Source organism: Prinia subflava, chromosome 2 (assembly GCF_021018805.1).
Source record: "Prinia subflava isolate CZ2003 ecotype Zambia chromosome 2, Cam_Psub_1.2, whole genome shotgun sequence".
In the NCBI taxonomy this organism is placed as follows: domain Eukaryota; kingdom Metazoa; phylum Chordata; class Aves; order Passeriformes; family Cisticolidae; genus Prinia; species Prinia subflava.
Window position 1 is genome coordinate 6,227,998 of NC_086248.1, and position 144,179 is coordinate 6,372,176.

The 144,179-nt window shown below is 41.0% G+C and overlaps 1 protein-coding gene across 2 annotated transcripts; it reads right to left on the reverse strand.

The window, feature by feature from the left end:
• Positions 1–1,983: 1,983 nt before the first annotated feature.
• On the reverse strand, positions 1,984–83,394 carry PTCHD4 (patched domain containing 4). Of its 2 annotated transcripts, none has more exons than XM_063391818.1 (3): positions 82,837–83,394; positions 58,023–58,503; positions 1,984–3,673 (listed from the first exon to the last, which is right to left on the reverse strand). In XM_063391818.1, exons 1-3 carry the CDS (start codon positions 83,260–83,262, stop codon positions 2,040–2,042), a joined length of 2,541 nt encoding a protein of 846 aa, XP_063247888.1. In that variant the 5' UTR covers positions 83,263–83,394; the 3' UTR covers positions 1,984–2,039. The 2 variants fall into 2 exon arrangements, with proteins under 2 accessions (XP_063247888.1, XP_063247887.1); XM_063391817.1 differs by having other exon boundaries at positions 82,663–83,394.
• Between the last annotated feature and the right edge of the window lie 60,785 nt (positions 83,395–144,179).

Below are 144,179 nucleotides of genomic sequence, written 5' to 3' on the forward strand. Positions count from 1 at the left end.
TCCTCAAACACAAAGAGCTTTGACCACTCCTAAAACACAGAGGTAATTTTTGGCAAATGATAATGACAAAGTACAGAAAATATAAGGAGGTGAAATTGCATTCCTTAGAAACAGAAGCAGCTCATGAATATTAGAACTGGCATTCAAATGGCTTTTTTTTTTTTTTTTTTTTGTACTGCAGGTGATTTTTTTTCTGGCTCTCCCTAACCATGAAACAGTAGGGAGAGGTGAGACATGTTACATAGCAAAGAATTAACATCTTGCAGAGAGCTTTTTAGTAAAACATATGTACACACCCACGTCAGCAAACTCTGCAGGTTTGAGACTGAGTTATCAGCCACAAATAGACACGTATACATATTTTGGAAGGCAAACAGCTTCCAGATTATCTTTTAAAGGTACCCACAAGTAATACAAAGTAGACATAGACACTTCATATAGTGATATCTTTACATAGTGTCCTCATGGATACTATAGGTTCAGGAAGACATTGCTCATGGAGGTGATGCTATACCATATTCCAGGAAGTAGGAAGCAAGCCCTTTTAAAATACTGAAAGGAGAGATTGACATGGCAGGTTCCAGTGCAGAACTGGGCTGAGAGCAAACTGAAATGGCTAGATGTGTTTTCATCCCTTCCCTTGGGCTACTAAGCTGAATAGTTTACAAAGCAGAGAAAGTAATTCATAGTCCTTTACAGTACAATTTCTAGTGCCACATAGTAACTGAGGATTTACTGCACTCTCCTGTGAAATTTCAACTGCCATAACAAAGCTTTATGTTGCAGATGATCAACACGCAAATATTTAGGAATAATAATAACAGTAAAAAAGACATTTCACCCTCCCCTCCCCACAGGGGACTAATCTGTCTTCTTACAACTAGGGGTTGATCCGGCCCCATGCAAACCTTTACAAGGTGTTTTTTTTAGTGTGTGGCAAGTTTTTTGAATAATGTTTTGCTTAAAGAAGGGGAAAATCCCACTTCCTGCAGCATATTGCAGGGACCAGCAAACACATCCCTTGGTCCCTTGGACCAAATATATGATGATAATACTGTGCAGGTGCTCCAGAGCTGACTCAGCTGCTCCACGGTCACATTGTGCCTGTGAAATGCAATCCATCATTACGTTTAAAGCGCCTGTTTGATTAATATTCAGTATTTAATGTCAACATCGATAAATTAGGATTCAGAAGTGTTACACTGCAGGAACTGCAAACAGTGCTGCAGTGACCATGGCCGGGGTTAGTTTTGTGAGAGCTGTTAATTCAAGGGGAAATTCATAATTCATAAATACTAAAATATCGGTATTTTGTGACCTCCTGGGAAAACAGTGATACGTCACATTTAAAGGAACTAAGTGTTAGATTTCCAAATGGCTATGATTATTTCTTCTCCTGTATAGATAGTACCTCTATCCCTTTGCCATCCATATTTGCAATAATGCTCTAACTGTGGTGTTACAGATATACAAGGTACACTGGATTTGGGAAGTACTTTGGCTTAGATAGTTTTAAACATTTACTTCCCAAGTGCATAGGTTTCATCTTAACTAATTTGCTCAAGCAAATAAAAAATTACCATGGCGTTTTCAATCTCTCTTGGTCTTATAACATTTTCTCATTTGAAATGTTGTTTAGTTCTCTTCCATGGACAATTTTTTCAAACAAATCTGCCTTTCTCCCTAGTGTTTACTTAATGGTAACTCCTTTTATTCACCTTAGCTTTAGTCCTACATATGACATATTAAACAATTCCAATTAGAGCTACAGTTTGACACTCAGTAACACTTAATGGCCAACAGACTCTTCCCTGGTGGAGAATGAGGATTCAAAGGAAACATTTGAGATTATTTCACTTTCATTATTTTTGTTAAAAAAAAGTTTGCACCTTGAGGTGTCATCAATACCCCTTCTTGATCTTCTTTGCCTTGTCAGACTTGGCCAGCACAAGCAGCTGAGATCTTTGCTCTATTTTCCCTGCATCTCTGTGCAATGCTTTTTTAAAAAGAGAATATACTATTATATTTTTCTAAGCCTTTCAGACTGCTGTAACATGATCAGGATTCTCCTGAATCTCTATGCATTCGATCTCTTCTCGTTCCTTCCTTTTGGCCCGTTTCTTTTTCTTGTGGTGCTTTTTGGAAGGTGGGAAAAATGTTAGAAAGACGGGCAAAATAACAAAACAGTGCAGAAGTGTGCAACTGCCAGCAAGCAGCAAGCATTTGAACAGTGTGAAGGTCAAGTTTGAAGGCACAAAGAGAAGGGGGACCAACCCGATAAGGAAGGAAGAAACGTTCTGCAAAATGGCTGTCCCATGCTCTTGGAGGGAGTTCTTTATACACTGAGTTCGGGTGTGCTCAGTAGCTAATACAAATGTATAAAGCAGGGGTGCACAGTGATCTATGGCAAAATTCAAAGTGTAGATAAGGCACAGTATAGAAATGCAATCCATGTCTACATTCCACAAGGTCATCAAACCAAGGACACCCAGCTCTATTGAGGTGACACTGAGAATTAACCAGAAATTTCCCAGAGGGTGGATAACCAGGAAAAAGGTGAGTATTAACACCAGCAGGATGCCAAAACCAGAAATCAGGACAGGCATAGTTACTGATAAACCATAGTGGTCCATGAAGACAAAGGTAGGGTTGAACACAATGAACTTGATGCTCTGTATAAGAGAAAGTGGTCTCAGCTTCTCCAGCAATTCCACCGCTTCCCTCTGTGTGTTTTCACTAGTCCTGGCCACAAGATACAAACGAGAAGCAATTATGTTGTTCTCATCTCCAGCTTTGGAGAAAATGATGTCATTTTTGAAGTGCTGGAACTCTGGCTTTTTTAAAAAGGAGCTCTGGAGGATGCTGATAAAGTCACTTTTGTTGGTTGCACTGATATTACCCACTCGAAGGTATTGGTAATACTGTTCAATCCAGGACACGGTGTTGAACCCCTGGCTGAGTGTTTTTAGGTCTTCCTGCACAGTACCATTCCAGTACTCCAGAGGTTCGTAGATGTAGAAGCCTATCACGGGGCTGTAGTTGCTGAAATACTTTTGCTGTATGAGGGCATAGGAGACACTTGGGGACTCACTGGCAAGAAGGTTGATGATATTGGCTCCATCATTAATCTGTAAGCACCCCATAAAGGAGAAAGAGGCATAGATGAGATACAGTATCACCACAAATGGCTTGACATAGATGTTGGTAATCCACTCATTGTAGTGCTCTCGGAGGAAATGCTGGATAAAGTGGTGCTGGTACGGGTTGGTCTCGTGGTGGGAGGTGTGCTGATGGCCATCATTCATCATGGTCTGGAACCACACAGGTTTCCGGTCCAGGTATTCTGCCGAGGGGATTTTACAGCAGAAGATGCTGTGGTACCGGTTCTGCTCCAGCTGGCCAGCAAAGACCAGGCAGGAGCCAAAGAAAGAGAAGATGTAGAAGTAGTTCAACAGGATGGAGACGCACATGTTCTGGCAGAAGACTTTTACAGCTTCGATGTTGGTGAAAGGGCTTGCCCCCATGCCAAAGGCTATGAAATACAAGGAGCTTGTCATCGTGTAGGACACCATGACATCTGAGTAGGCATCTGCTACTCGGTCCTTGAATGGCAGATTCTCTCTGGTCCGACGCCATCCTGAAAGAAGTTCAAACACGCCTTTGGTTCCGTGACCTGGAATGAGGAAACAAAGTTTATATGTGTGCATATACATAGGGGGTCCAATCATCCCCCAGATGTTTCAACCTCTAGCAGTAAAAAAAAATTTAGTCAGCTAAATTTTGTTATGTTTTTGTCACTGGTTAAACAAGTGGAAAACTCATAAATGTCTGTCTAAATCTAAATACCGCATTCACTTGCAGGTACTTAAATTAACAGCCCAGATTTTCTAAGACTCCGAGCTAAGAAAAACAATGAAAACACTAATTGATTTTAATGGACATTGAATTAGTTCCCAAATGGACAGCAAATACAGGAGAACATGAAGTTTGGTTCAAGTCTGGGGTTCATTCCAAAAATTCCTCTTGTCATCCTACTATATCTTTCAAGGTCTAAGGGATTCAACTTGAAACACTTACAAATACAAGTAACATTTTCTTCCAAAAAGTATAAATTAAAGGGTGCTGTAGGTTGACACCGTTTGCGTTTTAGTTAAAGTGGAAACAGCTCCCTGCCAGCACCTTGGAATTGTTTCGAGGCAAGCACCTATCAGAGTTCATTTTTAAATATTGACATATGTTGGACCATTGAGGAAGCTAGATGTGACTTTGAGGAATACCCATATAAAATTCTGAGGGTGTCCAAGTCAGCCCGTTTTTCCTCTTGGCCACTTGAACAGGTAACAGGTAATGTTCTGTCAGAGCGGCCCAGGCCGGCCTGGCCCTGCCGCTCCCCCCGTCAGGCCGGGGAGGCAGCCGGAGGCCTGGAGCCAGCAGAGCCGGGGGGGAACCAGCAGAGCCAGGCCCCTGATAACACCTCTGGGCCCAGCTGGGCTGAGCCCACCCCGATTGCCATCGAGGGGTGGGCTGGGCCCCCTCTCTCCCTCTCCTCTGGTGACTCTGGGGCAGAGAGGAGAAGCTCAGCTCCTCTGAGGAGCAGGGGCTGGAGAAGCTGCTCCCCTGCAGAGATCACATTGACCATCGCAGGCCTGGGCAGATTTAGCCCTTTCTTGGCAACCTGAAGCTTTCAGAACTCCAACCCTTCCCCTGAGAGAGAGAAGAAGGAACATGTAGAGACACAGCATGATATAAAGTCAGGGAAAGAACTGATAAAGATTATTGGAAGAATGGATTGAGGAAGTGGACATTTCTGACTGGGCTTCTCTGGATGTAAACCATGGAAACTGGACAAACATATCCCTTCAAATCATGCAAAGATATGCATTTAGGGATATTTTGTTCAAATTTGTGTGTGGATTTTGAACAAAGGTGTGTATGATGGACTAAGTGATACTGATCTTGTAAGATGCTTGAACAGAGACAGAGATAAGTCCTTTGTGCTAGTGAAGAAGTAAGATATCTCTGTTCCCTGAGAAGAAGAACCCTTTGCTCCTTTGAGCTGTGCATCTTTACAAAGTGACACCCTAATATGCAAAAGTCTAGACCCATGACCCATAAGCAGCTAGGGAAACTGCTAATGGGAGCGGTCACAGAAGCAGGATTTTTACCAGGCAGCTGGTTTTTTGTGGCAGTTAAAACCCATCAGAGAACTGTTTCAAATTTTCAATGGGGAAATTCCATGGGACATCGAGAGAGACTTCTCTCCCAAAGTGATGAAAGATTATGTTTAAATGGTGAAACTACTACAGAGGGGCTGTTTGAGAAATGAGTGGTTGTGACTAAGAATGGACACCTGGGTTCTTCATATATGATAAAGGAAAAATTACACTGTAAGTACACATAACCAGAGTAATTTGTATCTCTGCCTACTGAGTGAAATTGGAACTTCTCAATGATAACACACAACTTTGCACACTATGAAAATTGACATGCTGGTAGTAATGATGGAGAGCAGAATACTGACTAAGCCATTGGTCCACATCAATTGTCTAGAAAATGCATGAGTTTATTTTCTATGATGATATCTGTGTCTCTTTCTGCTATCCAGAGCTTCTCCTGCTGACAAAGAGTTCTCTTAGCTCATGTGAGAGGACATTCAGAAAACTCAGATGTGGTCACTGTTCTGTGACAGGTTTTGACTTATATTCCATTCTTAAGTGTTTTAGGGGTATGATATTTTAATAAACTAGAACTTAATACAGATTTACTTTCATTTTACTTGTCACAGTCACAGTCTAGGAGGTCTACAGCTATTAAATTTTGTGACAGAATGGTAAAGTTGAAGCTGATTTAAATGGAAGACAAATAAATAACAAGTAAAAGTTATATGTCATGTGTATGTATCCATATTATGTGCATTTTGAAAAGAATATATGCATACATACACATTTTTTTTTTTACCATTAGAGAATTTCAGCTTGGGGGAAATCAAAAAGCTAACATTAAAAAAAAAGTTTAAAAATCTAATATTTAAAAACCCAAAGCTGTTGGTTTGGCTTTCAAGTAATAATTAAAACAATTAAAACTGTTAAAATGACAAATTTGAATTTGGATTAGAAAATGTTAAGCTCTCTGCACTTTGGATCTACCCTGAGAAAAGTCTTGCCAACATAAGCAGACACACTACCGAGCAGAAAAAGGAGTAGATTGGAGATGTTTCTGCCTGTTTGTGGACCTTCACTCTCTGTGGAAGAATTGCATGAACCAAAGAAGGCACAACACAAATTTTCTCAGCTCAAACCCAGAAATATGACAACAGGAGGTTTGCAAATAATCACGTGTGTGCAACGAAAGGTCTGTTGAGTTTGTCTTTAGATTTGTTTGGATTCATACAGCTGCTTATGTTGCCCAAAGCAGACTTCTGACAGCCATTCTAGACGGGGAAAATTACAGCATAAACTGTCAGGTTCTGTGAATGTTACCTGCTCTACTGCAGATCAGTGTCCCCAGTGAAAGATAAACATGCAGTAGTACAGAAGTTTTGCAGTTAGCAAAAAGCCTGTGTGGAAATACTTCTCTCCTATGAACCAGCCTCTGAGTTCAGGAGGGACCTTGAATTCCCTGGTAAGTTTAAGGTGAGTTGTTCAAATTCTCATGGCACAGCTGTCTTGAACACTGTCATTTTTGGGCCATCAAGCAGAAAGAACTGTCTCCTTCAGCTGAGTAAATCTGCAGAATCAAGTGACTTGAATGCAATTTTTATATGTTTATAGCAAGTGTTTAAGTCTCCTGCAGGGTGTGGACCAGGCTGGCTGGTCACCACTTCATGGGCCCATGTCCTGGCATGGCTTAATTCAATGGTGCAGAAACCACAGAACTATTTAGGTTGGAAGTGACCATTAAGTCCAACCATTCACCCAGCACTGCCAAGCCCACCACTAAACCAGTGCCACGTATTCACATCTTTTAAATGCTTTCAGGGATGGTGATTCCATCACTTCCCTGGGCAGTCTGTTCCAATTATAAGCTTTTCTGTGAAGAACATTTTCCTAATATCCAATCTATATCTCCCCTGGAGCAACTCGAGGCCATTTCCTCTGGTCTTACTGCTTGTTACCTGAGAGAAGAGCCCAACCCCACCTGGCTGTCCCCTCCTGTCAGGATGTTGTAGAGAGCAAGAATGTCCCCCCTGAACCTCCAGGCTGAGCCTCCCCAGCTCCCTCACCTGCTCCTCCTCAGACCTGTGTCCAGGCCCTTCCCCAGCTCCATTTCCTTCTCTGGACATGCTCCAGCACTGGAATGGGTGCAGCAATGCTCTACCAGCTCTGTCAACAATTAACAGCAATACGGACATTTCTCTCCTTATTCCAAAATCTCACTTATCTGCCCTCCTGTGATTTTATTCTCACAGTTGTACCTTTGCCATGTTTCTATTGTTATTAATTTATAACTGTTGATATATCACATTCTCAGTGATGAGTACCTGGGTGCATTTAACCTTGGGGTAGTTACACAACAATTAATTGAGAGAGGCTTTATTGTCAAACATGTGTGAAGGACTACTCAAGAAAATGCACTTATGTGTGTGCCCAAACTTGTAAAAAATAATGTTCAATATTAAAATGCTCTAATTAAACTCAAAGTTTTTTTGCAAATGGAACAAATATTATCTTAAGGAAAATATTGAAATTTATAGCTTTTCTGAGTATCAAACTTGGCACTGATTTTCCAATAATTGTTATTATACAAAAGTAAAATTTCCACTTATTCCCCTTTTACAAGTAACTTCAGTTCTATCACACAGACACAGGTATTGGGGAATACAGTGCAGTAATTCTCTTGTCGACACAAGAGGAAATCTTTGCCTGACTGGTTTTCCCATGTCATTGCTCTGACACCAAGTTATTCAGTCAGCCTCTGTTGCTCTCCCCAGGTAACCAGGTTTATTCCCTTCTCCCAACAAGGATACAAATCCATTTTTCCTGAACATTTTCTGACAGTTCTCGAGATTCAGACAACATAGTCATTCTATAAAATTCTGTTCCTTCAGCTTCATTCCCAGTGCCACAACAACACTGACAGTAGAGTTAAGTTCATTGAGCAGTTCCAGAAAGGGTCAGAAGGTCTTCGGCTCTGGGTCAAAACTGCCAAGTTTCTCTGGTACTAACATGACATGAATGAAGTACAGCAATTTTTTTATTTGCTGGATAGGAAATGGCCTATGACTACTTTAAAGGAAAGGAGACAAGAAATTTTTCTTCCATTATTTGTGAGGGCAGGAGAGCAAGTAAGGTAGGCTGCAGTGAAGATGGAAATAAATAATACATTTTCTGCCTCAAATTAAAAAAATAATTATGAGCAGATATTTAAAATAAGTTGGAAGAAGATAGGGATAGAAATAAAAAGAGTGAAATGAGAGATTAAAGAGCACTTGATTGAGTTAAATTCAATCAACCTGGAGAAATGAATTAATTAAAAGTTAAGCCACAGCAATCTCTTAACAATTAGAAATCATCTCAGGGGATAAATGTAGGTGGCATGGTCCAAAAAGAATGGAAAGAAGCAGCAATTTATCTTCAAAAAGGAGGACTGGAGCATTGTTTTGAACTGGGGCGTGATTTCTTTTATTGAATCATAGAAAGTTTTGGTTTGGAAGTCACCTTTAAAGTCATCTAGCTCCAGACCTCTTCTATGGATGACATTTTAGAAAAATGGAAAAAATAGGTTGAATGCCCTGGAGAATAAAACCAGCAAACAATAGTATTTTATTAGTACGAGAAAATCAAAGAGAAATTGAGTGAGTTGGATTTTTTTTTCTCCTCATAGACTGGAATGTCAGTGAGAACTCAACATAAAAAAGCTATAATGAGGACAAGAATCAAGTCTTTCTTATTTCTGCTTGGAGAAGAAACCATTGGTTTCATTTGGAATAATATCCCCAAGAACCATTAAATTAGATATCAGAAAAAACAAAGCTTTCTTTCTTTCTTTGAGCTTCATTAAACTCTGGAACACACAATCTAAGGAGGCAATAAAGTCTCCCTCATTGCAAGTGTAGAGGTTAGATTAAAAAATGTTATGTAGATGCTGGGTACATCCTGTCAGTACTGGGAGACAGATTCTGTTCACATTCCTGAGGTCTCTTACTTTTGTTCCATCACACCTTACTCTGTCTTGAGACACTTAAGATTTTTTTTAAGCATGAAAAGCAATCTGTCTTCAGTGTTTCTTTAAGCAAAGCATGCCCATTCAGCATTGAGCTGTTGCCTCTGCCACACTCAGTTTCTTTGGACAGGAGATTAATCTGCATTTATCACTCTTCATAATAGCCACTGATACCCCAGTCTGAAGCCATGAGGCTCTGCTGGAAGGAGAGCTGCTGGCTGCTGCCAGCTTTTGTAAACTTTCTAGGAAGGAAGATCAGGATGATTCTGCATTTTTTTTTTTTTTTTTGCACCAAGACATAAAGAACATTATTTACTGCAGTAGGTGATAGCAGACAATGTTGTGATAACCTTGTGGTGACTACATAATATTTTAAACAAAAAAGTCTTAGAAGTGCCATAGAACAGATTACTCAGCACTTCTGCACAGAGAAATCCAAGTATTGTACTCAGTTTTCATTAACAGCCACATGTAACTTGTATACAAAGGATGAGGAGGCAGCTTTCCTTCAAATTAGAGAGGTGGTCAAGAAGTATATTTTTACATTATAATTTTTTTGCTGTGAGTCTAATGGAAATAAACTTTACATTATTTTATCTAGGGGGTAACCACCTTTTTTTTTTTTCCCCTTGGTAATAGATAATTTATGTTCTAGAAAAAACTGCCTGGTTTTATCTAATAAATGCCCCATAATAGCAGGGGCCATGATCATTAGGAGCATATTGAAGCACAGAATCATGGAATCATAGAACAGCTTGGGTTAAAGGGGATGTTGAAGACCATTTAATTCCAACTCTATGCCATGGACAGGGACACCTTCCACCAGACCAGGCTGCTGGGTCTTTGGATTCTCTTATCCAGGTTTACTGATTTGAAAACACACCCAGTTTTAGAGAGTTTAGGTTCACATCACTTTTTTTTACAGAGAAACAACTTTGCATCTCAACACACTGCAGTGTAGGATGCATTTGTTGTTCTGCTAAATCACTAATATTAGTATCATTAATATTGGTATCCCCACTTACATTTAAAATCTGTAGCACAGAGATTAAGCAAATTAATCACAATCACCAAGGACTCTCTGCATCTCAGGGAGGGAAGAAGCAATAGAAAAAATTATTAAACCACTTCTTTATGAAGAGTCAGTAAATCCTTAGGGATTTTGATGTAGAAGGCAAAGAAAATTTGAAGCTTGGTCATACATTAGGTAGCAGTAGGAAATGTGTACCTTAATCCAGAGCCCATTCCATAAAGGTAAATCTCAGCAGAATGCATCCAGCTAAGAAGTGGACCCTAACCACAACACTGAGTAAAGTAATTCCCAGCTTGATTAAGGAGAAGGAAAAGATAGAGAACATTTGTTCAAACCAATCTAAAATGTAGGTAGGAAAAGAATGGTTTTAATTTTACATCTCTCTGGGTACTTGTAAAGTGATTTTAATTGAGTTGTTCACATAGTTCTATTGTTGATCATTTCTTCACTTAGTTTTGCCTTGGCTATTGTGCTGCTTTAGCGGTAACTGAGAGGGTTTGATGAGGCAGCTGTGGAGCTAAACCCCTCCCACTGTGGTTACTGGTTTACCCTTTCTCCAGAATCTCAGTACTGGAGGTGAAGTCAGACCTCAACCTGCCAGCAAATTGCCTGGGATGTTCAGACTTTGGGGACAGAGGGTCTAACTGTGTCAGTGATGTACTGATGAGTAGCATTGTCCAAAGGGAGGAGTGCCCTTGAGCCATAGGAATTTTCATCGGTATCACAGCATTTACATCTTCTGAATGCCACAGAGCTTACAGTAACTACAACAAAAAAATGAAGTCCAGTCAAGATCTCTTGCTGAAGCTCCTGCTGATTTTTTTTTTTTCACTAAACCTATACTTCTTCGTTGCACTTGGTACATGGCATTTGATGATATTTAAAAGCATTTAAACAGAGAAATTAAATCCTTTCTAGGTGCATTCTCTTGTAAGGTGACTACATGCACAAGTTCTTCTCTAATCAGATTATGTAGAAATGCTGACAGAGGGGTTTTACATCCTGCTGTGCCCTTCTGTCTTGAAAGGTATTCAGGGTAGAATTTTCCTTTTAAGTAACAGATCTCTATAGTAATAAATTGTCTAATTTAAAAAAGCTGGGTTTTATAGAAAGACTATTTAACCAAGTGTAATGAAACCTCAGCCAGCTGAGCCATCATCCTTACTGACAGAGACCTCAGGGAAATCTCCTGTGCTGTACAAGAGATTTCATTATTGCTAGATTTTAGCACTTCTGATAAACACAGAAAATACACTTAAATCCATCACAAATATCATCAGCAAAGTCAGTTATATATAATAGATATTTTGATTTCCTTAAAAATATTTCTGCTGGACTATGGCCACTTTGCCATAGGCCTGAACATGTCAATACTTCCAGCTTGCAAGTTTTGCTATATCCTCATTCCAGCATGAACCTCATTTAAAAAGTAGCCCTGCATCATGGGACACTGCTGTTAAAGATACAGACTATTCCTTCATGTGTACTCTGAGTAATTGCATTTATTTCTGCTTGCATGAGCACTTCTGAAAGCCTTTTAAATAATTCTGGGAATTTCCAACGAGACCAAAACATAAAAGCGTTGGGCTCCTCATGGGCATTTCATTGGAGCCTGGCAAACAGCAAGTCCATGATTGTTTGAGGCTGAGGAGCAGTGAGGAGAGAGGCAAACATTTGATTCTGTCTGGAGTTGGCTGCATAATTGCATTTCAGAAAAGCTCAGTATCAGCCTAACACTGCTCGCATGAAATTCTGCCAACTTCTCAACCACAGCTGCAGCTGTAGACACCTGTACAAGGAGAAAATGGTGTAAGGATGTAACACTCACAGCTGTAGTTCCTCCCTTGCCTTCCAATCTCCTAAGAAACACCAACTTATAAATTAGATTAACATCAATCTGTTTGAAACAGATTAAAAGTGGTTGTTCATGCTCTTTTAGTCTTCTTTCTGATATGTTCCCTCTTCAGGTAATTTGTTCCACAGACCTTGACAGCCCCCTCATTCTACCCTTTCCAATCCACCTCAAAATAAATGTCCCAGACTACACAAAGAAGCCCAAGCACAAGCAAGCAGCTATGGGAACTGAGCTAAATCACACGGAGATCATTTGCTTACACATCACATCCCTTTGGCACATCCTTGATCTTTCATCAGTTTCTGTCTCTCATTTTGCAGGCTCTCAAGGCAAACACTGCTATCCTTGTTTACACAGAGACCACCACAGTGGGACCTTGATCTTGATTTAAATTAAAAATAATTAATGCTAACAAGAATTTGGCATCTCTGATTTTGAATCTTATCCAGTTTTGGATCTTTCATACTGAAAAGACCTTTCCAGAGCTTCCCCATAAGCATCCCTGGGTAGAAGCCCAGAATGAGCCCTGGAGATGAGCCAAAGACCTGCTAGTCCAGACACAAACATGCTTCTAACTGATCTGTAGTGACACCTCATTGTATTCAAGGTTCATTTACTACAGTTCATTTTAAGGTCGAATTTTACAATTTTTCATGCCTAGAAACACTTTTTCTTGCTCAAAGGAACAGAAATATTAAATAGCAACCCCCCTGCATTGAAATAGAGCTGAATATGGAGAATGTTTCAATGGATGTGATTAATAACCGGGCTGCACACCTCATTAAGGGAGATTTACGTTTGAGCTAATGTATATGGCTTGCAAATTGTACATAAAGTTGGAATCCTGCTTAGTTTTCTGCTGTGCTTAGCAATGAATTTAAATGCTTTTTGCTGTTTCTCATTTAAGACTTTTAATGAACAATATAAGCAAGAACTGCACATAAGGTAACTGCTATTTATTGATGAGTTTAAGTGACATATAGAAGACAAGATAATGAATTTAGATTGAGTCTTAAATGAATTTACTAAATACTCATTTATGCTAAAAGCATAGGATGGATTTGTGACACTGGTCAGAACACTTTATCACCAGGATTTTATAATCTAGTAACATCTGAAAGAATAAGGTACTAGTGAAACTTGAGGAAGGAAAATGTTTCAATCAAGTGTAGATTCTGGCATCCAGCAAAAATAATCTGTACTTGAATCATTATAGAAACAATACATTTTGTCATTTGCAGCTTTCTGGCAAAGAGGGAGCAATAATGGATTCTTCAAAGAAAAGCAAAAAATGGTTAAATAGTTAGAAAAGTAAAAAGGTGTGAAAGAATACATGTCCAAAAAATGACCAGGGCATCTGTGCATTTGAGAGAATGAAGAGAGTGTTTGAAGGGAATGGGACAAATTTCTGGAGTTTTATGCATGAGGCAAGTGTAAAATGTTATCAGTGATGGGACCCAACTGTGAAAGGAGAAAATTTTTTAATTTTCAGTTATAAGATATATTTTTCTGCACAATCTGAAGTTTCTGAACTCTAAGATTCTAGACATAACAAGCTATAAGAAGAAAAGGTTCACTCATCACTTTTCCCAGTGAAATTATTCATTGTAACAACCAACGTCCCCTTCCTGGAACAGATGGAAAATCACCTGGGAAAAGTTTTGTGGGGATTATTCTCCCTTTGAAAGGGATATAGTCACTCTGATCATGAATATTTTTCATACACCTCCAAAGTCTAATGGGGCACCATCTTTTCACAGTGACTGCAGTGCTGGAGTTAACTTGGTTTGAAACACCAAAGAGAGTGAGTGCTGCATCTTGGCTGAGGCTCATTTTCAGTTGCTACCCCAGGGACAAGTTCTAGCTGGGTAAAGCAGGTTTAGCCTCTACCTTGATAGTTACCAGGTCAAATCGTATCAAATTCCTACACTAATAATTCCTATTTGGAAATTACTCCAGCTGGTGACACTGTGGTGCAGAGCACAACGCCTCTGTTCCTCTCCTGGCCAGAGATTTCCACCTAGACTGCTTATCTTGATGTAGCAGCACACCTTTACTGCAATGAAGAGAGAGCTTCAGAGCAAAGGGAATGAACCTGTCTGCTGACAGGGGGATATTTTTAACAGTGTTGTTAGTGCAGGATTTGCTGACATTTGTTTACTTCAGAAAAGGGATGGGAAGGCAGAGCAGGAGGCGACATTGGCCTTTTGCTTCTGTTTGCTGGGAGTGAAGGAAATACAGGGACTGACTCAGCTATTTGAAAAATAGGTATTAAATCTCCCTTTCCCTGCCCAAAAAGCCCCATTCCTGTACTGCATAGGAACGTGGAAAAGGCTGCTCCACTGCCCTTGCCAAGCCGGGAACGGCATTGGGATCACTGCAGCACCAGGGCTCTGGCTCAGGCTGTCCCACCAGTGGGGCTGCTCAGGCTGGGAAGCACCCTGACATCCTGACATCCTGACATCCTGACATCCTGACATCCTGACATCCTCACATCCTCACATCCTCACATCTGGCTGCTCCAGATCACAGAGAGATGCCAGGCAGCTGATGCAGCACAGTGGCTGCTGCCCTGCTCTGTGAAACACAAACTGAGCTGCTCACACAGCAGCGCTCCAGGGGAGCAGCAGCCCCCTCCCATATTGCCAGTGTGTCTCTGTAAATCTAGCCAGGTTCACAATACAGGATGTGTAAGCTACTTGTATACTATTTATCAGACAGCAGTGACAGAATGTTGTAGATGCAGGAATTAATTCAGAAAAGCTAGAAATGCCTCTTCACAGCCAAAAACCTTTCATTGGTATTTCAAACCAAGTTAACTCCAGCACTGGCTCTACAGTCACCGTGAAAAGATGGTGCCCCATTAGACTTTGGAGGTGTATGAAAAATATTCATGATCAGAGTGACTATATCCCTTTCAAAGGGAGAATAATCCCCACAAAACTTTTCCCAGGTGATTTTCCATCTGTTCCAGGAAGGGGACGTTGGTTGTTACAATGAATAATTTCACTGGGAAAAGTGATGAGTGAACCTTTTCTTCTTATAGCTTGTTATGTCTGGAATCTTAGAGTTCAGAAACTTCAGATTGTGCAGAAAAATATATTTATCAGGCAGCAGTGACAGAATGTTGTAGATGCAGGGATTCATTCAGAAAAGCTAGAAATGCCTCTTCGCAGCCATAAACCTTTCCTTGGACCTAAGGGTTTCCTCTCATTAGACAAGGGGTTAAAAGCAAAATGAACCAAAGAGAGAAGGAATGACTTGTCTGATGACTGGAATAGAATCATTCTCCTTAAATTTCTTCATGCAGTTTTATTGAGAAATGAAAACGGCAAAACATATTGATGCTCTGCCTGCTGCTCCACAGCTTGCAGCTACACTTGTACCAAATTGGTTCAAAACCCTGTAACACTAATATGGACTATTCAGCAAGTTAAAAGAACTTGCACACATTCATGGAGGAAAATTGCATGGAAAGGGTCATTGAAGTCAGAGATAACATATTTGGATGCAATGAGCCAAGAAGCAGCAGGAGCCTGGGGGAATGTTTTGGGAGAATCTGACTTGATGCTTTACCTGTTGAAATCCCCATTTTTAAAGCACTTGCCATTGGTTGCTATCAGAAATAGATGTAGAGCTAGATAAACCCTTTGGCCTCAGTCAATCTGAATACTTTTATGTTTCTTTGTATTCATGGGGCTGACTGCATTAAAATTCAAATGCACAAGAAGCATGAATTAAAGTTGTGCAGCTCTTCAGGACTTTAAATCTGGCTATAAAATTTTTTCCTTTACTAATTTTAGTATTGTAGCAATACCATTTAGAAATCTAGCTTTGAATTGATACAAATATTTGCCACTTTCACTGCCTAGTCTCAGGTCCGATTTACCCTTGGCACCTCTGCAAAGCAGTGATTAAAAATTGATTATTTTGCTGTGGGATGATATAACAGTGCATACATCGATTCCCTTGTGTACTATATATATGAATGAATATCATGACCTCTGTGAGATTGTTGTGGGTATTACACCAATTTTATGGCAGGGAATTTGAGGCAAAAAGAAATCTAGCTTTAATCTATCTAGCTTTAAACTGTCTAGTTTTGAGCCATCATAAAGATCCACCAGCAAGCCCATGGTATTGACCAGCCTTGCTGTTCTCATGTAGCGCAGGATTTTTATTGCTATTCATATACTCAAAACTAGATATCAATCAATCAGTGTATATATCTTACTTTGGAAATTCATACCTTGGGTGTTGGACCAAGACACAGAAGAAGTAAACCATATAAACCCGTAGATATTTATTAAAATATGCACTTTCCCAATTTTTAAGATAGTACATAACTTTTGCTTTTCCTGTGAGCCTTGACTCCTTCCCATGTTGTTTTTCAGACTTTCCAAGTCTTTCTCAAGGCTGTCACCAACAAAGGACTCCTACCCCACACGGCTCTGATTCACTCCCCAAGTCACTGACCAGAGGACTCCATAACGAAATGGAATTAGACCAAAAAGCTCTTTCTCAGTTTTGTAAGGCATGGCCTCACCCTCAATCTGTTTCTCATAAACTGCTGAAATGGTTGTAAATAAAGCACAAGAGGAGCTTTCGTTTCATGGCAAAACTCCCACAGCCATCTGACATGCCCAGTGTTGCTATCAAAAACATGAGTGGGTTGGTTTGTGCAGGACTTAAAAAAAGCCTCTTCCAGTCAGCAGCATTTAGCAGCTCATTAATGTATCTGAAACCTGACCTTTAGCAGCCCATCCCAGGGGGAGGATCATTAAGCTTTTCACTTAATTATTATTCTGGCTAAACTCAGCCTGAAAATTTAAGGTCAAACTATAGTCTTGAAACAATATATGAGACACCCTTCTGTTTTGGAGAGAGTTGTTTTTGATTGGAATACTAGGAGCACTGAGTCAGCTGGCTGCCCTCCCTTTTCCCATTATTATTTTGAATATCCATATTTTGAGATGGGAAAAATTTTGGGCATGAAAATAGTTCGAACATGTGTTCTCCTAGCACATCAGGAGTCTGGAGAAGGAGTGCTTTCTCTGATGAATCTTTTGTTGTGCATATATCCCTATGGAGGTCATTGGAGATTCCTAATCTGCATCCATTCTAATGAATTAATTATTTCTAGGGTTAATTTTCTGTCACAGAGGCCAGCTGGTGCAATCTAAGCATGTAAACGATGATGTGTTACTCCTTTAGCCTTTAGAACCGAGTGGCCATGCACAAACCTTAATTTACACCTGGGAATTATTTGGGAAAGTGCCATAGACAGAGTAAAAGCATGCCAGGGAGCACTCAAAAATTTAATATTGTATAGAAAAGCACAGCCCTGGCTCTGTTCTGTTTTCTAGCAAAGGCTGTGGCCAAAGGATGATGATATTCTGCCACTGCAAGTACAAAAAAATCACATTGATGTTGAATTTCTGAGTTCTGTTGAGGTACCATGCTTATATCTATAAACTTGTGGGGGTTAATAAACTTAATCCTTTTGTGGGCATGACAGGAAGCACAGCGCTAATTCAGTTTATCACATTTTTATAGCATCTTCACATTTGAAAGCATCTTCAGCTGGTGGGAGGGCCAGGGGCTGCTTTGCTTTATAGGGTGACTGACACAGCAGTACTGCTTTAGGACCAAACCTTCTGCTGCCCATCGCTCCCACTTGCCTTTACTGTGTGCATTCATTAATTTCTCTGACCATTAAAACCTGCATGGTAACAGGAACTGAGGAGACAATCTCTGCCTCTCTCTCCATCTGATACACTGCTCCAGCTATCCTTCCTCCCTAAAAAGTCTGATTACCCCTAATAAGCCCAACACTATGAGAGAAAAAGGGAGAATGAGGAAACTGCTGGATCAAACTACTTCAAACACTTAGTTTTTAGTGCTTTTGATACACTTTAAAATGTTGCATTGTCAGTCATTGCAATGGGGGAAAGGCAGAGATAACCCAAACCAAGACCACAGATCCCATTTAATAGCTTGGTACATGTAACAGATGTATGAAATCAGTAGAGAAGCAGCCTCCTAAGTTTGTTACCAAAAGATTTTGCTTGTGAAGCTCAGAAGAAAGAAAATTATAATCTATGCCAGGAGCAAGGTGCGGACTGTTCCCAATGAATCACTGATCTTATGGAATGCTTCATTTTACTACTTTTATGTCAGCAAAGCTTTCTGAGAAGCACTTCACAATGTGCTCTCAGTACCATGAATTCACTCAGAAAGGCAAATAACAATAAATATAAAATGAACTATATTTGTAAATCACTGCAGTTTAAGTGTGGGACAGAATACAAAGTTATGCTTTGTTTTAGAAAGAGATTTTAAGATTGCTTGCCTCCTACAGGAACCCATATATCAGTTTATTTTAGTTGATTGCTTCTGAGAATGTTGCCCATTCATCCCAGCGATGACATAGCAAATTGCTCTTTCCCTTCAGTTTTAAAGAACTAAAAATGATTTTAGATATTGTCATGAGTTATCATTATAAGACTGAGCCAGAAATTTGTACTGTTTCAGTCTATATCTCTCAAGCTGATAAATGGCTGTTATAATGGTGTTTCCATTCATAAGGCTCCAACTGCACAGTACAAGCTTAAAAGATTGCTAAATACAAACCAGAACACTCTGGCAAAATATAAAAATATTTCAGCAAGGAATATTAAAATTCCTTTTCTTACAACAGTTTTATCTGTGGTCTGTAAAATATCCCCTGTGTGGAAAGTGGAAGGTGCCCCTGCCCATGGCAGGGGGTTGGAACTAGGTGATCTTTAAGGTCTCTTCCAACCCAAACCATTCTATGTTTCTGTGATTTTGAAATGTATTTTTTCAAGAAAAGCAGTAATGAAAACAGAAAATGTTCCTATAAAATGTTCCCACTAAAAAATTGCTACACAATCTGCATGTTTGTAACCTCATTTTAGATTTAATGTTGTTATTTCATATGAAATGCTAATGATAAGTATATTTTCATTTTAAATGTAAAGACGAAAGCTTCACATAACCATGGAATTCTGCTGCTCTAGCACCAGATCACTGCAGTCCTGTGCTGTTTTCTCAGGCAGAAATGTTACTGACTACCTCAGCCTTCTCCTGTCCTGGTGTTACCAGTTTGCCAATATTTTTTATCAGGGGATTATGCCTTCCTTGACCTTCTTTTTTTTGGTCAACATGTCAGTAGTAGCCTTTCCTGTTAGTCTTTGTGTCTTGAAGTAGCCAAGTTCAGCCAAGTTCAGCCAAGTTCAGCTCCAGGTGTCCCTTGGTCTTCGCTCACCCCATCCTGAAACAACTGTGTCCTATTATCTTTCCAGGATACCTGTCCCTGCTTCCACTGCCTTTACAATTTATTCTTGCCTTTTAGTTTGACCCTAGTCAGCCAGGCTGGTCTCCTGCCTTCCTTTCCTGATTTTTTGCACCTGGGGATTGCCAGGTCTTGTGCTTAGTGGGAGATATCCTTAAAGATCCTCTAGCTCTGTTCTGCTCCCTAAGGACAGTTTCCTGTGGGGTTGTATGGACTAGCTCCTCGAAGAGCTGGAAGTTTATTTTCCTAAACTTCAGGGGCTTATCTTGACTCTTCACCTGATCCACATCTCCTCCATCTCTGCTTCCTCCCCTGTCTGTTCTGAACAGCCTTTAGCCATGGATAGCCATGGTCATGGGATTCATCCCACCAAGTTTCAGGGATGGCTTCTAGGTCACAGCTTTCTGATAGCATGGTGGCTTCCAAATTCTCCATTTTGTTACTGAAGCTGGGTGGGGAGGCATTCATGTAGAGGCACTTCAGCTGGGCTTCCTAAAGGAACACCTCTTAATTCCTTAGAGATATTTCCCTGATAGTTCCCTTTTGGCTTCTGTAACTGCAGGGGACTCTGGGTTTTTTCTGCTGCATTTCAGATTTCCTGTAAGTGGCTCTGGTGTACTCATCTCAGAGCAACAAGCTGAGGGTTCTGGATGGCACTGAATCCCTCTAACCCTGGCATACCATCCCACAGCTTGTCATGTGCAGGGCAGATATTATCCTCCTTGCCCTTCAAATCTCTTGTCTATCTGTAAATCTGCAGGTGTCTGTCTCCTTCCATTGACCCAGGGGAAGCTCAAGGAGACAGAGCTTCAGTTGTCAACAGCTCAGTTATGGCAGGTGGGATCAATCCAGGTCTGTGTAAATAAGGACCACAATTATCTCTGAGGAGTTTGCTCCTTTGGTGAGGTAGGGATTTGTACTGAATCCAAGGAGGTGGCTGGCAAAGCTGAATTTCCACATCATGAAGTGATCAAGCAGATGCTCTCATTTTGGCTGCGGTGTGTTGGGGTTGACTCCATGGAGTCTTCTCAGACAATATGTGCCCATACAGATGGAAAGATGTTGTGGAATTATTACTGTTACGAGGTCTGCCTTCTGCATGCCAACAACAGCTACAAGAGATGCCCTTGCACAGTAAAAAGAGCAATATCTGATTAGGAGGGAATAAAACAGTGGCATCAGCAGACCATACAAATGTTATGGTTGCAACCTGCCAAGAAACCTGCTGTCAATTAATTTTCTCACAGAAACAATTCTGCAGAAAATTTTTCTGTGCCTTTGTCACTAAGGGAACGATGATGATGGCAGATTTCATTACTTCTGGAACAGCAGACTGGGAAGTGGTGTGTCCAGGCAGACTTGTCAGCAGCCCATATGAAGGCAGGATGGGTTCATATATCTCCTCTTTGTCTGTTGTCTGAGCTCTCATATATAAACTAAGTAGAACAAGGCCCAAAATGCTCATTCTCCTATACTGACCTTTTTTTTCCTCCTTTTTTCTTTTAACAGAGGTGGTTGACAGACCTTTCTTAATTTCTCTTTGCAGATTTGTTTGTTCAGATGTAATTTTCTTCTCCTCCAGGGTCCAATCCCTAGTTGAAGGGTGTCCCCTAGCACTTAGTGACTTCCCCTGATTCTTCCAGCTTGTAAGAAAACCCAATCCAGCCTTGCTGTGAATGATCTCTCTTCTTCTGTGACACCTATTTGTCTCCAAGAGCAAAATAATGAATGCTGGTCAGTTAGTCCAGAGCTTGCCTTAAACAAAAGGCAAACTTCTGACGGAAATCACAAGTTTTCATCCAAAGAAAGCAGGGACTTTAAGTTCTTGGACCACAAGAATGAAGAATCTAAATTTAAAATATGAGGGTATAGAAGATACTCAGGGCCCTGTTTAGCCTATTCTCTCAGGTTTCTTAGCCAGGGTACTTGTTCACACCTCCACACACTTCCACAAACCCTATCCCTTGAAAAAGGACTTTGGAGAGACTCTAACCTGCACAGGCACAATTTGACTTGAATATTGACTTGAAGAAGCAGGTAATCAAAATTATATAACTGCAAACCTTTTTATTGTGGTTATATGCATCAATTTCTATCACTCCTCTTCATGTCACCTTCCTCCCTAACTCTTTTTTTATATTAAAGTGAAAGGATTTCTTTAGCCTTGTTGGTAAGTATTCAGCACTGAAAAGAGTGTCTTAGTCTTATTTGAGAGTAGATAACAGAACAATGAGTAATCTTGGTGGGATTTTCTTTTATCTTTATTCTTTCAGGATTGAATTGCTGCCATTACATCTCACTCTAGAATAAAATAATTGTTAAAAATTGGGAAAGACTTCTCAGATGGTCCAACCATTAAATCAGCCCTGCAATGTCTACCACTAAACTGTCTCAATCATTGCATCCACACACTTTTTATGCTTTTGGGGATTGTGACCCCATCACTTCCCTTGGCAGCCTATTCCAATGCCTGACAATCATTTCAGTGAAGAAATTTTTCATAATATCCAATCCAAACTTTACCAGGGAAGCTGTTTTCCCTTGCCTTCATTTCTGACCCCCACCTGGCTGTCCCCTCTTGTCAGGGAGTTGTGCAGAGCCACAGGGTTCCCCTGAGCCTCCTTTTCCCCAGGCTGAGCCCCCCCAGCTCCCTCGGCTGCTCCTCCTCAGACTTGTGCTCCAGACCCTTCCCCAGCTCCGTTCCCTTCCCTGGACACGCTCCAGCCCCTCAATGTCTTTCCTGTCATGAGGAGCCCAAAACTGAACTCAGGATTTGAGCTGTGGCCTCACCAGTGCCCAGCACAGGGGACAGTCACTGCTCTGGTCAGGCTGGCCATACTGTTGCTGGTACAAGTTGCTGTCTTGCACCATGAAGTTTCGTTTTGGTTTGCAATAAATTTACAGAGTCCAAATGTGCCAGGTAATTTTTTTTTGAAGGAACACACAATTCATTCCTTTCCCCTTCTTAGGAGTTGGCTTTAATAGTGCCTTTCAATGCCTAAATCAAGTGAGATAAGACAAAGTGAGAGAGCAGAGAATGTCTCATTTGAGGATTATGTCACTCCTCTGGGACTAAATCCAGTGACATTTCAAATCAATCACTGATTTAAGGAATATTGCCAGGATAGAATAACATTGCCTGGATAGGCACTGCCTCCCCCAGAATGCTTCTGCTGCATGGTGATGAAGAGACTGTGCTGGACTGTGAACCAAGTGGGCACTAATTCTCTCAGGTAGACAGGGAATTAACCCTGGAACTGGATCTAAGCAAGTGTAGGTGCTCTTTCCATTGATCTACTGACAGAAAGGAGATACTTTTCATCATTTGTTAATGTAGGGCTTTTTTTCGTTTCCTTTGCTGTTATTTTCCCAAGATTTTAAAAAAGGGATTCAGGCCAAATTGAACATTTTATGTCAAAGCCATTCCCTTTTTTTCCTTGTCTTTTTCTGGCAAGAAAACAATAGAGAGTCTCATGCAAGTTTTTCAAACTTGAGAAGCTCCAAATTGTGCCTGAAGTTTTCAAATGCATGAAGGACTTCTATAGAAAATCTCTTGGTATTAAATGTAAGTTGGTAGACTTCAAAAACTGAAAACAACTTCAAAGAAATATTTAGAGAACTGTGAGAAGAACCTAGACATTTGTAAAAGAACAGCCTTAGTAAACCCTTCCAAATGAATTCTAAGTACTGTAGTACACACACTCCTACTCCAACCTCTGAGATGCTCACCTTGTTCACGTTCATTTTTCAGTCCATAATGAAGTAAAATAGGAAGGAACCAGCTCAGTGGTCCCTCAGTTCCTACCCCCAGCTGATTTCTCTGCAAGGCTGAACATGGAATGTCCTCATATTTGTTGTTTAGTCTTCAAAAGCATTGAGACAAGGGTAGGCACCAGAGCTTCCTCTTTAGACAAAGAAATGATTAATTGGATCTTAAAATAGGTGGGATGGATTGTTCTCTGGGGACTTCCACTTCACATCAGTGACTATTGAGGAAGTCTAGAAGTTTAATTTTCAAACTGATAGGTTAGATGACATTTTAGTGACTCTTAACATTAAAGAGGTAATTAAAAATGTATGTAGATGTCTAAACTGACTGATAGACATCTAAGTAATTTCTCCTTCTACCTCAAAGACATCGTAAAATTTTGAAATTTTCTCTATCGTATGCATGTGTAGACATATTTGACAGTTTTCCCTTGGAAACTTTTGAAAATTTACTACACTCAACTTCACAAATGTCACCTTAACAATTTTCTTGAGAATTTCTTTAACCTAAAACTGCTGAAGAAGCACTGACAGGCTATATGCAGAGAAAGATGAGTGCACCAAGCTAAATTACTATTGAAGCAACTTTTTATCTGCTTAAAAATTTACTGCAAATCAGCCTGTAGTTTACTGCAGGTTTCATGTAATAGAGTATGATTAGAAACCCATACTGAAAAGTCCACTGTGATAATTCTGAGGTGGGAAAAACACTGAACATAGTAGACATTTATCTTATAATACCTTTAACTGAAAAGCACTAAGAGTGAGGCTTTGGGCTTTCACAAATTGTAGTCAATAACTTTCATATTAAATCCTCAGGATTTTGGTTCTTTATGAGTCATTTTACTGAACAGGTCTTTTTCTCTAAATGGGGCTTTTGAATGTTGTGGGTTTTTTCTGTAAATCAAGAAATTTTGGGGGTTTTTATGTACGTCTTTGACATCAGTGTAGTTTAATGATCACAACATTCTGAATACCAGTGTAGGTGTGGGGGAAATCAGGCTGATAACATCAATGATTGACTGCAGCAGTTTTTTATTATTTGGGAAATATTACCCATGATAGACACAGGTGTAGAACTGTGATTCAAGAAGGGGGAATGCCTGGAGGACATGAGCAATTTCTCATGGTGTCAATATTTCCATCACAAGTTCTGATACGACTGTTTCATTTTGTTCTTCCCAAGGTATGGCAATTACTGCAGGGTGTCAATTAAAAATATGACAATTTCCTGGGAAATGTGCCACATATTAAGCAGAGGCATATGGCACATGCAAGACATAAAAAGCACATGAAAACAGATTAATGATCTGGCATCCATTATTTATGGGAAAATGAAAATATAAGAATCATTAAAATAAGTCACCTTGTATGTCTTTACGGTCAACTGTGTGTTTCCTCACCAGGGAAGGATATCAAATTTATCAAATGCGACCTTTCTTGACAAATTCATGTTAACTCTTTCTTATCACTTTATTATCCTGCCAGTGCTTGCAAACTGATTATTCAACAACCTTCCTCTCTGTCTTTGTGGCTTTCACAGTTATGTTGGCCAGTCTCTAAGTTTCTGTATCTTTCTGTTTATGTTGCTATTTAAAGGTGTTTCCTTAGCCCCATCTTCTGGGGCTTACCTCCAAAAGTTCTAAGGGAATAACTGCTAAAGTTTACAAGATCATTTCAGGTAGTCTCTCAAACCTTTGGAAATTAATTTTCAGCAGGCTCTGCTGGGTTGGAGACATTTTCTTCCTTGTCAACATATGGTTACACAAAATCATCAGGGACTCCATTCAGGTGCCAAATCATAAGAATATTCAAGGTATCCAAACATGCCTCTTAGATTCATGCTTGTAGAAGATTCATACTCTTGGAAAACTGTACTGAGTCCTGAAAGTGGAATACATTTGATCAACTGAAAATAATCTCCTTAGCCCTCTCCTTGAAAGTCTATTTGTCCAGACTGATCAAGATACTTAGTTTGTGTTATGGTTGGTGTCATTCTTATTCCACCTACTCCCAGCGAGACTGGGCCTGAGTTGTCAGGACACACCCACTGCTAGACTGGATCCTTCACTGCCCATCTACCAATGTGCAATTATGTGGAACTCCAGATTTACCCTCTTCTTGACTTAAAAAATAAACTATAAATGTAGCTCTGTGTTGTGATTGATTCATGTCTTATATAAAGAGATCAGAAATAAATCATATAGTCATTTTCTGTTCTCCTGGCCTGCTTTGATTTCAGTTTTTGACAGTGATCACTTTAATGCCCATTTCCCACTGATTGTATCTCCTATATTCATATATACTCTGGTTATCCAGCAATATTCCCCTTTATCAGCACCAGCTGTCAGTCATTCTCACTATATTATCACCTTCCCTTGTAGCTCCCAACTATCTTCTTATATTTTATTGAAAATGGAGACAAGATATCTCAGAGCTGAATCCAACATGCACCGAGGTATTTTTGCTACTGTCTCTACTGAAATGTGCTGCAGGTTATTGTAACCCAGGTTTTCAAAGCTGTGCTATGCAGTCATTTTCAGTGGGTACCTCTATATCATTACATTAAAAAATGTCCTGGAATGGACACCCCAAAACTATTTGCCATATTTCTGATTGGCAGAAAGGTTTCATCTGGGCCAAGAAACATTCTCATAAATAGTTCCCAGGCACAGCTGAGGATGTATTATAGGCCAGGAACTGTTCCCAATAGGAAATTTGGATATGGACACTCTCTTTTGAAGGCTGGGAGAATTGAAACATATGGATGTTGTCAGATAATGCCAGCTGGCTTCCAGGATGAAGAATCAACAGTGGCACAGTCTTGCTAACTGCTATGGATACAGCCATTGCTTCCAGAGATGGAAGATAAATAAAACTAAGAGGATGGGAATCTGAGCTACAAAATATTGGTTGTTTCCTTTTTTGCTTCCTTGCTCCATATAGATTCTACTTAGGATTGAATTGACTCCATTTTCTTCCCTGGAATTTCATGCATTTATAAAATATGTGGAGTGAGGTCATCTGAGCACAGATAACTGTGAGCTGTTTAGACACTTTTTATCCACAAAAGAGAAAAGCTTTCATTTCAGTCTAGTAAGTCTTCTAAATCAGGACAGATGAATTATGACCCAACAGTGCATATTACATCCCATTGATTACAAAGAGAACCTGCAATGACCTGTTGAGGGAACCATCTCAGAGTGCTGTACTGTGTATAACTCACACTTTAGTTCTCTGGGCTTCTGCAAATTTCAGAATTTCAGTTTTGCCTACTAATGTTTTTTTTAAGCTTTTGCTGCTCAGCAAGAGTTAGCTGACATAATAATACTGAAACCAAGAGACTCAAACAGATTAAAACAAGCTCAGGATAAGTCTGCTGTCTTTCAGGTTTTCTGTGATAATAAATTATTTATGCAGTGTAATTATTTTTTAGTCTTCATTAAAAAAAAAGTTCCTTTATCTAGTTACCTTATTTTTTTCCTGCTTTTTCTAGTTTGCACTTTGTGTAGGAATTATGATCAATGTACATCTTATCTATGAGCCTTCAGGACCTTCCCATTAACTTTTTACTGTCTTAATGTTTTTATGTTTCAGAGCCTAACAAGTCTAAGGCCTTCCCAAATTATTCTTTTCTGTAGATGAGAACCAAAGAGCTATAACACAAACTTCTCCTTGGAGTAGTAAATTCAGTCATGTATTAATAAACATTCACTCTCAATTCACTCCTTGCCTTTAAACTCTGGAATATTTCTCCCCTATTAGTCAACAGAGACACCCAAGCTATCTCAATTCAATTCCTTGTTCAGACTGTCAGAATAAATAATTAAGGCAGTTCAGTAATCCTGTGCTTTTTTCTCCCTGTAACTGATTGGTAGAGGTGTCTTATGAATAAAAAGCCTCTGATTTTTCCTAAACCTTCTAAGGTGCAGAGAAACTTAACCCTCACCTATCAGTGGACTAAGATATCAAAATACTTTTAAGGTTTTGCATTTTTCTTATATCCAATTACCTTTCCTGGGCTGAGAGTCATTTCCTCTCTGACTTGAAGGTCTAGAGAAGATGTTTGGTTTATTCACAGGTTTTGCTTTCATGTTGCTGGATGGGCAAGCCTTAAACATCTTTGCTGATACACTACTCCTTGCAGAATAAAAAAAAAAAAAAAAGGAAAAAAAAGAAAAATTAATCTTTCTTCTGGGAGGCAGCAATATCCTGCAATGGATGGAGTTGTCTGTTATCCTTTAAAATAGAAAAGGGAGATACAAATCTCATTTAATGCCACACTATTTCCACTGGTTAATTAATCTAATTTTCTCACCTTTTTCTCCTCCCTTGTCAGTCATTATTCTCTTTCATTGCTTGCAAATGGACTCTATTAATTGTTTCATGCAGATATCATGGTCTGGCAATGATGGCCTGTGTAACTCTTGCATGAGGTGCCAGACAAACCCACAAGTCCTCTCCAGTTCTCCAACATCAGATACTTTTCTGGAGCAGAAGCCCCATATGAAGTTCTCTCCCTGTCAGGTGAAATTTCCAATTTATACTCGTGCATTCCAACACTTATCAGCTTGGCATTAAGAGTCCTGGAATGTTTTCATTCCCAGACCTGGTACCAGGCTCAATAGTTTCAAACTGTTGAACTGTTTGCATTGTTCAACCATTGGAAAACATTCAAAGAAATAAAAGCTTTCTTCCTAGAAGAAGAGTTTGAGCTTCCTTGTCAGGGCTACCATGACAAACTTGACATAGGAGAGGGACTTAGGTGCTCTCCGTGTGTAGATTTACTACTTAGGAAGAGGAAAATATGCAAGATAAATATTTGACAATGACTGGGGTAAGTTCCAGGAGCAGAAGCAGATAAAGTAGATAAGAAGTTAATATTGACAGCAGTAGTTGTCAAATAGGAAATACAAGTAAGTGTGGTTGGGTTTTTCATTGTTGTGTTCTCTTTTATGTCACATTAAAAAATTGTGGAAGCAAGAACTGGATCTTCTGTTCCAGAAGACTGGAATGATCCAAAGGCTCACTGGTTTGTGGAAGAACCTGAACATGTTTGGAAGTCACTCTTAGCAGCATGAGAAGGCACTAGGTTCCATAAGTGGTGTTTCTTTAGCCTATGTACTCATGGGTGATGTCCCCCTCTGCTGCCTGCCTCTCTCCACTACTGCAGTTCAGAGAAATTTAATATATTCGGCCTTTTTCCTTGAAAGGCAAGAAAGTGCTCCACCTCTTTCCTCCTCCAGCTTGCACATCACATTGCCTTATTTATTTTCTTACTGCAACACATTCTTAGGAAGAACAAGCTGTCATTGAAATAGAAAGTTCTTGGTTCAAGATGACAGTGCCCCAAGGTGAATTATTTTCTAAAGTAGTATATGCTTTATAATAAAAGCAGAATCTGTCTGAACTAAGGTGTCTGGAAGTCAAGCTTTCAATCAGCATTCAGCAAAGCCTTTCTGTCAGATCAGCAAACATTGGCAGAGTCTTGTATATATCAGGAAGAACAAAAAAAGTAAATATAAATTGAAAAGTTGAATCCAGAAAACTCAGATTTTGCTTGATTTGTAGCTGTGGAAAAGATCAAAGAATCTATTTTTTTTCTCCTTTCAATCTTTCCAAAGATGAGGTGGAGATGTGAAGGGACATATTTTTTCATATTTTCTGCAAGTATTTACTTTGATCTAAACCTGAAATTTCATCTTGGAGATGGATTTACAACATCTTAGAGTGGTTGTTCTAATGGGTTCAAATCACAAAAGGTCGTACATTTACTAGAGAGGTTGGCATCTGAGAGAAGCAGAGGTGAAAAGCAAGTCCTGCCAATACCAAGGTACAAATCCTGTATGCCTGGTGTCACACGAGGCAAGCAAACCTTTGTGGCCTCTCTTGTCTTTTCCCTTTTCCCACTCTATTGGATCAGATTGCCAACATTTGTTTTTAAAAGAGGAGACAGAGAAACCCAGAAGCTTTTCTCTTTCAGATATAATGCCAGTAAAACACATTACAAGTTTTAAGAAAAATTGATTTGGGAAACACTCAGATTTAATCAACTTTTTGTTTCATTCTATGTATTTCCTGCAAAACAGATCAAGCTGTATTGGGCACGAAGGTGAAAAATGGAAACTAAAGCAGGATACCACTCATAGCAATTAATTTTTTTTTTTCTGATGAGGTTATAGTCTTGCACGGTGAAGTGTCCTAAATTCAGAAAGAACTCAATTACCATGAAATACCATTTTTAACAACGGACCATTACCTTTGAAGAGCCATTTGGCAGTAAATATATTTTACTAAACTATTGTCCAAAGACATCTGTCAGGATTAGAGATACATTAGTATAGGTTCTTTATAGCTCAAAGACTATAATGTATATTTTCTGAAAAGATTCAAATGCGGGGGAAGGAAGAAATTCTCTTCTCTGATGTTAAGCTAAACAAAAATCTAATTTGCAAAAATAGCCAGGAGTATTCAGCTGCAGTGTTGCGGTAGTGGCACCAGCAGAGCCATCAGTTCAGAAATGTTAGGGTGTAGAAGAGCCTGAAGCATGAAGAAATATCATCTCACTTTCTTTTCTTATGCAACTTATCTCTCAGCTCATGTAGGTGAACACAGTAAATGTGTTTCCACAAAATCAGCTGCACACCCACAGCATATCTCATTCAGAATAAAACTGCACAGTATTTCAAGAAGCTATGCTTAAAAATAACAGCTCAGACTATCAGAGTCAGTGAGAAAAAACCAAGTTATTTTCCATCAGAAAATTCATATTTTGGTTTAAGTTTTTCAAGGGAAGTCTTAACTTTTTCATGGTTTCCAGTTTCAGGTAGCTGGAAATTTTAATTAATCTCAGATTGGTTAAAATTTTAGATGTCTAGCAATCAAGATGGGATTTCTGTTTGTTTATTTGTTTGCCTAAAAACAAGTGTTTGCTGAAAAGTAGAGTCAATTGTTTTCTTTAGTTTTTGTCAAACAAGCATTACCCTCAGGGAGGAAAGCATGTGCTCTCACGTAGAAATTCTTTAGCTGAGAATGCTTTGAACAAATTATTTTCTGATCAGTGAGGCTTTTGAAAGAAAAAAGTGAGGGAACATAAATGCATATCTCCCAAAATACCTTTCATAAATGCTATAATGAAGCCTGACTTCATGTCACACTTTCTCAGCTTGTGGTCTCAGGGCATCTGAATTTCTCAGAACTGGAGATAACTCTACCGCAATGATGGATCAGTCCACAGCAAAGATAACATCAGGGGTAGCTGGAAGTCATCTTCCCTATCTTCAGTCAAGGAAAGAGGAATCTAGTTCCAAATGATCACCTCTGCTCTCTCTTTGGGCACTGGAGAAAAGGGAGACCCTCCAAATTGCTGATATAAGGAGAAATATTAGAAAGTGATTTTATAATTGTTATGGCTTAGTTACTTCAAAATAATATCCAAATTATTCAAAATAATATCCAAATAATATCCAAAACCTTAATCATGCTAGGCAGTTCACAGGGTATAGATTATTTTTCCACGTTGTCTTCCCTGTAATGGATGATCTTAAGGAGCTGAATCTCTCAAAAGAGTTTTTGTGGAGACTGATGTGTAGGCATAATCTGAAATTTAAAAGTATCACAAATTTTGTGGTTCAGAGTCTGAGAAAAAATAAATTGACATAGTGTCTGTTTTCAGAGAGAGCTTTGTAAATGCTGGGATGTGGAATATAAGTGGCCAATCTCAACAGATAACACTTTGGACTTGAAAAAGTATTCCAATAGAACTTGGAAATTCCATGTACATTGTTTGCCATGCAGCATCATTTGGGCTGGATGGGACCTTTAAGGGTGTCTAATCCACCCCCCTGCTATGAGCAGGGACATCTTCAACTCCATCAAGTTTTTCAGAGCCCCGTCCACCCTGACCTTGAATGTTTGCAGGAATGGAGCATCCACCACCTCTCTGTGCAACCAGTTCTAGTGTTTTACCTGCCTCACTGTAAAAAACTTGTTTGGTATATCCAATATAAACCTGCCCTCTTTCAGTTCAAAGCCATTATTCCTTGTCCAATCATAAAATATCTGTACCCATCTATTTTATAGGCCCTGATTTTCCTCACCATCTTTCATGGTGCTGTCCAGACCTGTTGACTTAAGAGTTCAACACACAATGGTGAAGTAACTGAAGCTGTCTGAGAAAAAATAAGGAATTTGAATTACATTTCAGTGGAAAAGTTAAAACAATCTTAATCACAGAGACAGAAGCCAAGTCTGCATAATAAACAGGAAGGTTGTTCTAAAATACCACTCACCAGTTTAAGTTCCCCATTCTGAATGCCTGTGAAGTGTGACATTACTTAAATATACTGCACATCATAAGCCATGAACATTGCTTCAGAGTCTAGGATGTGATTCAAGAAAGAATCCTGTAGGGAAATATTTAAGCATGTATTTAAGTGATTGGATTTTAATGCATGTTTAAAGCTAAGCATGAGCAGAGACGGAGTTATGTCTGTGCTTAAATACTTTTCTGAATTGTCATTTCAATTATACTGTCTTAAACCCAAGTACATCTGCTACAATTTCTTAAATTACTTTGGATCCGCTCCTGTGCAAAAGACCTTCATTGGTTCAGCTACATTTTATTTAAAGTTGGTCTCTAGACATATAAGAAGTTGCACTGAGGATGAGTTTGTCCTGATGGAAATTAGGAAAAGGGTGATTTTCTTCTGTCACATCCCTTAGACAATATAAATACACTGTCATTTTTAGTAATTCTGTACAGAATTCTTCAAGCATGTCTATGGTGGAAACCAGAGGTAAAAACATTGATGAAAAACAACATAGAGGAGAGCAAAAAGATTTTCAACACGCTTAAAATGGTTAAGATTTGTTTTGTTTTAAAAAACCCCAAGAATAAAAGCATTCATGTAGGTTGGCTACTGGAAAAAAGTCCTGCTTTGTTTTAAAATATATTGAATTTAGCTTCCTTATGAAATGTTTGTTATGTTCTCAGTTCTTCTTTTGAGCCCGTAGGGATTTTTTCAACCTCGTTAAAATGTGCCATCTGCCAGAGACATCCATTATAAAATTACAACAGCATAAATTTGTGTGCCTGCTTCATTCTTAGGAGAAACAGCAACACCTTGAAGTTAAAAGAAAGTATCAGGTTTTTACAGACCAGCTTTCTTAAATTAGGTTTCCTCAATTAGCACCATACAATCAAATAAGGCACATTCTCACTAGCACTAAATAGAGAGAAGATAATTTCCCTTGTGAGGCCAGCTGAGGTTATGTGATTACTCCCATCAGAATTTTCAGCTCGAAAAAAAGTAAAATTTTTCCTTGGGCCCTCAGAGTATGGTATAAATAAATAAAAAAAAGGCAAAAAAATGGAAATTGGATATAAATACTATCAAATACATAAAGAATTGTACCTTTGTTAATATTGTTATTTGACTATATGGCAGTCAAAAACTTGTGTTGTTTTGCAAGACCACAGATATTTTGAAGTATTTTTTAGTCCATTGTATTTACGCGTTCTTCCATGAAAGATGAATAGCACTAGATCCCTCACAGAGTGTAAGAGAACTGAACCCTACAGAGTTAACTAGAAGTATTCCTATTTAAACCAGTCAGATAGATAATCCAGAGACTGGTTTTTTTCCTTTTGGCAAAAACTGTTAACAAAGAAATAGATTAAAGTGATAAATTATGGAATATTCTCTGGTGGTGGAATTATGGAATATTGTGGTGAATGATGCTGAATACAGTTATCACAGAATTCTACAGAAAAGCTTAGATGAAACTGTTCTCTTGTATTTATTCTCCCAGGTTCCAGCTTCATTGCTCAGAGTTGTACACAATTCATTAATTCAAAAGTAGAGGAAAATACATTTTAGAGAGACCAAAGAGTAGGAGCTCACCTTCAGTTTGCCAGGAGTGTGGCAGGGGCTCTGTCTCACTGTGAAGGAGATCATCTCTTTTCTCCCTATTTTCCCATAGCCTGAGCTGACTGTCTCTCAAAAATGCCACCACCAAAACTCAGCAGAATTATTTGCATGGACACAAGAAGCCACAGTGGAAATTGCTGTGAAAATAGCAATCCAATACCGAAAAGGAAGACAAGATCCAGATACTTGTGTGAGTAGTGATAGAGTAACTAGGGATGGTTCATGCTGAAAGACAGATCTAGCAGGTGACTGCTGTATGTCATGGTTTCAAAGGAAGGCTCATCCATTTTAGCTCAGCACCAGCCCAGAGATGGGGAGGACACAGTATCTGCATAAATTCTGCAATGGAGTGTGACATTGGGTTTACATACTTCTTCCTGTCTTCACCACACCCAATTTTAGGCAATTAAGAGGCACCTATATTAGTATTTTTTGCACTGGTCTTTCTTGTAATCACTGGGAAGAGTGGTTACTGAGATCAGGAGCACCTGCTGGGGATTCCTCTGCCTTTGGCTGCAGAGAGCCTTAAGCAAGCAGGAATATCAGATGAGTGTGGTGGAGCCTCAGGGTGCACCAGAGGAAGGTGGTGAACACGTGTGATGCATTTCCATCTCACGGAAACCAGCCATGAGCTGAAAAAAGGAGTCTGACTTGGAGGCTGTTCCTGATGAGTTTCTGTCTTCGAAACCCTGTGAAGGAGGAAGTTTCTGTATCGCACTCTGGGGAAAATGAAAAATGAGGCAAAGGGAATGCAGTCTCAAATATGAGAATAGTATGTGCATCAGGGAAGGAGCATTATTTGGTCACTCCAGCTTTATCCTCTGTTTCTTTTCCCTATGCAGGGATGGAGTACTTAAGAGTTGCCTTTCTGTTTGAGTAAGGACTGTGTAATCATTAGAGGAGTGGGGTGTAATCCTATGGAAGTATGAATGAATGAGAATTGAGCTCAGAGCAGAAGGAAGAGATGCATTTCCCAGCAATGACAGGGATGTCCTGCAGCCTCAGCCATGCTCTGTAGCCCAAGGTCTGCAGGGGGAATGGTTGTACCAACAGGTGCAGGCAGTGGGGAAGCATCCAAAGAGTGATGACAACGGTGAGATTTTGGTTTTCAGCATGTGTCTGTTGATTGTCAGTGTTACAGGCTCCGAGGTGGTGAGAAGCCTGGAATGTGTTTTCCTCATTGTCATCACCTCCACCTCTATCTGTTCAAGCACCACAACCTGTTCTTAAATAAACTCACTCTTCCTTTCCCTTTGGCTTAGTCCTTCTCCTCTTTATGCAAGTTCTTTCTCTATTTTGTTTTGCTTTGGGTTTTTTTCCTCTTTCAAGAGCCAAGTCTCCTTTGTAGTGGCATCTCTGACAAACTCCCAGGAACCCTACCTGCTGCCAGGGCTTCTCCTTGCTCCCATCCTCTCCTCATGAGTGTGTTTGTTCCTCATGGTCACACTCCTTCCCAGCTACTGTCTGCCTATTTTCTGTTTTCCTTCTCTTGGACCCAATGCACTGTCCTCGGGGAATAATAAGATTTCAGTCTACATTTTCAGATGTTTTCACTTACTTTTTGGTACAATCTTGAAAAAAATCTTCATCTGTGTTTTTGGAAAGGGTTGTGAATTGAGGGCTCACACCAAATTCAATGGAGTTAAGGTAGGAAATGGCACAAGGAGGATGAGACTATTCTTTCTTTCATTCTTTTTCTGTTTTATTCACTTGGTTCCAGAAATGCAAGAATTTCTATTGTCAGTCCTTGTAGGGAGGTCACATCAGAAAAACACAATGGTGCTTTTGGCGTTTTTCCCTACAAAGAGTTTTGCTTGAAAACTGCCAATATCAGCTGCTTTTCCTCACAGAGGAAGGAGCTCTCAGCACACAGCAATGTAATGTGGCATTAAAAACCTTCATAAAATACCCATCCTCCAGCAAATATGAAATAATACTCTTCCACCTCTTGGGAGTGGAAGAAGCACCATTAATGCATCAGGAGACCTTCAGCCCCACTCTGCCAATGCTGTGAAATTTGCTGGCTTTAATCAGCCCAGAGAGCAGGTTCCTACTTTGTCAGAGCTCAGATTCAGCTGCAGAAAAGAAAAATGCAAAGCTCTCACAAATTAAACAGAACCTATTAATTTTATCCTCAGAAATATAAACATGTATTTAGATAGTTCTATTTTAGGATAGTTTTTCCACCTCATTGGATAAAGTAACTAAATGCCAGTCTGATTAGGAAATTCAAAATTGTGACATCTAGTTCCACTAAGGCTGTTGTCCATGGCAATTAAAGACAAATCCCATTATTTGCTCTTGAGTAGAGCTTAAGTTCTGGAATGCCTGGACTGTTATTCCTAGAGGTGATTTTTACAGAGATTTCTAAAACAACAGAGAAAGATGTTTGGGAAAAAATGAGGAGGAGAGGGGAGGAGAGGGAGAGGAGAGGGAGAGGGAGAGGAGATTTAAGGGATTATTTTCTGTTTGTATATATCTGTTTCCTGAAAGTAAGTTTCTTAAATCACCAGCTGATTCCTTATTAAATTCTAGAAAAAACAGTTTTTCTATGACCTGCTTTTTTCAGTGTAATTTTCCAGCATTGTAGTTAGAAAACTGAGCCCGTATACTTGGTAGTGATATTATCCTGGTGCAGATATGGACACAGTGATATATGTGATTAGATCCATGAGCCTGTGCTTTCTGAGGCAGTGGGCTCCATCACCCAGAGCTGAAAATAATGCTCAGGGGAAAATACCTGGGTTAAACAGTAGAGATGAATTCATGGTAAGCTTGATCAAACCAAGAGTGATTGATGCAAACTCCCCCACACCGTTGTGTGCTACTTTGAGCTGGAAATTCCAGCCTAATAGAACTGGGAATTTTTGTGTTGCTCCTCGAGAGAATCAGAATTTAAAATAAGAATGACAGTTTGGAAGCATTGCCACAGAATTTTATGTCTCTATGTTGTGTTATTCACTCTTTGTTATTGTAATAGTAGTTAAGCTCGTAGTGAAGTCCTTCGGATTACATTTTCCTTTTTGTCATGATCTAGCCCTGCTTCATTGTCTGTCTGGCAACTAGGAAATTTGGATCAAAACATCAAAGGTGCCACAGGCAATTTGGAATAAACTCAGGAAGGCATTTAGGAAATAGAGAAAATTTGCAATTACTCTTAGAATTGAGTTGAAACTTTTATCATCTTGTTTTCTTTATTTGTTATCACTTAACATTTGTTCTTCCTTGCAAAGTGCAAGAGAGACCAAGGCTGCCAGGACATTTTTCAGTGCAGCCAAGATCTATTTAAAGCCTGTGTTTGGAAGTATCTTTATCTCTTAAAGTGTTTACATGGCATGCCATGAGAGGATTGTATCATGAGCATGAAAGCCACACAGATCTCACATTATTCTCAGAAAATCTGGAGGAGAATGATGACCTGGTACAAACCAGGTTATTCAGGCCACACACAGCTGGAGGTAAAACCCAGAAAAGATGCTCAGGTAAAAATATCAAGGGAGGATCCCTCAATCCAAACAGGAAAGTGAGGCCAGATGTTTATAATAGGGATGTTAGCGCAAACACTTGCTGGTGGAGGTGGCACTCTGTCCACTCTGGTACTCCTGGGTGAGGTGTCCAAGCTGAGGACAGCCTTCTTCTTTGCAGCAAAGGAGCAGCAGATTCTCTACATTCCCTTGAGACCATAAGAGGGATGTCTGACCTTTGTAGCTGTGTCTTTCTTCCCACTGACTGTAAAAACAAGTCTGCATGGGAGAAGCTCAGGCATATCCTTGGTCTGTTATATGAGCTTTTAATGAATGGTTATTTCATTGTTCTCCTGTCCTCTGGTATTGTCCAAAACACCTTAATTCAGCACAACCAATACATGTGTGCTGAGCCCATTCTTCTTCAGGAGACTTTGGTCATATTTAACATGAGTATTACAGACATTCATTAAGGGAGGCATTTCGTTGAAGTATGGGTGCCCTGATGTAAATACTAATTGAAGTTAATAGGTTTTCTGCTTGCTTCCACTGGTATTAAACAACACAATTTGCAAGCTTTATCAGACAGGTGTTATCTTTAAATGACATTCATGTTTAATGTCAACAAGCTAGAAATGTCAATGTCTTGCCAACCTGTGATTTCATAACTCCTCTTCTACAATATTTCAAACAAATCGTGCCTTCCCTTTCCCCCCCACAGCTTTGATGGGGGTGCTTTAAAATATTGGGGTGAAAATATATCCCTTGCCTGCTTTAAACACAATGCAGTTTTAAATTTAGGAGCATGTGGAAATTTATCTACTGCATCAGTCTAGGTGGGATTAATTTCATTGGTTTTAGAGATCTGAAAGTTGTGCATTTGGTCTAGATCTGTTGTCAGAGTCTAGTTACGGTCAGCTGATGGAGACAGGCACCTCACCATAACACTAGGTAGGAAAATATGTGGGGTTTATCACTTTCTAGGGCAACTGCTTGTCACTGGCAATAACAAAAAGAGTTAAGACAATTAATTGGTCTACAAAGCTAAGTTTTGAATAACTAAAATAAACTTTTATGGAGGCATTTATCAATGTCCACTGGGTCTAAAATCTTTCTGCCCTTGATAATAAGCAGCTCAATTTGCTCTTTGAGCTTCTATCCTCATGTTCATTGTTAAAATTCATCTTAGATACAAAGGTAAAAAAAATCTGAATAAAACCCCAAGAATATTTTTAAAATGGTGGATTAAAATCAAGCAAAATTGTATTGATTTGCTCAAAAGCCAATGTGGTTTTATTTATCTTATTCCCAATGGTGACTTTAAAGCCAGAAAACACAGACTTCACCATTTTTTTTAATAGTAAAAACTTCTTATTCCTCAACAGTCTTAGTGACTCAGCACTCAAATTACCATATTTCAATATATGACCCAGTGTAATTAGGACAATATTTTTTAAGCTGGTTGTAACTTTTATGCTCTTGCTGAGTCTCCAGAACGAGCAGTTTATCTCATAGAGCATGTGAGAATATTTCAGAAACCCCAAGGATGAAATTAGTCTCTCTCAACTTTAGCCATGCAGAGTTTAGTTTGTACACAAGAATTGTTGTCCTTAGCTCCCTCTCTTGTCCAAAACAGAGATGGGAATACCAATGGGGACTCAAAACTATTTTCAGCTCTTAGCTGGGTGTGGGAAGAAGCATCCCCTGGGGGCACTGCTCTGCCTGGCCATGGCAGGCTCAGCCTGGACAACCAGCTGGTTTAGAACCAAACGCTTTGGTTTTAAAGAGTTAATGTCAGAGAAGATGCATTCTTGTACAAATCTGCTTTACATGGCTAATCAGACCCTCTGCTGCACAGGGCTTAGGAAGGCCTCAGGGAAAAGTGTGTCAGTCTCTTTTTCCTTGAGGCAGCAGCTCCTGACAGACACCTGGGATGCAGCAACAGCAAGCACATGACATGGGGGGAGAGATAGGATGAAAAAGAGTAGGGATAGACAAAGAGTGGGAAGAAACACCCCAGAGCATGAAGGTGGGATGTAAAAAGGGTGCAAAAGCAACGGCAGACCCCTCACTTTCTACCTTGATTTAAGTGACTCTAGCTGGCAGTTTCCAGGGTACTGTCCTGCCTCAGAGCAATGGGGCAGAGGAGCAGGCAGGGAAGAAGGTAAGAGACAGGAATCTGCAAGCTACAATATCCTCCTCACTCCAGGCCATGGGACAAGAGTGTGAGACATCAAACAGGTTCCTGATTCACAGATCCAGTGCAGTAACAGGATCTTGTCAGTAGAGAAGGAAAGGTCCTGGCTTCCTCAGCTCACAAGCTCGTTTGATCTGTACCTTGATCACAAATTCTCAGTCCAGCAAAAGAAAAACATCCAATGATTTGATCTGCAGTGTCAGCCCAGCCAACTTCATTAGCTTATTAAAAATGGATTGATGCAAAACCTCTCCCCAGTGCTCATCCCAGCATATATGAGGATACAAAATATCATGCAAATTAGGTAATTAACTGGGTTTTGCTTCATTAATAGATAAATCAGTGCAATAAGAGTCTTCCTAAATACTAGCTATGCATTTTTCCAAAAATAGGACATCTAATGCAATTATTTATATTAGATCTTTTGTATGTGATCACAGAGCATAAAAAGAAATTAGAGTTCCATGTTTATTGTTATTAAAGGATCCCCCTAGCCTCTTTATTTCATTTGGCTTAAAATAGACAGCAATGTTTCTATTGTCATTCATTAATTATTGGACTCACATTTTAAACCATAAGTCAAAGATTCCTGCTTTCAGCTTGTTCCTTTTTATACTGGAGTTAAGGCTATGTTGGAAGGACAGAAGCTAAAGCTGAAATTATAATAAACCCTCAGATGAGCAAAGCAGCAAGATGCCATATACTAATCTGTATTTTTGAATATTTTATTTGGAATAAATAGGAATGAGTGAACTGCAGCTTTTGAGCACAAGCCCTTCCATGGAGCTGAAATACCATCTGAAGGAAAACCCGCTAATAGTTAAGACATCTTTTCCTTCCACAAGAAGGCTTTTCCTTCCCACAAGTTCTGCCTGTATATGTGACCACTTCATACCCACATATGATCACTTCAAAAGTTTCCAAAGATACATTCATGGTTGTATACTTCATTATATAAAACTTGTAGTGGGTAATAGCATTTCAATTGTGCTGTAATTTTTAAGTTGTTTCCATATACATATATTTTTGACTAAAATGCTTTTGTTACTTCATCTATGCCACAAACTGGGCTTATTAAGCAAGAAATAAATAATAAAAATGTGATAACTCCATGATGCAGGTAAACTGCCAGGTATGTGAAAAATGGGCACGAAAATTCTCTCAAAGTTAACTGCAAACTTATTATCTTAACTACACTGCCATCATAGTAGCTGCTTCTGAGAATATATCATTTTTGCCTTTTCTTCTCTCAGAGTAGGAATTTATTTTTTATAGAAAGATATTTAAAATATTTCAGCTAACACAAAGAAGAAATTTAAGACATTAAAACATCATCAGAACAGATAAAAGTTTCAAGTTGTCTCTTTTGAGGTGGATTGTTTTCCTTTTTTTCTATCCTGAGCTTCATCTTGAGTATCTTCACCCATTCAAGGACACACAATTTCAACTAAAGTTTTTTTCATCACACTTTCTCCCTATTAGATGCTTCATTTTCATACAAGGAGGTGTTACTGGCAGAGGACCATAAAGGACCTTATAATTTCTTGCTCTGCATCTCAGGCTCAGTTCTCAGATCAAAAGCACAGAAGTTTTAACCTCCTTATCTACTCAAAAAAACATGCTTAAAGGAGCAAATCTGGATTTAATCCATATTTAAGTGGTAACTTTGGAGGATTTTTTTTTTACTTAAATACATTGCAATGCTGGAGGATGAAACAGGATAAAGCCTTATCAATACTCTTGCAATGATGGCTGCTGTTTGCTTGTCCCAGATGTGCTGGCAGCCACTAAGCTAAAAAATGAGAATGTCTTCATGAAATCACTCCATGAGGCAGGAACAGCTGTGCAAAACTGCCTGCTGGTGTTTCCTGGGGGAGCAGTGCCTTGCCTGGTGTGAAGGCACATGGCAGTGGGACTGTGTATTTTAAGGTAAAATACAACAAATCCGTTGTACCTGGATAGACACAGTTCCACAGTATGCTACTCCCTTGGGAACCTCATCCCACTGGTGACTCTGGATGCACTTTGCACCTATTCTGAGACGAAAAAGAGAGTTGTCTTACAAAGGCTCAGCCTTTGTATCTCACCTCTAGCATACATATTCCATTCCTGTAAATGCTTGTTTATCTGTGAAATGCCATATGTCAACTTTCTAGTAAGAATTTGATGAGATTTTTCCTACCCACATATGTGATAGTAAATATTCTTTCAGTGCAAGTCTCTTCAGGACATTGTTGATCTTATAACCCAGACAAGGTTAATTATTCTGTGACTTCAGTTAGAGATTTGAGCAGAAGGATTCTGATATTAGCTAGAGATTATTAAACTATTTGCCCTTGCTGCTGATACTTTTCTGGTGAAGCTGGTCCCTGTAGCAGTTCTGCTGGCACCAGGGCTGATCTCCTGTCTATTTATCTTTTCATTGAGCAAAAGAATTTTCTTCTATTCCTCCTTATCAGCCAATGTTTAGTGTGTCTGAGGTATTTCCAGCAACACTCTGAACTTCCCAATGCCATTATGGCTCTCCAAAGTGGATGTGGTTATTCTTTCTTGCTTGTTGCTCTTTGAGTGAGCGTCTGAATGTAGAGCCAGCTGCTACCCTTCGTTATCCTCTTTAAATGCTAATCTGCCCTTGAATGGAGGTCCCAGAGTGCACAGTATAGACATATATAGCATTAGAGCAGCTGTCTCAGTCCTCCTGACAGAGCTGTGGTGGTGGCTTTCAGCCAGACATGAAGGAAACAGCTCTACCTCAGTGGTGCAATGCACCTCCACCTCTGCAGCAACACCCTCCTCAGCCAGGCAGCCCATAGCCTCATTCCAGCCCAATTCACCCGCATCTGTGGCAAACAAATGCTTTGTAGGGAGAGAAAATATGTCAACCACAAGCACATCAAACTGGAATGTAGATTTAGTGGCTTCTTCTCTCATTTTATGCAGTGGTGGCAGGCCCTGGGCACCTTCCCAAGCAGACATCTGTCCTCCTCCCTGGTTACTCCCACCTGGCTTCTGTGATGCTTGGGTGGTGTGGTCCCAAACCAGAGCATGCCAGGGAGCCACAAGGGACACAATAAATTTCTAAAGCCTGGTCTCCTCTGTGGCACTGATGAAATCTCTCAGTTTTCCTTTCCCTCAGTCTCTGGAATGATTTTGTGTTGCAGGGTCCTCTGAGTCTGGAAAGGATCTCACACAATAGGGCTGTGCTATGAGCACAGCAATTATACAAGCAGAAGCCAACAGTACATCTGCTGCAAGATATCCCAGAAAAATTAATTTCTGAGGCAATTCCATTGACTTTGAGAGACTTATCCTGTGAATTCAACCATAAAAATGAGAAGCCAGAGTGAAAAGGGCATGATTTCTGCCATTTACACACTGATTTATTGAGAAGAGTTTGGGGAAGGTGGAAGATTGATGAAGGGTGGAGTAAAGGAGCCCCTTCTCTGGTACACCACATACACATTTTGCCTGACTACAAAGCCAGCAATATTTTTTTTTAACACAAAAAATACAGATACATTTTAATCAAGTATTTTAAAGTCTCTTGTACAAGGAGCTCTTCTATTTAATGATGCTCCCATTTCTCTGCTTTTACCAGGACCAAACTAGCAAGTCGTTCCTGACACAGACATCCTGGGGCTCTTCAGAGCTCAGTCCAGCTAACGGAGCACCTTTCTGTAGGCACTCGTTTACCTGTGACCAGATGAGATGGGGGTCTGTGAGACAGGTAAAACCTACCAGCTGACTTTGCCTGAAGGAGCAGGAACAGACCCCACTTGGGCAATCAGGAACACAACTACTGCAGCCCATGGCAGGTTTTTACCCCTCAAGACCCAAAAATTAAAGTGCAGGCTCATTTTGCCAACTAGATCATCTGAAAAGCAATGAGGAAACTTCAAAAGATGTAGGAAATGGAGTCAGGATGTTGAGAGCCAAGTACCTTCTAGCCAGTCAGGTCCTTTAGTGCTCCTCACAATGGTCCTACTCACACAAAAGTGAGTTTTTCCAGATCCTGGAAACTGGTGTGGGCAGACACCACAAACCAGCCCCTGGGTGAGCAAGCAGCACATATCCCAGGATAGCTGGGATGGGGCTGGAAGCAAATTCCCCTTCCAGCTTTACTGACTGCTAGGATCCTCTGCTGCTCCACTCAGATAAGCTGAGGCCTTAGTTGTCACTTGGAAGATTATTGTGTTTGACTATTAAAAGAACAGTGTTAGCAAACAGGAAGAGGCAACAAGGAGACTGTGGATTATGGTTTGACAATGTCACCTCGTGTGGGGATTACCGGTGCAGGCAGCAGCATCTGGCACAGAGGGATTTACAAGGATGCTGCCTGTAAGAAGAAGTGGGGAAACACTGTGATCCTGAATTCCTTAGGAACCAAAGGAGAGATTTGTAGAGTAGTTTGAGGAGACTCATGGTCACATGCCATACATTTGATGCAAATAGGAATTAAATGCTGTAACTGGAAAAAGAGAAACAATAAAGACCAGTTTCATTCTGAAGAGCCAAGGGCATATAAGGTTGTGGGAAGAAAGGATAAAGGCAGAATATTTAAACTACATTGACCAGGGGAAGCCTGGAGTACAGAAGGCAAAAACAAAGTGTGAAAAAAAAAGGTATGACTAGAGGAATCTGTGGAAGGAGGAAAATAATGTGACCATATCTCTAGGAGGTGATCAGCAACAAGTAAAATTGCCATAACAGGGATAAAAAGTAAAAAAAGCAATATAACTGTTTTATTTTTATTTCCCCTTAAAACTACTCCCTGCTGCTAGTAGTTCTAAAGATAGACTGCCCTAAGAAGCAGTTTCTGATTTCCAGAAAGTACTAGGTTCCCAAATGGTTTGGATATTGACTTAATCTGTTATACTGTAAATCCAGTACCTAGCATTGATCTGAGGAATGCAAGCTACCAAAACAAAGCCATATAAAGGGAGAGCTGTGATGAGACAAAACTTTCAGCAGCCTATTCCTGCCCTGTGTTAGAATCTGAGTCTCTGTATATGGGCTCTAATCTGTTGTGAAATCCAGGTTGTGATGATCATAAAACCAGCGTGTTAAGAAGCAAATGCTACAATTATGATGAAGAAGAGTTTGAATTTGAACTCTTACTGAGACTTATTCCTTCACTGTGTTTCATAAATCCCAAACACTGAGCTTTCTCATGTACTATACCAGTGTGAAGGGAATGTTGTGACCAGCTTCACTGAATCCCTGCCAGTTTGACATAAAGACATAAAAAGGATGTCAAAGAACTGAAGATGTGAAGAACTAATCCTGCTGCTGACCCTAAGAGCTAGAGTGCAGCAATTACTAACCACAAAAAACAGCTTTAATGTCCAGGAAAAAGCAAATATCAGTATTACAGAGCAATACCATTTCAAGGTACCAGTTAAGGAAAGTAGCTGAAATTAATCTCTGTGTTGAGAGGCAACACATGGTTTATTAGACACATGAGCATTCACCAGTTCTCTGTTGGGTCAGCCACAAGGTTCGAACACTGGAAGGGTTTATGGAGGAGCAAAGTTTTTAAGACCAAGGTGTAGCAGGAAGTGATATGAAAACAGAAACCAATAGAAGAGATGCAGTATGCCTTCATTAGAGAAAATCTTTGATGCAACCTCTCATGGAGTCCTGCTGTTGTGTAAGTTCAGGCAAAATGTGATCAAAAGCCAGTGAGCCATACGAAAAATAACAGCTTTCCAGTATTTTCTGCACATGTTGAATTCATATGAGCAAAAACCATGAAGGCATGGAAGAGTTTGTTTTGTAAGTCACAGCTGCTCTGAAGAGCCTAGAAGCTAGACATATTTGAGAGCAAATGAAGCAAACATCAAAACACTTTTGTATATCACATGGTCCAATGACTTTGTGCCCTTACCAAAATTTTCTAAGAAGAAAGGTTTTGGAAGTTAATTTGGATTTTGGTTGTAATGTGACAGTCTTAATACCATTAAACAGCAGACTGTTTTTTATTATCAGTCTTGCAAAATAATGGATATGCAACAGAGATATGAGCATAAGATTATTCTGAAAGAATATTTGTAGGAGTCTGGTAAGTGAAGACAATTATCCAAAGTTCCCTAAAGGCAGGCATAATATGGAAATAGTGTGATAAAGCTGAGAAGCTGAAAATTCATGTTGAGCATAAGCAAATCTGATTTGTTACATAGACAGAAGACAAAATTTATGTTCTTCTGTAGCAGAAACTTCATGGGTTTTGAGACTAGGAAAAACTATTTCCATCATATGCCAAATCACTGCAACCGTTCTGCATCAAAATCACAGTTCTGGGGTCTAACTTGTAACTTATGAAATGAAGTCTTAGCCTTAATATTTTTAACCATAGGGTCCATCAAGCTCTGAAGATCTGGCCCAGGGATGAACTGCTTTCTGTGCAAAAGAATTGTTTCCTTATTCTCGTATCAAGTGGTTTTCCTGCAGATTCCAGACATGGAATGTTATGCCATCTCCAGATGCCCTGCACAGTTGTTGAGTGGACCTGAACACCCCGTTCCTCACAGTGGACTTCAGTTTTCCAGTCTGTTTGGAAATGTGCTCTAGGAATGGCTCAGCAGTGCCACAGAGATGCTGCATACATTACAGACATCTGCATTTTATGGGGCGAGTCCACCCAATGTGCCAACAAACACCTTCCTAAAGCCATTCTGCTAACTGCTGTCAACTTCCCGTTCTTTCCCTAGCAGACTTTTCCCATTTCTTCCTCCCATGCTAACAGCAGCAGCACACTGGGAATTCATATTCATTGCTTTATCTACTGTGATCTCATTGTTTTTTTGTTCTGGGGATGCAATTGCTCCTCTTGCAAATGTGAATACATTCTTTGTTTCTAGATGCATAATCCTGCATTTTTAACTGTGATGGAGCACGTGTTGACAAAATGAGCTGCTTAACGATGTGCTTGGGCGGCGTTTTCATTATTTTTTATCTGCCAAACCTTGCATTATCCAAGAAGTTTACTACTATTGATTTCTTTTTCATTCCAGAACATGGGGAAAGATGTTGAATACCATAGAAGAATTTTTTTCCCAGTTATTTATGTCTTTCCAGCAGGAAGAGTGTGCATTTACAATTTAATATTTCATTACTATATTTAATGTAAGCTACAATGATTTAATGTAGTAGAAATACGTGCATGTATCAAAATGTTGTGCAAGAGTGAATCAAATTGCCATTATTTAAATAAAGTATACCAGCATGGTTTCTTTTCTCCTGTAAGCATGGAGATTAATTTTTAAAAATCAGGTTTATCTAATAAGACATATTTTCCATAATATCATGCACATTTAAAAATCATTTTATGGTATAAAATGTACTGATTATTTTTGAGCTAGATGTTTGATTTACGATGTTAAAACATCTGTTGCCATCATATTTTACATTAAGTTTTTTGAAAATAAAGTTGCTGGAACTTTTGTCCTTAAATCTTTTATCTAACAAAATGTATTTCTTTCCTTTGCATTTACAGTTTAAAAAGTGTAAGTAACTACTGGATGTTTCCCTTTATTTATTTCCTTACACCCTGATTTTTTTTCTTGTCCTCTTTTCTCAGTTTCATTTTTTTCCCCCAGAGGAAAAGTAAAATGAAGTTTTAGATTGGAAAGCAGCTAATTTGAAAATTATGAAAACTAGAAAGTTAGCACTTTGTTTTCCTCAGGAAATAAAAGGCTTCTTACTTGTGAACTACTGACATAATTCTTGACCACTTCTTTTCAATGGAATTTGTGAGAAATAACTGTTTAATTTTGTTGGAACTTGGTGATATTTGAATCGAAGGCTTTAAGGTACTTGAATTAATTAATAGGGAATGGTGGAAAAAGCTCGTGGAAAAGCTGGAAGGCTCTTTTGAGGAGCACCTGAGGGCCGAGTGTTTTCCAGTATGAGCAGTGTACTCCATTTGCCTATTTTAGCTAATAGGGGTTTAGTTCACAGTTCTACACACTGTCGAGGGAAAGGGGAAAGAACCTGGTCTGCAGGTTAAAATCTGACTCTATTTTTCAAAAATCTCCATGATGCTTTCACTTTTCCTTACTCACATCAGGTAAAACCATCCCCTCTGGGAATTAAAAACCTTGTAATGTGCTCCAGGAAAAGACACTGAAAGTGATATTTGTGTCACTGATTGAAGAAATTAAAAGTATGTTTGTCTTTTCAAATAAACTTTGAATGAAGTCCATGGAGAGTTTCTCAATAGCTAAAATATAAGATTTCCTGAGGAATGTGTTATTTGGTGTGCATTTGGCAATACAGTGGCAGGCCCTAGGGAAGTGGAATGCAAATGTGACAGGGTCAGGTAAAGGAGGTCACAAAATGCAAGAAAAAGTCTCCCAGAGCACTGACAATGTTCTAGAAATTTAAGAGCTGACAAGTGTCTTTTTCAGCATGTGAACAAAAATCCCAAGTGGTTATCAATTTCATTGCTATAAACTGAACCACATATACAGTTTTTTACTTAAAAATAAATAAATAAATAAATAAATTGACATTTTTGACTTGTTTTGCCCAGTTTATGCATTTGGTCTTGTTTGTCCGTCCTTGACCACCAATTACTTTTAACACCTCCTGACCAATTTTAAATCATCATAAATTTCAACACTTTTTTTTTTATAGTCTATAAAGGGATTCTATTACTTTCCCTTCAGGGAAAGAATCAGTATATTAGAGGTCAAAATCCACGTAAGAGAGATCTTTTGAAACTTGCTTCATTAACTACGTTGTCTGACTCCAAATAACCTAAGAAAGTGTTAGAACATCTCCATCTATGATTAGTAAAGTCTTCTCTGCTTCAATATCCTACCAAGGTTATTCATTTAAAAGGCTAACTGCACGATAAAGTTCTTACTGTTTCTCAGCTCTGATGGAAGAGGCATTGAAAGTTCACATAAAGGAATACAAAAGGCACTGAACTGCTCAGAGAGGGACTTTGACAAGGGCATGCAGTGACAGGACAAGGGGGAATGGCTTTAAACTGAAAGAGAGTGGGCTTAGATTAAATGATAGAAAGAAATTCTTCTCTCTGAGGGTGGTAATGCCCTGGCTGGCACAGGTTGCCCAGAGAGGCTGTGGATGCCCCACCTCTGCAAGTGCTAAGGCTGGGTTGGACAGGGCTTGAAGCAGCCTGGTCTAGTGAAAGACGTCCCTGGCCATGGCAGAGGAATTTGAACTGGGTAATGCTTAAGGTTCGTTCCAATCCAAACCATTCTGTGATTCTATGATTCTACTTTTACAGTAGAAGACGAAGTGAGCCCAGCAGTTCCCACTCCAAAAAACGGTGTTTTGCAGTTGACTGGGAGAGCGATGGGAGGGATATTTGCACTGGTGGGCTGCTTTCCAAAATAGTCAGTTTTTGTACAGCTCCAACATGGCACTTTCTGATAATGCTTTCAAGAGAGCAGCCAGCATCTCTCCTTTGAAGCCTATTCTTTCAGCTGCTCCTGTAAGAAGATCGTGCTTTAGATGGGTTTGGGTTTTGCTCTTTGCACAGTTTCCTTTTCCAGTGATATCTACCCTAAGCCACAAACAGGCTTTTTGTTCCCAAGTCTGCCAGTCTAGTTTTAGAAGGTTTAAATTGCATTAGCAGGGAGATTTGTGTTAAACAGTTTCCAGTTTTGGTAGAAGGACAGAAGGTTTCACTGCTTTGCACTCAGTATGCAGAGCACTTCCCCACCTTCAGCTTCTTGCAACTCTATGTCTTCCCTGCAGGATAATAATTTCTCAAGAGTAACAGCAAAAATATCAGCTAGAAACTCAAAGAAATACAACATTTTTCACTCTCTATGGCATGACCAGGTGCACTAATCTGCCATTAGGTTCCTCTTTATAAAACAATGCAACTGCTCCCTCTAGTAGGTTGTACCTGCAGTTTTGAGTTTCTGCAAAGTTTGCAAAATGCTATAGTACTGAATGGTTTCATGGCAATGTTAGCACAATAATTTTGTTTAAAAGCAGGATATCAACAGCAATGGAGTTTCTAACCAGGAAAAGCTGTGGTATTTAACATTTCCAGGGCAAATTTGCATTTGAATATAGATTGGGATATGTGGGTAGGGCAGGTCTACGTCATATCAGGCTGTAAAGGAATGCTTTTCCACCTTGTGGACTTTAGGAATATAGAGTATGAGCAAAAAATTTCCTAGTGCTTAATTGCCAGGGATGATTGCAGGAAAATGGAAGGACAACATGCCAAGGCACAGCTACGTGTTCTCAGGGAACTCAGAATGATTTTAGAGACTGCTGAGCCACGTAATGTGGCCATTGCATTCACCAGTAAAGTTCAGCCATTAAAGTTAAAAACCAGCATCTGCTTCCCAGAGCAGCACCTGCACAGTGCTTGGAGCCAGGCAGTGCTCACCAGCACTGCATCTGACCTGCACAGCAGGGGGAATTGGAGGAAGAGACAAATGCAATTATCCTCACTGAAAACCAGCCAAGACAGTGAGGACAGTGTGCTCACTCTTGCAGAAGACTAAAGGGCATTTTTAGTGATCCACAGCTGCAAAGGCCTGATGTTTTCACCCCGTTCAGCCCTGTGCCTGCATCTTCAGCTGCTGCAGCTCTCCCTGCCACTTTGGCCATCCAAAATAGCATCTCCTTCCTCATCTCACCATCAGACAAGTGTGGATGAAACATGACCTGTTTGTACACATCCAGCAGGACTAACACATGGGAAGTCAGCTGTCACACCTGGAAATACCTGTCCCTGAAGGCCAGGAACACAGGCACATGAAGGTGGCCTGAATAACATGGGCTGCTGCTGTGATTTCTTGCTGCTCATGGAGCAGTGAGCCCTGAGCCAGAGTGAGTCCTGCATGCTGGATGTGACTGCAGGCAGTTATCCCACCAGAGAGGAGAAGTCACTTCAGGGGAAGGAAATGGAGTGAAAAAGGACCAGGAATGGAAAGATGAAACTGAATTATTAAAATCTCAACTAGCTGCACAAAGGACATATAAATGGTACAATACTGAGTAAAGTCTTTTTTAGTTCGTTTTGTATTTGCAATAGACTCCTTAAGTCTTGATTCTATGCAAAGTTTTTAACATTGCAGATGAATATAGCAGATAAATATTGATTTAGAACATTTGGCAAATGGTCTATTGAGTTCTGTATCCTTTTTCAAACTCTTCAGGGGAAAATTATCAGACTAAAAGTAGGAAGCTATGGGAAAATTTCTTCCCAAGTGAAATTTCTTTGTACCAATTTTTGAACCAGGTTTTTAGCATGGTCATTAATTTTTATGCTTCTTCCTTATGGTTATGGTTTAGTGTTGCAATATTATTCAAAATAATGAAGCTGTTTTAGCTAGCTATATAAAAATCCAGACTTCATCATGCTGAATTTTGAGTCACAACCATATCTCACAACAGTGAATTCCAGGGATGATTTGCACACAAAATGTATTTCAGGGGAAAAACAAATACATTTGCTGGCTTTAGTTTTTTGTCCAAAACCCAGAGGCACAATTTTGGATTTCCCTGCAGAGGATCACAGTATCTAAGGCATGCAGACAGCCTGTTTGATGGAGCATAGAACATTTACTCTCTGCTTCCTTGAGTAACAGAGCCCACCTTTCCTTCCCAGCTGAAAAGAAACAGCAGGGCAAGGCTGAATATTTCCACAACACACCAAAGAACACAGAACACATCCTCAGCCTACCCCACATCTGCTCTTTCCTGCAGATCCACCGTGCTCCTGCAGAGACCAGAAGTCACCATCAATCTTCCTCTGTGTATAGAGCTCACAGGAAAGTGTGAACTAATAGTAAAATATCTGTAAGAAAAATATCTGGCAGGAAATTATATTCAAACTGAAATAAGTACAGTCCTACATATAAAATATCATAAAAATATTTGCATATACATAGGTACTGTGAAAAATTACACTCCTCAGTTGAGCCAGACAGACCCTGGAGTTTATAGGTGTAAATTGCAGTGGAAATGTTAGTAAATACCTGTGTAAATGTATGGCTTTTTAAGCCCTGGAATAAGCTGTCGAGGCAGGTTGTGGAATTGCTATTGGTCCTATTTGAGGCTGGATTTGTCAGTGCCCTATTAAGGCTGATATTCATGAAGCTAAATAATTTTTGCCATGAGGCAGCTCCTTTCCAGCCCAAATTAGCCAAAGGTAAATGTGATGTGCATCAACACATACTAAGCACAAGAAATGAAACTCCTGCTTTAATGAGATCAACACATAGAAAAGGTGCATCCCATAAAGAACCTTAAATAACCCAGTGTCAGGAATGAGCATTGCCATGAAAAGGTAGAAAAATGAAAGCAAGAGGTGTTCAGACAAATGTGTGAAGCATCTGAAGAGCAAATATGCTTTTCTATCAGGACTGAATTGGTGTATTGATTGAGAAGTAATCACACATCTGAAGTGCAAAAGCAAATCATCCTTTTCAGCCTTTGAATTTGTAGCTTAAATCACAGTCTCTTCTCTTATCAGTTCACTTTTTCCAAAGGATTTTAGAAATGCTTGCAGCAAATTAGAAGCAGTTCAATGACAGCTACCAGCCAGTTAGCTGCAGGTGGAGAGGCGAGGAAGATGTTTTAATAATACTAACAGCAGTTACAGACAACACTATTTAGAGACTTCTCCTGGGACAAATGGGTTAATTGAGTTCCAACTAGAGACAGAAGGAGCTAAACTTTACCTGCCTTTTCTCAAACAAGAAACACAGAGAATGTATTTTATATTTGCCCTGTCATTACAGATCTGGCAGTGATGGTTTGTGCTTGGGCAGTGATCCACGGGTGGATGCTTCCACCTGTGCTGAGCCTCAGAGCCACAGACCTGCAGCCCTGCAGCCCTGCAGCCCCACCATCCCTGGAGGATGACATTTGGGTTGATAAGAGACCTTCTGAAGAGTCTCTACAAGAAAAAATGGGCTAGAATTACATCTCTAAGGAATTCAAGGCAGTGTGTGCATATCTGCTGTATATGCATCCATGCGTCTATGTCTTAGAACTTACGTACATAAAAATCACAGAATCACAGAATCACAGAGCCAATTAGGTTGGAAAAGACCTCTGAGATTGCTGAGTCCAGCCTGTGACTCAACACCACCATGTTGAGTAGACCTGAATGCCTCATACAGTCATTCCTGAAACGCCTCCAGGATGGTGACTCTACCATCTCCTTGTGCAGCCTGTTCCCATGTTTAATCACCCTTTCTGTGAAGAAATTCTTCCTCGTGTCCAAACCAAATGTCCAACCTAAGTGAGATCAACATGCAGAAAAAGTGCATTCAATAAAGAACCTTAAATAGCTCGGTCTAGGAATGAGCCTATTTTACCACCCAAACCCCAAAAATCCTCAGGTGTTGCAGTCGAACAAGTCACCCTTTTTCAGGGATGGATAAAACCTTCCAGAGATTAACACAGCTCATCACAAACATCTACAAGCAATTCTTCCAAATAGCTGTGGATTTTCCTGTTTCTCTCTACTGCCTACAAAGGAAATTGAGATCCTGTCACTCAGTTAAGAGGGGAACATTTGGGACACCTGGATTGGGTGCTACAAACCCTGCTGCTGGGGCTGAGGCTGGCTGGGCTGCCTCGTGCATCCCTTTCTGCTGGGTGTGAGAAGGGCCAAAGGACTTGCTCAGAGATAACCTCCCCTCAGCTGTGTTTGGGGAGAGGACAGTCCCAGTCCAGCTGCCTTTCTCTAACCATCACCACCTCAGGACATGTTCGCAGGACCACGCTACATGGTGCAAGTGCAGCAGATTGTCCCAGAAAGGCTTTAGTCTTCTATTCAAATTCTAGGAAGATTGGGTGAGAATTCTTTCCTATAGAAATTAAAAAATCCCACCTACTGCAACAGGAAATAGATGTGTCAGGAAATACACCATGTTATGGCAAAATCAACTTTACAAAAGTACAAATATGGTGAATTTCTAAACTCATTCATTTGAATTATTTAATTATTTCTGTTAGCTGCCCATCCACACAAGTAATCTTAAACATTTTTAAATATTCCAGTTTCTTTCCATGTTGACTTTTTTGTTGTTGTTTGGTTCGTTTTTTTGGTGATTTTCTTTTTTTTTGTATTCCAATTTTTCTCTATAAAAGTCAATTATAGAAATTTTACAATTAAGGTCAAGGTACTTCCAAGGCCTTAAAGATCTGCAGAATGAGTGGAGACTTGAACTGCTGTTACATCTAAACAACACATTCACTACATTTCTAAGGCATGGAGGGGTGCAGATTTATGTTAGGAGGTCTCTTTTCTCTAAAGGTTTGTTCTCTTGCTCCTCATCCAGATAAGAGGTGATGGTGTAACATGAAAGTCATATAGGGTTTGCTTTACTGCTGCATCAAGAGGAAAAACCCAAAGTCTGAGTCACTCCTGAAATGTTTCTGTCACATTTGTAATCAGAAAGTCCATTGCTGGAAGCAAAGATTAGAATACTGTGATACTTCATGTTCAGGTAAACTGGTGACAGCCTGTACTTTGGCTCTCACATTTGTCTTCTGAGGTTTGAAAAAAAATAATTTCTCTTCTGAACTAGGACTTTTTTTCTGCAATTTTCCATGACTCTGTTACTAATATAATACTGTGACATCTCAAATTTACTGAAAGGTGATTACCAGTCATTATTTCAACAACCGCCATCTAAAAGAGGTTAGATGGCCTCTATCTGAAATGCTAATAACTGCCTGGAGTCTTGTCTGATTTTGCCTTGGCTCCTCCTCCCATTTGAACAACTCCGGGTAATGAATAATGGGAAATTTTAACAGAAGAGTCTGCACTGAAAGTACAATTTCTGCATCTTGGGCTCTTACATCAGCCATGGGGCTACTGCTGAATATAGGCAGCCTACTGGCTCTTAAAGGTTTTGTATCTCTGTACTACATCTCTCCTAGCAGTGTGGCTGCTGGCAGGAGTTGCAGAAATCCTGCAATGTGTGGTAGGGCTCAGTGAGATCAATGTTCTCTAAAGAGTCAGTTACAAACAGCTGTTCCCACAAATATCTTATGGACTTCATGGTCTGGCCTTACAAATGACAGGAAATATTTCTCACATCCACTGTGAATCCAGCCTTCTAAGAAACAAGTACCTTTTATAGTACAAAGATAATAATTACGCTATAATTATATTGTAGGTGGTTTTTTATCATAAGATTTCCACTAATCTATATAATGAAGTACTTCATGGACTGGCCAAAAATAATTGCAATGTAAAATGATGTAATTGGTACACCTGCATTTAAAAATACACAGTCAGGACCTCAGCTGAGTTAAATCATTATCTCCCTGATGATATCAGTCTGGTTCCTGTGCATTAAAAAGCAGATCATGGGAGCAATAATATCTCAATTATGTAGTTAACCTTCTGGTTATATTAATTAGTGATGATTAGGCATGGGAAACCATAATTATGTCACGTACATAACACCCCTTTGAAATTGCATATGAATCTAAACACAAAAGACAGATGTGAACATCTAACCAGGGCTAGAACAAATCTGAAACTTAATTATATGACCCTCTATCCTCTGTCTGAAACACAGCCAGTTGTGACAGCTCTACTGATGTAAAATTTGTAGAAGAAACTGCAAATTTTATTTGTCCCAGAAGAGAAATGCAAGGTAGAGCAGTCTTATATTCTAATTTCACACACAGTCTAATAAAGTCTGACTAAAAAATAAACAAATAAAACATTTAGGCCGAATTCAGTTAATAAACAAGGAAGCTCTGAAACTAAAGAAGCACCTTTGTGTTAACTCACAACATTTATCCATTTGTCTGGGGTATGAACAGCTAAAAATCAGCCTCCATTGCTCCTGTTTGCAGAAGATCCTGGCAGCCAGAGAATTATTTGCAGGGGACTTTCCTGAAGAGTTTCTCCTGAATGGCTGCAAAAAGTGAGGTGGTAACACTGGACTAAGAAAACTCTTTCCAAGGCAGTTGTCTGAGGAAACTGCAGTTGGGAAGAGGAGGTCAGAGCAAGCAAGATTTTCCACCACTCTCTTCATGCTTAACTTGAGACTGAAATTTTTCACCTTGAAGGATAAAGAAAAGCCAGTCTGAGTTAACACTCTTCCCCCAGTACAGCAGAGATATGCTTTATCCCAGCAGACCATTCCCTCACAGCAGGACTAGAGTAAATAATTATGGTGGAGGTCACTCAGTCTAAATTTAGAAAAATATTAAACATTTCACTTTCCTATAGGCTTCTGTCACCTACTGAAACATACTGAAGTTCTGTACTTCAAGAGGAGCTGTGGATCTAAACAGCCAGGGTTATTCAGATGGCAGCATCCTACCACCCTTGCAGGGAAAAGGACAAGCCCAGAATATCACAAAATTTCCATTAAAATTAAACCTTTGAAAAGTGACTGCTAGAAGAAACTGCATATTTTTGACCAAACAAATGTACTTTAAATGGATGATTTGAAAATGTCAGGTTGAAGTGTTCCAAAGTTGGGAGCTGCCAGAATTAATGCTGCCTGTGTACTCTGCACTGTACTTGCAGGGTTTTCGTCACCCTTATTGCCTGGTTTCATTTTTTTTTTAATCTAAATAACTTGACTTTGAAAGTTTGACTTGCAAATCTGGCATTTGCAGTTCAGGGAAACCCCACTTTACACACTTTTTCTTCTATATTCACTCAATTATTATTTGATGTGCTGTTTGCTTTCTGCTGTACCAGCAGCAAGGGACAATGATACAACGTGGTCAGGGTTATTTATTCACCCACAGAATTAAGAGTCTTGGGGTCTTCACTGTTTCTGCTTCTTGGTTCAGTCCATGACAGCCAGGTGCAGCAGAAAACCCTGCCCAGTAAGGGCCCAGCTGAGTGAGGCCCTGGGTGTATTCTGGGCAGAGCAAGGTCTCATTAGGTGGCAGTGTCCCTTCAGGGACTAAAGGCACATGGTGCTTGGCAGAATGTAACCCAGTTAGACTTTGGTAAGACATTCTGCCTGTCTTTTCCTCCACTGTAAAAAAGTTGCCTAATATTTATAAGCAGCAGTTCCCAAGCATTGCAAGCTGCTCTCTAATGATATTTTCAGTTCAGTCTGAGACTCCTGAATAAAATTTCTGAAGAAGTTACAAAAATGCTTTCTTTTCCAACCTGAATTGCATTCAATATAATATTATAGAAACAATTCTTGCAAACATCTCACTTCAAGAGAGGTCGTTTTTTCCTTTCCTTTTGCTCTTGGCAGTGGCTGTGACAAGAATGACAGAGCAAAACACAACAGAAAGTTATAAATGTTACTTTCCCTAAGACAGCAAACAAAGTCATGGACTACCAAGGTGGGAAACTGAGGCACTCTGCTTTCAGAAGCTCTGACCTTTGTCTCACTCTGGGGCTGCAGAGAAGGTTTAAATTGAGGAGATCCTTGGGAGTGACAAATCTTGTCAAGAAAAGAGAATGTGCTACTCATCTCTCCAGCTATCTAAAAAGAGACACCAACAGAGGAATGCACAATTTAGGGAAGGTGCTTTTCATCACTTCAGGGTTTCTCCACCTTTACTTCAACTTGCTGCACAAGCAAGGCAGTGCCTTTTGGTTCCTCCTTTGATATTCACCTCCTGACAAACAAGGAAAAGGTTGCCAAAATCCGATAACAAGCATGACTCCCTTTTCACTTCTTCCCTTTCTCCATTCCTTGTTTCCTAAACCCACACTCCTCCCACAGGTCAGGAACCCTCTGAACCACAACCTGGCATGTTCTCCGCTGGCTTTCTTCCCTTCCCCCATCTCAGCACTTTCTTTCCATCAGCTCCTCTGACACCATAGAGCCATGCACAACATCTGAGGAGCTGGCACAAAGCAGTCCATGTCAGGGCCCATTGCCACAATTTTACAGTGCAAATGACTGAATCAGAGGCTTTGGCACAGCCCCGTTTGTCACTATTAATGAGGCTGAACCAAAGATGCAATTCCCTGGGGTCTTTTGCCTCACTCCTCTCTTTCACTTCTGTAATCTTGACCAATCCCTCCATTCCACTCCTCCCCACCTCAAGTAGCTGCTCCAGAGATTCTGAGAGAAGGACTGGTGAAGCTTCAGCTCAGCCCTTTTATTTAGTGACAGAGATGAATTATTAGGGGGTACATTAAATAGAATGCATACACCCACTGGAGTTTTCTTAGGGGAAGATAAGAAAATATGGTCTTTTGGGAGACTGAGGTTTTAAAGGAAGTATAAGACCCTTCTTCAAATCTTGACTCTGGCTTGTGACTTTGCATATTTAGTTGACTCTTACCATAACACAGCATTTGGTCTTGAGGACTAGGAGCATGAATGGCACTTGAGAAATTAGCAATAAAAATGCAGAGCTCTGGCCACAGGTAAGATTCCCTGCCATGAGGAATCAAGCATGAAAATGTTTAGTTCTGGGCTGCCACCACTGAGATTTTGCACAGAGTTATCACTGGGGTTCAGACCCATGGTATGGCAAAACTCAGACAAACTTGGGTGTGAGGGCACCAGACAATGCTGCCTCCATAACTGAGCTGGGCACCTTTCCCTCTGCCTTTCCAATGCAACTTACCAGAAAACTCATCAACCAAATGGATGCACTGGAAGTGCTTGGAACCAAATAGTAACAGAAGGATTGAAAGCAATTCTTCTGCCTAAAGAGCTGGGTTTTACATTTGTTCTTCTTCCGTATCTTCCCCTGTCTGGGTGCAATGCAAAGCAAATCTGTGCAGCTGATCTGGGATTTCACAAACCAAGGGATTATGTGCCACAGATCCTGACAGGCCCCCATGCTCACAGCCTGGCAAACACCACAACAGTAATCTCCTCTCTGAGATAAAGTCCATCAATCTTATTCTTACACCAAGCTGTCCCACTCTGCCCTTCAGGCAGAGCTCGAAGAAAAGCCCTTCTTGGGAAGGATGTTAAAATCTGCCCTTCCTTGGTACCCCCCCGTTTAACTGGTTCTTTTGGCTGGCCTCCCATCAAAGTTGGGTCAACACACATCCATTTTGTCTGCTGAGCTGACTAGTTTTCAATAACAAATTCTCCTTCATTCTGTAACAGAGATCAATAAAACTGCCCCTCTCTCATGTTGGCTGAGATTCCAGGAATGTCATTTGCTTTTTATTGTTGCTACTGCTTTGTTTTGTTTCCGTTTTTCTTTCTTTCCATTTTTTTTTTTTTTTTTTGGCAAGGCACAGATCAATTTAGAAAGATGAAAATGACTTAGACTTTCACTCAAAGTAAAATCTGCACTTTATAACCCAGGATGTAATTTACAATTCTGTCATTAAACTCTGTTAATCCTATTATTATGAAGATAAATAATTACCCATAGCGAAGAAAGGGATTCCCAACAGAGTAGAATTATATTTTCCATCAGTAATGAAAAATATCCCTGCCGCAGTGACACTGGAAATACAGATAGTGAGTACTCCCAGGAGTCCCAGGAAAGGCTTGCTACGCAGGCAGTCCTTCATGGAGCTCGAGAGGGTAGCAGTCAGGAGAATCAGCATCAGGCTCACCAAAATCTTGCCCCTGGCCAAGAGACTGGTCTGGTGGAAGTCCTTCCAGAGGCTAAAGGAGGCTAGTGAGTAGAGCTGCAGATCCTGGTGATCCAGCTGGATCTTGTGCATCAGTTTACAGAATTCGCTCTCCCACTTCTCCCCAATGAGGTCCTGGGTGACAGAGCCATACGTTTGGAGGTAGTAAGTGATTTGGATGGCTCTGGCTGATTTGACTCTCTGGTCCTTGCTGTTTGGCACTTCCATGACCCCTCCGAGCTGATGGCCAATGAAACTGCTCCTTCCATCCTGGGAGAGAAAGCAGAAAAGATGAGTGTGTGGTTATCGTGCTTATGACATGATAGATTCTGTCTCCTCTCACAGACATGCCAAGAGTTCTGCTCAGACATCACTGCACTCTCAACAGGAGCCTTGCCATTCACCTTGCTGGGCTTTGGGATCTGTCCCTGCTCCCTGCCACAACTCTCTTACTCAGAATAGGCTCATTTGAATTTCTGTGCTGCAGTTCAGGTACTGCTCAGATACTCATGCAGCCTTTGGGATTCCCAGATTTAGAAGCAAAATGTTGAGTGCAAGCTCCTAACCCTATGGGAGAGGATGGCCTTCCACATTTAACTGACAGACAACGACCAACCTCTGATTACTACAAAAAGTTTGAGATGAAGATTAATTTCTGGAATATTTGTGATTTCTTGATGCCTTGGAAAGGATTTTTAGAAGTTGGAAATGTATGGAAAATGAAGCCTGATTCCTCAGGATACAGGCAGATCCACAAAGTTTAATAGCTATTCTGTCTCCAAAAAGATATAATAAAAGTCAGACTTTTTGAATTGTTAATTTGAGATTTCATGGATTTATATCCATGTAGTAATATATAATGTATATCCATGTATATATCCATGTAATATATAGTATTACAGAGAAAAGAATCTACTTTACACCTAAATTTAACCAGGACCTGTTTTTTCATACATTTCAAGAGTATAAATCTTACTCTGGTTTCACTTATTTCAGTAAATGCTAAGATGTATAAAACTCCATGACAAACAGTAAAGGACACAGCAAGTCCACTCAGCCTCTGTCTGTTAACAAGACCAGGCCTTTTTTTTCCTGTAACATTATCTGGCCCCATTTAAGTGTGGTTTTTTGTTTGGTTTTTTGGGGTTTTTGTTTTGTTTTTGTTTTTGTTTTTGTTATTAGAAGGGTTTGATAAGAAAGGTTCTTTAAGAAGGATCCTTGATCTTTACCCACTGGTGGTAGGATAATTGTATGTGCCCCTTCCAAGACAAGAGAAGCCTGTGTGGGTTTAGAAGATCAAATCCAGTTGCAAACTGAAGAATAAGACTCAGTGATAAAATTGTCGCAGCCCAAGTAATCTCTTTGATCAAAAAAGTCTAAATCCATGGATTGTCTTCTGCACACCAAATAATACTTTGCTTTCTCCCCAACATAAATTGGATTATAGATTTCCAGATTTTTTCCTCTTGTATTTAAAAACCCCATAAAATTATCAAAGCAGTCTAAACTACTTTGCAGCAGTGAGTTCATATGAGATAACACTCTTTGCCTAACCACACTACTGGAATGAGCTTACAACTCAGATTTGGGAGAGGCTCTGCGCTCCACACACACACATATGGAAACAGTCATCTGCAAAAAGCCAGAACCATTTGGGGAGACACTTTAACCTGTATTACATCCAGCATTACCCATTTCTAGAAGCACTTGTGCTGCATGCAGGTCATTATCTGAAACTGCCAGACCTGCTCATAGCAATGATTCCCATCCTAAGGAAAAATCGGTGAAATGAGGCTTTATAAAACATAAATGTCTTCCAGCATGTTGACTCATAGAGCAAATAAATATCAGAAATGGGGAGACAGTGTTGAAAATGTTTTATGTACTCACCTTGCCTTCAATCAGGTATGTAAAGGAGGTAATCCTCCCACAGAGAAATTTCTTCCTATGCCTACTTTTATGGCAGGAGCTCACACTGTTCCCAGCATTTCCCTGCCACAGCCCAGGGAATGTGACAAAGTGCTTTTCAGAAGTTCATTTTTTTCCCTATTCCCAGTTGTTATTTCCCACCAAAATAGCGGCTTCTGGCAAGGGTATCCTGGCACGAGCTGACACAAAAGGTGAACTGCAGTCTAGTGCCAGATTCTCAAATCACCTGGAGCCTCATTGCAAATGTCACATAAGCAGAGACAGCTATCACAGAGGGGCAGCTGCTGCAGTTCAGACTCCAAAAATCCACGTCCCCAGCATTTTATGCTTGAATCCTGTTTGGATTTTTTATTTCTACTCTTTCTAAAGAGAGGTCACACCTAACACTCAAACGCTCACAAAAAATGCATTTCCAAGCTGGTAATTAAGGCTTGAGCAATGCAGTCCTGGCTCACACTGGCTGCAACTTTGCAGCTAAAAATCCCCACCTGGCTCTGCTTTGGAATTTTGGAGAGAAATTCCACAGTGTTTCCTCAGTGTCTGGGCAGTGCTGACATTCAGAGGCTTGCAGCGCTGCAGGATTCTGTAGCAGCACAGCTCCCAGCCCAGGCAGAGCACTGCAATTCAGGTTTCATTGATTCACTGTGCAGCAGGCACGGCAAGGTTATGGGAAACTTTGTGATGACCATCTGCCTTCCCCTGCAAAGGGTGCAGCCAGCTACAGCAACATTTCAAAGGAGGCAGCAGAGCAGGCAGGAATAAATCATGTTCTGCCGTATCTCCCATGAAACAGCAGATAACAGCTATTCTTTTACACTGATGTACAATAGGGCACCCAGCTCATATGTCAGCAAAATAGAGAGTAAGCTTTCAGATGGGATCGAGGAAACCACAGGCGCCAGATTGCTGTGAGGGTATTTTGTCTGCTCCCCTCTTTCTGGGGGCAAACTGTTTCCTGTCTAAACAAGAGTTTTGCCTTTGCTGCAGTTATAGTGTGCAAACATGAATGTGGCACCATAGCACTTGGAAAAATTGGGCTTTTCTCTGATACAGCTCCTGGAGAATAACTGAATCATAGAACAGCTTGGATTGGAAGGAACCTTAAAGATCATCTCATTCCAAGCCCCCTGCCATGGGCAGGGACACCTTCCACTAGTTCAGATTGGTATAGACCCTGTCCAACCTGGTCTTTAACACATCCAGGGTTGGGGCAGCCACAGCTTCTCTGCAGTGGCTACAATCTTAGCGAGGAAAACAGAAGAAATACAGGGGAAACCAGACTTTTGTTCACCCCATTTTATGGATGACAATGGATGTGTAGCAAAAGGAGACTCACTGCTGCCGACATGACTTTCAGCACCTCCCAGAGTCCAAGACAGGGACCTACCTATTCTTGGAGTCTCATAGGACTTCGGGGGAGTTACTGCCCCAAGTTCTCTGTTGTCCTCCAGGACCAACTTAGTGAAAGAACAAGGCATGAAAGGCTAAATTCCTGAACTAAGCCTAAGGTCTGGGAAACAAATTGTGACTACAATGACTTGTATAAGTGATGCCTGAAGACCCAGGCAGGTTTTGAATAAGATTCCACATAGCTCTTCATGAAAAAAGGTGCTTTCTCCTGATCATTAATGTGCCCTTCCTGGTATATGCCTACACACTGTTATTTTTAATTTTATAACGTAGTTTGAGGTTTCAGACTACAGACCCCTTACATTTTTTACCTACATCTGCTGTTACTCTCTGATACTCTATGAGAATAGTATATATTAGTAATATATACTATTAAAAATAAGAAACAATAGTAGTTATTGGTTGTACATGATTTTTATACCCATATATCTCCAGAAGATCTATAACAGAAGATGCTAATTGACTTTAGCAAGGTCACTTGCATGGTTGGAATCTTGTTTCAGATTCCCAGACTGTATCTATGTGTCTTTCTCTTTTCTAATTTTTTTAAATGTCTGATGAAATCTTAACAGTGTCTGTTCTTCCAGATCCTGATGGCAGGTAATTCTCTCCAGATCTCAGCATCTTTAAAGATGCAATGAAATATAGATCATCTGCTGAGGCATGTGATATTTCATCTAAAACAGGGGGCAAGCAAAATTCTTTGCTTCAATGGACATTATTAAATCGTTTTTTTGTGTTCTCCCTTTTCTTTTTCTAGTTGCCCCAAAGCCATTTGATATATTTAGACTCTGAAAGGGAGGAGAAAAAGAACTAAGATGACAGGCATGAACAGCTTCACTACCTTTTCCCCTAGCCTGATGGAATTTGTCACCTGTGTCTATGGAGACCTGTCCTTGCTTGTGGTTGAAAATCCAAACTCCATGTTTGGCAGTAAGATTCACTAATTGTGAATTGATGGGTACAGAATAAACCCCTACCACGTTTCAGGCTGGAAACTTAACTCTAAAGAATGCTTGGACCCTTAGTTTCCTAAGAAGATATGTAAGTGGCATGGGAAGTTTGACTTGCTCCAGAGCTGAGGGCCTCTCAGGTTAAAGGAAACCAGCTGCTCCTACTGAGCTAAATATCTTTTGCTAGTGATAATAGTAGTAGGCACAGATCCTCTCAGCATGCAGCCCAGAGGGACACTAGAAATACTCCCTCACTACTAAAATTACCTGTGGCCTTTTTTTGTTTGTTTCCTTAATATTTTCAGTGCAGCTGCTGCAGGCCCAGCTCCCACATGGGGAGTTCTGTGTGGTCACTGCAGCACCAGCCCTCGGCAGGGCCTCACCGTCTGCTGGGGTATTTTTTTATCCCAGACCTTTAAATTAGAAAGAAAGTAGGGCTGTAGTAAGTGCAGCAAATGGTGGGGAGGGCCACAGTGGGGATTGGCACTGAGGGGCGAGGTTTAGTGGTCGGCCTGGCAGTGATAAGTCAATGGTTCGACTCTGTGATCTCAGACGCCTTTCCAACATAAATTAAACATAAATTATTCCATTATTTATCTCTGCTCTGAATGGCATCAGGCTCCACTGGCTTTCCTGTCACAGGAAAAGGGAGGGTTTGAGGTGTTTTTGAGAGGGCACAGCTCCTGCCTTCTTGGCACCCAGCTCAGCAGAGCTGGGGCTGGTGAGGGTTTGAAAATTCTTTTCAGATCCTGGGCAATGAGGAAAGGAGCTTTTGTTCCCTACTGCTTGATCAGTCTCATTCAAGTACACCTACAGGACCTTACCCAGCAAATTTATTTCTATTTTTATTTTTCTTTAACTGCTACCTCTCATCAGCTGGAGCTATAGATCATTATCAAGCTACATTATAGAAATGTTAGGATAAAGCATGCCACCCTGCTTGCATGTTATTTTATCTTAAAAGCTCAAACTGTTCAACAGAGGGCAACCAGGAATGTCTGCTGAAATACATTGTGTGATAAACATCCTAATGAAATCAATGCAGTTGTTTCTCCCTCTGATAAGGACATTCCTGCTCTGCTGTAGGTCACAGAGAGTATTATGCTAAAAAAACACAGAAGTTAGGATGAAGCAAGCTGCTTTTCAGCCAGCTGTCAGTTTTCAAGCTAAAAAAAAAAAAATTAAAAATTTAAATCCCCTTTCGTTTAAGGTTTAACATATTGGGCTGCTCAGGTTCCCTTCAGCCTCACTGTAAAACTTTGGAGGAAGGTTTTTTCTCCTCAATCAAACTGATTTTCTGTCCCTGTCCCCATTACAGTTACACATGGAGACCTTGTAGCAGTCAATCCCTGTTACACAGCCATCCCATTACCAAAAATTCTTGCAGCATTCCTTTCCAGAGCAAAGCACATAATGCTGATTCATGTCAACATTTTCCCCAACATTTTTATGTAGCAGTTTTCCTGCCCTTGCAGCTGTGTTGGTGCTCCTGCACTGTTTGCTGTGCAGCTGCTCTGTATGGATGAAGGCTGGAGGGAGCATCCAGAGCAGGTGAACACTGAGGGCAGCACATTTGAGGTAGAGCTGCACCTTGGCTGGCTGGGAACAGGGACAGAGCGGTGGCCAAGGGGTCTGTTCACACAGCAAAAATTAATTGTATGAAAGTGGCCATGAGAAGTTATCCAGGAAAAAATTGCCTCTCTGCTGCAATAAAGGAGAATTTACTTATTTCCAGCTACCCAGCAATGATGAGGCTCAGCTCACCAACTGGCCGAGCAAATTTGGTTTATAGTCACTGTGAAGAGTCAGACACATCCAAAGGACAATCTGCTCCATACTGAGGTACAGGTCAAAAGCAGATTTGTTCTCTGCAGTTGCCTGTCTCTCTCCACTTAAAGCAGAGGCAGAAGATTACTTAAGACTTGACCCCAAATTTTATCATGCTAAAAGCTGCCTGACCTACCTTGTCATTCCTGGGTCATGATGGCCCCTTCACAGACACATCCTGCTGGTTGACAAACCCACAGCCCTTCAGACTCTTCCCACAGAAGTCAAGGACTTCTAGGGTGATTTTTAAGTGAAAGAGAGACGTACACAGAGCACCCCAAAGGGAATCAGAACCATCTGGCACCCCTTTCTGATGGCTCTGGGCCTGTGCCCCTACCCTTAACAGGTTTGGATATCTAATTTTTGATAAAAGAAACAAGAACAGATGAAAAGTGTTTCAAGAGACTTATATATTGTAGTATTAATAGCAGAGAATAAGACAAATGTCCCTAGAAGTAAATCAAATTATGGAAGAATTCATAAGGGTGCAATAGCAAAGTGTGACTGCTGTTACAGAGCTCTTCTCTTTGGAGGAGCTTCTGGCAGTGCACAGGCTGTTTCTGAGTGGTGCTCCTCACTTTGTTCCTTCAGTGCCACCCCGTCAGGTTCTCCAAGAATCAGTGTGTGGTCAGGGTTGGAAGGGACCTTTCAAGGTCACCTAGTCCAACCCCCTGAAATGAGCAGGAACATCTTCAGTGAGCTACATCTTCAGCTAGATCGGGCTGCTCAGCCATATCCAACCTGGACATGAATGTTTCCAGTGATGAGGCATTCACCATTTCTTGAGACAAGCTGTCCTTGTGTCCAACACCCTCAATGGAAATCTCTGTCAAGGCAAGGGAAGGACAGAAGAAAAGGAAAAAAGGCTCTAACTTCATCTTCTGCTTCACTTGCATGTCCCTCTGGGAAGCAAATACAAGATAAGTCCTCTCCCTCTTCTACCAGCTTCACTCCACTTCTCTCCTAGACTATATTTCACTTTTACATCCTTTACAACCCTCCTTCATTCTTTGTCCTATCTTCCAGCTCTTTGTTGCTCAACTGCTCCCTTCACTCGCAAGGTCAGATATCCATTCAGTCCATACCAGATGCCATCCCAGTTTCTTTTGGAAAAGAGGAATAGATTAACTGCCCAGCAGAGCTTTGTCCTGAACAGCACCCGTGCACCCAAGGACTCAGTGGTGTCCTTGAAGCTGATGAGCAATACCCACGTGGGCTGTGATCACTCCTCTCCCTAGGTGGGAAGGGTGCTGGAAGATGGGGGGGTCACAGACGGCACAAAGAGAACTGCAAGCACTGAGGGATAATTTTGGGGTACAGCTGCCTTTTTCTCTCTGCCTTTTTCTTCTCTGCCCTCCATCAGGAGCAGGACACAGGCACAGCAGAGAAACAGCTTTGGCACAGACTGTTCAGGCAGGTGAGCTGGTGTCTGCATCCCAGCCCCGCAAGATGGGTGCAGGGGTGAAGGGCACAGCTTTTTTTGGATGCCCAGCAGCCTGGGGGTGCTGGAATGGCTCACTCAGGAGTAAGGTGAGTGGCTGAGCACAGCTTGTTGTAGGTGACACAAGTTCACCTTCCAGAGGAGATCCATGTCAGCAGGACCTCTGAAATTGTAGGTTACCCTGGGTGTGTAAATCTACCAGGACAAATATTAAAACATGATTGTCCCCTTGTTTTCAGCAGGCACAGAACCCCTGCTCCCTCCTCACCATTCACTGTTCTTAGTTTGTGCCCTGCCCTGCCCAGGATCACAAGCCCTCGAGGCAGAACCTTGGGACCAGCCTGTGCTTTTCACAGCCTGTCCCTGCCAGTGGAGGAATCATAGAGAAAGAGGTATGGCTGCAGCTGGCCCCTAAATACTCCAGGATGAAGGATGATGGTGAACGTAGCCAGTGCAGATCAGAACTTTTGCAAGAATTTGCAAAAGAAGGTGGAGGGAAATCCAAGCATGGTAGAACTGTAACTCTCCCCATATGCAAACTGAGAAAACATTTAAGCCACTGCCAGTTGCTAAGCCATGAAAACTGCTCAGGTTTTTTTTTTTTTTTTTTTAAAAAGGTGTTGGTCTCTGTGGTCTTGCCCACAACTACTCTTCATCCAAAAGGATTTTGTTTGTGCCAAGGAGAAACACAGGGATGAATCACTGACAGCAATGCCTAGAGGGAATTGCATTAAACACCAATATTTAGATAGATACAGTTAAATACTCTCACTGACATATGCAGGAATATGTTTGAAGAATGCAATTACCATCTCTCATGTTTGGCAGTCTCTATGAATCTATATCATGAGTAGTTTTAATCAATGAATACTCTGCATTAATTCTGATTCCCTCCACAGCTTAAGTACAATATTAAAAATGTTCAAAGAAAAGGAAGAAAAACGCAATGAGTGTTAAAAAAATAAGTGTTTTTTCAATGCAGAGCAGTGGTCCATCCAGCCCAATTTTCAGTCTCTGTCCATTTCTAAACTATGATGCACCAAGACAATGTCTTCTACAACACAGATGGAAGATGTCTTTGAGAGTCTCAGAGTATTGTTGATTTTCTAGCTCTTCAACAACAAAAAAAGAGATTAAATCAGCTGCTTGGAAGGAGAAGGAAGAATGGAACTGTTTAATTTTCTAATAAATAAATACTTCTCCTTTTGAACTATATTAGCAACAAAAAGTAAGTGAATTAATGAATTAAAGCTATCTTTGTACCCCAATGAAACTCAACAATTTTGTTATCTCAAGAGGGTCATGGGTTCCTCCAAATGGAGCAAACAGGACAACATTCAACCAAAATTCCTTCTATCTTTTGAGAATATTTAATCTTAAGAGTTCTTGAGGTCTGTGGAGATATAGGTTAAACAAGATCATAATTACTAAATTAAAAAAAAAAAAAACCAAAAAAAAAGTAAGCCTTCTTTCTTGTCTTTTTTGTTTCCATATCAGCAGAAGCAAAAGACATAAAACTGCTTAAAAAATTTCATCCCCATACTCCATAAACCCAAGCTAAATAGATTAGTGTGGATGAGAATGGGATCCAGTAATTGTCTCCAACTGGAGATTCTAAAGAAAACACACAGGTTTTCACTGGCATATTTGTGGGCCCTCTTGCTTTATGAGCATCCCACTGTGTGCCTCTTCTAATTTTTTTCCCTACGCCACTTAAGTCCAATACACAGAAGAAATAGGAAGGAAAACTGCCAGAAAGTGAAAGGGATTGGATTTGCCTGGTTTTATTACTTCATTTAAAGGAAATGTTAAAAAACAAACAGCAGAGAATAAAAAGTGAACACTAAAGCCGATCCACAGGAATCGTTTAAGCTCTTACAATCTGAAGTTTCAATAATGACATAGAAAAGGGTGCTTTTTTCTTTTTAAATTATGTTTTATGTTGGCAAACATCTCTTTAATTTTATCAGTCTCTCTACTCATCCTGTTTTCTCCAGGGACCAGCAGGCAAAGTACTGAAACACTGCAAAAATGTTCTATCAAAGGCAGAAAGAAAAGAAGTAACTGAGAATCAGACAGAGTGAAGTGTGATGTGGCAAGATTTTGAGGCTAGAATGGTTTTGAGGTTAATTTACAGGTAACTGGATTAGCTAAGCCCAGCCTTTGAATACAAGATGCTGCTGTGCTCTTATCCAATCCCCCTAGCAGGGACTTCTACTCTCACAATGCTCAGTAAGATATAAAAAACACTGCACAAAGCAGATACAGTTGAGGACACTTAGCACTTGCAGTTGAAAATTCCTCTTTTCTAAGAGATAATTAATCAGTTTTCCCTCTTTTTTATTATTCTCAAATTTGGCATTGTGAAGCAATTTCTCTACCGTGAAGCATCCCTCCCTTCTCTCCAGCACACACTGGTTTTTAATGAGTTTGGCCATTTGTTAGCTGGAGAGAGCCAAAAAAATGTCTAGTTTCAGATGTTTTCCTTTTTTATAACTTTTTTTTTTTTCATGGTGCTGGACAAGAATCTGGGAAGGGGAAGTGGGAATGAGACATTTAAGTAGGCCTGCGTTTATGCATTAAAATCTAACTAAAGCTGGGGTTCTGCTGGCTCCTACCCAGGATACTTTTGAATTCATTACATTCATAGAGATTTTTGACTCCCACATTTGAACATCAGCAGGTAGCTTTTATATTTGTAAATTCTGTCTCAAGATCACCTTGTAACGTGTTACCTTCATGGTAAAATCCTGTGTTCTTAGTAGCCTACAGAGATGAATGCAATGTCATGTGCCATCCTCTAACAGGTGTTCTTTAATTCTTATCCCAGTTAAAAAAGTAAAGCACATGGCATCATAAGGAATTGTTCAAAAACATGTAGCTGTGGTGTCTGGGGATGTGGTTTAGTGGTGGACTTGGCAGTGTTGGGTTAATTGTTGGACTTGACGTTCTTTCCAACCTAAATGATTCCATGATTCCCCACTTTGGGCTTCCCGTTGCCTCTCATCACAGCAGAGCTCTGACACTGGAAGTTCACTGACACTGCGAGGGTTGGATTTCTGTATTTTCTCACTCATAATCTGTGGGAGAGGGTGTCTTGCACTGTCTCAGCACAGGGAACATTGTAATGATATACAAGTGTTTCACAACAGCGTGAGACAACCAGGAAATTTTACATCATCCCAAACCCTTCACCTGGAGATTGCAGTGGGTGCTACTGAACAATGTCTGCATGCCTGGAAAATTATCTCAGTGCAGCCTCTGTGCTGTGGAGGACTGGGAGGACACCAACAAAGTCCAGCAGATGCTGAGGTCTCGGTTCAGACCGTAATCACTGCTCACCAGTGAGATTCTGGCAGGGCCCAGGACCCTGCTGTGCAAGGTGCTGTGCAAACACATAGCTGAAGAAGCTGCCCATGCTCCAAAAACTTCCCATTCTGGTGCTGGACTTTCTTTAGCTGCTGTATTTCTCAGTGTGAACTGGTGGTGCTGCCAAAGGAGAGGTCCCTTTCCTCTCTGTCCTGAGCTCGCATCTCCTCCCTGCCAAGCTGGGCAGCAGCTGCTCATGTGGTGCATGGTGAAATGGATTGGAGAAATAATCCAGGTTTATGCAAACTGAACAGGAGGGGAAAAAGTAAAAAAAAAGGAAAAGGAAAAACAAAGATTTAATCCCCTCATCCCCTTCTTGCTGATATCTGGAAGAAGCTTTCTTTAATTTTCTCTGCTCAGACCCCCAGTCTGGTGGGGATGTCAGCTGTGCCACACCTGAATGGCTCCATCCTAAAGGTGGCTGTTTTTCACAGCTAAGTATTTGTCCTTGCTCTGGGTACACAATCCCGGTTATCTTCAAGGAGAGTTTCTGGTTTGGATGTGCCTCTTCAGCCAGAACGAAACACAAAACATGAGAAGCCACAATTGAGGCTGAGAGGTCCTGAGTCAGGCTGCCCAACCGAGGCATCAGATGGGAAATGTCAGGACTACTGTGAAAATGTCAGGACTACTTCACTGCCTGCTGCAGGAAAAGAGGAAAACAAGGCACCTCTGGAGGGCAATTTTTATCTTAAATGGACTGAATCTCATTCTTAGGGATTTTAGTCCTCCTAAAACCTGCAATGCCTCAAAACCTAGTTTATGTACCTTCATAAAATACTTAAACTTAGGTTGTATGTGTTCCTAGATGTATATATTAATGTAGTGCTGCTGTTAAGAATGAACTCAAGATACAAAGTAAGGTGAATATAATTACTGTGTTTGAGCACTTTTGGAGAAATGTAGAAATCCTCTGTAAATAATATTAGTAATAACAACCATATTTTCAACTTGTTTCAGATTTTTCCTTGCAGTATATCAAAGCTTTTCTCCTCAAATATATATTTTACATTTACTGTAATGCAATAGGTATTAAAAAACAAAAAAGGTTTTTCAAAATCACCTGCTGTGCAAAGTGATTTTTCAGTTTTATATTAGCATGGTCTATTTGGAAAGGTTTAGCTTCTGGCAGACTAGGAGGGATTCGACTTTTAATTCTAAAACAAAAATGTTGCAGATGGTGGGACCTTGTGGTATCTAGCCACCTTTGGATTTCAAGCAAATATTTAGGGAAAAATTCTGATAGAGTAAGCCAAAGAGTAATCAGATGGTAAAGCACTTCCAGATGATGGAATTTCAGCATTTGTCTTCTGAGCACTCTGCAAAATCTCTGTCTCCCTGCTGCAATAAACTGCCAATATCTGGCAATCTATTTTGGATGAGGATGGCATTTAATTCCAGTTCCTTCAGTGGGAGCTAATTCCTTATTCAGATTAATGTGTTTTAGTTCTTTTGCAACTGTCTAATAATAATTTCCAAAATAAGTTTTTCAAAGCCCTGTCAGAGATTTGAAGTGAGAAAAAGTTTCAATGGACTTCAGAAGGAGCCTAGATTTTCCCCATGAAACTATTCTGGAAGGTTTTATCTCATGTCAGTGCAAACACAGATTATTCCCTAAGATTTTTGGAAAATCTTCACCTGACATGAGCCTTTTCTGTAAAGATCTCTAGATTTAGCATATCTTCATGCTTGCAGAAATTCCATGGAACTTTTTTTGGGGCAGATTTAAAATAAAAGTATAGTGGCATTCATCTCACCTAATTTTAACCATCTGAAAGGTTAATGCATAATATGAATGTTATTTCTCTGGTCCATGATGTCTCTGAATGCCGAGTTTTTCCTGTCCTAATGTAGATGTTTAGAAAAACTGAAATTAATTACTCCTGGGCATTCATCCTTCTATCCTCTGGTTGCACATTGGGCCAACTTGAGATTAGATGTTGAATAGAAAAGGGCTCATAATTAGAGGAAACAGATGTGCTGCTATCATGACTCTCTGCATGAGCACCCACAAATTTCTCCACCACAGACCCTTATTGAAAGAATTACAGCCTGGCTCTGAAGACCAGACCAGGTCCCATCCACTCAAGCAAAGGCCCTGTTGTGGACAAAAAAGAGGAGAAGGAATGGCCTGACACCACAATTCTCCTCACAAACATCACCAGCCATTTCCTAGATAATCACTCTGCAATCATGCTTAAGTTGGACAAGAAATAGTAGGATATGATCCAGCTGAATATTTCATAAGTATCCTTTTCAACTAAGTTTTAGGACAGTCTGCTACCACAATTTTTCCCTGGCACAACCAGAATACAATTAAGAAATTACAAAATTCAACAGGGACAAAATGGAGCCAATTTGTGACATTAGAGGTATGAGGATTTTCAAATTTGAAATGATGGGGAAAAATCAAACATGGCAAAAGGACTTTTAAAAATCATCCAAATCCAAATCAAAAAAACCATCAAAAATCCACAGTCAGAACAAAAGTCCAGAAGAGGACTTGTTTCATTCTAGAAAGATAAAAAAAGGAGCAAAGAAAGGCAACATTCAATCAAGGCTTCCCTGACAATTTAACACATCCTCTGCAGCCTACAAAGTACTCCTGCTGAGCTTGATCTGCAAGAAGGTGAAGGAGGAAGGAGAACATCGAGTACTGAAATGTCCATACTCTCAAGCAGTGTCAGAATCAGAGGTAAAAGTAAGTGTCCTTTCTCTGGGGGCTGTAAAACTCCAACATCAACTTTTTCTTTGACCTTGGTCGCGTCCTTTAAGTGCTGCACCTTCACTTTGAGATTGGCAGAATTTAGCTAACAGGAATCAGTTCCAAGGGAGGACCCTACGTTGCCCTTTGGGCACCAGAATGCAAGCAAAGCTCTTCAGAAAATGATATTATTTTCTGCTCAGCTTTCTAACTGCTCTTGATCTGCCTGTGTAAATTCTGTGACTCAGCTGCTGCTGACATGTCCTCCTTGCTTAATATTATCTGTGAACTTCACTCCTGTGCAATTCAATTCTGTTTCCTGATAATTAATAGAGATGTTAGATGAGACCAGACCTAACACAAATTCTCCAGATACCCTGCAAGATACCTTCCATAAACTTGTTACATTATCATTTATCATGATTCCTTGTTTACAATCTTTCAGCCAGTTTCCAACCCACATGACTGATTTCCCATCCAAGCCAATCTGAATTAATTTCTCGATTAAGGTTTCCTCATAATCCTGGACAGGCCCGGAAATGGGTTAGAATGACCTTCTAAACCTTTTATGTGTTTGACCTCTTGATGTTACACGGAAAAGGCTCATAAAACTCCAACAGCTCTTTGAATTTCTCTAGCAGCACCACAGTTCTCCTTTATGATGGCAAAAATCAATGTAAAGAAGACACAGCAGAATATGAATTCTTAAATGCATAGCCCTGCACCAAAAGCACCATTCCACACCCCAAGCTGCTCCTTTTACCAAACAACATCTGGAATGTTGTCCTTTGTGTCCACTTTATCCTCAGTGAAGAGGTTATGGGAAAAGCTAATTCAAATGGTTTAGGCATGAACCTGAGTTTTTTGAGCTTCATCTTGAGCTATTCCCTATCCTGATTCTCTTTTTTTTTTAGCTGCTCTAAAAGAAATGAAAACGCATCCATTCTGCCTTATTTTTCTTTGTTATTTTTGTTACTTTAAAATGTAATTGGGTTTTCCACAATAAAAATATAAGGATAGTTCCTAAAGGAGCTTTGTTCAGATCTGTTAAGTAGTGGCAAATGATCTGATTTAACTTGCCTTTTGAGGTGAATGTTGCGATGAAAAGACCATGAATCTGATGCAATTACAGCATTTGGCATTCATATAAGACAAGTTTCCCTTCAAGGATCTCCTCTTCCCCCCAATTCCAAAATCTGATACTTGAGGCAAGAAGACGGTAAAAGTTGTAAGGATACAAGCTTTATTCTTTTAGGAGTTAAAAAAAACAAAACAAAACACCCTTTTCTTTAAAACTAAATTCCCAAAACCAAAAATGAAATGCTTTATGATAGTAGGGGACCTCTTAAGCTTGTCAAGCTTGTCAAATTTATTTTTTGTGTATACACCTAAAGCCTAATGCTTGTGCTAATCTTGAAGCCTGGGGAAAGAAAAGAGTGGAGAGACATTTGTAAATCTTCAGAAATGTTCACATTTCTCTGCTGGTGTCCCAAATTTCTGTGCCATTTACATTATAACGACAAAACTGTTGTGCACCAGCTGGGTGACCAGTGTTTTCTACATGCAGTTGGGAAATCAGTTATGGACAGGAAAATTAAGGTTAGTTAACAAAGAACCACCACTATTAGAATATTTATTACCACATATTCCAGCCACTCCTGAAGAAAAGTGGGTTTGTCATCTGGATGCAAAAGTCTACATGGTGAAATCTCTTTAGGGGGATATTTTGTGTTTAACTGTGAATAAAACCTCACTCAAAGAGTCAAGAACATGATCAAGATGAACTGTGAATTTTAGGGGAAAAAAGCACATGAGTATTTCTATGTTGCATTAACTTGGCACTGAATTTGTTAATGTATTTGTTTAACGTATTAAAATCTACACTAAGAAATCATTCTGGAAAATTATTAGGAAAAAGGTGATTTATATTTAAGTCACAGATTCTGTCAAAGAGATGGAGCTGCATAATGAAATACTGCTAACAACATCTTTCTTCTTAATGAACCGCACAATTTTTTACAAACTAAACTGTCTTGGAAAGTGGAAGCCAGGATCATTTGTCCCATGGATACAGTGCCTTGGTCTTCAGTGTAAAAGTGCATTAATGAGAGCCAGAGCACCCTCCTGGTGAGTAAATTCGTGTGCAGGGGCACTGGGCTGTGTCCTCAGTCAGCTGGGTGAGTTTATTTTGCTGAGATTTTCCTTCCCTAAAGTATGAACATGGGAAAAAATTTCCTCTTAAAGTGACCTTGGGTTTTTTCCCTCCTTTATTTTTTAGTCCAAAGTATAATGTGAGAGAAATATTTTTGGAATAATTTTGAAAGACTACCTAGAACGAACCATTTTAATGCAAAAAACCATAAACATTTTGTTAGGGGCATGTCAAACTTGACCTTATCCTTCCATCCTCCAAAATGAAATTAGAGGCAGGGTGGATGTTGTTACAAAAATTCTTTTGGTTTCAAGAGTACTGTAACTTCAGATAGAAAAAGACGCAGCTGGAGATTTTTGGGCCAGCCAGGTCATGCATGATTTAGTTCAGGTAATTCAGCATTTAGAACAGAAGCAGCAAAACCCTGCACGGCCACCGCTGAATCGTAGCACCCTTTAGGAAGCTGTTGACATTTGTGCAAAAATGCACCGTGCATGTGGTAAGGATAACACCTGCCCATCAGGCTGACAACACTCCTGTGACACTGGTGGGAACAATTGCACAAAGTGTAAGAGAAGCAAGACCCTGTCTTACACGAGGGCAGCTTTTCTGTCTTGTTTCAGTGCCAGACTTGGGCACGAGGGTTAGGTGTCCCAGAAATGACCCTGTAGGGAGTGTTTATCCTTACATATTGTGAGAAGACACGTGTTATGTGTTTGGGCTTCCCTGTGGAAGAATTTCATGGGGCCTCCCAGGTCTCCCACCTTTAGCACAAGGAAATAACTGTGGCAGAGTGCAGATGGATGTTTAATCCCCCCTGCATACCCTTGCTTACACTGCATTGCACCAGGAGCCTCAGTGGTGTGTGTTGCCTTCAAAGGTGTGGGGCAGGAAGGCAGGACTGCTCTTCACCTTCTCTCTGTGCTTCCTCAGCACAGATAAGTAGGCTTTAGGGCTTGTGTAATTTTTAAAGAATTGTTCTGTAAGACAGCAAAATACTTGCCTTCATATGTACTCAGGGAATATTACACACATGTAATGCCAACTAATTTTTTAGATATAGACCATTATCAGACCAAAACATTCTGCAAATTAGCCAGCTAGTGATATGCCAGTCTCACAATTCATGATCACTCTGCAATCCCCTGGCTGTGATGCCAGTTTGCCGGCAAGAGGGGCCTGGAGGAGAGTGTGTTTGGTGGCAAAACATAAAACTGGGAAGAAAAGCTGATCTGGCCAACTCACAGCTGTAGAAACTGTCTGGTGTCTTGCAGAGCTGCTGCTAGGCATGTAGGAATTGCCTAGCAATGTATGAGTGGTGCTAAGGAGAAAAAAAAAAAAACTTCGGCAAAATTTCATACCAGAGCTGCCACCAAAAAAATAATTGCCAGTTTGCCCTTGAGCTGATTCCACAGTAACTTTTTTTAGATAGAAATCTTCCTGCTGCCACCAGTTCACCCTTGCTAGTGTCATCAAAGATCCCCAGCACTTCACCTTAAGCTCCTGCTCTCAAGTGGCCTGACCAGTGAAAAAGTGAGGCCAATTCACACCCAGTGAGTCCAGGGCTAGGGCAATGACAGGTGCCACTGCATGTGATCATCTCTGCAATGCTCAGGAGCTCAGTCACTGCTCTCTCCCTTTGTAGGATGCTTCACAGCCTCACTTCCAAGAACTTCCTTTACTGCCTATTCCCCACATGAGCACCTTGCCCCTTGGTAGGTAGGAAAACAGAGACCAGGACAAATCTAGTTAGAAAAAGAGATATGAAAAAGACTTCATAGCTTGTTCCTTCGGCCTCTCGTTGTCTTGCCCTCTCCTTTCCAGCACACACAGTATCTGCTTTGCTACACTGTTGAAGGCATCCATTTGTACTTAAAGCTGTTTTACAGATCAAGTCCCAGCCACGTCTCATTGTTTGCAGTGTGAAGGGGCAGTGGATGTGGGGCCTGCATAAATTAAATCTTTCAATACAAATGCGAGATCACGGTTTCCCCAACTCAATTCACTTCTCTTGGAACACCAGTCAGTGGGGTTTTTGACTCTGACTTCTGTGATAACCACTGCATAGAAGTCTTTAATCTCAGTGTCTGAAGAGGTTTATTATGAGTTTTGCTCTTAGATTACTGTTTTCTAAACACTCCAGCATTTTCTACATCATTTGCCAAATAAGATATGCATGTAAATACATACCCACATATGCATAAAGGATGCTAAATAATTTTAAAACTTCTTTTTGGCTGTATTTATCAATCTAATTTTGTCCTTACAAGGTTCCTCTCACTTTTACTATAGAATAGATATAAAGATCTCCTCTCCGAACCTCTCCAAACCTCTCCTCTCCGAACCTCTCCTCTCCGAACCTCTCGCTTTCTCTGGGAATATGTCACGTCTTCTTTAGTAATGCTAATCAATTTTATTCTCCTGCCTTGTTAGGTGGTACCTGAATTTATTTTAATTCTTGTTATAGATACCAAGAATACCCCTCTGTTGTGAATCTGAAGACAGAAGTTCAGAGCTCTCCACGAGCTCACACAGCCAGGACAGTAAGGGGCTACAAAGACCTTCTGGGAAAACAGGGATGACTTATAAGGAGATACTATGTCAGTATAGAAACACTGGCAAGCATTAATCAAATATTTACTAAAGGAGCTAATTTTTTTTTTATGTCCACAGAGGAGTATTGTTTTTCAGAAAATGGCAAAGTTCTACTGGGCTTTCTCCCTTTGGCAAGCAGATGACATCCATCCCAGATCCACAGGGATGAGCCATTATTACTAGCAGAAGGCATTTGTAATTGCATCTTGCTCTTCTCTCCTCCTAAACAACCTTCCAATTGCTTCTTTATTATTATTCACATCAAGGCCTGGCACTGCATGAAAGGCCATGTCCCCCTGCAAGTGCTGACAAAACCAAAAAGTGGAATAGCTGGGAGGGAAAGGGATGAAGCAGACAACCAAGGTCATCCACAAGGTCAATGGAGAATATTTTCTTTGCAGTCTATATGGCCAGAGCTCTCAGCTGATGGAATGAGGAATGAGCCCCACACCCAAAACTTTCTCTCTACACCCCTGGTCAGCTGAAGGTGGAATGTCCCTCAGAAACTGACAAGGAGTGTTGTGTTCTGAACCAAAAAATGGCAATTCAAAAAGAACGCCCAAAGACTCGTTCTTGCTTTGCTAGGTCTCTGCTGCCTTTCTGCTCTTTGTTTACATTGAAATAGCTTATCCTGGTACATGTTAACCCAGTTTCATATTCCTGGTGCAGTCAGGGCTTATAGTATGGCCTTGCTTTTACAGAAGAGAGTTATCTTACTAGTCTATCAAAGCCAAGGAAGAGACCTTTCCTAATGAACTAAGCAAAGGAAGGAGTGGAGAATTCTCCTAAAATTGCAAGGAAACATTTAATTTCTTGCCCAAACTGAGCAGATAGGCTGCCTGGTCACATCCCCAAAAGCTGTTATCTGCAGAGACACCTCCCAGCAAAGGCACAGCTCCGCCAGCCCATCCAGACAAGGAAGGTCAGGAGCCCTCCCCAGTGCTGCCGGACAGTATGGAAACACAATATGGAAGAGCAAAAGTGTCTTTTTTTCCCAAATTTGTTTCCCAATCTGTGAGCCAGAAGATGCTCCTAGGCTTCAAACATTTTCCACTTGCTTTCATGCTTCTGAGCAGCTTTTCTGAGCTCAGCCTGCCCCATCATGTCTTCATCTGCGAGGCTGAGATGAAAACAACCTGCAGCCTCCAGCCTCCCTTTTCTGGTCTTCTCCCTGCGTATGTTTTATTGTTTTGCTTTGATTTGGTAGTTTTTCCAGCCACAGAGCACTTCACAAAATCCTGAGCCACATGCTTGGATTGGGACAGGTGGTATCACAAATGGGTGCAGAGCCACGCTGCCTCTAGGGAAGCATCTGCTCGTTGGAATTGGGGCAATCTTACACTCTAACTGATTTTACTGAAGGGATAAATCAGTGTGTAAATATTATTGGTGCATAGATGCCTATGATGTAGGTGGGCTCTGGTTTCATATCTTCTCTGTCCCATAAAGGGGTTCCCCTTGGGGACATCTGAGGAGGGATTAATCTTAGAGCAGTCAGAAAGACTTCACAAATGCAAATGGAGCAAAGCTCATTTAAAGTACAGCTGTTAATGTGAGGAAAATTGAGAATCTGGCCAGTAGCAAAACTGCAATCAGAAGTTTCAAGATGTTAAGTGAATGCAAGTAACGCTTCAGCTTAAGAAAGAGCAGATTCAATATCCAGCTGATGTGTTTATCACAAATGTGGTAATAGAGATTCCAGGTTTATTGGCTGCTATTTCGCCTAGTGTTCATAAAAGACAGATACTTAATTAATTGAAGGCAGTATTACAGGAACCAAGCTGCTGACAAAGGTTTCTTTAAACTAGCGGTTGTCATATTTATTTTGATCTCAGACAGGCAAGTTCTCAGTTATTACCTTTTCTCAGACAAACTAGCAAATAAACATGAGAAGAAACAAGGAAACAGTAAAGATGAAATATGTGAAAAAATGTGTTTATGTTTGTTTGTTTTCCCCTTCCATATAAAGACTGTGTTCAAAAATAACTTTCATTATTTTTTTTTGGAGGTTTTTTGTTTTTTTCCTGGACTAGGACACCAAATTTTCTGTGGTTATAGGCGAATCAGCATCAAAAAAGCAATCTCTTCCCTCATATTTCATGGTACACAAGAAGTAATCCTCATGGAATCAATAATTCTGTTTATACCAAATAAACTGTGCCTCAGACCACATTCTGGCCCTGGAGGCAGGGGCACAATGTGCTCACTTCTAAGAACACCACACACCATCATTTGCAGGATGGAGCGGATTTATCAACCCAGAGTGGACTCTGTCCCATGCTGTCTCCCAAGTCATGCCCAGTCACTGTTCTGGAAGTCTCGACTGACAAAAACAATGCTGATATTTGCCAAAACTTGATATTTAACAATTTGATGACTGAAAGTGAGTGCTCAGTGTAGATTTGCCGAGTCTGTGCAAGTTGGGGCACAGTACAGACCCCAAGCACAGGAACATCATTTTTATGTCCTGAACTGAGGAAAGTATGAGCAATGTTTCTCCAAGAAGTATCTCAAAAGTTTTCATCAAGACTTCATGTATCCAGCTTTGTTTTCCTGCTCTGCCACAGTCTATCTGCATGACCTTGGGCAAGTCACTCTCTGGCTGGACTGCAGACTGCAGTGAACAGGCTACTGTGTCCCCAGAGCAACGGGAGCTGGCATTTTCTTTCAGCCTAGTTCACCTACACTTGCCTACAATGACCCCTGAGTAGCCAGAGTGGATTTTGAACCCACCTCAGGCATTTGAAATCACCCTGCAGTCTGTGCTCTGCATGTGAGTGCTGTGTCTTTCCTCCTTCTCTGGTGAGTGGAGAGACCAAGTTCCTGGTTTACGGAGGGATAGTGAAAGTAGAAGTATTTAGGGCTATAAGTTCTTCCAGCATTACAGCAAGTAATGGTTAAACAATTATCCTTCACATCCAGATTTCCTCAGGAAAAGCCAAGCAGTTTCATCAGATTTTGCAGCCTGATAACAGCTGCTTCAAAGCTGGAGCAGTTTGCTGAAACCTGCTTGAGTGGTTCACACAAAGTTCCTGTGGGAAACATGCCAAGAGCTCACCCCCTGTCAGCCTTCAGCCAGCCTCACCTGAGAGGTTAGAACTGATTTGGCCTCCGTCAGGACATGAGAAGAGAGACAAAGTGAAAGCTTCTCACAAGGGAGAGGGAAATAAAAAACTACAAGATTTTTTTTTGCAGCTCCCAGAGGCAGCAGGAGTGGAACAGCTCAACGCTGTCATTGTGGTTCCCAGACCAGCACAGTTTGACACTTGACCCATGTCAGCTGTAAACTAAACACATATGGGGCACGTTCACGGTTTGTAAATCCCCCTATTGTTTTTAAAATTTTGTTCAATTTGAGGCCATTATTAAAAGAACAAAACAGAACAAAACCTGCCAATATTAACCAAGCAACATGACCTTTGGGAAAGTGAGGCAACCTAGGAGATCCTGGTGGGTCCTAATGGTGCAGGAAAGTTTAGCTGGAAGAATCCCAAGGGCTTGGACCAGTGAATGTGATGAGCACTGGCTGACACTGAATAAGAGCAGGCAGATTTGGTCCTCATGTTTGCAAGACAATGAGGTTTGCTAAACCATGAGATTTAGCCACAACTTTTCCTTAATGTCACAACTCAAGCATGAAGAAATAAAAAACCCCACAGATGCAGCCACAGGAGATGCTTCCCTTTGCTGAATATCCAGAAACTCATCTACCCAAGTGGGTGCAGTATCCAAGGTGTTTCTGGTTAAACACAATGAGACACCTCAAAACAAGAAATACAGGCCTGAGTTTCCACAGCCTTTGCTCAGAGGTGCAAAGGCAGGGAGGACAGTAAACAGCCTGAGAGCCTGGAATAAATGAAGATTTTGCCCATAGTTTGAGGGAGATCATGAGATGTTGCCCACAACTTCCTAACCCCTGGTAGATGGGAGAACAGAGACGACAGAGATAAACCAGTTGACCACAGCTCCATAATAGAGTCCTTACCATATAAGAAGAAAGAAAATTGTGGCAAAGTGCGTTTTTCTTTCTCAGTAAAAGCGGGAACACTCTCTACTCACAGAAATAGGTTGTAATTGCTGGCTTTTCACTGAAGTGCAGCCACAGGCTTTGGCGGCTTTACCTTCTTTCACTGGGAAGAGGGCAGAAATCTCCCTGCTCTGTCCAGCTTTAAACTGAGTCACTTAAGGGTGTTTATTCCCTCACCCAGGAGATGAAACACAACTCCTGGGGGAATTGAAGGGGCTGGGATGGTGTTTGGCGGTGCTTAGAGTTAGACTTCTATGTTTTGGAAAAACCTTTCTCTCTGTGTGAATTATCTGGCCATCCAATAAGTAGCTAATCCAGACCACATTATCTTTTCCTTCGTTTTTATCTTTAAAAAAAGGAGGAGCTGTAGGCAATCTTCTAATGGAAAAGAAACACATTGCAAGTGACCGCATCCTAGTTTTGATAATATCAGTTAGGGTTTGTCTAGAGAAGAAAATTAACCTGGATTGAGAGAGTAGGGTCACTATTTTTATATAAAGATGGTTTATAACACTATTAGTCTAGATTATCAGTGTTCTCCACTGAACTACCTTAATTTTAATTCTAAAACTAAGCAAAATGTAAAGGATACACTTTAATTCTGCAATAACGGGATTGTCTATGCAGCACACTAGAAGATAAAATTTGTTCTGTGATGTTTAATCCAGAATAACTTCTTTTCTGAGCACTCTTTGCACTCAGGACTTTCCAGCAGTAGCAAGGACACCTTTTCATTTCCACACACTCAACTCAGGCAGTCACAACTCTGTACAAAGCAATTACTGTAACATCTACAGCCATGGGACCAGATCCAAGCTGTTCCACCTGGCACTTTTACTGAAGAAAAAAGACAATCAAATAAAATCAATCTATGTCTCTGCTTCAGCTCTTGCAACAGGGACTGACTTTATGGGATCTTTTCCTGGTAAAGAAACAAATGATAACTTCAGAATCTTAATGCTGGTACTTGCAAGAGTATTCCTTACCCCCAAAGAACTCTTTGAAAAAGGGGGAGAGGAACTCCAGAGATCTCTGGTTCACAAGAAGGAGCATATCCTCTCCCCTATAACCTGAGCCATGAGTAAATAGTATCCTAGGGAGTTTGTTACACTCTGTTCAATAAATCCTGCTTCTGGTGCAATGCCCAGGGGAGCATGCAGATATACTGTAATCCACAAAAACTTCTTTCATGAGCTACTTGCAAAGTTTGTACCTTATTTACTCACAGCAGGTTAGTCCTGGTGAGCGGAATTGCTCCAGATGGGAGGGAAAGCAGATGGGTGCTTGTGTGCCAGGGAAATAGTCCTGAGATAATTTGTGCCAAATTGTTTATTCTTTCAATTGAGAGGACTGAAACTTCTTTCACCTTTTACCTTGTTTCAACTTTGCTGGAAGCCTCCAGCTGGTGGGATCCATCCCAAAACTGCAACCCATCCATCAGCGACAGAGTTAATTTTTACACTGAGAGAAAAAAAAAAACAAACCCAAAAACAAACAACCCACTTCCCTTCACCTTCTTTGCATGCAGCCAAAGAAGGCAGGACACCTGAAACTGCTTTTGGCCCAAACCTCCTGCTGCTCCTACAGCACTGGCAGGGGCAGGGCGGCACAGGACTTCACTGTGCCTTTGAGGAAAGCTTTTTTCTGGCCACATTAAAGACAAATTATCCCACCACAGCAGTGAGGCTGGAAAAGGTGATAGTGCAAACCAGTTCTCAACCCCCCACCGACCTCCTGTCCCTTTCCCCCACGTTTTGAACCTTCAAGGCATTGCAAGGTCTCCCGGTGCTCAGGCTCTCCGCCGCTCCCTTCTTCTCCTGCTCCGGCAGCTTCCAGTCCCCCACCCTCCCTCCTCGCCCGGAACAAAAGCAAGGCACCGGATTCAGCTGCTTCACGAGGAGAGCCCAGATCACACACATTTCCATAGAGAGAGATAGATATGATTATATTTCTCTTTGCTGTTTAGGACAAGAAATGAAGTGCTGCCTCTTTAATTGGCAAAAGCATGCAGTAAGAGCATACCTTTAATTTAGTGTTGGGATAGCTCACTTGCACCCTGGCTGTTGTCTTATTGGAGAGGGCAGCCTGCCTCAGATCCTCTAGCACTGAAATAATATCATCCAGCACGCATTTCTTATCCTGATTTCTCAACACACACAGATGGGAAAAAGTATAATTATAGCCTTTGTAGTTCACCTTCATTTCCAGCACGGCTCGGTGGATCTGCAGGATCACATCAGCCTGATGCAAAATATTGCCTCCGGGTTTGGAGAGGAGAATCACCCTGCCATACCTCCCCGGGGTGTGCAAGTCCGAATACAGCTGGCTTTTGGATTGATCGAGGGAGAAAAGGCTGCTGGCTAAGCTCCTCTCGATCTTGGCCAGGCTGTGGCTGGGGGCTACCAGGCTCTCCAGGTCAGTGTCAGGCTGGAAGCGGTTGAGCAGGCTGAAGCCGAAGATGATGGTCAGGACTGCGGGCACAGTGAGGAAAAACACCGGATGCCTGCTCACGAATAAGCCCAGCTTGTAGAAAAACGACTGGAGCCCTCTGTGTATCACCTGCCGCAGCATCCTCCACCAGATCCAGCCTGCAGATGCTCCTGGCCGTCTTAGAAAGCACATGTGACATGTGTAGCTCCTTACCCCTTCCTGCCAGTTTCCCTTTCTCTCTCCCTCTCTCTCTACTACTCCTTTAAAAGACTGCAGCAAGTTGCAGCAAGACAGCCAAATATTGATCAATGGGGTGTGTGTGTGCGTGCGGGTGTGTGTGTGTGCCGGAGATGGAAGGGACCGGGCAGGGGAGGGGGGGGGGGGGGGTTGTTCTTGCCTTTTTTTTTCCCTCTTTCTCTCCTTTTTTTTTCCCCCCCCGCTCTCCTCCCTCCCCCCAAGCCAGGCAGCATCGCCGCCCCCCTTCTCCTCCCTCCCTCCCTCCCTCCCTCCCTCGCCGTGCCCCCCTTTCTCCGGCGAGGCTCGGGCGGTGCACCGGGAGCGCTGCCGGCTCCGCAGTGCCCGCTCCGCTCCGCGCCCCGCGCAGCCCCGGCCCCGCTGCTCCGGGAGGCGCGGGCAGCGCTGCCGCTGTCCCCTCCGCCCCTCACACACACGGAATTCGCCGGGGCCGGAGGATGATGCTGCATTTTAACGTCCCCCGACCCCTCCGTGCCCCTCCCTCGCTCCCCCTCCCCATCCCCGCCGGCTGCCGGAGGAGGGAGAGCTCGGCCCGGAGACTTGGCGATCCGCTTTGCCACAGCAGCAGCAGCAGCAGAAGCCGCGCTCCGCTCGTCCCGCGGTCCCACGGCTGCTGCATCCCCACGCCGCACTCCCCTCTCCATCCCCCGGTCCCGCGGCTGCTGCATCTCCTGGCCGCGCTCCGCTCTCATCCCCGTGTCCCACCGCATCCCCCCGAGGTTCTCCGCTCTCATCCCCGTGTCCCACCGCATCCCCCCGAGGTTCTCCGCTCTCATCCCCCTGTCCCACCGCATCCCCCGCACTCGGCTCTGCCCCATCCTCGCTGTGGCTCTGGGGGGCAGGTGGACACACGGTACACACTGCTCCAGGCAAAGCTCTCAGCCCAAATGTTCCCTTTCCCCCATTTAATGCCCCAGGTCGCCCAGGCGGAGCTGCCCCATGCTCCTGTGGGAAGGAGGGTGACCCCGGGAAATGCTGGACACAAGGGGAGGAAGGGGAGAGAAGCTGCTCCTTTCTGCTGCCTCACAGCCTGGCACATCTGCCTCGGCCAGCTGCTCTCTCAGCAGTGACCCAAGAGAGGCAGGACACAGCTCCTGACACCCTCCAGCTGAAAAAGAGGTTTTCCAAGCAGAGACACCAGCAGACCATTACATAAGAGGAGGAAAATTCTGCAGCTCATTCGGACCAAGGCAGAGCAGCAGAGAAATGCATTTGAAGCAGGCGAGCTGCCCACCAACTCTCCAGACAGCAGGAGCTGCTCCTCTGGGAGCCCAAGCCAGGACAGCCCGGGACAGCAGGTCCAGCCCCAGCAGAGCTGACGGCCCCTTGCAGGAGAGGCAGGAGCAAAGGCACGCTGGCTTTGCATGAGCTCTGTACTTAACTTGCAATTCTAGATCACAGGAGCGTAATTAAAAAGCAAAACCCAAAAAATGCAGCTCTCTGCTTGGTGTCTCCCCTTTCACCAAATTTCTGCTATGTTTTAGTGAGTTTTGTCAAGCAGAAATTATTTATTTTGAGATGGGACCAAGCACACTGCAAAGTCTGAGAGAACAAGGCTCTTCCTTGTAATAAACTCCTACAGAAACAAGAGGGTGAGTGGAAACTGGGGAGCTCAAAAATGTCAGTTGGCAACCTCTGTCTGATTCAGTATTAGACAAGCAGCAAGCTGCACTCAGCTTGAAGTATTTATCAGTGTTTTGGAGAAGAAACAGCATATTCAGCAATCTTTTTCATGCTGACACCCCTTCTACACATGCTTCTACTGCTACTAGCAGTTGGACTTGATGACCTTTGAGGTCTTTTCCAACTTAATCATCCTATGACTCTACAACTCTGTGTGGATGAACAGGACTGGTGGAGAAGGAGCTAAACTGAGATGGCTTTGGAGGGCCTGTGTTAGGTTGCAGAGGCACTGATTCAGATTGGGAGCCTGAAGCCTTTCAGAAGTGTGGAAACAACTGCATTGGTAAAGCTGGCTTAATGTTTAGGTATTTGATTAGGTGCTGCAAACACATCATGACTTTCAAATTCAGAGCATTTTTATTTAGTGGCCTAGATATAGCTGATCTGCCAATGTGGATTGGAGTTCTTACAGGAAACAATGAGAGTTCTAAGGTGGGAAGTTCTGCAGAAAAGACCCTGTCAGCCATCTATCTGCATATCTTAAGGTAGTGCCTTCCTCAATAACCCCGGGAAATGCTAAGCTCCATTGGTACATGTTACAGCTCTTTGTCTATTTTATGATGTACTTATGCCAATGGTTGAGTGCTCCCAGAGAATAAAGTCTAAATGTAAAGGCTTTATCGAGCCTTTGTACTTACACACAGAAGTGAGACCTTGAGTGGGAAGCCAGAGCCTGATTCCTAATTTCTACATGTGCAGGCTTGTAACAGCCCTTGGCAAAGTATAGTGCCCATGTCTAAGCTGTGGGTGGCAGAGATACCTGGGTGCTGTGGGCCTGGAGCCTTTGGATGCTTGGCCCTTATTGCTCCTGTGACTGAGATGGTGCTGGGAGCTGGTCTGCCAGGGAGAGACCTGGAATCACTTCTCTTGGTTGCTGTGGCCTTGCCCAGTGGGTCATTCACAGAGCTGAGGAGCTCAGGAGCTTGGCCAGATCATAAAATGACAGCATGGTTTGAGTTCTAAAGGACCTTAAAGAACATCCAGTTCCAACCCCTTGCCATGGGCAGGGACACATTCCTCTAGACAAGGTTTGCTCAAAGTCCCATCCAGCCTGGCCTTGAACACTTCCAGGGATGGTGATCCACAACGTCTCTGAACAACTTGATCCAGTGACTCATCACCCTCACAGGAAAGAATTCCTTCCTAATATCTAATCTAAATCTACACTTTTTTAAGCTTAAAACCATTTCCCATTGAGCTGTTAGGTTGCAGACAGTAATTGAGATGATTCATTACAGCCAGTGACCACAGGAACAGTTCAGGAACACAGCACAAATTGACTGGACCACCCTGGGACAGGCACGTCCCTCTAGTGCCTGAATAAGATATGGCAAAGGATAATTTTTTTCTGCTGCCTCTCGAGGCCTTGGACCACACCAGGACAACACCAGGACAACTGCCAGGATGCTGCAGTGAAACATTCCAACACGGCATGGCTGAAACAGGGAGCAGACAAAGAGGGGGCAAAGAAAGCTGTGCAGTGAGAGGTGAGGTGTGACTGAGTAGGTGCTGCTTCCTTCCTGAGCAGGAAGATAAAGCATAGTGCCAAAGGGCACTGCCAGCTGGGAGTACACAGTAACAACGTGTAATCCGGCATTAGTGCCGGTAAAACTGGCTTAATTTTCAGATATTTGAATGGGTGCTGCAAGCACACTGTGCCTTTCACATTCAGGCTGATTTTGTGTAATGGCCCAGATACGGCTGATCTGAAGGTGCCTGCAAGTGTTACCCCGCAGGTAACGTGGATGATAAAGTGAGCAGTGCATTATATTGGTCATCCCAAATGGCAATATCCATGGAGGATCTAAAAAGTCAGCTTGAAGTACGTCTCAGAAACAAGCAGGGCATCAGCACCTTTTCTGAGAACAGTGCTGGGATATGCTGATATTTATATCCTCCCTGGTGTCATCCAATGAATCCTCTTTAAAGTGGAATAACAGACATGTCAGGGATGTTAGCTGGGGGAGCTGAGTGATGGTTCACAGAGTGTGGAGCTCAGAGAAATAGCAAACCACAGAGAGAAACTAAAAACACTCCAAAATATTTGCGATGAATCAGCTTAGAAAAGTTAAGATCTGTCTAAGGAAAATAATTGAAGTTGCCTATTCCCAGAAAGGAGACAACTTTGGAAACAAATGATTCAGCACAAAGAAAATAATGGGATTACAGCACAGGGAGAAGTAGACATGGTTTTGGAAAAAGCTTTGGAAAAGAGCAGAAAGTCAAAGCTAACCAAATTTACTTGCAGAGTAACCTAAAACAAGGAGGACTGGAACAGCCTCTCTGATTCTCTGATGAGGCTGCTCTGGTGGACTGTGTCCAGCTCAAAGAGCTACTGAGACACAGTAGTTTAAATCAGTATTATTGACAGGCTTGAGGGGTTGGCATTGGTGCACTGATTAGGTACTGAAAAAAGGTATATTGGGTGTGCAGGAGCTAGATTGCCATATGGAGATTCAAAAACAAGTAAAGACACAAACAGTCCTATTGACATCGTGATTTTCAGTTGTTATGGTTTAATAGCTGGGTGGATATAGTAAAAATTAATGGTATAAGACATGTTAAAGAGTGAAAAAATAATGCAGAGGGATAATTCAGAATAGCAACAGAGGCTATTCTAGCCTCTGTGTACATTACAGCAAGTAAAAAACTTCAGACCAACTAGCACTTCATGTTAATATAATTTTGTGATTTTATACCTCAAACTGAGAAAGACAAACTCTAATGTGCTCTAGAGTTTAGTTTTAGAAAAGTGGATCATAAGAAAAAATCCCTTAGGAATCCTTGTTTCAGTTCTGAACTTCATGGAACAGCAGGGCCAGCACTGCACAGGGAGTGCAGGGATGGGAAGGGGGAGACTGAGGAGGTTTGTTCATCTTACTGGGGTATGAGAGCAGTGGAGAAAGGGTGTAAGAACTGGGGTGACTCTTCAGGGAAAAAAATACACAACAAAATCTGTGGTTACTGTGGCTGAATTGGCTGTTTTGTTTCTGTGCTATGTGGTGGTTTTGAAAACAGCTGAGAAAATCCTTTCAGTTGAAGAAGGGGAGGGAATGAAACACTGGGATGCCTTTTAGGGAGAAAGTCAGGCCCTGCAGGACCAGAAACCTGCACCCATTGACACTGGAGATTTTATACAGAAACATCTGACACTGCTGGAGAGTCTGGACAGCCAGGCTGTCAGAAGAGGCACAGGAGGCTGTAATGGTAACAGGAAAAGAGTAAAACCTAAAGAGCCTTTGAATTTCTGGTGTGGGAGGAAACAAGTATAGCATTATATATTGATATATTTTCAAGTATTCAGCTCTATTGTGAAAGTTTTATTCCAACAGTTGGCTTTTATTTCCTTAAGTAGCTGCAGAGAGATTGGGGAAGTTGCTAAAATACTGCTCACATAAGAATGCCAAGCCAGGGTTCTCAAAGGGTTAATATTTGTTGCATAAACTTGGCCAATTCTTTCACATATAAAAAGCAGACTTTGAAAAGTATTGGGTGTAAACACAGTGCTATATTCTACATTGAGAGGATTGTTTTGTCTCTCCTACAAGAAGTTTAGTTTTGAAATGAAAAACTTGTCAATCCAGCTTTTGGGAGCATGTTTCAAGTAATTTTCCCCCTGATTAATTCTAAAAATCTTACTAAATTTCAGGGTTTTTAGCAAAAAGCTTAGAAACTTTCTTGAAAATTTATTAGAAAGATATAGACAGGTTTTTCTCCTGTTTAGGGTTTTTTATTGGTTGCAAATCTATCCCTACCATTTTCTAAGCTTTTACAGCTAATTCACACTGTAACCTGATAAAAGCTCCTAGTATTAGAAAAGAACTGCAAGATCTGTAACAAGTAAGAGCATCATAAAATGCATAATGTTAATGTTATTATATTTCTTGAGAGGACTGAAAAATAAAAATGCTGCAAGAACACAGCTTGTGAAGATAGCTGGGAGCAGCAGGCAGTTAAGTAATATGTTCTGTGTGGGTGGGGAGGTTAAGTTGTGGTTTTGTTTTCTTTTGTTAGAGAGAAAATATTGATTCATCTGGTGAAAATGGAAATGACTGAGGAAGCTTCCTCATATGAGTGAAAAAAATCAAACAAATGCGTTCCCACATGTGTTCCTTATCACTTCTGCAACAATTAAACCCCATCTTTTCAGCTCTTGCTGCTGTGCTTCCTACTGTCATAAAAGACAAACAATGAATATTCATTTCTTCTGTCATCATATGACTTGATTCTCATGTCTCTGCCTATTTGGAAAAGTACTTTGAAAACAAAGGTGTCTGCTACAACCCATCCCTAGATGGAGATCTGTGGCACTGTCAGTTATATCTGCTCCCCACGTCCTCCAGGAGGGCTTTACACAGACACCAAATCTGTGCTGTGAGTTTTCAAACTGGCTGGGGAAAATACTGCAATGTATTTTTAATGTTGCAGTTCCAGAGGAAGGCGGAAATCCTCTCCTCAGCACAGGAATCCCAGTAAGAAAATAGATGCTATTACTTCTTGGTCTGACAACACCTTGGATGCTTGCCTGGTGCTATTTCACCTCCTTATGGAGGATGGAGGGCAGTGTTGTCCTTTAGCCCAGACCAGAGGGTGATGCCCTGAACACAGCAGTGTTATTTTCAGTTTACAGCCGTGGGTTCAGGTTTGAAAGGCAATACTACAGATCTTGTAGAAGAGACCACCTCCACAAAACATCCTCCCAAGAGGCTTCTTGCTTCTCCTTTATTGCAGCTGCCTCTGCTAATTCTGTGCCCCTTAGTCTGCTGTTCTGGAGGTGGCCTGAGACAGCCTTTGCTGTGAATCCTGTGAGGGCAGAGATGAGTGTGGTGAGAGAAGCTGATACAGAAACAATGAGGAGGAGCAAAGAGCAGCCAGATCCAGGACTTTACTCCTATAGACTGAAACCAAGAGATATGCAATAACTCTCCTAGTGATATTGGTGGTTGTTAAATATCATGAGGGCATGGTGGTTTCAATAAGCGGTAAAAAGGAGTATGAAAACTAATTAATTTATTACCTAGGAAAGGAGGCTGAAGATAAAGTACTTTATTACTCTTAAAAGCTGCATTGCTTTAAGATATTTATAACATGGAGCCAGAGAACTTGTTTCATGAATAGCAACCTACATGGTCATGAGTCCATGCAAAATGTATCAGCACAGCTTCCTTCTCTCTGTCTTTTACAGAGTAACACAACATCTGAAAAGAACCCAGATAAACAAACCCATATCAAAACCAAAAATACAAAACCAAACCAAAACTAACAAAGAACAAACAAATAAAGCATCAACAACAACAAAATCCTGGGAACACAAACAGGAAAAACAGCTATCAAAAAACTGAACCAAACACAACATGACTGTGGTTGCAGGAGCGTGAAGCATTTGAAAGCTGCCTGCAGGGAATATGGTCTTGTTCCTGCCTTTGCCACGTAGTTCCCATGGAGTGGTACTGAAAAGGCTCTGATCCATCAGGGCTGTAAATGTTCTGTCCACTTGGGACATCAGGATGAATTTTTGTGAGCCACTGAATGTTCCCAGACACAGTTGTGACGGGTGTTGACCTGTGGGTATGGCTCTCCTGCTAAACCAAGTAGTGCCAGGGTCCAGTTTCTACCTCTGGGTCCAGCTGGCACAGCCTGTCAGTGTCTACAGCCCTGAAATATCCCTGTCTCTAGAACGGGAGCTGCATCCAAACCAACCACTCAGAGTGGTCCCTGACTGGTGCTGTATCCTGAGCCACTCCCAGGAGTGCATTGGGATGGTGCTGGTTGTTTCAGGCCAGAATAATTCCAGGCACCATTCTAAAACTGAAGAATATAGATGATTGCATTCCAGTGCTTGGGAATGTTCCCTGGCAGTGTTTAATCTTCTGACAGAGGTAATTATAGGATGGCATTTGCCTAATCAAATGTAGCTGCCAGCATCTGGGACAGTTGTCTGGGTCTGCCCCAGACAATGTATACTTGATGATGTGAAACACTTGGCCATAATTTGTCTCATCATATGAGATCTACTCGTTAGTAAGTGGATGTCTAACCACAGTCACGAGGATTGCTCCCTAAAAGCTTTATTAGATGACACTGACGGCAAGAGGAGCCCAGAAAGACCAGGTCACTACATTGTGAACAACACAAACCAGTAAACATAACACAGTGTAATAATATTCCAAAAGCAGGTACTGAGGACAGTGCTAGGAGCAAAATGGAGCAAAAATCTGTGACAGAACAGTGATTCAGTCTTGAACTCATAAACAATCCCTGAACGACCTTTTCCTATATTTTATTAAACTTCTATCCTCTTATGCTTCCTCAGCTTGTATCTTCTGGTTGCTTTCACAAGATGTGACTAAGGCTGTGTATATCTGAATATATGGGGACCTGGTTCTGTTTGCAGATCCCTTGGCAGCAATGTAAGAGTAATCATAACAATTCGCATTTATACACTTCCTTCCACCTGATAGCCTCAAAGTGCTTTACAAATACTGATTGGTTATATTTCACATTACTCCTGTGGGATGACTATAAAATAGAAAAATAGAAGAGCGGATTATGAATGACTGGAACTAAGACATAGGCAAAGAGAAAAGAAAAACTGAGTGTTAGAAAAAGGAAAGACTGTTATTTCTTCATAAAACCAGAACTCAGTAATTTTGTCTCCACTTACACCAGCTGGAAATTCAATTTTCATGCCCTAAATTCCTGGCAAAGCAAGAATTTAATTCAGGTCATATTTTGTCCTTAATAAAAACTCTGGATGCTCTTAACTCTTGACACAGCACATGCACTGCAGAGAGTAAAGGTGATTCCCATGTGGGGTATCAGGTTTTTGTCACACTGGAATAATTTAATGAATTTAAAAGCAAGAAAGGCTGAGTGAAAGATACAGATTTCCCATCCATTGAGACTGTAGATTTATATAGGCCAAGTGATCCAAGGGGATGTGATCCAGTTTATCTGACTCAGTGTCAAGTTCCTCCCAAAAGAAGAGCTGAAATTCCCAACATGGTCATTGGAGATAGACAGGGTGCTCTGGAGGCCTCCAAGGAAACGTTTTGCCTGCCTAAACTCAATCACCTAAATTAGATAAAATGGATCTTTGCAAGGATTTCAAGTGACCTGTCATCACTTGCCTGGGAATTTGGGTGCTGACTGTAGGACTGCTCTGATAGGAGTCAAAAATACAGGTCTTGGTTAGAGAGACAAGTCAGCAAAACTGGATCCCTCCTAAGGAAAAGATAGGGATGAACAATCACAGAATCATTAAGATTGGAAAAAAGCACTAAGATCATTGAGTCAAACCAATGGCAATTGCAACCAGCCTTCCAGAGACATGGATAGCCCCAGACCCAGCAACAGTCTGTGCAGAACCCTACTAAGAGCATCTTCTCTCCATCATAGTTTCCCATTTTGACAAGCCCTCTTGCAGCTTTGTGCATTACCCTCTTCTTAATCTCCTATCATTTGCCTTATTAATATGACATGGAGCTAATTTTTTAATCAAAATGTTATGCATCAAAAAGTCAAATACCAGACTGAACTCTAAATAGATTATAGCTTTGTTATTACCTTAATTAGCCACCCTTGGAAAATCATCAAAAATTTAAATTGCATTTGTTTTATGAGATGTTTTCTGTAAAATTTTGGTGACTAGTATTAATTAATTACATTCCCCCTTACTTATTTAGTTTTCGTTAATTTTGTTTTTGCACCTCCCCCCTCCCCCTTCCCCCCTTCCCTTCCCCCAATAAATTCAGTTATTGATGCTGCTGTGGCTTTCCCAGGAGATCTCATTTGTTGTTTATTATTGACACATATTATTGACAAGACTTCCCATCCTTTGGAACATCCATTGGATTCTGGTTTTTTGGAAAACATTCCTCTAGAAACCCTTGGGCATGCAAGATACTTTGGCCTGTATGTAAATTTTCCTGTGTTTTACAGAGCCTCTCTTTTTTTGTGACTGAGTTCAGTAACTGTGTCAGGAGTGTCATTTCAGACAACTTTGATGGGAGGAATGGGAGGAATACAGAGGAAAGGAGAGAGGTAGCAGCTGCAGAATAAAAAAGCCCCAGTCCAAAATGCACCTGTTAGTTTTGAAATGTCAGAATTAGTACAGAACAGGGAGATCAACAGGCAATTCTGACCTGACACAAACCCCACCTCTTCACTGAAAGTTTGACATGGTCACTACAGCCTCCCTCATTATACAAATGCACCCCCCTCTGCTTTCCCTGCTCCTTCTCCATTTGCATTTAGTGGTTCTCTAAAACTGTCTCCTTTAAGCAATTTCTTCTGCCTTTGATGGATCCTAACCCCACCAAAGACCTCACGTGTGTGATGGTTTAGATTGTTCCATGAGGGAATGGACTCTGTGGTATATCACATTAATTAACATTTTCTTAGACTGGATCCTCTAGACTCTTCATCAAGGTATTATAAATACTTGATAACATTTTTGTTTCTATTTTCAACAAGAGGATGAGGTGTGATGAAATCAGACGCCTAAAAAAGTGATGTCAGAAATGGAGGAATACAAATTAAAGAAGAACAAAAGTAGAAGAGGTTCTGAGAACACTCTGACAAATTTAAATTGGGTTCTCAGATAACAAATTGAAAATACCTTGGAATTTTTGTCTGATGTCTGTGAAGTCCTAGATGTCAGGTAAGGTCCCATAAGACAGGATAAAGCAAACAAAGTGGAGGTTTTTAAAAAAATGGAAGAGGAAGAATAGTAAGCCAAGGGTTACTGACCAGTCAACCAGAGGTAATGAAACAATAACTTTCTGAAAGCTCACAAAGGGAAATGAGCAGAAATGTGGTTTTGTAAAGAACAAAAAGTGTCACAAACTCCTACAGCAGGCGTCAGTATAGCCAAAAGCAGTTGCTAAATATGAGACTGTAGGATGTCTGCTAATATTGTTTAATGTTATTTTATCACAAATAACAAACAGGAGAAAGATGGTTATGCTAATTCTAAAGTAAGATAGGTGGAAAACTGGTTAAAAAACTACTATCTGAAAGTAAATATCATACAGAGGTTAATTTTCCAAATGGATATGCTGTGGCAGATTTGTGAAGACTCTTTCTTTGGTCTAGTATCACAAGTAGTTTAAATTATGATGATGATCAAATAGGGGGAGTGAGTTTTCACTTCATCACAATCTGAACACTTTTCAAAATAAAATGGGGTATTTTCCAAAACAGTCCAAAATCACATGGAATGTGTCTTTAAGCATGCCACTTAATCCTGCTTATACCTTAAGGCCTGATGTGGTTTAACACCAGTGTTGCTGAAAGTTATAAAGAGATGAGCCAGAAATAGACTTGATTTGGGCAAGTGTGGTCCAAATTGAAATTTTAATTCTGAGTGAACAGCTCAAGGATAATTTGCTGCTTGAAAGATCCTGTCTCAGTGCTGGGTTATGGTGTACTCTAAACTTTGATTTCTACTTTTTGGACAAAGAGGGTCACCTCTGCTTCATTTGTGGAAGGACCATTTCCATTGCTTATCCATGAGAAACCATAAGGAGACAAGATAAGTCAGGGTTGATATAATGTGATTGTCATCTTCTACTCCCATCCCAAAGGGGGCATAAATCATCACAGCCTCTGCACTTACCCCAAGCTGTGGAGAACTCTGTCATTGCAGTCCTCTTTCTATCTCCCTTGCAAATTCATAACTGCATGACAGCAAGTTTCAGGAATCAGTGCCCACTTCTCTTATGCCATTTATCCAAGAAACAGCCTCAAAATGCATCAGACAAACTTCACAACAAGCAGGTTCTGCTGCATGGCATGAGATGTCATACCTCACCAAACCATGAATTGATGCCTCAGTAAATAACTTTCCTCTGACGTTCTTCAACGAATTTAATTATTTGGTTTGACTTCAGTATTCTATCATCAGCATGGAAACGACTGCCTGAGCAACTTATTGCAGCAAAATCTCATCTTTTTCTATCAGAGGTTTTTAATTAAATTGCAATAAAGATAAACAAAACTTTCCAAAAGCAAATCTACGTCTGTTTAAATATTTCTGTTTCTATCTCCCATGAAGTCAAGTTGCCCTGCTGAATTGGTTATGAAACCCATGAAGAACCTCTTTCATCTCTGCTGAGCTGATTTCAGGGACACACTCTCCCATGAGGAGGGATTATGAAGTAGAATTTCAGTAAACTAATTGCACAGAGCTCTGCTATAAGTCAACATGATTGCCCTGTCTCTTTTGTGAATGGCTCTGTCTTGCCAAAAGAAGATGAATTAATTTGACTTTGAGGAATGCCATGCCAGGATCATGAAGCATTTTGCATAGCAGGACCAACTTATTGACTATGATGTGATCCTCTGAGAATCATGGAATAATCACAGAACCATAGAATGGGTCAGGTGGGAGGTGACCTTAAAGATCATCCAGTTTCATCTTCCTGCCATGGGCAGGGACACTTTCCATTATCCCAGATTGCTTCAAGCCCTGTTCAGCCTGGCCTTGATGAGGCAACCTCTGGGCAACCTGTGCCAGTCCCTCACCACCAGTATCACGCTCCATCCCTTTCCCAAGTGTTTATGAGATTTGTCCCTAATCCAAAACCATCTCCCCTCTGCAAACTTCTCAGTTCTTCATGCTTTACCTACTTTCCAACCTCTTGGAGCAGCACTGGTCCCTCTAAGGATATTCCTGGCAGAATGTGTATGCAAAGGTAAGAAACAAAGGGGACACAATGGTCTTTTCCAAATATATGGAAAGCAGACATAAAAGAAGAAAGAATTAGTGCATTTTTCATGACCTTGGTGACTGAGATAACATAAACTTCAGCAAGTAGGTTTTTGAATACTGCAACAAGACCTTCTAACACACAACAGGCAAGTGCTGGCACCAACTGCCTGGAGAAGAGGCCCAAATTCCATCATCAGAAGGTTTTAGGAGTCTCTTGTGACTTTCCTAATATTCCTTGCCTTGAACTGTGGATGAAAACCTCCTCAGCTTTGGAGCAGATCATATTTCTCCAACCTTACCCTCCTCAAGGATGAAAAAAGTGAAAATATGGATGGTGGGGTTTTTTCCCTAAAACACAAAGAGAAAGGAAAAAAATACTTTATATATATATATATATATATATATATATATATATATATATATGTATATGTATATATATTCTTATGTTTGCCTTCAGTGGTCAGCAGAATCTGGGACACACTTTTGCAAATATTGGATATTTTTTATCTGTATGCATTTACATAACAAAATATGGAGAATAACATAGAATACCCTTATTTGGGTTCTCTACTTTTTTTGTGTCTATTTTGCTGAAAAAGTGTGAATGACAAATTTCTTATTTTCTAAAGATGTAATTAACTTCCCCTCCCCCTTCATAGTAGATGCCAAATGACTTCCACATGGATCCAGGAATTTAATTAAAGTACAGAAACCAAGGGTTTTAAAAATCATTTTTATTAGTTAAATAAAATTATCTTAAATGTCCTAGATACATAAGCAGGGTTGGAGAGCTTTTAATGACATGATTTGCATCTGTGATGAAGCTAAACTATAATATGTACAAATAAGTTGAACAGATATTTTCAGAACTCCATAAGATTTTATCACAGTATTACCATAGTAAATGTCATCCTTCCAGACAGAAATAAAGAATTTTCCCACCTTTTTGATTCCTAAATTCCAACTTCCTGTTACTTGCTTAGTGCTTTTCACAGTTTAAATGATTTCACGTTTTTATAACTTTGATAAGAACCCTAAACTTCCTGAAATTAGTTTAAATTATTTATATAAATGGAAGTAATATCTCAGTCCCAGCTTATTCTAAGAAGGTGTCAGAATTTAAAATTAAATATTAACGATGGTTAATATTGAAATAATAACATAATTGAAAATCCTATCATTTCATCTGATATAATTAACTTTCATTATTTTATCACCTGTTCATTTTTCCTCTGATTTTGGTTTGAAAAGCATATTTTGTCTTGCAAGATTGAAATAATATGCAATAGGAAGTCATGAAATTCATTTTTGGGATGGGCTATAGGTCAAATAACTTTGGCTGTTGAAAATATGTACCTAGTCTTATCAGTTTAGGTAGGTCCTTTAATAATCATCAAAAACCATTTTCACCAGGGGGTTCACCTTAGATTTTTAACTCTTTTTATATGGGGATAAAACAACCTTTGGACATGACTGTCTGCTTCCAGGTACCATTGATGGCTCATTGATGTTTTGTTTATACCCATGATCAGGGAATCACAAAATGGTTTGGGTTGGAAAGGATCTTAGAGTCCATCCTGTTCCACCCCTGCCACGGGCAGGGACACCTTCCACTAGCCCAGGTTGATCCAAGCCCCATCCAGCCTGGCCTTGGACACTTCCAGGGATCCAGGGGTAGCCACAGCTTCTCTGGGTACCCTGTGCCAGGGCCTCACCATCCTCTACAGAAAAAGGTTTTTTCTGATCTAAATCTGCCCTCTTAGTTTAAAACTGTCCCCTCTTGTCCTGTCACTACCTGCCCGTGTAAAGGTGGCTGAATCAGGTGAGGTGGCCACGCTCTTGGAGAGTGCAAGTGTCCCTTGTGCTGTCAGGTGCCATCACTCATCCAGGTTGTTTATCAAAGACATCACCCCCTGCAACTGGGAAGAAAAACCCAGTCAGAAGGGGCATGCAAGGATCCCTATGCACAGAAATTGTAGAATGTTGCAGTAAATCTGTTCCCTTTCTGTACCAATGTTAATTAACAAGGCTCTGTGGACAGATGCAATTAAGAGTCACAGCAAACACAAAGAACTGCATCAATCTACTATGAGATAATCCTGAAACAGCTTTATCATGACACCCTGGCCTTCCCCTTGGTGCCCAGATCCCTCCTCCCCCTGGAATTTCTGTTTTCAAATGCTGATCCTGGGATGTTCAGTCATTTCTAGGCATTACATGTGCTAAAGTCCAGACTGTTGCCCATGGAATATTAGGGCTCATGTCCAGATCACTCCTCTGTGGAAGGATTTTGTCTTGGATGTTTTTCTTTCAGCCATAAAGAAAGAAGGAGAGTAAAAAGTCTTAATGCAGTGTCATTGTCCCAAGAGAAGGTGGAGCAATCTCAGGGAAATCAGTGAAGGAAGAGAAAGGGCCCAGAGTGAAGTCTGAAGGTTAATATTGTGCCCTTGGCATTCTCTGCACAGGAAAGCTGCCAAGAGTTCCTTTAGTCATGCTGCTTTTTTTTTCTGGAGACCTTTTGACTTTACTTAGATGGTGAATGGAAAGCTGCACACAAAATAAATAATGTTTGTGAGATCAAATGTCACCACAGCATTCTTTTCACATGATGGTTTTTACTTCATTTTCCATTGGAAACACCCTTTTCACCCCATTTCAGATACTCCTGCTTGCTTCCCTTTATATCCACTCTCCAGACCCAAGCTGGCATGGCCTGTTAATGACATCCTGCCCACTACAGCAACTCTGAGTTTTGTTTTATACAGCAGCAAATACAAACATAAGCAACTCCTTTACTACTTCCTTTTTTTTTTTTTTGGTCAGCAACAGACTGTGCCATCTTTTGGGGCACAGATTATTTTTACAAGTACCATCCTTATTGTTTTATACTAATAAAAATTGATAGTAATAGAGAGATTATTTAATAGTTAAACTCCAATATAAAATATGAATATATAGATAATTAAAAATTAATAAATACTGTCACCACCAATAAAAACAACAACAAAAAAGGAGTAAAGAGTGAAAAATGCTCATCTGAGGGAACATATGTAAAAAAAAATTCTTTACTGTGAATGTGATGAGGAACTGGCACAGGTTGCCCAGAGTTGTGGCTGCCCCATCCTTGGAAGTGTTCAGGGCCAGGTTGGTTTGTGCTTGGACCAGCCTGGGGTAGTGGAAGGTGTTCCTGCCCATGGCAGGGGATTTGGAATTTTAGGATCTCTTTCAACTCAAACCATTCTGTGATTTCTGTGGTTCTACCACAAAAGATGACATTGGATTTACCCAACCCACATCAATTTGCAATATGGACATAAATGGAGATATTTGTTATCCACTTCTAGAAGCTCAGGGTGATCATACCCACATAAACATATCCTGTTTGCATGTGCCCACAACCCTCTTCCACCCTCTCCAAAGACCATTTAATGCTCATCTCTGCCAAGCTGATCCAGGCCCAGCAGTGTGACACAGGGACAAACATTTTCTCCTTGTTTCCCATCCAAGTGCCCCCTTCACTGGAATGAAGATCCACAGGACTGAAAGGTTTAACAGCAGTGAGAACTACAAGACTGGAACACAAACACCCCCTGGAAGAGGTGGAGGGATTCCTGCCCCACTGAAGCTCATGTGTCAGTGAACCAGAGCAAGGCAGCTGCTCAAAGAAACCTATGTTGAAATAAACTAATGCCTTACTGGAGCCTTCAGGCTGAGAGAGCCTGTGATTGGCCTGCAGGGCATCTCATTCCTTACTTTTCTTTATTCATTTACCATAATGGAAATAAAGAAATCGAAACAGGAGGGTCTGACAGGATAATAGGCTTGTGATGTCCTGAAAATAAACATCTACCTCCATTTGACATTTATTATCCATAAACTGCTTGGCTTCTTTTTGGCAGTTTTATTGTGCCAGGAGACCATTATCCTGTCACAGCACTGGATTGCTCTGACATTACCCCTTAGGCAAATTTTGGTACTGAATTTACAGTTCTGTGGGTATTCCCAGCCTCACACCACCGAAGGCTCCAAGCAAAGTAGGGCAGGTCAGAACACACAGGTGAGGGGGCTGCATCAAGGTTCATGGATGGATCAGAGTGGGAAGAGAACCTGGAAAAGTCCTGGCAGCTGGATAGACAGGGGACCTCTTTCCTTCTCTGCTCTGCAGCAGAGCTTCCTACATCCAAGAAGGGTATGGAGCAAGATGTCACTGCAGAATTACAGTGGATGCTCCCCATGGATGTTAATAACTCGTGTGCTGTGCCTGGGAACAAGTAAGAGAGCAACCTGGTAGCACCAGGTATTTTACAGGGAATTATCACCCAAACCCCATGCCCAGCAATGAAATTTTAAAATGGAATGTAAACAATTTTTATAACAGATGTTATTTTGCATCAATTTAGTTCTGCATGAAGATACAAGATTTTGAGATTGGCCAGATATGGTTCCTGACAAAACTAACCCAGTGTAACAGGAAAATTATGCTCATTCTTGTCATAATGTTTTGTAGTGTTTCCAATACCAAAAAAACCAACCAACCAAACACACAAAAAACCCCACAGAACAAAACAAAACAAAAACCACCAAAAAAACCCAACAAAAAAACCCCAAACAAACCAAACAAACTAAAAACCAAACAAAAAACAAACAAGCAAACAAACAACAACAAAAAACCAAAAAAAACCAACCCAAAAAACCCAACCAAAAAAAGAAACCACAAACAAAACAAAACAAAACAAAACAAAACCCACAAAAACCCTCTTATTAAATTGTGGAGCTAGTGAAAAGTCACTATCTCTAGTTTACTAATGCCTCAAGAGATATGTGCTTCCTGGAAGAAACTACAGAGACATTTTCCAGAATCTCAAGAGTGTATTATTTTAGAAGAATTGATAATATTTCTCATCCCTCTCATTAGCCTGACTGACAATTTCTCATCTGATAATAAACAGGATTCCATGAAAAGCAGAGAGCATAGCCTTTTGTAGCCAATTAATAAAACTCACAGACTCAGTTCCCAGGATAAAAAGCTGATAAATTTTCCAGTGCTAAGAGTCTGTAGCAGCATTTTGACCATCTAGCTCAATTTCCTTTATAAAACGCACAGTAGTCCCTATACAGAAATTCCTGCCTCCTTCATCCTCTGACATTAACCTTTGCAAAGCTGCTCCTTCCCCAGTTTGACCATTTTCATTTATGTTTTGCCTTCAGCATAAGTTTTCTGCTTCTGTTACCCCTCATAGAGGTTTCCTGTGAGCCTTCACCCAGAGAACATAAGCTCTACCATCAGGATTTTGATGCTCATTAGAAGCAGAGGCAATATTTTTAGTTTTAACAAGAAGACTTCACTTCCCACTGAGGGGCTGAATTTCGAGTGTAAGATGTGTAGCCCTGGTAAGGAGGCTGTGGATATTAATTTGGCAGATTTAAGGCTCTTTCATGCTGCTTCCTGCTTGCAGAGATGTCTGTCTTGCCATGTTGCCTCCATAATTTCTACCTTCCAGTACCTCAGGGTATTTAACAACTCCCAAATTGCTTAACTCTACCTTCAGAAGGGGAGAGTTTGGCACTGAGAGCATCGTGGTCCTGCCTGACTCTGGCAGGTGTGCACAGCTCCTGATGGATACAAGATAACACCTATGTAGAGACACCAAAAGACACATAAACATCTGTCCTGTTGTCCAAAAACAAGGTAAGCATTATCTAATTCATGTTTTTTCCTTATCTCCAATTGTAAATGCATAGATTTTTTTACACTACATCCCTGCCATTTTCTAGTTTGTGAATGCCAGACTCCTGGAATCACCTTTCTCACAACAGCCTTTAGTTATAAAACTTTTTTTTTTTCCCAAGCTGTAGTGTCCTATTTTTAATAGCTTTCCTATTTTTAAAGCAGCATTGATTCTATTTTCAGCCACCTTCCCTTCTGATGCACACTAAGGATTCATGCCTAAGTAGGAGTCAGATGTCAAAAGAAGTCTCATACCAAGAGGGGTAAATGCTTCAAGACATGTTTTTTATGCAGAAGGTATAATGTTACATGGTGATGGTGCTGTTCAAGGCTGGTATAAACATGTATAAACATTCATGTGTATTTTCTCCACAGAATTTTCAAGCACTTTATTGATCCCAAAGCTTCATTTCCAGTAGTTTTTTGACTTATTTATTCCCAGCCAGAAATTTTTCCCTGGGCCATTATCCCATCTCCATCCTCTGTCTGCCAAGAAGATACTGGAGTCAAGTAGACGTCTGTAATGATTAGGGATCAATTTGATTGACACGTCAGCCTGCCACAAACATTTGCAAAAGCCCTCCTGTTACAAGAATCTTTTATTTGAAAGATATTTCAGAGGTCTAAGCTCAATTATTTTTCATTTTCTGGGTTTCTTCTATGGTCAGTGAGGAGCCAAATAGCCTATGGGGGGCAGAGTCCATCTTGTCTGAAATTCAGTGGGATAAATTTCCCTCCAGAGGAGCAGCTTTCCCCCCTGAGTGACTGCGAACAGCATCATGACATTGAGTGTAGCATGAGTCAAATGCTTTGCAGGTTGCTTGGCCAGCCTCCCTCTGACCCTACAGCAATTTAAACACTTCCAGGAATCCACCTAGATGTGGGTGCTAGCATGGAGATGTCTGAAGCTGGAGCTGAACCTCAGCCTCGACAAGCTCAGAGAAAAGATCTGAGTTAGCAGAACAAATATTGGGTGAGTATAATTTTGTTCTTTACAGTAAACCCTGCCTGACTTGATATTTGGGATCTTTCAGGATAAAACCTTTTTCTTCAGTGGGCTGCTGAACGTTGTGACATCTTCCATCACTTAATTGATTGTTCCTTGTCCAGATTGGTTCACCTGCTATTACTTCCATCAGCCAAAATCTTCCAAGATCAGAGAGTTTACAACAAATTCCTTTGTCTCATTGAAACAAGTTGTAGTTTTGCCAATGAAGTCAGGATTTCACTCCTAAAATTTTTAGTGTTTTTTTAATATGCTGAGGCAATTTAATTTTTTTTCTGGTGAAGATCTCTCTTTAAAGGAGGTTTCTGAAAACTTTGCTGTTTCTTTTTTCACTCAATCTGACAAAGAAGGTTTGACAGGAATCCAACTTTGATACAAGTTCCCTTTTCTTCCTCCCTAACTTTTAAGGAATATTAAAGAGTATGTGCATTAAAAAAAAAAAAACAACAAAAAAACAAACCAAAAAAACCCCAAAAAACCAACAAAGCCCAATAACACAAGATATATCTGGTGGAGGAGGGTGTGGAAGTAAGCAATTTAGCTTTTGGTCACCAGTATCTGTTTTCTTTTAAGTTTGTTGGCATGATTGCATTAACACCAAGTTTCACAGATCAGTACATGTCAAAAAACATCAGATGTAAAACTTTGTGGGTATTTTAGCCAAAAATGTAAACACTGTCATAACTTGGTGCTGAGCATAACTGTAACAAATCCCATGAGTTTGTCTTGTGACAGCAGGTGAAGAGCAGAAAGATGCAAGGCAGAAAGAAAACTGGGGAAAGGGAATATGACTGCTTGAAATAAGTGTTGGAGAATGGCTCGAAGAGTGTAAAATGTAATTTTTCTTTACATCTTCTAAAAACTAGCTTATTAAGCTACCACTAAAACAAAAAGGAACTAAAGCAAGAAATAAATATCTGTGGGTTTGTTTTGGGTTTTTTTGTTGTTGTTGTTGTTGTTGTTGTTTGTTTTTGTTTTTGTTTTTTTGGGGGAGGTTGTGGGTTTTTTTTGGAGGGGCGGGGGGGTTGCTTTTTTGGGTTATTTTAATAACTCAGCAGCAACACGTGTTGATGTTCTTGGAGGCCACAGCTACTCTTCCTAGATTTAGTGTGAATGGGTGGTAGGAAGAATGAACAATTGGACCTGAAAGTTATTCAGAAATCAAAAGAAATATTTCCTTTGAAATATGTGATTTTGTTAAAAATAACATATGATCAAATGGAATTTGTCTTAATGCAGACTGTCCCAGGAATCCATTTCTGTGAAGAAAAGAATTCTTTATTGAAAATAGCAGGGCTTCAAAATTTCTGAGGAAAATACAAGTTTCCTCTACACGAGAAAACTTCATTCAAAGTTATTCAGCTTTATGGGGTCTACACTTATCTTTATAGAATAAAGAAAGAACCTATGGAGCCTGTAAATCCTGCAGCAGCAACTGAAGACAGAGATGGCTGAGCATAAACCCTCTGCACTCCTCTGAGATAAAAGCTGATAGAAGTTTGTCAAGTGCATTAAATTAGAGTTTCAATCTCATTGAAAAATCTCTATGAAATTTCAAGAAAAGCACTGTTACACATATTTATTCTTAATGAATAGGATGCTACCAGTAAAATGAACTCCAAGGTTTGATTTCAATGATCAGAGTTAATATCATTACTGGTTCACAAAGCAGGCTCCTGGGAGAAACCCTTGTCAGGGATGCAGGGCACATGGACCACAGGTTATTGCAGGAAGAAGCAAGAAATGCTGGGAATCTGGAGATCTGTGGCAGGCATTCACTGAGTGTGGGGGAAAGACCTTGAGCCAAGTGAGAATATTTTCTCTTTTCTCCAATGGAAGACATAGTCTTTGCTAGAATTTGTACATAATATTTGTGGAGTCTGCAACACAATAGCAAACGTGAGGTTCAATCCTGAGGGAAAACTGATTTGCACAATTGGAAACAATTGTCCAAAATGTTTCCATTCTAAACGAGAATGAAAATTTTAGGAACTACATCACATCATTCACAACTTTTTTGATTTGGAGTTGTCATTTCATAGAGAAATATTAAACCTAAATTATTTTCTGTCTCTCTCTCTCTTTTTTTTTTTTTTTTTTTTTTTTTGATTTAATTTTCTGAGCTGTAAATTTCATTTCCTTTTCCATGGCAATGAAACATGTACACCTCTGTCTTCACACCTTTTTAAATTCTATTTTAATATTATTAACAATGCCTTCTTCTGGCAGGCATGAGGGAAAGCTTGAATCCTGTATCAGCGTATTATGCAGGCAAATTTCATCCAGCAGACTCAGTTCCAATATATAGACATCTTAATACATTTTCATGATGAAATATTAAGGAATAATGGTAATATATGTATGCTAGTGAATTCAAATAAAGTCCATATTAAATGTTGTTTTAATCAGGGAAAAGCAAGGGCACAGTTTCTGAGCATCCTGAGTCCATCTAATGTGCTAATCCTGATAATAATGTGCTGTGCCTGCATAAGGAGCTCCAACAGCAAAGGTTTTGTGCTTTTAATAGGGCTCTGGTCTATTCACAAATTCATGGAATTCTCTGAGCTGGAAGGGACACAAGGATCCTCGTGTCCAACTTTTAAATGGCCCATATGGTGATTAGAGGCACAGCCTTGGTGTTTTCAGCTGTGAGCAGCTGAGCTGGGCTCAGGGCTGTGTGCACACCTGAGCCCCCAGTGCCCACACTCCGAGCTGAGAAGCTGCAGAGCCACAATCTGTGAAGAGCCAGCTCTGGTGCTGCACAGGGAAAAAGGATTTCAGAGTTCAAAGGCAGTGTCATGTACCATTATTTATAGCTCCTAGACACTGCAGATTGTGGGTTGAGTGAACTCATACCGGGTTGCAAAAGGCCATGAAATCAGCAGATTAAAAGCAGATTAATCAGGTGTATCTCCAATCCAATGTATTTAAGGTAAAGCTCCTAACAACCCCAGTAATATTTGGATTAATCCCTAAAGAGTGTATCACTTTTCCAACAATGGTTACTGATAATATTTCAGATGCAACTTAGAACCTAATATTTGGAATATCATGGACTATTTAAGATAGATGAGCCCTGACATATTAAGATGTGATTTTTACTCTGATACAAAAAGTCTCGATAAGCCTGACAAATCCAGACATCATCATTTAATTGTCCTCTGCTTGCCTTCCCCTGAAACACAGATCCCTTTGGGGCTGGTGATTTGAACAGTGCTTTGTGCTTTAGAAATGTTCCTGAAACCCAAACTTTGCAGTCAGAACTTAATCCAAAGGCAAACAAAGTCATCAGGAAAGTTTGGATTGTGTCCTCTGGACTGAGCAGAGGCACAGATAATACGGTGCTTTAATTTTTTTGAGTTTCCTTTTTTTCAGCTCCTTTAGAGAGTAATTAGGCTTTGTGGCAGAATTTTTACTGGGAAGGAAAAAAAAAAGAGAAGGAAACAGAAAATATTTCCAATAACAGATGTACACACCTGGAAGCATAAAAATTCACTTAAGAAAATCTTCTAAGAGACAGCGTGGAGGATCCATCTCACTGGACTGTGTCTACCTGAGGGGTATAACAAGTCCATTCTGTGTAACAGTGGCATAAATCCACTCCAAGATTAAAAAGTCTGGAGTCAGGATCAGTTTTGCAAAGACAAAGATGTACCAAGAAGCCATTTACTTATTAAGAGTGATCAGTTTTTTGTATCATACAGATAAGAAACCCCAAAGCACTGTTGCCTTAACGTTGGTTTGTTTGATCAGAAAACTCAAATGGGGGGACACCAACTAATAAACAATCACTTTCTGTGAAGTTATGAAACACGTATTGAGATCAAGGTTGTGTTTGAGAAAGAACTGTCCTGGGAAGAAACACAAACTTTGTGAATGTCAACATTTGAAACAAAGCAAAAATGAGTAAGTATGATCCAGAAATACACAGAATATTTCCTGAAACTCCCAAGAGGTGTGAGCTTGCCAGACTTGCTCTATTTATTATTCCCCATGAGAAGAGAGAAACAACCTCCTTTTACCAAAAGCCCTCCAAACACCATTGAGTGGCCTCATCCCATGTTCCCCCCACTGGGCACATTGAAATCTCCTCTCAGGTCCTTTTACTCATTCCAGGTCTTTGGAACCTCATAAAGTCCTCTAAAGTCCTCCAACTCCTCAACATCAGATTTCACAAACCCTTCCTGGCCACTTCCAGCCCACCCTGCTGGCCCTGGGACTACCCTACCACTGCCAAGACCAGAGTTAGAGCCAGGTATTAATTTGAATTGTTCTCCAAAAAGCCTTGTAGCTGCCTCATCCATCCACACTTTGGTGTTTGTTCGTTTGTTTTTTTTGTGTGTGTATCCTGAAACTGGGTTCATGTGCCCTCAAAGAAAGGAACAAAGTTTGTCATTGCTGTGTGAGGACTGGAGGGGCTGCAGGACTGAGGGACAGAGTAAGGGAGACAAGAAAAGGACAGAGAGGATGTCTGGGGAGAAGATTGGTTCAGTAACCTTCAAGACAAGTCAGGAATATTACCGGGAATATACAAAAAATATGAACCTACTTACAGGGAATTAATTATTGAAAAATGCAAAGCAATAACTGTACGAATGAATTCTCCAGTGAAATTAATTATACAATGAGGCAGTTATTACAGCAAAAATATCAGCGATCAAGAAAGGTTAGAGTCTAAGCAAAGGGAGCTTGCAAACAAAGTATTTTCAGGACATGATGGACTTCAAGGCCTGGACATGAAAATGTTAGTTTGTTTTTTTTTTTTTTTCCCTTTCATTACCTTCAGATCGTTTCATAAGCAGTTGTTCAGCCTGGAGAGGAGAAGGTTCCAGAGAAACTTTATCATGGCCTTTTTGACTTTGAGGCTGCCTAGAAGAAAGATTTTTTCAGGGTCTGTTGAAATAGAACAAGAGGTAGTGGTTTTAAACTACTTTGATTTTTGATTTATATTATATTTGAAGATATTTCATTTATATTACGCATAAAATAGAATTTTTAGACAATGAGGGTGGTAAAACATTGGAACAGGTGCCCAGAGAGGTGGTGGATGTCCATTCCTGGAAACATTCAGGGGGTCTGAGCACTGTCCAAACTTGTCCAGCTGCAGATGACCCTGCTCATTGCAGGGGGTTGAGCTGGATGACCTTTAAGGGTCCCTTCCATCACAGACTATGCTGTAATTCTGTGATAACACCAGGTGATGTGAGACCGTTTTTGAATTGGGGGAGGGAGTGAATATTTTAGTTTGAAAAGAAAGAATTTCAAGTAAATGTCAATATTTGTAGTCAGAAGCCATTCTCCAAACAGCATGCTAACTTTCTGGAGCCTTTGTGGAATGAGTGTACAAATCACTGAAAAATGACAGCCAGTTCTCCCACAGCACAACTGTGTGATGCTGAGAAGGCAATGGATCATTGGTAAAAGGGGTAAGGAACAACTGAGGTCAGGTTGGTTGGGGTGCTGAGCAACCCAGTGTAGATGAAGATGTCCCTGTTCTTGACTAGAGGACCTTCAGAGGTCCCTTCCACCCAAACCTCTGTGTGGTTCAGCAAACAGGGAAATGGTGCACAGAGGGCCTCTGGCTGCATTGTGTGGTGACAGCTACAGCCCCAAAACTGTCACTGTGAAAGACACAGCTGAAAATCTCTTCTGGTCACTGAAATATTTTGCCATGTCAATTTTTATAAGCAGAAGAGGGAAGGAAACCTATTCATGGCCTGTGATCCAACTCCGTTGTCCTGAACATCTCTCACAGTGGTCAGATTCAGCTGTTTCAGTGCTCCAAGGCTCCCTCTGGATCTCATCCAGAAACATCTGTCAAACAACCAACCCCTCACCTGGAACTGCCTGGAACATGTGTGAATTTAAATCTGATCTGCAGTACCTGTGCAATCCCTAATTATATCAGTAGAGTAGAACTTGGATCAGGAAACCCAGGGTAATTGGAAATGGGATGTGGCTAATGACCTTTGCCATTTCTATCCAGTGTGAAAGAATAATGGAAAAAAACCAAAACACTTCCGAGTTTGTCTTCACTGCAGGGTATTTTTTCAAATTTTATCTGAGATTTATTCTTCTGACTTAAGGAAAGAAAAAATACCTAGTGGAAGTATGCATCTGGCACATGGATATAGGCTGAGAAACTGCAAATGCTTCCCTGAAAAAAATCACTAGCCCAGTGAAGAAAATCATCAATATTTAATCCCTTGCCTTCCACCTGATACATAGCTTTAATTGGAAAGCAACATTCAAGCTTTTGAATGTGACCTTGTATGTTGATTAGGTTACTCCCCCAGCAGTTGAATCTCATCATTTATCCCAGCCCTTTACAGAGAACACTCTGCATAATGTGGAACATCCAGGTGTTTAAGGGAATGCAGCTGCCTGAGGGATCACTGGGAAAAATAGACATTGCAATCCTGCTCCTGGTGCATTAGTAGTCAGAGGATCTCAAATAGGATATTTCCTGTGTTATCCAGAGAGAAAAGCATAACCAGAATGCAATCCCTGGGGAAGAGAGTTGCTGCACACTGCAGGCCATACACCTTGTGAAGATTACACCCACACCCACATGGTTGTCCCTCCAGGATCAGAGCACACAGGAAGTGTGTAGGTAAGTTGATAAAAAAGCTGGTGAAGGCATTATTTGCATTTCATTAGATACACAGCAAGACCTGATTTAGTACTTACCTATGCATGAAAGAGCATAAGGTATGATTTTTATTTATATGCTCATAGCTTGTACTCTTTCTTGCACAGATAAAATCATACATGCAATACAACAATATTATATATCTATAATTACATATTATCGTGCATTTAATTGATATGTAATGTTAAATTTGTATAATTATAACTACATTACAGTTATAATTATATATATAATCTGGGCACTGAGGCACAGGGGGCCCTGCCACCTTGATTGCTGGTGTTTGTGTGGATCCTCTTCACTTCATGGAGGAGGAGCTTTGGTAGGTTTTATATGCAGCACAGTGGCCATGATAAGCACTGGGGAGTGTTACTCCTGATTTAAACTCAGGGGTGTGATAAACTGTGTAATGAAATCTCAGCTCTGCATGTTGAATGTGATCTCTCAGCTAAAATAACTTGGAACAGATCACTTAGAATGCGAGTGAAATTAAAGAGAGTCTGCTGATGGATCAGTCCTTTTTAGCACCTCTTCTTCTCTTTGGGAATTGTGGCCAACCTAGACCCTGCCCCAGGCACATTCCATGTGTGAAGCTAGAGCTGAAAAAACTTCTGATGATTTTGTCTATAGGAAAGGAGTGACACTGTGAAATCTATTTATATGAGGGTATCATCTGCTGAAACCTCAAAAGTCAAAATCTTAGGATGATGTAAGCTCTGAATGGATGCAAACACCCTCTCAGTGGCCAGCTGGGAGCAGCTCAGCACCCAATGTGGCACTGACTTGCAGCCAGGGTGGCTGCAGTCCAGGCAGCCATAAGGAATTGCTCTCAGGCATCAGTCACAACAAGCTGCTCAGACAAGACTGGTTTAAAACACTGCTTCTGCTCTCCCAACCACCTGAGTTAATATCAGAAGCAGCTTGGGGTAGGGTAGAACTTGGGCCAAACTCCAATACAATGTCCACTCCATGGCTGACAACCCACGACAATGGTTCCAGCATTTGATAATTCAGAATTAAATTGGCAAAAAGAACTGAAAAATTTTTATGTAAGTTCCCTCCACTCCTTTGATGCTCACTTCAATCAATGTCACTAATTAAGCCAATTTAAACCTGAGCAACAAGGCTGAACACACATGTAGCTGTGTTGCACAGGATGTTGGGAATGTGAAAGGTAACCAAAAAAAAGGACTTTCTTCCCCTCATAAGACTGGAATCCTACACCATGCTGTGCCCTTTGGAAATATGTCAAAGGAAATCTCATTCCTGTGCATCTATCCATATTCCTATGAACAGTGTCCTGAAAGCACTCTGGGGTCTGGGGGATGTGCCACTTCTTCTATTCTGGCTACAAAGCAGCAACAGGCAAACAGAAAATAAAGAAACAAAAAACTGTGATAGTTGGCTATCCTTACCAAGAACATTTTCCTCTGGAGTGAGTTTAACTGCCTTCCTGGAGCTAGGGCTTGGTTCAGCTGCCAAATCCTGTCACCTCTTGCTGGGCTCATCCTGGTTCTTTGCTCATCCTCGAATTCTGCACATGTAGATTCAGAAATAAACTCCTTAAGGTTTTCACCTTTTCAGTCTGTCAGGACTGAGCTGTAAGGTGATTCTGATTTATTTTCAACCTCAGTCCCACTTCTGAGGGACTATCTGCAGGTACATGGTAACAATAAGAGCTAAATACAGGAATATTATGTTGGGGTTTGGCACATGCAGGGATGTTTCTAAAACACAACTTCAGACTGTTCAGATTGATCTGTACCAGCCCTTAGGAGCTATTTCTGCAGCTCGTGTGACAGGGTCATGTGCTTTCAGTGCTGATGAGCCACCCCCTTCAATCCATTTTCTGTGTCAGCAGACAGATTTACACTGACTAAAAATCCTGAGCTCCATTTCCTTGTTATTTCCTTCTTTTTTATTTTGGGACAGGAATAATTTCCACAAACTTTATAAGTCTAACTCTTATGACATTTCTTTAGCCTGGCCAGTTGGATGAAATAATCTTCAAGGCACATTCAGGGATCATTTAATTCTCTGTGTCTTATGCTGTGCTGATTGACTTATCAGGGAATACCCCACTCCCCTCTGTCTGTCTGTCAGAGCCTGCTAACACAGACATCCTGAATGGTATTTCAGTCTCTATTCACAGCTCTTGCAGGTATCTACAGGAAGGTTTATATGTGACCCAGGGACTCAGCACAGCTCACACATCAGACTTTAATCCTTTAGAGAAGCATCAGAACATCTGAAAAGCCCACCTGGCTCTGGCAGAGGTAGCAGGGATCCTGTGGGGATCCTGTGGGGATCCTGTGGGACTCCTGTGCCTTCCTGCACCTCCCTGCAGGAGCTGTCCAAAGTCCCCAGCCAGCTGTACCTCAGTTCCTTCAGCTGTCTGAAAGGGGCTGGCACAGGATCACAGGATCCAGCCCTGAGGAGCAGTGAGACTGCAGGTGGTTTACACTGACACAGCTCTGTTTTGCTGACAGCTGAATCACAGCTAATACAGCTGGCCACTAGGTTGCAGCTGAAGCTAAAATCACAGAAAAAAAAGTGTTTGTTGGGGCAACCTGTGCAGATTCTCATTGGTAGCAAGCCTTTAAAATGTGCACTTGAAATTCAGTAAGTAATGATAAATATTGCACTGACAGACACCATTACTTTACTTATTCATTTATGTAAAATTCATGTAAACATATCTAAGTAGCACAGTATTCTGTGCCAACCATTATTAGAAGGCATTAGCTTCATTTTGTAGAGTAACCAAGCTGGAATAAAGTAAATTATCAATTCAGTAAAGATGAGAGGTAAACACTGATCCCACTTAAATGTGTGGCTTGGAGTCTTATAGAGAAGGATAGCTCCAAATGTTTTCAGATTTACCTTTATTTCAGGTCATTATTTTCAATAAAAATGGGGATGGCTCTCATAAGATTACTTAGGTATTTGGCTAGAATTGAGCTAGCTGTTTCAATGTATTTTTCTAAAGCCATTCACTTGTAGAAATGGTTTGAATAATTGCATTTAAAGGTAATAGCTGTATATTTTTAATCTTACTGAAGTTTCTACATCTACTATGCATACTTAAAAGAAAAAGTGATTTGTTCAAAACTCTTTAAGCAAGTAATTTCTAATACGTAAGTAAAAAAGGCAGTTGTAAAGAAACTGAGGATGTTAAAGGGAGTAGTTTGCAGAACCCACCTAATCTGAATGTTATTGAGTTTTTATGGACATTGCAAAGAGATGAGAAAAGGAAATGGGAAAAACTGTGTTTATTGAGGCTTGAGACATCAGGTGGTGAGAGCCTGGATACAGTTTAACTCCTTACATGGATTAGAATACTTGCAGCTTTTTGTCAGGAGGTGTCGGTGAGATTTAGAAACAGCTTGATGCAGTGGGGAGAAATCCATCCATGTAAATAAAGTGCCCAAATGATAGGCTTGACTGATGAGAATGATAGTGTTGTTTTTCAGAATGACTGAAACGGAGAGAAGAATCCAAGTTCAGGGAAGGGGTGAAGATTAGGAGTGTTATTTTAGAAATGTCAAGTTTGAACGGAGACATAAGTCAGGCAAGAGATGTATTGACTTCTTAATTGGGCATGGGAGATGGATTATGGCTCATTTATAGAGGAGTGTTTCATTTTTCTTTGCTTTGCATGAATGGAATCCCTTCTCTCCTAAATATCCCAAACTTCCAAAGTAGTCTCTGATTTTCAGACCTGCAAAAAAAACCCCAAAAAAACCCCAACACATCACAAGAAAAGGAAGACACACAACTCAACTGTGAATTGTCAAGAATGGCTTTAAGAAGATTTTCTTTCTTTTTTGGAAACTTAATTACTTTGAAAATCAGGCCCCTCAACACTACCACCCTCCTTTAGAGATGTAGACTGTGATACTTTTCCCATGTGATAGATTTTTTGTAGAGCTAGTAATAGATACTAAATAATAGATGGGAATTTTTCACTCATAAGTTGCTTTTCCTATGGCAGCTTTCATGTGAAAGAACTCCACATCCTGCAGGGAAACAGGAGACAAATACATGCACTGAAGGCCAAACTTCTGAAGAGAAAAATCTGCAGTTCTGGTTTTTGATTTAGCTTTATCCATCACAGAACTTCTTTCCTTCCACACACATGAACAGAGCAAAAGAGCAAACAATCCTTAGTGTTGATTTTAGAAGATTTTAGGGGTCAACACCAGCCATCAGTTGTATCCCTTTTATTTAAATGCCTGATCTTTGGGAGTGCAAGAAAAATCCTCCTGCCAGCCCTCTCAGAAAACTGCCATCTGCTGCAAGACCTGGAATCACTCTCATAAGTTCCAGCATCCACGAAAAAAAAGATGAAGATCAGGAAAAAAAATCAAAAATGTGCTTCTGGCTAAGGTTGTTATATAAAAGGAAAGCATATGAAGAGATCTCAATAGTCAGCAAAGGAAGAAACAAGGTAAACACCAGCTTAGAATATTTTATTCATTTACCCTATCACTTGCTGTAAATTCTGACAAAATGCAGCGCCCATCTTTCCTCTCTATCTAATCAGAGAAGAGACATTCTATTTTTCATGGGATGTAATAGAACACAGTGTAACCACCAGACAATAAAAGAAGATACTATAATGGCTACACTTTTAAGAGCACACTTCTTTGTCGTTGTCAGACACCCCTCGTATGGGAACAAATTAAATAGAGCTGAAGGTAATACATAATTCTGAAGAATCACCCAGCAGGCAGCACAAAAAGGACACTGGCTTTGGGAAATGTTGGAAAAGTGTGGCTGTATCAGCCCTACAGCTCCAATACACTCTAATTCAACAAAGAGGTTTAATCAAGATACTTCTTTAGATTAATACCCAGACTTTTTTTTCTGGGCTTTCCTAAATATGATATTAAACAGTGAAATAAGTTTGCCATTTCCAAATAATTTATGTATCAGCATTACCAGTATAAGGAATTGAACAGCTAGCACATGAGAAATGTGGCCAACTCCTCCATGAAAATGGTGGGTATAGGGATAAAAACATAGGAAACACGGACTGCAAGGACTATCCTGGTATTGCTTTTCATGCACAGGAAGTAGGAATTTCTCCATCAGGCAAAATGTGCCTGACTTTCAGAGCAGTTGATTACTCAGAAATCTGACTGAATGTGCTGATATCTACAAGTGGCCATCACTTAGCAGCCAACCACCTACCTCAAGTCAGACAGGATTTTCTGGAAATGTAGGACAAACCTGGAAATTGCTCCTAATGGATAGATGGACCTCTAAGGAAAATAGAAATAAATTATTATACAAAATAAGTTATTTTCTAATCAACATGTTCTTGAAATGCTTAGGGTTAAAATAACCAGAGTCTTGTTCACAAATATAACTTGCTGAGCTGTATAGAAACAAATGACATGTTCCTTTCAGTTAGGACCAAACAACCAAGAAATAATAAATGACAATATTTTGGTCTGGGGACTGTGTCTATGCCCTCCAAGGGGCCAGCACAGAAGTCTTCATTTCCTGTCCTGCTTCCACACCTTCAGGTCAGCCCACAGCCTTTCCTTGCAAGGACAGAGACATGGGGGGATTCAGCTGACCAAATATGAAGGTGGGATTCAGCTTGAACCAAAGACAAATACATCCAACAGTTTAAATTAGGGGCTCAGTGTGTTGGGAGATCATCTAATTTCTCAGACAGAAGTGCCTGGTGGTATATGAGATGCCATAGAACTCCTAAAACACTGACACAGGGCTGAGATTCATTTTAGGGTATTTTTTCCCTCAGACAACTTTCCTAACTTCATCAGACCACTCTTTTCACTGCTATGTGAAATACCAGCTTGCAGAGCACTCAGCAAGTTGGTATTTCAGCAGATAAGGGAGGGAGGATGGATCCTGCACTTAATGGTTCATCTTTCTAGATAGCCACGCCAGCATTTTGTGGAAGTGAGCTTCAATTTTTGCTTAAAATATGGATCCAGTAATGCTGCCAACACACATTTATCTCTGTCATTGAGCTTGTTGCCCACAGCAGGAGAGGACACAATTCAACAGCTACTTCTCTTCACTGGTGTTCAAACCACAGATCCCTTTATTTGAACACAGGATTGCTGTTTATTCCAACAAATGGCAACAGCCAGACTCGGTGGTTGGACTCAATGATCTTATGGGTCTTTTTTAACCCAAATGGTTTTATGATGAAAGTCATGATAGCAAAATTTGAGGAGAGACATTTCATGGAGTGAAATAGTTCTATGAATTTTCTGATGTCCAGTTTTCTACTCATTAGGTATTAGTATCCATTTAGAGGATTTCTTATTAATGGCTCTGCAGAAAGGCCCTGTAAAGGACATATCTAATACTCTCCAGGCTGTGCATCACCAACAAAGAGAAATTACTAAAGCCTACAAGGAAGATCAGAGGAAAAAGGTTTTGCTGTTAAGAGAGGCGTAAATGATCTTGGTCTACACAGTGTAATAAAACAAACTACAAAAAGAAAGAGAGAGAATCCACTAGTCAAAAAATGAACCTGGGGAGCAAGATGAGCTAATAAACATAAAGGCCCTGATAATCACAAAAAAATGTTTTAAAATCTGCGGTGGAAAATGTAAATGACTGGGATGTGAGGAGCTTTTCTCTTAGGTGGTTCTTTGTTGTGGTGGCACGGGTACCTTACAGCTCAGGCTGCATCCCCTCAGGGCTGGCAGAAGTCACTGCTTGGCCACATTTTGTAGAGTTCCAGTGTAGCAGATTCCAGATCCAGTTCCAGATAGGTGTGTGGCCAGTTTTCAAGGTCACACAAAAGTCAGCTGCTGCTCCTGAGTGCACAGAGGCCAAAACCCATGGTGTGCTTTGCATGGGGTGTGGTCTGGTGCAAACTACATAGCCTTGCTCAGCGAGGATGAGAGGGACTCATTGGGGAAGGGAAAACAAGGGATGGAAACAGGACATGGAGCCTGACAACTTGTTTTATGTTTGGGATGCAGTTTGCGTTGCTGTAAGAGTTACTGGCCTTTACACTCAGTGAAGAGAAACAGGCATTTCCAGGCTTGATTCACATAAACCAGTTTCAAGCACTAATATTGGGATAAGAAACTAAAAACTGGAGAACTACACAATGTCAGTGAAATCTTCCTTGGGAAATTTGGAAGGAAATTAGGTACAACGTGTTTCTTCCTAGGAAGGGGAGTGGGAGGTTGTAAGATTTTACTTTATTAATATTAGGGACATCTACATAGATATGAAAGCCTAGCTGAGATTAAGGGAAGATTATATATATCTAATGAAGCAAGCAGCTTTTGAGAACAGTTCAGGAAGACATGAGGTAGCTAGTAAATTTTGCTTTCACTGAGAAATAGTTAGGGATTTTTATATAAATATGGGTTTGTTTCAAGGTTGGTGGGTACAAGTAATTATATTTTATGGAGATAACAGATTAAACTTTCAACACCCATATCCAGTCAGCTGCAATGGAAGAGCTAATAATAAATGTCCTTGGGTAGATTCAAAGTAGCATCCAGAAAAATCAGAAAAGGCCAGCACTGACATTCCTGAAATAGCCAAGAAAAAATAATTGCTACGAATAAACAAACAATAAGAAAGAATATCTTTGTACTCCAGAAAGAGAAAAAGTGTATCGCCAATTAAAAAAAAAATCCTTTGCAGGTCACCTTAGAAAGGAAAAGCTCACGGACACCAAAAATAAAATAAGAAGTGCAGTAAGAAGAAAAAAGTTTGGGAGGAAACAAGTTTGAAAGGAAAATACTGTGAGCTACAAATAAAAGCTGCCAAGTTAGAAAAAGAGCAATAATTGCTTTGCATGAGCTATCAGGCTTTAATATCCAAAAGAGGGAAATAAAGATGGCAGAAATTGATAGGAAAAGACAGATTGCTTGAATATGTTTGAGGATGAAAATCTGAAGTGATAGAGAAGTTTCTGGCACAGGAATTAGACAAAGAAATAAATGACTTTGACAATACACTGCTGAGGATGGCACTTAGTTAGAGGTGAAGATCTTGGCAAGAAAGCATAGGATGTATTTGACTGATTACTTCTTACTTTTTCATAAATAAACATTCTTAATTGTGATCAGAAACTAGTACTAGCTGGTGTCTGTGACAGGTCAGGCACTTAACATGCTCAGATTCATGGGTTTTTCATCTTGGGGTAAGTTGTAAAACTTTATTCAGTATCACAGGTCAAGGAGACTCATTTGAAGAAAAACTGTTACAGACTCAGGGAATGGTTTGAATTAGGAGAGGTCTTAAAGATCATTTCATTCCAACCCCTGCCATGGGCAGGGACACCTTTCACTGAACCAGGTCACTCACAGCCCTGTCCAGCCTGGCCCCGGACACTTCCAGGGATCCAGGGGCAGCCACAGCTTCTCTGGAAAATCTGTGCCTCACCACGCTCTGAGTAAATAATTTCTTTCTAATAGCTAATCTAAATCATTCCACTCTTAGTTTAATGCCATTCCCCCTTGTCCTGTCACTATATACCTGTGCAGAAAATTTCTCTCTTTTTCACATGCTCCCTTTGAGAACTGGAAGGCAGTGAAGTGTCCCCAGAGCCTTCTTTTCTGACTGAACAAGCCAAAGCTCAGCCTTTGTAGGAGAGATGGTCCCACCCCCGATCATCTTTGTGGCCTCCTCTGGACTTTAAAGAAAACATTTAACATCTGTCTTAGGATAAAATACATTTCAGTTTGGACACATCTCATCCTTTCTCCATTATTATAGAGGTGATCTGGACAGCTCTGCCACATATTAAAATCATCAACTGACAGCTATATTTGTCTTAATATCCCACAAGAGGCCTGACCACAAAATTGTACAGATTACCTTGTCTGAATGCAAGAAACTGCATGTTCTCCCCCTCAAGCACAAAGGCAAATTAAAAAATACATTTTCCTCAGTATCCTGAGATCCCAAAACTTCCAGTACAGAAGGCAGAGAAGTGTTTTTCTGTTGCCCCCTATGTTACACCTGGGGCAAGCACATCAAGGAAAGCTTGATAGCTCTGAGGTGCCTGCCAGTTTAGGCAGAATTGCTGTTTCCATCCAGCATCACCTCAGGATGGGAGATTAGCACATCATTCCATGCTGACACCTTGTTTGCTCTTTGTATTAGTACTTAGACAGGTTCCAGGGCTCTAACATGGTGGTCTACCAGTAATTAAGGCACATCCTTTGTTGACAATTCACTGATGAATTAACTTGTCTCTGCATTCAGCTCCAGATTCAGAGTTTGCTTCATTGCTTGGTTGGGACAGAATCCTTGTTATGATTTATTGCAATCCTTATTATGATTAATGGAGATCTGCATTGTTCCTCTCCCGAGCAATGAAAGTAGGATGCTTATTCAGCCCAGGGAGGACCACGTGGTCTCCCATCAACCAGCCCCAAGGCAGGCCTCCACATAAAATACTTTTGAAACCCTCTTTCTCACTGACAGAGAAGAGCTGACTAGTTTTGTGCTTTTTGTGCTCTGTTTTTTAAATGCACTTAACTACTTGCTACACATGAATTTTGTGATACATCTGCAGTGTATCAAGCCTATCATTTTAACATTTTCATTTAGTATACTTCAATATTTGAGCTGCATAAAATCTAATAAAACAGTATGAAAACTGCTTGATAAAATGTCAAGGAAGAGCTGCTACTAATTAAGAAATAAAGAGCATGAGAAAATGTGGGAAGTAAGAATATTAAAAAATAAGTAAAGGGTTGGGTCCTTTCCCATGCTGATCAGAAAGTCAGCTTGAATGAGATGCATTTGTTTAAACTGTTTAGAAAACCAATGTCTGCATTTACTTACTTTACATGAATTAAAATAACTTAATATACAACTCAACTGACACTTGTACAGAGAGTTAAAAGATTGTGTACTAGGTGATACACTAATAACAGAAGGTTTCTATGCTGAGTTGTCATTCCCTGGTACTGAGCTTGTGATTAGGCTGAGGCTCCTATTCCCAGGTATCCTGAAAGCTCCCAAAATGTGTCTCTAAACACACTTAGAGTAGCTAAGATTTCTTCCCAGTGCCTTAACTGCCTGCTCAGGTAAACATGTAATTGTGAATGTAAACTGTCTAAAACTAATTAGCCATGTAAATAGTGATTAAAAAATGTCATATGACTAATAATGAATGCCTACTAATACTGTAATGTATCCTATTTAAACACAGGTAATGTCCATTTATATTTCTAACCAACAGCATTTCCTGACTTCCTCCATGTCTGGAAGTCGCTGTGCACAGCCTAAAAAGCTGCATTAATCTTATTGAAGCTGCAGTAAATATAAATAATCAATATTTCCCTGTGCAGAAGCTAACTGTCATGAAATTGCCCCATGAGGGGCAGCTGACAGCAGTAATTTCAGTTCCTGAGCTCTTCTCTCAGATGGCTCTGTGTGAGCAGTAAATGAGGTGACTGTCATCACTCACCCCCTTCAGCCTCCGGAGCTGTTTCCTACCCTGTGCTGAAAAATGGTTCTTAATTGACTTGAGTGAGACAGGGACTGAAAAGACGGAGAGGTTTTCTTTATGAAACCTCTTTCACTTTGCACTGGCATGGATTTTGGACTGCTTTAATGATCACTTATCATTTCTCAGCTAGAATAGGTAGCGGAGAGCTCGAGGTTCAGTGACCTCTTTAACTATTCTTAGATCCACAAAAGAATGACAGATTTCACACCAAAATCTGCCTTTCAGAGTGGGCCTCAGTGCACAGATGTGACCTGAGGGCCCTGCAGTAGGGTCTCAGGATGACCATGGTGCTGTGGTGGCAGGGGCTCTGGACCCGTGCTCCCAATGCCATTGGTGGTTCTTTCAACAGTTATTCAGTGAGTCTGCCAAGAGGAAAAAACCTAATTACAGAGCCGTCCTTTGAACGGGGTTGTGGTTCATATTTCTTTTTATCTGCACTGCTGGCACCTTTAGAATGTAATATCGAAGTTTAAAAGGGTCTAGTTTAAGGAGTATTGTGTTCCTGTTTATTTTCTTCCTTCATCACATCATCTTTTCACGTTCTTTGTATAGTTTTGGTAAATACTGCCACTATCCTAATACCATATCCAAAAATGAATGCCAAAGTGTAATGAGAAGGAGTTTTATTTTAAGACTTTGGTGGAAGCAGAAGGGACCTGCAAAAGACAGAAGAGCAGCATAGGATCAGCATTTTTGTGTCTCTTGAGAGACAGGATCAAATACTTAGAGCACCACAGAGACCTCAAGAAACAGAGGGAACACAGGAAAAGCCAAGGGAAAGTAATAAAGATCAACATAGACTAAATGAAGAATGAAAAAACCTCTCTCAAACTCTCAAAGATATTTGGATGTCTAGAATATCTTGAAACGAATAGTGTCTCCTGGATTTCTCTGGACATGTAGGTACCTGATGACACTTGATACTTCAGCCACTTACTGTGGTTGTCCAGGCACGAATGATGGGATGCACAGGAGCCACCTCCCTCAGAGTGGGACCTGGTAATGGGAGCATGGCTCCAGGGAACCCTCTGTGGAAGCTGCTGGCAGACACAGACACAGTCATTGAACACCATGTCCCAAATTGTTTCACCCAATAATATTTTGGGGGTGGCACTGGAAGTTTGCAAGAGCTGTTGTGGTAAGTTTTGGGCTTTTGGTAAGATGGGGAGATGCACTCCTGTGGGTGAGGCTGGTTGCTTTGACTACATCTCTTGGCTCATTAGTGCTAGAGAAAGATGATTATTTGATTACTGTTCAGTGGGGTCAGGCGAAGTTTTGGCAGATCAGTTGCCCAAACCTGAAGTAAAAACCAGCCCCTGCTCACTGCACAAACACAGATCTGAAGGCATGAGAATGAAAAATTTTCTAGCCGACGCATCAGTAACCACAAAAGAGTGTGAAACTCCAAATTCAGAGCACCCTGAAGAGCAACACCCACTCATTTCTTCGGAACACAGCCCAGGCCTTTTGCCAAAGGTGTAAGGGCTGGTCTTCCTGATCTTTGCAAAATTGTGTCTTTGTCTCAAAAAAGTTCCCAGATCAACAAAAGCACTCAAATAATGTTATGTTTGAGAAGAAAAACAGGAATCTGTCCCTTCCAAACATCCAATTTTGAGTGTTAGTTTAGTTTGGTCATGCTGTCCAAAGTATAATAGATAATATATTTTAATTGGACAAATCCTCACCTGAAGAGTTCAATGAGAGAAATAAATCTTTTTCTGGCTCTACTGTGTTTGACATAGGCTCAATTCTAATCTCATTTGCAGAAGTCTGACCACGACTGGCTGGATTGAAATCGACTGCATTTTCTAGTGTGAAAATAGGATCAGGCCCCATAGCTACAATTATGAATAAAAATGGTTCTATAAAATAAGGGTTTAGGTTCAAAGGAATCCCACTGACAGACATAGACACAAAGACCTTTCTCTGTGAGGGTAAGAAAAAGGCACATTTTTTTTAATACAGATAAGTAATAAATGTCTAGCAAACTTCTGTGCTTGGTCTGTGGATGTAACCATCTTTAAGCTTCACAACACAGCTGGGGGAATGAAATTTGATGCCTCTGCAGACCCCTTTATTTAAATTACTTTCATGCCACACTGAGAAGTTATGACCAAAGCATAAAATCAAATTAAAATGCTTACATTAATAGATCTGTGGATACAGGAGGATATATATAGCTTCGTTTATCCACTAATGGAATTTTTGCAGGGTTTTTTGTTTGTTTGTTGGTTTTTTGGTGGGTTTTTTTTGTTGCTGTTGTTTTTGGTTTTTGGGGTTTTTTTTGTTGTTGTTGTTGTTGTTTGTTTGTTGTTTTTTGTTTTTTTTCTTTTGTTCTTTTTTTCCCCCCAATGTTTTCCTTTCAGCTCCAATTAGGTGCCTTGGAGACATGGGATCATCTGGCTTCTGAAAGTGAAGGAAGCAAAAATCTTTTGCTCTTTGTACCATGTTCAAGTTACAATGGTTGGCTCACAGCTCTTTTCCCTGTACCCTCTCTTCTGAACGCAGTCCACTACATGAAATGCTGAGTTTTTTCCCTCATCCTCTTCATTCTCCTCCCCATCCCTGCTTGCCCACTGCCACTGGTTCCATCATCTCCCATCTCACTGATCAACCACATCACCTGGTCACTGGTAATGACTTCAGCATCCTCCCTTTTCAAACCACCTGGGTCTTGATATTTCTTACCTTGCCAGATTTCTTTCCCAGAAATATCTGTGGAATTTACACTGAAATTTTTTTTCACTGAGACTGGATTGCTGATTAAAGCTATTTTTCCCATAAAAGCTTTCTTTTAAAGATAAATCTACAAAGATGAGAACCCAAATGCCCTGGAACTCAAGTGATTTTACTTTTATGGTGTCCCATGGGAACAATGGGTCAGTAGCCTCATGTTCCTCTTCCCAAGCTCAGCTACATGGCTGGCTTACAATTCCTTGGGGATGTAACCCATGCAAGAAGGAACATTGTGGTAAGATCACGGGGATGAAGCCTAAACAAAACTCTACCTACAAAGGAGAGAAGGATTTAAATCAGACACATTATTACTTCTGTGAGGAAGCATAACATTATTTCTCAGGCAGAAGACTTAACTTGGAGGCAAACATCTGGTGGTATTAGAATTTGTGCTAAAACACATTTTTAATGGAAAATATAAAACAATGTAGTGTTCTGGCATCAAAAACATTGTAAGAACAAAACCCACAAATCATTCTAATTTTCTTATATCAGCCATCTCCAATGAGCTCTGGCCTAGCCCTATTTTTTGCAGACTTACAGATTTCTAATAGACTTCTCCCACACCTTCCAGCCTCTTCAGAGCACAATTTCTCTGTTCATTGCTCTGAGAGGCTTTTGTGACATACACATCCAGTCTTCTCCTACCTCATCAAACCATGTCTCAGCCCTCCCTGAGTGTTTGCTGGTTTATGCTGTCATGATGACTCTCACATGGCCTCCTTTGCTTGTTAGCTGCCAGATTCAGCTGCTAATTTTCCCACTCTTTTGACATGCCTTTGTACCTTCTTCTATTCAGAGCAGTCACATACATTAAATAATCTCCATAATTCGTGGCGTTTAATTTTTTCATTGGTAAAATGTTCTCAGCAGCAGAATCAACTCTTCTGATAAATGCACAGTCTTCAGCTTTTTCTCCTCTCTTTGGTTGTGAGAATGATCCACTTTATCTCTGCTCCTTCTGTAACGCCATGATTTCCATAATTCATTAACAATTCAAGAAAAGTCTCTTTGCTTGTTTCTCATGCTCTTTGAATCTTGCTGATGCTACAGGATACTGCTATTCCTCTTTCACCAGCAGCACAGAGCAGGCTGCTGTTAACTGAGCTGTCTTTCAGCAGACAGGTCTGGGTGCTGAATTAAATCAAGCTACGCTGTGTGGTACTGGTCTAGGCATCCATCCTCCTGAGTTCTTCATCTTGCTCTGTGAAACTGCATCACGGTGCCATCGACTTTCATAAGTCATTTGCAGCACTTCGTGAGCTGAGCTCTGGTCCTAATTAATTTGTGCCTAAGTTTCTAAAGCTGTGTGAGCACTCACTGAAATTAGTGGAATCATGCAAATATGAAACAACTCAGAGAGGTATGCAAAATCATTTGCAGACTTCATCCAAGTGAATTTTTTGTCCAAGTGCTCGCTCAGGTTTGAATTGAAATCGCAGGGAGGTGGCAGGAAATCAGGTCATCAGAGCAGTCAAAAACAATGTGTTAAACTCTAAATCTTACAGCTTTCTCATTTCTCATAAATTTGTGAGGTGATGAGCTCAAGAACATGGAAGATACTAAATCAGTAAAGAGCCCACAGCAACTCATATTTATTCACATAGGTTTTTCAGTTCTATATTTACTAATAAAGGTGAACATGAATTTTGTGTTTTCTGTAACACTGGGTGTCAGGTGAAGGAATTGTGAGTGACAGTGCATCAAACCATTCAGCCCACCTCCAACCTTCTCATTTCATTATGCCACAAAAGTAAAATCAATATTTCCACCTTGGGAACATTTGACAGATGACTCTTCCAAAGCATACAAGCCTGTTCTATGTCTTTCACTGCATTACGCAAGAGGTGGAAAAGAAGGACCTTTGTCCAAGTGAAAAAGAAAACTGTGGCCTTGTGAGGCATCAAAATCCTGTGTCACTACTCCCATGCCTGAACTTGAGCAAATGCCAAATTCCCATATTATGTCAAAGCCATTTGGGCTTTTTTCTTCTGAAGTATCCAGCGACACTTTCCAACATTTTGGGATGAAATACCCACGTTGATACTGTCCAATAAAATTAGCCAAGGATTTTTTTTAGTGCTGAGGTCAAAGAGGATGAATCACCTCCATCTCCACATCCCCACATCCCCAGTCCCAGTTGCTGACTGGGAACAGTCCCTGGCTGATGCTGCTCCCTGCTCCAGGCCTGTGCAGTGTCTGGGAGAGTTCTGCTCACCGGGGCCATGCTTGGCATGGACATTGCACTAAGCAGGATGGGCAGGACTTGGTCCCATGTTGTCCTAGGTTACAATGTAAGATATACCCAAAGCATGTATTCGATCACAGGTCAATGTCCTAGGTTACAATGTAAGATATGCCCAAAGCATGTATTCTATCACCATCTCCACGAGCTGTTGGAACCAGGTGGGGCAGTGTTTCCCTTGCCCCTCTCTCTGGACTATCTCCTGTTAATGGGCCATCAAGGCCTTGCCCTTGACTCACAGGTAACTCCCTGGGGAGCTCTCTCTGTTTAATGGGCAATCAAGGGCCCACTGCGGGACTCATGGAATGAGATCAGCCCATTGTGAGATGCTCCGCACACGGGGAGGAGCCAGGCATTCCCACCTGGATATACTCTGGGATTTGGGACAGCACAGGAGCCCTTACCCACTGGATTCCCAGAGGACAAGAGCTACCAGACCTTTTCTACAGGATCACTGCTTCAACAAGGCCACTTCACCTGGACTGCAACCACCACCCTAACTAACAGGGTGTCAGGTTGTATTCTCACTCTGTCAGTGTTTTTTTTTTTTTGGTTGGTTTTTTTTTTTTTTTTTTTTGTTTTTTGTTTTTTGTTTTTTTTTTTCCCTCTCCTATTAAATTGTATTTCTGACTTGGAGTCTCTTACTGGTTTTGCTTTCAAACCAGGACGCATGTCCCAGTCCCAGCTAATTTACTAATAGAGGCAAAGTCTTCCAGATATCTTAACTATAGTGTAAAAAATCCCCAATAAAATATTTAAATATTAAAAAAAACCAAAAAAACAAAACAAAACAAAAAAACCCACCAAAAAATAAAAAAGGAAAATATGTGTTTATTTTGGACCAAGTGTTCTTGATTACTTGTAGCACAGCACCAGGCTTTAGCAGTTGTACTTCAAGGAGCATCTATCTGACAAAGCTGGTTGTCTCCAGTGCCTGCCTTTGACTAGCCCACCTCTGTCCCTCAGTGAAGAGAAGTCTGGCCTTTTTGGATGGGTTCATTTCATCTTAAAATGAACATCTAAAGGATGTCAGAGACATTGAAGATACATTGAAAGTGTCCGGTTTTAAATGTGGGTGCACAGACACTGAAAGAGCACTGCGTATCTAAAATTAATAACTCCAAGGGCTAGTGCAAAATTACTATTCCCTAAAATATAGGATCTCACAACAGTTGGAACTTTAATTTCCTCAACAATCCAGCAGTTATGTATTTAGGAAATATCTACAAGGTGTGTAATGGCTGAGCCAATGCCTCATTGGCTTTTGTCTAACAATCTTTTCTATTGTGATTTGGAAAGTGTCTATAAGCAGAATTTTATTGCATAAATCTCTCTGGTTTTGAATGAATATTAGCTGCATGCTTTGCGGATGAAAAGCATTATGTGCTGCAAGAACCACCCAGGATCATTTATCTTCTCTGAGATCTGGGAAAACCTGGCAGTCCCAGTGATTTACTTGGTGCTTCCATGTCTGCAAGTGTTGCCTGTGAGGAATTGGGCTGACAGGAGAGGACGGGTGAGACACAGATGGACACCCAAGTGTTCTCCAGTATCTTGGGGTATTTTTAAATAACATTTACAGTCAACCAATGAGTTTAGAAAGATGCAGGTATAATTTAAAGGCATGTGAATAGAGGCAGGTACCTAAGTTCAAAATCCCATCCCTGGAAGTGTCCAAGGCCAGGCTGGATGGGAATTTCTTTAAACAATCTGGTCTAGTGGAAGGTGTCTCTGCCTGTGGAAGGGGGTTTGGAACAAGATGTCTTTAAGGTCCTTTCCAACTCAAGCCATTCTGCAATTCCATGGAAAGTTACATCCAAAGAACCTCCCTTCACCAAGGGAGCCACTTAAACTCAGAAGAAATCATCCTGTTTGTCAGGCAGGTTCACCAGGTTTTCTTTCTAAGAGCAAAATGGATCCAGTTCCTGCCCTCAGACAACTGGTTTGATGCATATCAGTGAGCATCAAGAATTTGACATTGCTGTCTGTTGGTCAACAAAACATCAAAATGAACAAGTCTACTCACAGCTATATGGTTAAGATGTTCACAAAAGCCAAGAGGTGATTAGTTTTGCATTTTTAAAATTCTACTTCCTCTACCTTCTACCTGAAAACTGAACAAGGACTTCCTCCAGAAGTGGAAAACTTAGGTGCAAGCTAGCCCTGTCTTATTTTCTCCCATCAAACAGGTTTCAAGAGGCCCATAACTTGAGAAAATAGGGTGGAAGAACTCATACTCTATGAGACAGAATTTCCTACGGTGTGGGAAAAGGGGAGCTCTTAATCCTTGAAGCGTTTCACAGGAAAAAAAAAATGCACTACATTAAAAATATATAAAATAATACATAAATGAAAAACAGTCAGAAATAATTCTGGGCATTTAAATCTAGGACAGTTTGTCACCTCATCTGTGTGGGCAGAATAATAGGAATCGCCTACACATGATTATTAGAACTAAAACAGCCTTTGCTACATATTTCTTTGTAGAGAAAACCTGAAGTTTTCTTTGAGATTAATTCTTTTAAATTATGGATACAATTTTCACCTCCAGCAGAGAGCTCCAGGTGTGGGATCCCATGGACCTGTTTCCTTGCCTTGAGCTTCTAAAAACTGGAACAATCTGGGAGTTCAAAGACACTTCTCCATGTGATATCATATAATGGTTACCTCGAGGCATCTCCCCATTCACACAGATGGTTATTCTGGACCTTGGTCCCTGGGGAATCAATACCAGATTTTGAGCAAAACATGTCTAAAACCCCACCTCTCTTCTTCCTTCATTCTCCGTGGCATTTTTCGGCATTCTTTACCTTTAGAAAAAAAAAACAAAAACAACAGCTATGCCATTTGTCAATGACAGTGACTGGATATCTGTATTAATAGCAGAGATGAGTGAAATAAATTAGTAACAAATTAGCAAGAAATTAGTAAGAAATTAGCCTTTGTTTGGGTTTTTTGGGTTTTTTTTTTAATCCAAACCAAAAACGTCCATCAGAGGGAGGCAGCCTCCACAAAGCTGAGTCTTATTTAAATTCACATTCAGTTTTTAAATGAGCTGGATAGCTTAATTGTGTTTGGTCAGTCAGTGGAATTTCCATTCTCTAATTAAATATTTGTAACCTTGCAATGTAGACACCTTTGAAGAGGGAAAAAACCTCAATACAACCAGAAAACAAAACCAAAACTCATGTTCTTTTCTTTGGTTGAGGACATGAGGTAACCTACAGAGGTGAAACAGACAAACAGGATTAATGAATTTTAGAAAACACAAGCCTGTTTGGCTGTTTGGGTTTGACTTTGATTGGGAAATTGTGCTTAGGCTAAATTGAGCTAACATGTAATTTGTCAGCTGGACTAAAAATGCTGTAATTGTTCTTTTCTCCTGTCACCCTAACAGAGGAAAAATGAAAAGCAAACTCTCCAGAGCCTGGCTGGGTCTGTGGCTTGTTTGAGTGTCTCTGCTGAGGCTCTGGAGGGGCAGAGCAGAGCCATGCCCTGCTACCATGGAGGTGTCCCATCCTGCCAGGAGACCTTTCCCCAGGTGGGAGGTGCTGCACTTTGCCCCTGAGATATCACAAGAGGCAAGGAATTGCCTCTCTGAAGGATTTAGGTTATTTTACACTTAACTAAGGTTTAAAATAGTTTTCAAGAGTTCCAAGGAGAAGGAGTGAGAGAGGAAAAGAAGAGCTTGTCCTGTCTTTGTTGGTATGAAACAGGCAGGTTCCACAGAGTCATGGAATGGTTTGGGAAGGCACCTTAAGAACATCCAGCTCTAACTCCCCTGCCAAAGGCAGGGACATCTCCCACTAGCCCAGTTTGCCCAGGGCCCACCCAACCCTTAAACACCTCCAGGGAAAGCTTGGCTGACTTTCCCTGAGCCATATGAGCTGTTCCCTTGCTAGAGCCCGGCGAGTGACACATTCGAGGCAGCGCGGATAAACTGTGACTGCAATCCCCCTGCTGATTTGCAGTTTATAAAACAGCTTTCTGCCCGTGGGAGTTGGCAGGCTCAGGAGTCCAGGAGGGCTCCTGCTGCTGGCAGAGAGGTTGGAGTGGCTGAGCACATGAGGGCCACCGGGGCTCAGGGTGACAGCAGCGTGTGGGAGGGAGCATCACGCCTTGCATCCGGCCAAGGTGTCACAGCCAGCCTGAGCTGCTGGCTGCAGCTGCTGGCCTCTGCAGCTGTGCCTGAATTAATAAATTAAATAGTGCCAAGGCCCAAGAACCACCTCAGCTGTCAATGCTGCCATGCTCTGGGACTCAAATACAGAGGGGTCTTGTAGATGAGCTCTGCTTAGAGGAAGGGATGGACTCAGACCCTTCATGGTGGTAGACTCTCTGTAGGAAAAGGGATCACCAAGAAAAACACCCTCAAAACTGTCACCCTGGTTTTGAAGACTTTTCTAAGCCTTCTATAATGTTCTTCATATTGGAGTCAGAAATTTTACTTTCTCACAGTTTGTATTATAAACAATGGCCATGTTTTGCTGTCTTTCATTGTTTACCTATTTCTAGATGGAAGGAGAAAGTTGATTGACAGTTGGCTTGACCAATGTGGTTTGAGAGGTGGAATTCCATCCTCCAATTCACAGGCCCCCTAGGAAATGTATAAAATTGAGTTTTGTAAATGAACTCGTCCCTTATCTCCTGCTCTGCACAGCTGTGTGTCCTTGTGTGGTTCTTTTCATCTCATCTGTGACACAAAACAAGTCAGGATCGTGAGGCTTCAGGGACAAAATTAAAACTGAAATAAAAAAGTGTTGTGCATGTAACTTTGAAGAGGGAATTCTTTGACTTATCAAGATTTATTCAGAGACTGGACCACCCCTTAGCTTGGGAACAGCTGCACAGCTTTTTTCGCTATTTCTTCAAGAAGACAAAGATGTTTTGTTACTGCTCCCCTGCTGCTTTTTGCATGTAGGAGGAAAGCAAGGACAGAATAACTGCATATTTCTATTTTTCCATACTCTGTTCTTTTTCCTACTTATTCCTCCTCCTTCATTCAGCCATCTTCTGCATAGCAGCAGTCAGCTAGCATGCATTCTTAAAATAAGAACAAGGTCAGTCCCATCCCAGACTGAAAGCTGGAAGAATGGGGAAGTCTTGCAAGAACTGCAGCTGCCATTCGATTTAACCTCCACTCACAAATGATCTTAGCCCGTGGCATGTGATGCCCTGAAATTGTTATAGACTGAAATAGCTGCATCTGAAATATTTACATCTGATATATTTACATTTGCTCTTTGGCTTCGAATCTGATGGCTTTTTGATATTTTGAAGGTGCAAGATACAAATTCATAGAGCTCATATGAGCTGCTAAGATTAGCTACATTGTTTAAATAACCAGAACAAATGATAAAATTACATGAAAGTTTATTTTCTGAATATGCCTTCTGTTACACACCAATCATCTGCAGGACTTGGAGTCTCCCAGCAAACCCTCTCATTAAACCCTTCTGTTTCAGAATCCCTGTTGTTTCTGTCATCTTTCAGCAAATTCTATTCAGATTCAAATTTCCTGTACTGGATTTTAACATGAGGGCCAAGGTTTTCTTAAAGGAACAAAAAGAATTGAAAGGAATCCCGAGAATTTAAATTCTGACTACAATTTCACTGTATCACAGAATCACAGAATGAGTATGGCTGGAAGGGAACACAGTGGATGTGTTCCAATCTCCCTGCTCAAACAGGGTCATCCCAGAGTTCTGGCAAAGTTCTGGCAGTTTCCCTATAGATTTTCCTACAAGATACAGAAGGAAATTTTGAACTCAAAACTATATTTTTTGAAAAGAGAAGTTTCAAAGTTGAATGCTATGATCTTATACCTTTCCCCCCTCTTTTTTCCTTTCTTTTTTTCTTGCATGCATGAAGGATTTTCAAGTCATAGAATCACAGAATTATGGAATTAGAGAATGGTTTGGATTGGAAGAGACATCAGAGATCATTTAGTTCCAACCCATCTACTATGGGCAGGGACCTCTTCCACCAGATGCAGACATTTATATGACACAGTTCTTTTACTGATTTCAGGCTTCTTTTATTGTACCTACAAGATAGAGCTCTTTAAAGTGAGACACTACTGGATTCAAGAATTTTAAGCAGTATTCACCATGTTTCTAATCATGTTCTTCTAATCACTTTACTCTGGGGTTATTGTTTGACAAGGGACTTGAGGCAAATGATGTGGAAACACAGAATAAGTGAATTTTTCCAATGACCTTGAACAATGCCATGAGTAGTGCACACATGTGTCTGTTTGGGTCATGAGCCTATAGCAGGTTTAAATCACTCTGAACATTTAAAGCAGGCTGAGCTATATGAGGCTCTAAGAATTTAAACAAAACCACTTCCAAGATTTTAAGTAGTTTGAGCATTATCTTTGCTCTGCTGAGCTTTAACCTAATGGAAGCCAGATTTAAAAGAAAAAAAAAAAGATCCTTTTTTATAGCATCTTGTTTTAAAGAATAAAAAAAGCCTTAGCTGTGAACAGTGTGTTTGGGAGATAAGGAGGTTAGAGAGGGTAGGGATAGCTGATTATAAAATTCATGGCCCTGATGTCTTTGGATCAAGAAATTTAGCTGATGTTGAAGCACCAGGCCTAGCTAAAGTGTTGAAATACACAAAATGGTCCTGCCATCAACGTTATATCACCTCTGTGTGGTGACCAAGTGTTTTTTAAAAGGTGGTGTGGGGACAAATGCCTAATGGATAGAAAATCCCTAAGTCTAATGATTCAGGCAGTAAATCCACCTTTGCATTTCCTGATTAAATTCATCAAATATTGACACTGCACATACATCCAAACATATTTCAAAAATCAAACATTAGCTGAGCACAAATTAATGTGTATTCTTGAAAGATAACCACACCAGGACAGTGAATGAAAAGGAATTGGATTGAAAGCTGGTGGCCTTTACAGATGAATGAGCTGATACAAGCAATTTGGGTTGACACCAATTAATGACATTGCACAGTTAAGGAAACAAAGAGCAAGTGCACAAAAGAAAAAAAAAAAAAAAAGATTAATTTAATTGCTCGAAGTGAAAATCTAGCCTTTCCCTGCACTACAGAGTGATAATGGAGAATAAGCTCTCCATTACCAAATATGAGCCATGTAGACCTGACACAAAATCCTCAGCTTGCTTTGCATTTTTCTGGACTTTTTTCCCTCCCTCAATGTATATCAATATTATCAATATCCCTTTCTGTTTGGTGTTGTGGTGGGGTTTTTTTGGTGTGGTTTTTTTTTTGGGGGGGGGGGGGGTGTTTTGGGGTTTTGGTTGGTTGGTTGGTTGTTTTTTGTTTTTTGTGGGGTTTTTTGTTTTTGGTTTTTTTGGGCGGGGGGTTGTGGGGGTTTTTTTTGTTTTTTGGTTTTTTGGGGCTTTGTTTCTTTGTTTTTCTGGTTTGGTTTGGTTTTGGTCTTGTTTTTGTGGGTGTTTTTTTTTTTTTTTAATTTGCTTTTATTTCCACTCTGTATTCCTGTCTTTTTTGCTCTGGCAGTATCTGGATGTCTGATATTCTATTAAAGAATTGCTTTAAACCATGATTGTTTGTTTTGACACGTGATAACGACACTGTACCTCTAATTGTCCTTGTGTCTTTCCTAAGGGTAGAACATATCAGGCTTCTGACATCATGATGGGGGTGCACTTTATTTACTGGAGAAAACAATTAAAAACCAGTACCAGTGTTCTCCTAAGATTTTGCTGGTTTATTACTGGCTACTCACCTTTTTAGTGAACATTGACTTTCCTGTTGGAACAAAAGTATCATTTGAGATCTGCACTGTTTTCTAAGAAACCAATGCAATTTACGTGTTATTTCATTTGCAAACAATTCTACCCTGTCTAGAAGTTAATGTTTAAATTGGCTGAATTAAGGTGCTGTTGCAGAAAATCAAGTTGCATAAACGTTGTGGAAAAAGAAAGTGTAAGAATGGCCTTTTTCTAAACCAAAATTACTGTCTGAGAGCATTGGATCAGTCCATGACACTTTCAGCACTTATGGCAGCATCAGAATTGCTCACAGAATTGTTCAGATTTTTTCTGTATTCACCCTCTGCAGTGGGGGCTTTCGGAGCCAGCGTGGAAAGGGGAGGGAGCAGGGAGGCTCTGTCAGCATTCAGTGTTGTCATCTCTGTGCCTGGGCTTTCCCTGGGAGCACTGGAGAGCCCGGCAGGAGCACCCTGAGTGCACCCAGAGCACACAGGGCAGGGAAACAGCCCAGGGAAACAGCCCAGGCAGGGTGGCTGAGCCTGCCTGCTGCACAGCTGGGGTTTGTGTCATTGCTGGGTTGCCCTAAAGGGTTGTGAGCCAGCAGCAAGGAAGGAGTTTGCCCCTTGGCCTTCTCCTCAGTGAATAAACGGCAAAACCAGCAGGAAAAGGAAAATGAATTTTCCTCAGGAGCCACTGAACTTGCTCAGGGGATGGTGCTGGGTGGGTCAGGAGGGCAGGAGGAGCGAGCCTGCAGTAGGGCAGGCACTGCAGAGCATGAAGTGAACAGCTCCTGATCCAGCCCCACCACTGAGGCTGAACAGATTAAAGAGGCAAATCCATCCTTAACCTCTGGCTGACTCCCAGCCTGCTCCCACCGACTGAGTCATAACAAAATGGATTTTCTTCCGCCAGTTTGCCACTTGCCTTCACTCTTGCATAATGTGTAAATGCATTAGGAATTACTTCTTGTTCCGTGAGGGAACACATGAGTTTCTGTTCAACACACCGAGCTCAACCCACAGAGCAGTCCCTCAGTAATACCCTGAGGGTAAGGGAATGCACTATCTTCACCCACTGGTCCAGTGTTTTCCACTCCATATTTCTCAGCAGCTCAGAGTTATCCTGTTGTTTGACTGGGCATGGAGTTGGTTTTGTTCGGCCTGGAGAAATTTTTGCTCATAAAATCATAGAATCATAGACTGGGTTTAGGTTGGAAAGGACCTTAAAGATCATCCAGTTCCAATCTCACTGCCCTGGGCAGAGACACCTTCCACTATCCCAGGTTGTTCAGAGCTCCATCCAACCCAGCCTTGAATACTTCCAGGGATGGGGCATCCGCGGCTTCTCTGGAAAACCTGCTTCAGTGTCTTACCACGCTCAGAGTGAAAAATTTCTTCCTAATATCCTGATATTGGAGTGGCCACCACATTTTCCAAAGCAAACAACCTCCTACTCACCAATACCACAATTCTGTTCCCACCAGATCTTTGTCAGGGAAGGGCTCTGCTTTTGCAAAGACTCTAAATGCACAGCTTGCCTTATGTGTCCTTACTCCGTTTAGTCAGCTGATGGTGCCAGGAGGGAGAGGTGGATTTTCTACCAGGTGCCAGGATTGCAGTGCCCAGGGAGTGGCAGCAGTCTGAGCAGGAAGCTCTTTGCTGCAATTAGCAGTAATTCTCTGAAGGGGGGCTGGCAGGAGGGTCCTGCTGGGCAGGGAGGAGGCAGCCAGCCTTTCCCTGTGCCAGGTGTCACAATGTCTTTGCTGGACCCGGTGGGAAGATCTTGAAGGAAGCAGGGTGGGAGGAATGTTAAATTTCTGCTCTAGCTGTGAGGAGTTGGATGCAGCTGGGGTTGTAGGGGATTTTCCTGGCTGGAAGGAAGGACTTGCACTTTTTGGCAAAAGTCCTTTTGTTGTTGGCAGGTTGCAGCTGGGGCCACAGCTGAGGCGGAGAGAGCACTTCAGGGGCTTGTGCTGCTGACCAGCTGACCTTTAGGGAGGCACAGAAGGACACCTGAGACCCCTTGTCAGGGGGAAGGTGGAGGAAAGGAGAAGGGTGCACGTGCCAGGGCTATCCAGGGCTATCCAGGGCTTCTGGAAATCCTGTTCCAGTGTGAGAAAGCATTGCCTCGTGGCAGCTGGACTCAGAATCTATCTCTAAGTTTAAACACCTCCTTTAATCGTGGCAGCATCCTAACACTGTGTGTTTGCTGGATCCTGCTCATAAAGTATTTATCATCCTGTCTCTGCTTGTCTAAACCACACTGAAACAGGAAACAAAGACTTGGCTTTAACAGGGTAAATGATTTTTTCTTTATCATTCATTAACCACCATTTTCCCTGCTGCATAAAAAAAAATCTGCTGTTTTGCAAGACAAACAGATATAGAAGAGAGGCAGCATCCATAGGAAAAAGATATTATTTGTCACAATTTAAGATTTACTATAGGAGGTCTGTGCAATGATGACCCAAGGGAATGTCCTAAATGCTGCAAGATCTTGTGATAGATTGGACTAATAATAGGTATTTATTTCCACTGGAGGTGCTGGATAATGGCCATGATAAAACTCTATTATGATATTAGATTATTGTTTCTCAATTACATAAGGTTCAGTTTTCAGAGGAAGAGAATGCAGCAAGATAATTTAAATATCAAAGTTATGCAGTCAAAGGAACGTGATGCTATTTCAACTCTCACCAACCATTGCTCTTACAGAACATTGCAATTCCCAGAATTTATTCTGTTGTCCTTTCTGCAGTCTCAGATTCTCTTTTTTAATGCATGAGAAAGTTCTTTCCTAGCTCTTACTGGTGCACGGAAAAGTGTGCAAATGTGAACGCCTAAGAAAATAGGACAGATGAAAACAACCCTTTTTTTTTGTTATGTTTTGTCTTTTGTTGTTATTTAACCTCACAATTTTCAGCAAATCTTTCCATTTCAGTCACTACTCAAAAATACCAATACTGATTGTGTTGCTATGGACAGATATTCACCTAACCCCTGTCCAAGTGTGGCTGACAGTGTAGAATGGTGAAACCCAGGCTTAAAAATGGTTACAGAACAAAATTAATATTTTACCTGAACTTCCATATACGTGAAACCTAATTCCTTCAGTGTGCCTTGATCCAAAAAGCATTTAAACGTAAGCACAGTGACAAATCACATCAAAATGTTCAAAAATATGAAAGAATGAGTATTTCTGTTTCACTTCATTCTTACATAACCTTGTTTTTTTCCTTATAGGCCTGAAAATAATGTCTTTGTAATTGTAATTGTTTAGCTGTTTAAAGGGATCTTGGTACAATTTGCAAGAAACGTATTATTACATGTCCAGTTTCTTTATCCTGTTGAACTGAAAATATAGAGTGACATCTTTGCAAGCTCTGAATTTCCTCATTCTAAGAAGCATAAATTTCTTTTAATGCATTTTTTCTCCATGCTAATATATGGGCAGAGAGGAAGCATCACCTGATGTTTTTAGTAGAAAACTACATTTCTCCCCTTGGGCCTATGATATCCAGGAGCCAAGAAAAGCTGTGATTGGGATTTTAATTGAGAGATTTGCCAAGGGTGAAAGCAGGTTTTAAATTACATGGTATAGGACAGAACCATCACATTCCACTGCTGACTAGTACTGTAGCTGTGTTTGCCATTTACAGAGTGCAGCCAGGCTTGGAGAGATAAACCTGGAAAATAATGAGAGAGAAAGGAGTTATCTATCATCTGTGTTTCACTGATTGCTCAGAAACAGCAAACCTATAGTTAGGCTGAGCATATGGGAGAGGCGTGTGCATTACTCTCCATCAGGGTAAAGGATCAGCAGTGTGGATGGGTGATTTCTGATGGGACAGCCTCAGAGTTACCCTGACAGCAGGCAGCATCAAATGCACCCTGAGTCTGCCTTTAGATGGAGTAAACAGATACAAGGCTTTCCCATTTAAATGGAAAACAAAGCCAGAATAAGCTGGAGCAAAGGTTTCTGCAGGCAGCTGCCTCCACACAGAACCTCTGTGCAGGGGGCAAGGGTGGCTCGCCCCAGGCAGACACGGAACAAACACTGCAGGGAGCTGGTTTGGATGCTTCCTTTGGGGGGAAATGAACAAAAAGCACAACCTGGGAATGCTCCATCTCTGGAGATGTTTAAGGTCAGGTGGGATAGGGCTTGGAGCAACCCAGTCTAGTGGAAGTTGTCCCTGCCCATGTCAGGGGATTGGAACTAAATGTTCTTCAATATCCCTTCCAACACAAAAAATTCTAAAATTTCTTTGTTATTAATATAAAGAATATCACATGGGGCAGGAGTTGTCTTTTGCACATCTTTCCCATTTAAAATCCAGATATATCTGTGCTCCAGTTTAGCAGTCTAAACTCAAATGAACTATCAACTTTATTCTTTTTTCCCATGACTAATTAGGTCAGACTAGTTAGGTCTTACAGACAGTTCATGCTTTTCCCTATTTCCTACCACAGCATCAAAATACAATTTCAAGTTTTTGAGCGCTTTTGCAGAGAAGACCTGCCAACAAAGCACAAAGTGAGGGGAATCAGAAGGGTAAAGCCCATTCTTGATCCCAGGAATTTCATGAGTGCTTACAAGAATCCCATGCCTTAACCTTGGGGTCAAACATTTCCTGTTACAATGCTCAGAGCTTAATTCACTTGTAGCCAGTACTACAGAAACCAAAATCAGCAGAAATATATTGAGTTTAATGGTGTTTAGATTCAGGCTCTGCCAAAGGAAGTTTATTCCTGGGAGCCAAACACTGCTTTGACTCCACACACACTGTAAGAACAGGCAAACATCTCTATTAACTGTTTGCTTTTTTTCACAGTGACCCAAGTATCCCACGTGCCTTAGATTGGATGGGCCAGTTTGTTTAGAACAAGATGAGAGCCACAGAAAGTCAATACAATTTGAGTCTTTTAGACAAACTGAGCATAAGACACTGCCGTGATTTCATTTCTCGATATTTTTCCTTCATATTGCATTAAATGACCCATGACTTTGATTAAATTGAAAATTTAATGTATTGGCATTTTCAATGCCTTCAGATTTATATTTTTTCATGGTTTCTATTTATGTTCCAGTTTTAGTTTATTATATTTCTAAGAAAAACTCATTTCAGAGGACTCTACCAGCTGCCACATAATGAAATCCAAATATCAGAGAAGTTACAGTTTCTTTTTTCTCCTCCAAGTCAGGTGGGACCAGCTGTTGTACCTGTCTGCTCCAAAGAGGCTCAGAAGGTTTAGGCCCATTTTCTTTGAGCTAGGATTTTCTCATTTTCCTATATGTGCAAGATACAAGTACGAATTTAATTTCTAGAAAAAGTTGTTTGTATGTGAGTAGTCAGATGCTTTCATGGAAATCAGGGTTTCACTGTGCCTTCTGGCAAAGCATACAGGAGTCACAGCCACTGCCTGCTTTTCCAGTGTCAAAGGGATGGTCAGAATTTCTGGTTTCTGCTGGTACTTACCCATGTCTGAAAAAGTGTAACCATCGAGCTGATTTTTCTACAGAAGGCTCAGAAAAATGATTCAAGTGTTTCCAAAGTAAAGAGAGAGTAATACAGGATTCTTCCTACCAAAAAAGAAGAAAAAAATTAAACCCAACCAAATGAGACAACAGTTGCACCGAGAATTATTGAAGGATTCAAAATTTGGGGGGGGGGGTGTGTGATTTTGGGAGGGATCCTGTCTAACACTGTGAGCATACTTTTTATCTCTCCTGTGAAAACCCAAGCCAAACCAGCCACGGTTTAAACTTCCAGTTCTCATTAGGATGATCTTCTTCATTAAGGATGATTTAAAGCTGATTTTTTTTATGGTAAAGTATGTTTGGGCCTACTGCAGGGGTTGTTCTTATCTGCTGATTGAACCTACTCTGTAGAGAGTCTCCTAGAGCAAAGCATGACTTTCACCTGTGGTTGTTGCTCCTTCAGGGGCTCTGCACGTGGTGAGCTCCAGCTCTGAGATGATGAAGTTGCCTCTCCTGTGCTTCCAGTGCTTCCTGCAGCCTGACAGAGAGGAGAGTGGAGAAGGCAGCCTGGATCCAACCAGAATGGGGGGAATGGCACCTGGGAGGGAGATGCAAGGTAACAGCAAAGTGAGGGGTGGGACAGAAGGGCAGGTAAAGGCCTGGAAGAGGGAGGATGCACAGAAGTAGAAAAAGTGCTGGGAAATAAGCCAGAAGTTAGAAACTCTACAAAAGATGGTGGAGAAGGTGCAGGACAAAAAGAAGGAAGAGTATGAGAGAAAAGGTTATAATTTCCCACCAGGGAAATTATGTCCTCTGCAATTCAAAGCTGGTGCCAAATTTTGGCATCCTTTTGCTTCCCAGGAAATTGCTGTGAGGAGGGAAGGCACCTGAATTACACGTCCATGTAAATTTTCCTTCTGCATTGTAATGCTCTGTGTATGTGGATGCACCTACTGCCTCCAGTGGGGACTGGAGAGCTGAGCTCCATATGTTCCTTGTTCTTCAAGCACTTGACATTATAGCTCTAAGGCTAAACCTCTTGATTGTGGAGTACCAAAAGAAAGAGTCCTTGACTTCCTATTGGGAAAGACAATGAGGTGTGTTTTTATTGTAAGCACAAATGGGACACTAAACGGGTAGGTCACAAATAAAAATAGCTGTTCAGTACTGTAGAAAGAAGAGAATGGAGTTGGAACCTTAATTAACTCCTTCCTTAAGTATCAGACAGCAATCAGCACAAATTACGGAGTGGGAGCTTTTGGCTCTTGAAAACATGGAGTCTTTGCTTCCCTGCCTCTTCCTCTCCCCACAGCTGCAAGAATCCAGCTGAGACTAAGAATGTAGGGTTTTTAATAGCACTTGTACAAATCAAGTCCACAATCAAGGAGACAAAGAAAACCATCATGAAAGGAAGCAACATCCAGCCTCGGTGTGCGCGGGAGCGCGGCTGGAACGGAGCCTCTTCAGCAGCTGAGAGCCTGCTCAGCAGTCTGAGCTGGCAGCCTTCAACTAGCCCCTAATGAGCCTCATCCAACAAACAAACACAGAAAGAGGCTTCACAGATTGGTACCAAAGTGCTGGATCATTCCTATGGCTCTGTGCAGTGCCTACATCCCCCTTGCCCCTGGACGTGAGGGGAGCCTGTCCTAACATCACCCCTCGGAACGTGGGGCAGCTGCTCCAAATGGGACACTCACCCTTCTTCTGGGGCCTCTAGGGCAAAACTGCTGCCCCTGGGATGAGCCCCTTGGCTCTTTGGATATGATAAATCACATCTTGAGGTGCCCCCACCACTGGTGACAATGACCTGTTCGAATTCTTTGCACAGTGGTTGTCTCCTGCTCATGGGTTGTGAGAAGGCCTTCAGGTCAGGGGGCCATTGCCAGGACGAGGAGCACAGCCACCAAATTAGGCTTCTAGAACACCACCGCACTTTGTTGTGTTCCACTGGCTTATTGATAAGCAGCTTTGTCCTGCCTGTCTGCCTGAGGTGCTCTTCTTTCTCCTAATACAGCATCCCATGTCAGAAATTAAATGTTATCATTTCTCAACACAATTAGGGTTATCTACTTCTCACTCAGCACAGACCATATTCCTCAGTAAAAATTACGTGTGTATGAAAATATGTAAGGAACCATATATGCTTTCCTATGCCAAAGTTTCCTTCCAGTGTCAGGAACTGCAGAAACTGCTTATTAAATTCCCTTTTTCCCCCTCAAAGAGCTCTGGTTTATAATAAGAATAGAGACTAGAGAGTGATTCTTACACAAAGCCAAACTGCACAATTCTGCCTAATTATTTACCCTTGAAAGGAGACCTTGTAATCTATCTTCTGATGCATTTTTTTTCCTTACTGTGAATCTTTGCACAACTGCCCTCATGACAAATATCGTTTGATCTGGGGACAGCCCTGTCTGGAGTGTTTTTATCAAGAGCCTTTTCCAATAAACTGCAGCTCCTACCTTAATGAGAAGAAGAGCCTTATGACAAATACAGGGCTTCCAATAGCAAATACAGCTTCTGTAGAGCACACTCACATCTCTCCTTACTGAGGAATAAACTGACAATTTTTTCTTCTTTCTAGTTAAAAAATAGCAGAATCACTGCAGTGTTTGCATAAAGGAACAAGGCTTTGTTTCAGTCTTGATTCTTCCCTCAGAGAGGAGTGTTGAGAAGGCTTCTAGAGAAGTATCTACCCCAGCATCTTGATTATTCTGCACTGAAAAGAAGAGATGAGAGACCCCAAATGGGATTTTTTTATGTCTGAAACTGAACAAAAAATGCAATTCCAGGGCACTGCTAACATGCTCCAAATATTTGCAGTCCTTTGGACCAGGCTGGACCTGGAGCAAAGCAAACCCCTCTGGAATGTGGAGGGTTTTGCCTCTTTAGCACCAACTGTGTCAGTCCATGGATCTGCTTCTGTTGGTCTGCACTGCCTGTTCATGTAGGGCATAACCCAGGTGTGTAAGGGCAGGGATGAGGCAGGTGGAGCTCTGGGGTCTCAGGTATTGCCAAAAGGAGATTTCATGAACAGGGGGACATCGGGATGTGCCTGCAAGGGAGACTACCTAGGAAAAATAACAAGGAAAGGCTGTGGGGCTGGAGGTGTCTGAGCAGCTCAACACTGTTTGTAAAGCTGCAGCTGTGCCAGGCACCAAAATGGGTCTGGGAGCTCTGGGAGGAGAGGAGATGTTGACATGGACATGCAGAACTTAGGGAAACCAGCTGCTCACAGAGATGCATCTGTAGTACATTGGACATTTGGGTGAGCACTTTGGACAGAAAATACAGAATTCACAGAAACTATGTGAATTCTCATCTGATTTTAGCTTTTACAAACCAAGTCTGGGCAGATGAGGCTGCAAAAAACCCAGGATGGTCCCAATTTCTTCAGTCTATTTCCATCCTGCTTGCAGACTGAGCTCAGCAGCACTTTCCTGGACACTCACCATGAGCTGGTCTCACGTATCAAAAGCACAGCCAGAATCGTGGCTACAGGTTATGGCAAAGCCCAGCTTTATTTAGGGAGTCCTTATCCAGCCAGAATTAGCATCATCTTTTCTAAAATAAATCTGAGGAACAAAACACAGTGTCTAAAGGCAGCGACCAATGAATCAAAGTGAATTGCTGATGAAAATGTAGCTTGGCATTGTTTGGCATTGCATCTCCAGTGATGTCAGCCGAGTGCAGTGAAATGGAAATAATCAATCTTATCCTGCCTCGCTTGCTGAAGCACTGACTTGGCATCAAGTTGGACAAAGCAAAACTTTTGCTTTTGCTTTTTGCTTGTTTTCACTTTCCTAAAGACTCCTGAAAATGTTGAAATGGAAATTGAGATTTTTGGTAAAAAACTTTCATTTTTAGAAGAATTTATTTTGGTTTGCATATGATTTTGTAAGCTGTGTTGGTCAGTCTCACTTCATGTGTTCTGGCAACAAGAAAAGAGATGCACCTTTATTGGTAAACTTGATCTTCTAGCTCTATCCCTGATTGACCCATAAATTTAGAAGACTGATTCATGAGGAATTGTCTGTTTGGTGGGATGTAGCCTCTCTTCTAAGCACTGAGGGCAGCATCAGAGCTGGGTTCAGTTTTTAGGGGTGGATAATAAAGACTATCCTGAGCCTGCACTTAAACATGTGCAAAACCTAAAGACTCTGCACAGACAGTGACATATCCTTCCTTCAGACACTTAAAAGTAGAGTATCAACCTGAAGGAAGAGAGAAAATGAAGAGAAGGAAATAAAAATTACAAACTAACCAGCTAGCCTTCCCTTTTCATACAACAATATAATAGCACATTTCTCTCATCATTTTTGGATGGAGGAACTGTGAAGGCAGCTGGAGGTGTCCAAACCCAGGTTCCCCAGGTCTCTGCTGAGCCCTGGGTGCTCTCAGGTGCCTGGTCCATCTCACAGTGGGATAAGCAGCATCCTTGGTGCTGCACCTGCCTCAGTGCATGGTGCTGCAGCTCTCCACTCCTTCCCCACCAACCTCCCTCCTTCTCCTGATGCTTTTCCTGGCTCATCTTTTCTTCCTTTTGCCTTGGCACCTTTTATTCTGAAGCCAACACCATGCCACTCTGAAATGCAACTGTACTTTCTACCCAGCAGAAACTTCTCAGGCAATCTTAATGTACTTTACCAAAAACTTTCCCATAATAAGGCCTGAAGCAATTTCTCTACATCATGTGACCAGCTCACCCCAGTGTGTTAAGCCACAGCTGGAGACCCCAGGCTTTCCTTATTTATTACAGTCATATGTTTAACTCCAACTCATGATACAATTTTTTTATTATTTCTTTATTAGAAATTCCTCCATTTTTGGTAAAATCAAGAATGAAAATTGATCCTTGTCCATGGGTTGTTTTTATGCAATCCCTTTCTCCATGCAAAGGATGATGAAGTTTTTATTTTTATTGAGATTTTCACCCCTCTTTAGGAAATAGCTTCTTCTTTGAGTCCACAGCAGCAGGATTACAAGCATTTACGTTCACCTGCATTTCCAGTTTCATCCTGAACACATTGCAGCTTCCTTAAGACTTAGCAAATATTGCAAGTAGTCATCCAACATTTGTTTATCTCCAGAGTTCTCCTCTTGCAGCCGAAACTGGATGAGTGCAAGATGCCATGTGGGATATGGGTGTTTATTTTTATCAGAGAATTCACCCAATTATCTTGTTTTGTCATTTACATCACCTTAATTCCACAGCACATCAGAACCAGAGCAAAATCCAGAACTTTTAAACTGAATACAGAAGTTATATAGGGCATATCAGCCTCAGTGGTTAATGACAGTGATTAATAATCCTTTAATTCATTGACCATTTCTTATTCTGTCTTTGTCTTTTATTTATTGTGTAGGAAAATATTCAGCCCTTGAAAACAGCATCTCTGCAGGGAAGCTGTGCTTAGAGAGCCTTCTCTTACACAGAAATGTTAAAATTCGCCCATTTTTCACTGAAATATAAGGAAAAAACTTTTAATCAGGGTTACTCAGGCAGCCTGTGGAATGTCCATCCTTGGAGGCCCCCAAAACCCCACTGAACACAGCCCTAAGCTTGGAGCTGACCATGGTCTGAGCAGGGGCTGGACACCTCCAGAAGTGTCTTCCAACCTCAGTCATTCTGTGATTCTGTGAATCCTACACAATATGCAAATAATGGACAGAATAAGTGCTTTAATTGTTTTCTGGGGACTGGAAGCAGAAAGCAAAGCCCTCTGACCTGAATGAGAATGCATCCACAGTGCAACCTCATTTAGCAGAGACCAGCCAGGATGGGCATTCTGTGTTGGGTGTAACAGTGCAGAGCTTACAGTGGGGCATTCTAGAAATGGTAAGAAGTACTAATTTAGGTGATGGAGCTAGGAAAGACAGTGAGGGGCACGTTACACTCCCAGAAGGGTGGGGAAGTGGAGGAGCATCATCCTGCAGCTCTAAACCACAGCTGTGGATCAACACTGCACCTTGGCCAGCCCCTGTGTGTACAGGTTACCTGGTACCCAGGGCTGGGCTCTTCTCTGGGTGACCTTACATGTTTGCATAATGCACTTCTCCTTGTTAGAGGAACTCTGCTGTCTGTCCCAGGATTTAGTAATTCAGCAGTTTTGGAAAGGTCAGATCTGGAATTTAGCCTATTAATAAAAACGTAGGCAATTCATCGCGGGCTAAGTGGTAATTTCAATTTAGCATCAACCTGAAGGCACATACCTCATCCTTTTAGCTGGCTAAATTTATCATTAATAGAAGCACTGAAGTAACCGATGTCATTGCTGGCAGTGCAGGGAGCTACCATCAGGATCAGATGATGAATGTAATTCCTGAGCTGCACAGAGGAAGGGCAATCAGTTTAACATGGACTGTAAATAAATGCAAAGGGCTGGCTTTCCAGACTAAAAAGAATGAAGAGTGTTAGAT

What these genes read in the sequence shown, in the direction of transcription:
- PTCHD4 (XM_063391817.1), bottom strand. Translation starts at nt 83,262, where the DNA reads ATGTGCTTTCTAAGACGGCCAGGAGCATCTGCAGGCTGGATCTGGTGG. An exon ending in ATCCCAACACTAAATTAAAG is followed by an intron (nt 58,504 to 82,662) that starts GTATGCTCTTAC and finishes TTTCTCTCCCAG; the next exon opens with GATGGAAGGAGCAGTTTCAT. An exon ending in AATCCCTTTCTTCGCTATGG is followed by an intron (nt 3,674 to 58,022) that starts GTAATTATTTAT and finishes TCCTCATTCCAG; the next exon opens with GTCACGGAACCAAAGGCGTG.